This window comes from Rhododendron vialii, chromosome 4a (genome assembly GCF_030253575.1).
Source record: "Rhododendron vialii isolate Sample 1 chromosome 4a, ASM3025357v1".
Classification (NCBI taxonomy): Eukaryota; Viridiplantae; Streptophyta; class Magnoliopsida; order Ericales; family Ericaceae; genus Rhododendron; species Rhododendron vialii.
In genome coordinates this window covers 7,399,135-7,502,422 of record NC_080560.1, presented here as the reverse complement: position 1 = coordinate 7,502,422, position 103,288 = coordinate 7,399,135, and the positions used below count along the sequence as shown (strand labels likewise).

The 103,288-nt window shown below is 41.1% G+C and overlaps 6 protein-coding genes, 2 long non-coding RNA genes, 1 other non-coding gene and 1 pseudogene across 10 annotated transcripts; 3 read left to right on the top strand and 7 right to left on the bottom strand.

Moving 5' to 3' along the window:
- Positions 1-13,223: 13,223 nt before the first annotated feature.
- Positions 13,224-15,286, bottom strand: LOC131323611 (GDSL esterase/lipase At2g04570-like). Its single transcript, XM_058355463.1, has 4 exons — positions 15,219-15,286; positions 14,641-14,732; positions 13,717-14,201; positions 13,224-13,380 (listed from the first exon to the last, which is right to left on the bottom strand). The coding sequence occupies exons 1-4, from the start codon at positions 15,284-15,286 to the stop codon at positions 13,360-13,362; spliced, it is 666 nt and encodes a 221-aa protein (XP_058211446.1). The 3' UTR covers positions 13,224-13,359.
- A 2,594-nt stretch (positions 15,287-17,880) lies between these two features.
- On the bottom strand, positions 17,881-21,473 carry LOC131322975 (receptor kinase-like protein Xa21). Its single transcript, XM_058354586.1, has 3 exons — positions 19,005-21,473; positions 18,384-18,718; positions 17,881-18,270 (listed from the first exon to the last, which is right to left on the bottom strand). Exons 1-3 carry the CDS (start codon positions 21,166-21,168, stop codon positions 18,253-18,255), a joined length of 2,517 nt encoding a protein of 838 aa, XP_058210569.1. The 5' UTR covers positions 21,169-21,473; the 3' UTR covers positions 17,881-18,252.
- Positions 21,474-24,606: 3,133 nt separating this feature from the next.
- On the top strand, positions 24,607-27,449 carry LOC131322985 (uncharacterized). Its single transcript, XR_009199045.1, has 3 exons — positions 24,607-24,794; positions 24,835-25,148; positions 26,859-27,449. It is a non-coding gene; the product is annotated as an uncharacterized LOC131322985 (long non-coding RNA).
- A 2,146-nt stretch (positions 27,450-29,595) lies between these two features.
- Positions 29,596-36,935, bottom strand: LOC131323610 (probable LRR receptor-like serine/threonine-protein kinase At3g47570). Its single transcript, XM_058355462.1, has 7 exons — positions 36,870-36,935; positions 34,801-34,874; positions 34,448-34,697; positions 32,778-34,128; positions 32,268-32,363; positions 30,106-30,359; positions 29,596-29,655 (listed from the first exon to the last, which is right to left on the bottom strand). Exons 1-7 carry the CDS (start codon positions 36,933-36,935, stop codon positions 29,596-29,598), a joined length of 2,151 nt encoding a protein of 716 aa, XP_058211445.1.
- Positions 36,936-47,228: 10,293 nt separating this feature from the next.
- Positions 47,229-49,468, bottom strand: LOC131323609 (uncharacterized). Its single transcript, XM_058355461.1, has 2 exons — positions 48,351-49,468; positions 47,229-48,294 (listed from the first exon to the last, which is right to left on the bottom strand). The coding sequence occupies exons 1-2, from the start codon at positions 49,466-49,468 to the stop codon at positions 47,229-47,231; spliced, it is 2,184 nt and encodes a 727-aa protein (XP_058211444.1).
- LOC131325012 (small nucleolar RNA R71) lies at positions 48,798-48,904 on the top strand. Its single transcript, XR_009199580.1, has one exon. It is a non-coding gene; the product is annotated as a small nucleolar RNA R71 (small nucleolar RNA).
- Positions 49,469-55,815: 6,347 nt separating the features above from the next.
- On the top strand, positions 55,816-57,817 carry LOC131322980 (probable lipid-A-disaccharide synthase, mitochondrial). Of its 2 annotated transcripts, none has more exons than XM_058354592.1 (4): positions 55,816-56,567; positions 57,019-57,120; positions 57,263-57,366; positions 57,470-57,817. In XM_058354592.1, the coding sequence occupies exons 1-3, from the start codon at positions 56,332-56,334 to the stop codon at positions 57,282-57,284; spliced, it is 360 nt and encodes a 119-aa protein (XP_058210575.1). In that variant the 5' UTR covers positions 55,816-56,331; the 3' UTR covers positions 57,285-57,366; positions 57,470-57,817. The 2 variants fall into 2 exon arrangements, with proteins under 2 accessions (XP_058210575.1, XP_058210574.1); XM_058354591.1 differs by having other exon boundaries at positions 57,445-57,817.
- A 24,441-nt stretch (positions 57,818-82,258) lies between these two features.
- Positions 82,259-84,565, bottom strand: LOC131322984 (uncharacterized). The gene is made up of 3 exons (XR_009199044.1): positions 84,076-84,565; positions 83,097-83,155; positions 82,259-82,502 (listed from the first exon to the last, which is right to left on the bottom strand). It is a non-coding gene; the product is annotated as an uncharacterized LOC131322984 (long non-coding RNA).
- A 57-nt stretch (positions 84,566-84,622) lies between these two features.
- Positions 84,623-87,437, bottom strand: LOC131322973 (probable LRR receptor-like serine/threonine-protein kinase At3g47570; annotated as a pseudogene).
- Positions 87,438-97,718: 10,281 nt separating this feature from the next.
- Positions 97,719-102,320, bottom strand: LOC131322972 (probable LRR receptor-like serine/threonine-protein kinase At3g47570). The gene is made up of 3 exons (XM_058354585.1): positions 99,532-102,320; positions 98,774-99,108; positions 97,719-98,659 (listed from the first exon to the last, which is right to left on the bottom strand). The coding sequence occupies exons 1-3, from the start codon at positions 102,254-102,256 to the stop codon at positions 98,642-98,644; spliced, it is 3,078 nt and encodes a 1,025-aa protein (XP_058210568.1). The 5' UTR covers positions 102,257-102,320; the 3' UTR covers positions 97,719-98,641.
- Positions 102,321-103,288: the final 968 nt, after the last annotated feature.

Here is a 103,288-nt window from a genome sequence, read left to right as displayed (position 1 = left end):
AAGGTAAGATTATGTTTGCATCGCCTCTGTCCGTCTCTCTTGCTGATTTGTTTACTGATCAATTGCCTTTTATACAGATCTTGATGAAGATGAAGAGGTGGAACAAAAGCAAGCCTCCAAAAAGGCAAAGAAACCCCCCGTTCCAGCCCCGAAGGCCATCACTGGGAACCAACAACCTTCAAAGGTATCCTTTTTTCCCAGAGCTTTCATCTCTATCGGCTTTCAGGCCTTGTACTTACAGGGTCCACGGTGCTTTGCCTAGGTTATTAAGACCACCATCGCTGATCGAACACGGGCTAGTGCGTCTAAGTTTCAAGAAGAAGAATCTCCATCCACGACGGTAACTTCTTACCCTTTGTTGGCCTATAATTTGCCGCCCAGTTGCATAATCGTGCGTAATCATGCCTTACCCATTTACTTTCATTGGATCAGGCCTTGGGCAAGAGCAGCAGCAGCAAGGGCACGAAACCCTCCACTGCCAAGACAAAAAAGTTGCAGGTAACTCTGGCTCGAAAGACACAAAGCACTGCCTCTCTCGAGGGGACAGATTCTAGCATCCCTTTTATTCGCGTAAGGATTTATTTCACTTAGCCCTTTCACTGTGGTCCAGGCTAATATTGATCCTTCATTGGTCTTGGCAGGAACTCGATGAATTTGGCTCTTCAAGCGAGTTTGGGGGTTCTGAGCCTGATTCCAAAGCCTCTAGGGAGGTTAAGACTACCTCCCTTTCTTTGGGAACCCCAAAAACTCAACCATCTGTCGAAAAGAAACCGATCCTTCTTGACCTTGACGACGAGTCTTTTGACCAGTTTTTCCAAACCGTGGAAGAATTAGTGAATCCTACTGCCTCATGGACCTCTGGTAGCGGAATTGGGTCATCAACCCCAGTATCATTCCCATCTGAGGAGATTCAGCAAGCCAAGGAAAACCTGAAAGTAGCTCTAGGTCTGGGTATTGAGTCCGCCTTCCACCCAGACCATTATCCTGCAATCTGCAAATCGGTGAATACTTTGGTTAAATCCCAAGCCTTAGGGGGGAGCGCTGAACCTGTCTTACAAACCTTCCTCAGGGATCTCCCGAACCTAAAGAAGTCCTTCGAGTCGACCACCGAGAAGCGCACACTTGCTGCCTCCAAGCTCAACAAAATTGATGCCCTGCAGCAGGAACTGAAGCAAGGGCTTGAGGCACGGAACCAACTCAAAACAAAGATTGGAGCAGCCAAAACAAGGCGCAAAGATCTTCTTTCAACCATCCAGGCCTTAGAACAACATTTGGTCGACTCCCGTCAGCAATTAGCAGACCATGGACAGCACGAAGCACTGCTGGCCCAGCGGAGGCAGGAATTCGTCGATGCTGCTCAAGGCCCTCTGGATGCCCTTCAGACTTTGATGGTCGAAAAGCCAACAATCGAGGCCTCGAGGGATCGAGCAGAGGTGGTGATTAATGATGCCGTCATGGCCTGGTCAAGCCTCAAGACCAGCCTGGAAAATGAACTTTAAACATCACAAAACATGTAATAACCGTAGCCCTGCACCTTTTAAACCTTGCTCGCGATAGCTGGGCCTAAAACTCTTTTATCAGGCCTGAGGCTAGTCTGTTTTGTTTTTGGTGTGGCCTATTACTTCCTAGGCCTTTTTGACTGTGTTTTGGCCGGCGACTCCCTTTCTGCTGGGCCTTTTGCTTGTTTAAACGCGGCCGAAGGGCTTCACCTTTGGCCTTTAGCTTTTCTGCTCATGCGCTTATATTTTATGATGGCAGTTTCTCATTAAAATCCCCCATCTCCCATACGGTAGGATAATAATGTTTTAAAAACTTGCCATTAATAGTGTGCTTATGGACTTTACCATCCAAATCCGTAAGGAGATACACGTTACCCCTAAAGACCTGGCAGATTTGGTAGGGCCCTTCCCATGTTGGAGACCATTTCCCATACTTGGAAGTCTTCGTACCTAAAGGTAACACGGTTTGCCAAACCAAATCTCCTTCTGAGAAGCTTTTCCTCCTGACCCTCTTGTCGTAGGCCCTGGCCACCCGTTGCTTTTGGACCACCATATGGTCGAAGGCTGCTAACCTCACTTCGTCTAAGTCTTCCAATTCCATGAGCATGGCCTGGGAATATTCTGCTGGGGTAAGGCCATTCTGGTAAGCCCACCTTGCTGACCTAACGGTGACCTCCATTGGCAATATTGCGTCATGGCCATATACTAACATATAAGGAGTAACGTTAGTGGCCTCCCTCTTAGATGTCCTATAGGCCCACAAGGCCTCAGACAGCAGTTCATGCCAGACTCTTGGTCTCTCTTCAACCATTTTTTCCACTATCCCGATCAAGGTTTTGTTTGTAGATTCCGCTTGTCCGTTTCCTTGAGCATAGTAGGGGGTGGAATGGGATAGATTAATGTTATATTGGCTACAAAAAGCCTGGACCTCCTTTCCGAAGAAAACCGATCCTCTATCGGCCACCAAGTGTTGGGGAATGCCGAATCGATGAATGATCCTCTCCCTTATGGCTTTGATGACATCCTGCTGGTTTACAGTTTTTAATGGGATGGCCTCGGCCCATTTAGTAAAGTAATCCGTGGCCACTAAAATAAAAGTATGGTTTTTAGACGATGGCGGGTGTATCATCCCTATTAGATCCATTGCCCACCCCCTAAAAGGCCATGGCTTAATCACAGCCTGGAAATTGGCTGCTGGCACGTGTTGAACCTGGCCATGGGCCTGGCAGGCCTGGCATCCTTTAGCATATCGGATGCAATCTTCAAGGATCCTTGGCCAATAATATCCATACCTCCTAATCAACCACCTCATTTTGACACCTGATTGGTGAGCACCACAAACACCCTCGTGTACCTCACCCATCACCCTCAAAGTTTCCACCCCGTCAAGGCATTTAAGGAGTAAATCGTCCTCTAGACTCTTTTTGTACAGGTCATCTCCTATCAAAAGATAGCTAATGGCCCTCCTCCTAGTCTTTTTTGTTACCTTGGTACACAGATTTTTGAGGAACGAAATGATGGGATCACGCTAACCACTCTGTTGTGGCTCATCTTCTCGTTGAATATCCTCGATCATTGGCCCGAGAGGCTCTACTATAAACGCTGGCAGACCTAACCCTCTCCTTCGGACAGAGGGCAACAATTTCTTCTGGACCGTCACGGCCCTAGACAAGGTGCCTGGAGAAAGCTTCAGGCCTGTTGAGGCCTGAGCTAAACTATTAGCCTCCTCGTTCATTCTCCTTGGTACGTGCCTTACCGTCACATCGTCAAAATCTTGTACAAGTTGCATTGCGGCCATATAGTATGGCGCCAATTCTTCGCTATAACATTTGAACGTGCCTGCTATATGGTTTATTACAAGGCTTGAATCTCCTATTACTTCAATGGTTCCGGCCCCTAATTCTCTCAAAATTTCAAGGCCTATCACCACTGCTTCATACTCGGCCTGATTATTTGTGCACTGAAAATCGAATTTGAAGGAACATTCAGTTTTCAGGCCTTCAGGAGAAATTATTATAATCCCACAGCCTGACACTTCTTGCGTTTTGGATCCGTCAAAAAGTAACTTCCAAGGTTTTACAGATACCTCCATCGCGTCCAGGCCTGGGCTGATTTCATTATTGACCTCCAAACATGGGTGATCAACCAGGAAATCCGCCAAGGCCTGGCCTTTCACCGCCTTTTGAGGAACGTAACACAAACTAAATTCCATTAAGGCCAAGGACCACTTGCCAATTTGGCCTCTTAAGATAGGCCGAGTTAGTAAGTATTTGATTAAGTCCGTTTTACTCATGATGTACACAGAAATGGGCAACATGTAGTGCCTCAATTTTATTGCTGAAAAGTACAAGGCAAGACATAATTTTTCAATAGGAGAATATCGTTTTTCACAGGGAGTCAACAATCTACTCAAATAATAAACCGCTTGCTCCATGCCTTGCTCATTGTCTTGGGCCAGCAAACTTCCAATCGAATCTTCAGCCGCAGAAACATATAATTTCAATGGCCTATTCTTAATTGGAGGCATCAAAACCGGGGTCCGCACTAGATACCCTTTAATTGCTTCGAAGGCCTCCTGATGACAGGCCTCCCAAACGAAATCCTCTCAGTCTTTTATCTTCAGTAATGGAGAAAAGGCCTTGACTCTCCCTGCTAAGTTCGAAATAAACCTCCTCAAATAGTTTTGGGATCCGAGGAGCTGCTGTAACTCCTTCTTTGTTGACGGAGGTTTTGCTTCCATCAAGGCCTTCGACTTGTTCTTGTCGACCTCGATTCCTCGCTGATGAACCAAAAATCCGAGAAAGTTTCCCGCGGATACCCCAAAGGCACATTTCAAAGGGTTCATCTTTAAATCGAACTCTTTCATTCTTTGAAAAGCCTTCCGGAGATGTTCCAAATGCTCCTCGTAGGATTGAGATTTTACTACCACGTCATCAATGTAGACCTCCATGAAACGGCCGATAAAGTCATGGAAAATGGCGTTCATGGCCCGTTGATACGTGGCTCCCGCATTTTTCAGGCCGAATGCTATCACAACCCACTCAAATGTCCCTAAAGCCCCTGGACATCTAAATGCTGTTTTGGCAGTATCGGCCTCGTTGATGAAGATCTGGTTGTAACCCGAATGCCCATCCATAAAAGACAAAAACTTATGCTTTGCCGCTCCATCCACCATCAAGTCGGCCAACGGCATCGGGTATTCATCTTTTGACGAAGCAAGGTTCAAATTTCTAAAATCTATGCAAACTCGAATCTTGCCATTCTTTTTGACTACTGGGACAATATTAGAAAGCCAAGTCACGTACCTTGCCGTTCGAATGAAGCCAGCCTTAAGAAGCCTCTCGATCTCCTCCTTGACCTTAAGCTCCACTTCACTTGACATCCTTCTTGGAGGTTGCTTGAACGGCATGAATCCCGGTTGTATCTGCAGCTTATGCTCAACCAAATCCCTTGGGAGGCCTGGCATCTCATCATAATCCCATGCAAAGCACACTTTGAACTCCGTCACGAGTCGAACGAGTTTTTCTTTTACCTCATCGGGCCAGAGCTGGTTGATGTATACAGGCCTGGGATTCTCGGAATCTCCCAAGTTGATTTCTTGCAAAGGATCCTGAACGTCGGCCTTCAAATCGTCCATCTTAGCTGGGGCTGCGTCTAAGTCCTTCATTTGTATCACGTCAGGGCCTTTTGCAAGGCCTTCGTCTTCATAGATGAATTCCGCTGCTCCTATTGGCGAGGGTCCTTCTTCTTCACACGACCTATACATTCTTTCCTCCATTAAGTAAGAACTGAATCGTGCAATCATGGCCTGAAGGGCCATGTCCTCTTCTTGTTCAATCGGTCGTACTGACATTGGAAATGGCTTGAGTCGTGGGAGCAATCGGCCTGTGATTATCCGGGCTGACTAGCTCTTGGAACAGCTTTCTTAACTCATCTACGGAGGCTTGTGGGGAGATGGAAACCATTTTGTGGCGGCCATACTTGTCCAGGCTTGCTATCTTCATTGGGCCAACGTCTGGGTCATACAACATTGCTTCCGCATGGTTCGTGGAAGCAAGAAAAGGCCTACGATCTGCCCATACTACCTCGACGTTGCCTTGGTTCCAGAACACTATGCATTGATGTAGGGTCGAAGGGATTGCCATGCAGGCGTGGATCCAGTCCCTCCCCAACAGTACGTTGTACGATGCCCAAGAATCGACCACAAAGAAAGGAGTGGTGAGCGTCTTGGACCCAACCGTCAACTTCATGATCAAGATTCCTTGGCAAGCGGTGACGCCTCCGGTGAAGTCAGTCAAGCTTGCACTGGAAGCGATGAGGTCTTAATCGATCTTTCCTAACTTGTACATCATGGACCTAGGGATTAGGTTAGCAGCCGAACCATTATCTACAAGCAAACGATTAACCGGTATCCCATCCAAACATCCTGAAATGTACAAGGGTTTAATGTGGTTGGCCGCTTTTGAAGTTGGTTTTTCAAAAATGGCACAAACGGCCTGTTCGGCCTGCTCCTTCTCAGCCTTCTCTTTCAATATAATCACCGACGAGACAGCTTCCACAGGTTTGGAAGACTGTCCTAAGATCTGTGCCGTCTCCCTCAACTCCTCTATGTCACCTTCCATGACAGAAATTTGGTGCTCTTTGGCCATCGCCTCTTCTGGCAGAATGAAAACCATGTTGCAAGGCTTCGAAAGGCCTTGAGAGGGCCTAAATTCTTTGGCTAATGGGTTCAAGGCTCACTTGCCCCCCGAGGCCGATCGATCACCCAGTTTTGGAATAGGAGTATTGGCTACCGGTGCAGCCCTTTGAAGGATTCTTACTTGGCGTGGAGGCTCAGTAGGATCCTCCTTTACCATTCTTTCCTTAGGCTTGCGTTCTCTTCTAGGCCTAGACGTCTCGTCCTCCTCGGAACAAAAAAGACTCCTTTGAAACAGGACCTTCTCCTTGCCCTTTTTACTGCTCTCGAGGCCTTCTTCTCCGCTAAAATCCACCTCTATGTTACCTTGCTTCAAAGCTTCCAGGTCTTCTAAAAGATCTCCCTCAGGCCTATCTTCCAAATCCATTCCTTCTTCTGCCCCCCGGGCGGCCTACCTAAACCTTTGGTAACGCCGCTTCTGCGACCTGGACAAAGGTGGCCTTTTTGCGGGAAACTTAGGATGTTCAACCTTGGTCCAATAGTTTAGAGGAGTGTTTTTGGGTTTCACAGTCCTAGGCCTCCTCTCTGCCGGGGAAAAGGCCTTAAATTCATAGTCGCGCCTCGCCTCACTTCCGTGGCCAGATCGCAGACATGAGAAAACGGATGAACGCTTATGCGTTTTTGGTTTGTGATCAGGCATAAACTCTGGAGGCCTCACCACCATGCTCTTCAGCTGCGGTTTGGATGGCTCGACGGTCTGTCCGCACTCGTTACAGACCAGCGAGCACCTTGGCGTGAAGAACTTCTTGATTTCTGACGCCGCCCTGCTCCACCGGGATGGCCGCTGTTCAGTCTGTCTCACTCGACGAGGCCTTTTGGCATCTTCCTCAGAAGACGGATCTTCATAAGTAGGCCTTCGTGCTTGCCTAGATGGTTCTCCTAGGCTGACCTTGGGCCTTGGAGAACTATTCGGCATTCCCCTCATGTTGAAGGACACCATGTTGGTACTCAGGCCCGTCGGGAATGGATTTGCATCCACACCCATGGCCTTCTTATCTTTCGACTCAAACTTGAACTCTCCACGTTCGATCTTATCCTGAATATCATTTCGGAAGACCATACAGTTGCTGGTGGTATGGCTCCACGAATTATGATATTTGCAATATTCTCTGCCCTTCAAATCCTCCATTGGAGGAAGCTTATGGCCTGGATGAAGCTTCACAAGCTTGTCGGCCATGAGCTGATTGAAGATTGCCTCGGCCTTTGTAATGTCGAATGTGTAGACCCGGTTTGACTTGCCTGAAGGTGATGCAAAGTCTGCCTTTTCCAACCTGCCAGCTTTCAAGAAATAAGGCTTCTTGTTAATCAACTCCACGACAGCCACCTCTGCTTCGTACCTAGGCTCCATCGCGGCCACCTCATAATTGGGGTCTCTATAATAGGTTCCCTTTGAGGCGGCCATGCGGTCTTATTCCTGCCTCAAGATCCGCTCATATCTTGTTGCTTTGGCTGATAACTCAAAAAGATCCCTGAACTCCGCCTCGTAGAACTTCTTTTTCAATTCAAAGCTTAGGCCATTTAATGCCAAGCTCACGTACTCTTTCTCGGGCAGGGAGACCTTGCACTTAAATCGAGCCTTCTTGAATCTGGCCAAATAAGTCTCCACTCCTTCGTTTGGGAGCTGGCTCAAGCTTGAAAGGTCAACCATTGTGACCTCTGGCTCCACCCTATAGAACTGTTGGTGGAATGCATCCTCCATTTGTCGCCAGGTCTGGAAGGAGTTGGGAGACAGATTGATGTACCAAGTAAAGGCGGTGGCAGTCAAGGAGTTAGGAAACAACCTCAACTTCCACTCGTCCTTAGTCCCTGCTTCCCCACATTGGACTTGGAATCGGGCTACGTGTTCCACCGTTGATTCCTTTGCGTCTTCCCCAGAAAAAGTATGGAACTCTGGTACTCAAAAGCCTTTCGGGAACAGTAGCTGGTCAACCTCGTCTGAGTGAGGCTTCGTATAAATAGGCCTCCCCATAGGCCTAAATTCTGGCCCTAACTGCTCCTGGAGCAACGCTATGATCTGGTCTCTGCCGGGTACTTGTTCGAGGGGTGGAGGCCTTGCATACTCCTGGGGTGGCGGCCTGACTTGTACAGCGTTAGCTGGCTGTCGCTGGCCGTGCCATGCCCCCCGAGTATCCTACTGTATGAATCCCATATGGGGCGCCACACGGGGAATATGGCCTCCTCCCATCGGATGAGGCCCGCCATTTTGGTTTCCAAAAGTAGGACGTGGAGTGGGGCTTCCCCCCATCATGAAACGCCTATCCAAATTCTCAACAGGCCTTAAAGGGTTTTGGCCTGTCGGGTCTTGAGTCTGATGATGTGCTCCGCCGTGAGCCCATCCTCCACCTGAACTAGAAGCCTGGAATCCATGTGGTTGTGGCGAAGCATAACTCTCGTGGGGTGGACGTTCAGAGAAACCATTAAACACCCCAAAGTGCAGCATCAAGGGTGTTTGAGGGGGAAGGTCAGCAAGGCCTTTTTCCTTCCTATCTTCCTTCATCATAGCCACCAAGTCACCCATGGATGCGGACACTGCATTTACGTTGGTTGTGAGCGACCCCATAGAGGCTGCAAGGTGCAGGTTTCAATCTCGAATCTCCGTCATTGCTGAACCAACATATTGAGAAATTTCTTGTGACATCTCGCGGTTGGTCTCTAGCATATAGTTTCGTACACTGCCCATAGACCTGTTCAGGTCTTGGACGCTGAGGAGAGGCTGCTCAAGGCCGCTGCCTAGCTCGTCATGAGTTGGTTGTTGGAGGATTGGGTCCTCTGGAGGATCAAAAGCTGAAACGCCTTTTTGGTTGTCTTTCTTCACCATGGTCACCCTTTAACGATAAGAGTTCCCACCGGGCGTGCCAAATGTTTCTCCACAAAAAGTGCAAAAACCAAATTGGCTTGGAATGCGAGGGCGTGCCAGGACAAGTCTGTCCGAATTGCTTTTAAGGCCCTCGTGCCTCAAAGTCTGACTTCTATCGAGTGATTGCGCTCGGCCTAAAGGGTAAGGCCTCATGATGATTCGTTGGTTGCCTTGTCGGGCTAAGGACTTGAAGTATTTCCCACTCGTTGTTAGAACAATGGAAAGAAAGACAATGCAGTAAGAAAGGATCAAACGAACTCCATTAATCGATTCAATGAAGCTTGGATACAAGAAATGTGATAAAACTTTGACTACTTTGAAGTGAATACATGTAATATTTGAAAGAAATGGGAATGTAAGTGCTTAAGCTGTGAGCTTTGAGGTCGTGGACCATTTCCAAGGCCTCCAAAACTGAGAATTATAGGGACTACAGGCCTTGAGCTGCTTCAAAATGCTCCAATGCATGGCTGCCAAGTGGCCTTCTAGCAAAGGCTTGGGCTTGAGCAGCTCCAAAATGCTCCAATGAGGGGCTTCTTCCTGAACAAAACGTGCCTTATACTCCAAGAGTATGGCAAAGGCCTGAGAAGTCCTCCTTTTCTGTGCAAATCTCTGGAAAAAGGCATAAAGAATCTCAGGCCCTGCAGCACCCAGACCATTTTGAGCTGCTTCAATACTCAAGCTATTGCTTGCATGGCCATCTTCCGGGCCCACCATAGCTGCAGGCTAAAAATACCCCAGGCCTTCCCATCATTTTATTGGGCCTTCAACTCTTTGTGGGTCCCAAAAACCCTTTGAGCTTAATTCTTTAAGGAAGAAGGATCGAGAAAAAGATCAAGCAGGCCTGGGAGAGCTGCTTGTGAGCAACTTGCTTAGGTCTGTAGAAGTCATTCACTAGAATCTCCATGGGCTGCATGCTCGCCACCTGTTGCTGGCCTCTGCATTATCCTGAAGAATGGGGTCCCGCCACTACAGACCTTGAACTGCTTGTGAGCAGCTTACCCAGCCTTGTACAGCAAGAATATTCTAGGCCTTTGAGTTGCTTGTGAGCAGCTTCGAGGCCTTTCAAGCCGCTTGTTAAGGGCTTTTAAAGATGTTTTCTTAAAGTAATGGGCCTATTTCCTGGTCAAGCCTGAACTTAATTGGTGAGTCATGGGCTTTTTGCCCATTGTAAGCCTTCTGAGCCCAAGTCGAGATCTGGCGAGCATGAACCAGGGTTTCTATCAATTTGGGCTTATTTCGTGGGCTTTGCTACTCTTAGGCACTTGGATTAGGCCTGGATGAAACATTTAAGCAAGTGGATTAATTTAATCCTTGGGCCTTTTAACTGATTTGGGCCATGATGGGAGGCCCATAATTTTTTAAGAGACAATCTTAATTCGTGAGTGGCCGGTCGTAGGGCCTTTCAAGGCTAGAGCCGCGACCTTCAAGGCCACCTTTTAACCAGTAAATCCACTTCTTGATTTTTGGCTAAAAATGGGTGTAAACACTCCCTTCCCAATATTCTTCTGGATTCATCCGTAATTCCTGAAGCTCTCTTTCAAGCATGTACCCCTACAAAACTGGCATCATTTCTCATGTAAGAAATTTTGTTTCTTTGGCCACTGGTAATAATATCGAAGACTTTAGGTAGTATTCTCATCGAACTCAATTTACCGCCGCATTCCACCAACAACTATCAACAACTACTGCTGCATTCCACCAATTCAGTCCATTTGGTGGAGTGTACTAAAACAAAACATATTTATATAAATCCATTCACGTATCCATGCGTATCGATCCCACAACAAAATACATCCCAATGCTGTAAAATATCAAGCCTAAAGTATTCCGTAATATAAGTATTGAGCTACAAAAACGAGTGGACGTTGCATTGTTAATTTAATTAGGTTCTCAAAAACTAATACCAAATCGCATTAATCACGCTCAAACATTTGCAACTAAAGTCGTCAAAACACATACGAGCCGTAATGAAAACACGCATACACAGAGAGAGAGAGAGAGAGAGAGAGTACTAGACTTTTTACAACGAACGTCACATCATGGATCAAATCAAATTGCAACAGTTCATGTATAGCTTATCAACAAGTTATTGCTTTCAAGTGCAATTAAAACCCTCACCTCATCAGCTGTCCAACTCCTCAGGTATCCAATCATATCGTCGCTATTTTTGTTGTTGAGGACTGTTGGCATCAGGAACATGTTCGACATTGCATGATTGTCTAGAACCATTCTGATGGAACATAACCGCATGCAACAAAATCATAAAGAAGGATATTAACAAGATTCTCTCCTCTCTCTCTCTAGGCGATTTTCGTTTGGGTACTGCCGCTAGGGTTTCTGCTGCTTGGGGGGAGGCGCCTCCTCCTCCCCCTCGGCTTTGCTCTCCCTCTCTTCTCTTTCTAACTCTCCCCCTGTCCCCAGATCGCAACATCTCTTCCTCTTCTCTTCTCGCTCTTGCCGTCGTTCCATTCATTTCAATCTTCTTGGTCCTGCCGTTTTCATTGCCTGGGTTCTTCTCTTGGGTTGACCTTCTTCATGCCTAACGGCATGCAGCGCGGTGTTGTTGGCGACAGTGTTTGATCTATTTGTTTGGGGCTTTGGTCTCCTGCTGGCTCCTCCGTTGCGGGGTTCCGGTTTTATGCCTGATGGTGAAGGGATGACCACGCAACTTTTGTTTTGCTTCTCCCTCCTCGGTTGTGGTGGCCGGAGTTTGGGTTGGGTGGAGGTCAGTTGTTTGCGAGGCGGCACTGTCCATGGCAGTTGGGGTGGTGGTATTGTTGTCTGGGCTTTGGCTTTTGTTTTTGCAGGTTTTCTTTGGTGGCTGATGGTGGATTTGTGGCAGCAGTGCTGGTTTTTTGGATGCGGCGGTGGTGGGGGATCCGGATCCGGATCTGTGGTTGTTTTGGGGAGGCAACAACAGTTTCGGAGGCTTGGTATTCGGCGGTAGCAGTAGTTCTTGGTGGCACGGTGTTGGGGGTTGGGATCTGCATCTTTGTTTGCAGGTGGTGGATTTCGGAGGGGTTTGTGGTGGCGGCAGCTTCGGGCAGCGGTGGCATCGGTTATTCTGGAGCAGCAAAAGGGGCTAGTTCCCCGGGTTCAGGCAACGATGATGGCGTGGTCTGCTATGGCTGGCTGCTAGGCAGTGGCAGGTGATGGATCTGATCGTTTTTGGGATTGGTGGCTTACAGCTGGTTCACGGCGATTTGGTGCTTTGCGGTAGCTGCTTTGGCATTGGGTCTACAATTTTCGTCTTAGGGATCCTTTGGGCTTATTTGTTGGGCTTTGCCCCTTGTATTTAGGCTTTTAGGCCTTATTGGAGTTGGGCTGCACCCCTTTTGCGTCTTATTTGTTTATCTGGGCATTATGGCCTCTTAGGTGTTGAGTTTTGTCCTGTGGGGTGTTTCTTTGGCTGGCGCCTTGCCAATCAAAGGCTTGGGTCTCGGATGGACACTTATTGCCCTTCTCCTTGTTCCTTTTGGTATTTGTTTTTACTTTCAAAGATTAATAAAATTCTTTTCGCCGTACATAAAAAAAAAGAAAAAGAAAGGATGTTAACATCGTTGCCGAGCAAAAAAAAAAGAAAACACAGCTCTCAATGGTTAGAGACACAAGGCAAACGACAATGCAACAAGCCATAAGATCCTTCTTTCAATTTTTGTTTCCTGATTATTCTCTTTCCATCTGAACTGTACACAACGACAAGCCATGGTTTCGAAAAGTAGTTTACAAACAGAACACAAATCCTTGTAAGGAATCTAAATTTGACAAAGTAAATTTGGAACATGAAAAGACTCATATTCACTTACTCTGGTATATATAGGAGTATTTATTTTGGACATCAATTCATTAACTGAGAAGCAACAGAGCTACAAACCCTGAGAACTTAAAAGAGAGAAATGTGGAATGTGGGCCCTTTCCTTATCCTGTCTAAGCAAAATAGACAACTCAGGAGAAGAAGAGAGGCCACCGAACTTGGAAAGCTAGCATTAAAAGCCATAGCCACAATGTTGTAACTCTGCATACACTCATTTCCCCCCACCCATTAGTGGAAGCCCGCCAAAGGGTATTTTTCTAGCCCCCAATCCATAGAGATTCTCGATAAATTTCTTGGTGATTCCACTGAGGAAAACTTGGTACAGATCGATGTTATATTGCGACCGCCTGTCAGGGAGTGTGCAGTAGTTTTCCTAGAAGTCATTTGTCCCTAAGCTCATCGCATATAGTGCTTGAGCTAGGGTTTGCTTGGCCTTGCCTTCACCAAGATAAGCTTTCAATTTCTTTTGTTAGTCCTTGTAGTACTCTAGTTCCTACCATAGGGGTATAACAGACTGCAATGAAAGCATATGGATGGTACAAATGGATTAGGTACGTGGTGTTTAAAGATATGTTTGTAATAAGCAATAATGGGCTTGAAAACAAAGGGCACGAGGTTATAAAAGAATCATAATTTAGTACTTCCTCCATCCCAAAAAATTAGCTCACTTTGAAAAGACGTGTTATTTTTTAATAAAAAAATAAACTACTTGTGTGGGTAGCTTGTTTTTGCTATAAGGCAATTATACTAAAGTTTAAAAGTGGAAGTCCAGTACCATGGTTTTTAAACAAGGGAATCTGAACATAATAAGCTACAAATAACAATATGATTCAAATAACTGGCAACTCACTAGCACATCAGAAGTTGCATTGTCATAGCCAGTTCTAGCTGACGCAAACATGACTCCAACCGCGAAATCCTTTATGCTGTATGCCGGATCTAGATAGACTGGCACAATTGTTCTAAGACCAAACGCCTCAGAGATAAAATCGGTTGGAATCCGGCCATTGGAGAAACAGCCCGTCAGCCGGCCACCGTCGAAGTCACGGCCGTAAAGCTCGAAGTTGCTCCTAGCAATGGTTGGAATCTGGTTGTTGTTTCCTGCATGAACTGATGAGTCTCCAAACACTATAATTGCTGGAACCTTATTTTTTCCTTCAACAAAAACTAGCAATAGAAATTGGGTTAAAATAACCCACAATGTTGCAATAGTGTTGGCCATCTCCTCTGTTTTCTCTCCCCCACAACCTTCTGATATGTACATATATACTGTTGAAAGTTTGTACTTTGGGGGAGTGGAGTTCTTCAGTGTGGGGATTGGAGTCAAGAAGTTTGCTGGGATTTTCAATTAATACGCACATGAGTATGTTTCATTGTGTGGGCACTGATTTGTTAAGAAAAGGACATGTAACTTATAAGGGAATTTTTTTCTTGCTTTAGCTTTTTTGGGTCAAAATGGAGAAAGTTTATTAATCTAACGGGCGGAAAATGCCTAAACATCAGAGAGCATTGAGCCCCATGGGGACAGAGCTAGTGGTCGTCCACAAGCCCGCCGAACCACTAGAAAGGGCTTCTCTTCCTTTAGTTTGCGAAAATCATTTTATGGTTTGTTACGGTGTTAAAAAGTAAAAAAGAAGAAGTATTGTAATGTTGCACCAGTTTGGTGCCATTTTGGCTCAGTCTCACATCAAAACCATTGGATTAAAGGCATCTCATTTTTTGATACACAAATTGGCCAGAGTGATGTGGCTGCCAAATTTAGTCTACAACATACCCCAAACAAACCTAGGAAATTTATATTTCCCAACAACCAAGAGCTTTTGATTAGTTAACATGTAAAACTCTGGAGCAAGGTTTGTGGTTACTCTGTAACATGACCGATTTCACAACATGATGTGTTGTGTATCAGATGCTATATAAGCATCCATAACCCTAAGGGTTAGTTCAGATGGTTGGTAAGTGTTTCTCCCCAAACAGTTGTCCAGGGTTCTACTCTTAAGGCAAGGTCGTAAGAAAATAATTTTTTGTGAATTCTCTATACTTGAAATGGATGGCGACAGAGCCGGGAACGGATTCAATCACAATGCGTGTAAGCTAGCCCCGATACACCTGACCTGATAGTCATTTCAACCACAAGGTCCACAACAAGTACTCAAGATTTGGGGATCAATCAATCACTTTCAATCTCCACCTACCCACCAAAAAAAACACCCAAAATAAATTCGGATTTGGGGGGAGAGACATTTTAATGGGGTTGCTCTGACTTATTAGCAAATGGTACTCCGACAGTTTTGGACGATGCATTGAAGGCTCTCCAGCAGGAATGGAGGCGTGGGGTTGCTGCCTATTTACGCCTTCAGAATCAGATATTTCTTCTCTGAATCCAATGTAAGTTTCTTAATTGTTGAGCTATATATCATGCTGTTTGATGCCAAGAAATAGGATCATGTCGTTTGGTCCTCCATTACCCGCTGCCTTCCCCGGCTCTAAATGGCCTGTGCTAGTGAACGCGATATTGGTATTTTAGAGATTAATCGAGATGTATGCGAAAGTTGACCCCAACACTTGTTATCAAAGAAATGTCGTCGCCTACCTGACTCATAATGCACGAATACTTGCAGTGACGCTATATAATCCAAATATGAAAAATGCATGAATTTCTAAGTACTATCTCATGGCTGAAAATGTGTTGAGGTATTTGACAGAATTTTGGAGACGGGAGATATCTAGCTAAGACAGATGAGATGATATCTTTTCTTTTTGCCCAATCAGTTTGAGAATTATTGTAAATATATGTTTAAGTACACCAAAATTGCTCTGGTAGTTTTTTTTGTTTGGCAATCAGTAGTGGGCTTGAGTCATACTTTTCGGAAACCGATATCAAGAGGAGAATAGGAAATAGTTGGTAACTCTGTTGAGTTCGCCACCATAGTACTCGAGTGGTCCGAGAGTGCCAAGTGGAAGGGTCGTTGCTACAAGGCAGGGGAATCTGTTAGGAGTTGAACTCCTTGTTCAACTCACAACGCCTTACGGATCTTGGAAATTAGGATCACAAAAATCGCAAGCAAACAGAAATAGTGCATAACGAACAAGAAAAGAAAGAACACAAGATATATGTGGAAAACCTCAACGTGAGGAAAAACTACGGGAGCCACACCAGTCTACTATGAAATCGAATCAAGAGTACAAGTCTTCTTGCAATCTCTCTGAGACCTACGCTTTCTCTTGCCTCTTTGTTTTTCTCTAAAAATATGTTAATCTAATTACATACAAACTGCATTGTAAATAGGTCGGGTCCTATGTGGAAATTACACCCCAAGTCCTTGAAATATTGTTTTCGCTGCAGTTCGGTGGTCTTGGCCTCACGAGAATAGTGTTGGTAGAAATAATTGATTTAGACAAAATTTGAATGGCAATCTGGATTAAAGGGAAGTTTGATATTAAGGAATACTCCATTGAATACTTCAAATGGATCTGACAGCGATTAGGAAGTTAAAACTCTAAGGTGTTTTCAGCTTTTGGGTTTGGGTTGGGGCTTTTCAGGCAGGGTGGCTCTTTGTGTCTGGTATGGTGGGTGGTCCTGGGTAGGTTTAGTCTGCTTTGGGAGAGTTTTCTCCTTGGGTGTTGGGTTGTTCCTCTGGTTGGGGTGTCTTTTGGTTTGGGGGTGGGTTTTGGGGTCCTATATTTTGCTTTGGGTGTTGGTTAGTGGAGGGTTGTGTGTCTGGTGGCTGTTTTTGTTTTTGTTTTTTTTCGTGTCTGTGTTTTGTCTTGTGTCTGTCTCTTGGTGTCTTGTTTGGTCGGTCTTCTGTGTCTTTCCAGTCTGGTTCGGACCTGCAGTTGCTACTCCATTTCTGGAGGGCTAAGAGTATGTAAAGAAGATGTTAGATACCTCTTCTCAACTCCTAGTTTAGGAGGGCTAAGAGGTTTAACTACTGAGATCTCAACAGCTGTTATAGATTGCTGACTTTGCCTACTTCAATCTCTAGACTTGACCTGCTAACATGCTTTGGGGTCTTTCTCGCTTGAAAGGAATCAATTTCAGTCTATGATGCTAGGATGGTGTGTGATGTAGTCACGGTCAAGATTTTGAGGTGGTGTGTCTGTTACTCTTTCAACTCCAAACTGTGGAGGGCTAAGAGTCAAGGTTAAGGTCAAGGTAATTTCAAAGCACTTTCATCTCCAACTTTGGAGGGCCAAGAGGTGTTCAAAGTTCATCCATATGTATGCTGGGTTTCCTATTTGCGCTATCAAGCTTTCTTGTGCAGTCGTTTTAAGGAGGTAGTATTTTGGTTATTTCAAATCCTGATTGTAACTGATGCTGTATCCCAAGTGTTATGTTTTTTCAACTCCTAAGTTTGGGAGGGCTAAGAGACAAATGGGACCATTTGTTGTTTCCCCTTCCTGCTCTGTTGATGTTGCTAGTGCCGTGGATGGATCCAAGTTAAGACTATGCCCGAATGCCTTTGATCTCTGCAGTTGTGCCTATGATTTCCATGGTGCTGGTTGTATGCCGACTTGCTGCCATTGCTACCGCTGCTTTGTTAAGTGAAGGTCTGCCTAGGTTGCCTATGGAATTGGATGCCTATAGATGTGCCATTGTCTGCTTTATGTGGATTGGTTAAGTGTTTGAATCATAGGTTCTTGGGCTCATTCAAGCTCCATTGAATGTATTTTTTTCACCTTTCTTTTCTTTCTTTGGCTTTTTACGGTACCTCATTCTTTGTGGTCCGTAACTGGTTTTGCCTCGATGTACTCTTTGTCGAGTTTCTAATAAAATTTTGTTGCCTACCAAAAAAAAAGAGAGAATAGTCTATTAGAATTATGCTGCTATGCTGAAAGCCTAAAACACCTTTTTGGGCTATCTGCTTCTTTCTTTCTCTCTTTTTTTGGAGATATTTTATTCTTTCGTTTATCTTTTTGACATTTTTCGCGAATGTCTATACTTTTTCAGTTCATCTCGAGGAGAGGATTCAAAAAAGAAGATAAAGAAAGATAACTGAACAAACCAGATCTAGAATAGCAATGCACGTACAATACTTGCCTTTTTGGTTCAAATTGAAAAGCTGGTACAGTAAATGCGCAGATAGGATTCAAAAAAGTAAGCAAATATGAATGAGGCGTGCCCCACAGGTTAAGAGAAGTGGAAGACATATACTTAGGCACATAAGTAATTCATCAAGTTTACGATGAAAGCATTATTTGGTTACACCATAAATCAAATTGATTCTTGTTTAATATACCCACTCTGTAGGGTCATGGCGGACGTTGCCAAAGTGATTGGATTCTTGCTTGCTTCCAATATTGTCTAATGGAAGTGGGATTGGTCCCCTCATATTATTCAAGGTGTCAATATGCTGGCTCAGACACCTCGAGTTATCAACATTGTTTAAATTTTCATGTTGGCCTGGCAAGGTAAAACCATGGAGGATTAAAGACAATGTCAGAAAAAAAGTGAAGGTTTACAACCATGGAAGGACGAATTTACAGAAGTATTGAGTAAGATTTTCAATTGTTTACCTTCAAAATATTGTTCTTGACCAGATGAAGCTCAGGGAGTACGATATCAATGCTCATTCGGTCTTTTGGGGATTTTGTAGAGCATGCCAGTCCTATTTCTATAACGGAGATAAGATACTCCATCATTTTGCTGCCATTTCTCTCCTCGGTTAAGAGCATAGGGTCTACAATCTCCACTATATGTTGAGGCAAGGCAATCCTTGTAAAGTTATGAAGGTTAAGGTCTCCCTCAAACATTACGTCAGTAGGTCTCTTCCTTGTTATCATCTCCAACAACAAGATCCCGTAACTATAAACATCTCCACTAGTTGACATCTCGCTTCCTAGTCCATACTCTGTAACTCGGAAAGTTCAAACATCAACACAAAAGGATCACTGTTCGGATAACGAAAGTGATGTACGAAAAGAATGAGGAAACTGGCTTTAAGTACACAATGTGTGTTTTCTAGCGTAAAACTAGTACATTTACACAAATATACAATTGAATGTGCTCTGTTTCAAGATAACAATGACAAATTCCACATCTCGAATGGCATGGACAGATCAAAACCCAATGTTAATTAAATCCTTGTGCTGATGAAATTTCGAGTGTAGATATTAGAAGAGGAAGATTTAAAGTACCTGGAGCTGCATATCCAATGGTTCCCCTTATTGCAGTTGAACTACTTGTACTTGGAGTGGTGAACTCTGCACGAAATCTAGCTAGACCAAAATCTCCAACATGAGCAACCATGTCACCGTCAAGAAGGATATTACTTGGCTTTATATCGCAATGAATAATTGGCCTTTCGCATTGGTGATGAAGATAATCGAGAGCACAAGCCACATCAATGGCAATGTCTATTCTTTGCAGAAGATTGAGTCCCACGAACTCATGTCCCCCATGACTATTTGAACTCGGAATTGGATGCAACCAATTATCTAGACTTCCATTCGGCATGAACTCGTAAACCAGAGCTTTAAACTCATTCCCTTGAAAATCCATGCTAGAACAAGAAGTTATGATCGAAACTAGGTTTCGGTGTCGAATATTCCTTAAGGCTTCGCACTCTGCCATGAAACTCTTGATAGCGCCACGAGTTTGAAGGTCAAGTACTTTGACCGCAACAACTAACTCTCCGTTTTGTTCAATAACACCTTTATATACACGACCAAAACTACCAAAACCAAGCAGATTCGTCGAAGAGAAACCTTCAGTTGCTTTGAGAAGTTCTCCATAAGAGGCTTTCAAGAATGGATCTTTCAACAATGAAATTGTAGGTTTGGTCTTTCTTTTCTTTTTGAACAAATATATGATGAAAGATGATACTGCAATTACTCCAACGAGTACCGAAGCTACTGTGATTCCTAACGTCCGTGAAAGAGACATCTTTTTCCTCGATTTCTTTGTGGTGCACCGAGGTAGTCGTAGTCCGGAAATGCCACCACAAAGCCTATAATTTCCGGCAACTAATATTGCACTTGTATTGGTGAAAACACCCTTCATTGGTAACTCTCCTTCAAAATTGTTGAAAGATAAATTGAGATACTTGAGGGCAAATGTCCCCAAGAATGCAGGAATTTTACCAGATAAGTTGTTGTGAGAAAGGTCCAAATATTGAATACCTCTCATGGATTCCATTGCTAGTGGAATAGACCCTTGAAGGAAATTTCGCTGCATATATAGATTTTCAAGGCTAATGCAGCTACCAAGAGCGCTAGGAATTTCACCAGATAAACCGTTCTCAGAGATATCGATTTCTCTCAAATTTGTGAGGTTTCCAATCTCACGTGGCAAGGATCCAGACAAATGGTTGCGACCTAGATGCAATGCAATTGACAGAGAAGAGACTGTAAAAAGTTTTCTCGGTATGCTCCCATTAAGGTCATTTCCAGAAAGTGTTAACAATAACAATTTCTGACAGTTGCCAAGACTCGAGGGTATGGCCCCCTCTAGTCTATTTTCATTCAGAAAAAGTTCATTCAGCAAGGACAAATTTCCAATAGACTCTGGGGTTTCACCTGAGATAGTGTTGTTCGAAACTACCAACCTTCGCAACTTATGAAGATAACCTATGCTATCGGGAATCCGGCCTGTAAATAGGTTATTATGCAGAGTTAAGGTTTCTAGGTTCACAAGGTTTCCTATTGTCGAAGGAATAGATCCATACAATTGATTTTCATGTAGTGTCAGCCAAGAGAGATAGATCGACATATTGCCCACAGAGTCTGGTAATACCCCTCCAAATTGGCAAGACGCCATACTTATAATTCTAAAATTGCTACAGTTGGTTAAAGAACTGAAAAAGGCTAGTCCATCGGTTCCCTTAGTATCAAAATAGTTATTCTCTAGACCAATCCAACGGAGGTTTTGTAGGCTTCCGAAATCATTTGTTACTTTTCCATTGAAATTGTTATCCCCCAATTCGAGCCGTACCAACTGCGAAGAGTTGGATAAAGAAAGCGGAACGGGACCATTAAGTTGATTAAGGTAGAGCTGAAGGAACTGAAGGTGAGGGAACATGAATGTCGATGGAAGACTTCCTTGAAGTCGATTATTAGCCATAGATAATGTATGTAGCAATGATAGGTTGTATAAGGAAGGAGGGATGATACCTGAAATTTGAGTGGTACCCAGCGCTAACCCCCTAAGATTTTTCAATTTACCCAAAGCATTCGGAATACTTCCTCCCAACGGATTGCCAGAGGCACTGAAGTTTACCAGAGAAGTAAGATTCCCAATCCACGGAGGAATCCCTCCGGTCAAATTGTTAATACTAATGTAGAGTGCTACGAGTCTTGGCATTGAATAAGCAAGTTCTTTAGGGAACTCTCCAACTAGCTTGTTTTCTCCTACACTAATGTACCTGAGATTGGAGCAACGAGATAGGCTTGGTGGAATTGTTCCTTCGAACCCGTTAAAGCTCAGATTCAGTTTCTCTAATCTGAAAAGATTACCGACTTTAGTTGAAATTTCACCTGTAAAAGTGTTGTTTGAGAGCGAAAGCTCCCGTAGAAAGCTGAGGTTTCCGACATAAGGAGACAAAGAGCCAGTTAGACTGCTGGACGTGAGGTCTATAACGGTGACTCGTTTATGTCGACGACCACATTTGACACCTTGCCTGATGCAGAATGGAAATGGTTTATTATTTAAGAAATAGATTTTTAGTTTTATTATTTTGGTTATAAATTATCAACTGATGCAACGCAGCCTCCTTTTACGAAACTATTTGCAAGAAGAGATCACGAACTTGCTTATGTTAAAGATTCTCTCTTTGAAACATAAACACAAATAGGTATGAACTAGAGGTACTCTGATGCAGAATGGAACGATTTTGAGAAACTTCTCAAATTTTCATTAATTCAATCATAAAACAACTCCATTTTAATGTCACCCTATAATTTATTTTATACTAAAAACCTAAGACCATAAAGGAATCAGCAAAACAGGAAGCTGAATCCCGGTGAATCACTATTTGACTCAATATTACCAAAATCAAAAGATTTGATCTCAAAATACTAAATATTAAAAGAAAACTTGCCAAAACAAATGGCACTTAAAGCAGAATATTCAAAAATAATTTATAACCAAAATAATAAAACTAAAAATGTATTTCTTAAATAATAAACCATTTCCATTCTGCATCATTGCCAGTGGCAGAAATGGAGAGATTCGTTCCATGAGCTCAAGGCATCTTGTTTTCCAGTGAAAATATTTGACTTGATGGCCAATAATGCATGGAAATCAGTCTCGTTGCTAGCAACATTAATAGTGTTAATGAGACTAAGGGATGTTGTGTCATGGGCAATGGCTATGACTTGAAGCAATTGACTGAGGGAGAGGAATACGGCCAGGAGATCAATAGAGAGAGATTTGGTTGCTGGACTCATCTTCAAATTAAATATTTCGTGTGTGGTTTGAGCTCTGAATTCCCTATATATAGCATGAAGGTCCAAGTTTTTTTTTTTTTTTGAATCGGTCAATTCACTCAAGCTCGGCCGAAGGCACATGAAGGTTCAGAAATAAGAATTTCCACATTTTTGGTCTCTGGTGGGGCGCCCGTCATTTAATGGCCGTAGAATTTTCAACCCCTTTGCAATCTTTCCAGAAATTTTAGAACCACAACCACAAAGTCCTTGTAGCCATGGCCCGAGATTTGGAAAGCTTGAAAATGTATATTTTCTGTACATTATTAAGATAAATGTTTTCTGAAAGTGGTAGTCAATGGTATTCGATCACTGTGATTGTGGGCATGATCGATGATCTTGAAAAGTTTTTAAAAAATGAACGTTCATTATCATCGGAATAGCTTAAGAAAGGCCTAACAAAACTCAAGATCGAGGACCGTTTATTAACTATGGAGAGGATCTTTTTGCGTTTTACATTCCCGTTTTCAATTGGAATTATAATGAGTAAAATACAAATTGCAAATCAATACCAGCTTTGATATTTCTCTAGTTAATTTTTAGAATTTTTGTCATTTTATTTTTAAGGTGCAAATCTACTATCTACCGATGGATCTTTCTAGTAGAAAGACATTATGTCCAGATCAAGTAGAAGGACCATGTGGGATACAAGACATATTAGTCGGAATGATCAAGATCAATTTCATCCAACGATCGTCTTAAGACTTTATTTGGAACCTCAAAATGAAAGAAAAAAGAAAGAAAAATAATTATTTTCATTTCTGTTCTTGTTTGAAACTCAGAGGAAAAAAAAGGGAGAGTTCTTTTATTTTTTTATTTTTTTATGTGTTTTTTTTATTTTGTTTCTCTTTCTTTTTTGATAAGCAAAAGAGAAAGTTCATAAAGCAAAATTTTACCAACACTCTCTGCATTTGCCCACGAACGTAAATTATGTCCTTTCTTTTCTTGTCTGGATACCCAACAAGAATGTAACTTTCTAAACCTTGCTCCCTGTCACAATCCTGTTAACGAGTAGAGAGATTAGAGTAATGATTAAAAAGTTAAAGAGAAAAATGAGAGTAATGATTGAGTTGAAAAATATTTTTTGAGTATAGTAGTGAAGTGAACAAGACAAGAATTTCCAGCATTAAGTCTGTCAAAAACGGTTAGGCAATATGAAGAATTAATTTCCGCAAATCTGGTCATGACTGGTGGGGCCATCATTTAATGGCCTAAGAATTTTCTGCCTCTTTGCAAATCTCTCCAATGATTTTTTGAGTCAAATGATACCTAAAAGCTAAAAGTCCTTCCAGGCTCTTTGAATTTAGGGATGTGATGGAACAGAAACAAAAAGATTGGAATTTCTTGCCAACACTACAAGAAAATGAGGCTTTAACGGAATTTTTATTACCAGCACTTTATAAAATGCCGGTAAAACTGGTTATTTCCGGCATTAATACAATTGCCGGTTAAAATAACCTTAAAAACGGCATTAGGTATAAAATGCCGGCAAAAAGTACCTAAAACCGGCTTTACTTCAAAAAATGCCGTTTTTAGTATAATTATGTGAAGTTCCAGAATCAACCCGCAAAATTTCATCCCTTTTTAAACGACGTCGTCTATTGTATACCCAAAATCTTCTCCTTATTTCCCACCTATTTTTTCCCTTTCTTTTGAAGGGGGAATTGCAGAACAGCGGACAAAAATGCAAATAATGTCCAGGTCATGGACTAGTTTTTAGGAATTCAAAATTCATGGGAAGGAGAAAAATATTTCCCAATACATGGAATTCAAAATAGAGGTGGACAAAAATACCCCTTCTACTACAAGACGTCGTTCCCCTTCTTTCTATTCCCTCCCCAAAACGTGAAACCCTCCCACCCAAATCACTCTAAAAACCTCGCTGAAACAATCCCCCCCCCCCCCCCTCGCTCTGTTGCTCTCTCCCTCCATCCCGTTGCTCCCTCTCTCCTCCTCTCTTTCTTGCCAACCAACAACCAGAGATCAGCCATCTTCCTCGATCAGGTTTCGGAATTCAATGGATTTGAAGTTAGGGGAATTTCCAGTGCTGATTTGTTGAAAGTAAATAGCTAATTCCTCGAGTTCCATCCTCGTCCAGGGTAAGAGTTCTTGGCCTACACAACTTAATTTTATCTCATGCACTTACTATTATTTGTTCCAGTGCTTTATTGCTGTTTTGGCCACATTCTTCAATTTTATCTAGGTTTGAACTTCCAAAATCCCCAGGGTTGGAGATATTTTTTTACTATTTCTTGTCATCTGTAACATGTATTTTGTTTACGATTATTAGTTATTTTGCTTTGTGGGGGCCCATTGATATATAGGACATAGAACTTCGATTTTCAGTTTCCCATCTCTTTTCAGTATGCCATTCGTGGTGCATGTGTTTATAACCTCTTCTTTTTTATACGTTTTCTCTTGCCATTTGTAGGGGCCTATATCAAATGTTATAATGATAGCCCAGAGCTGTTTCGCAACTGCAAATTTTGATGTATTTTCCAATTTGTCCACTATATTAGGGCATTGAATACATGCCATTTGCTAGCCATTGGATATTAGGCCCACTAAATTGGCGGTTCATGTTTATCATGCATCTGAATTGAACAATTGAGTTCCATATACGTTACAAAATTGTTGCTTCTCTCAACTAGGCATCATTCTTGACTAACATGTGACATGTAATTTGTTTCGCTCTTATTACGTTGTGAAGAATGCTTATCTCTAAAACTCCATTTGTCACTTGACATTTTTGTCTGTAGACGGCAAGAGAAGACCATTACGAAGCTTGTTGTTGATACAGAGACAGATAAAGTTCTTGGAGCATCCATGTGTGGGCTGGATGCGGCTGAGATTATGCATGTATTGGTTGTCTTTGTCCAATATTTCAGGAAAAATTTCAAAATACCCCCCAACCTTCACACCAAAATTCAATTAGACTTCCAACCTTTTAAAAACTTCAATTTTACTCCCAACGTTATTTTCCATTAATCAAAACGCCCCCTTCCGTCCGAATAACTAACGGATTCCGTTAAAAGCTCTGTTAAATAGCGTCCTGATCGAACTTCGATGATTTGAGCCGCTCAATGTGTTCAAAACGTGATTTTAAGGGTTTTTGCAAGAAATCAACAAAAAAATCACCGGAAAGGGGTTTCATCTGAACAGTTTTTTATTGAATGGTTCAATAAAAAACTGTTCAGATGAAGCCTTCTCGACCATTTTTTTTGTTGATTTCTCGCGGGTACCCTTAAAATCACGTTTAAATCATATTGAGCGGCTCGGATCATCGAAATTCGATTGGGAAAGGGGAGGTGCGGATCAATCCGGATTTTGTTCAAGTTTGGATGTCCGGATTTTGCTTCGGTCTGCACCTCCCATTTTTCGATCAAATTTCGATGATCTGAGCCGCTAAATATGATTAGAACATGATTTTAAAGGTACCCGCGAGAAATCAACAAAAAAAATGATCGGAAATGGCTTCATCTGAGCAGTTTTTTATTGAACCATTCAATAAAAAACTGTTTAGATAAAACCTTCCCGGTCATTTTTTTTACTGATTTTTTGAGGATACCCTTAAAATCACGTTTTGAACACATTGAGCGGCTCGGATCATCGAAAGTCGATCGGGACGCTATTTAACGAAGCTTTTAACGCAATCCGTTAGTCATTCGGACGGAAGGGGGTGTTTTGATTAACGGAAGATAACGTTGGGAGTAAAATTGAAGTTTTTAAAAGGTTGAGAGTCTAATTGAATTTTGGTGTAAAGATTGGGAGGTATTTTAAGTTCTTGAGCAGTAGCTACATATAGGTTTGAATCCCTCATTTCTTAATTCACATGGAACTTGAGGCTTACTATTTTTGTGTTTTATTAAGATCATCAACAAATAGTGATATTTAGGGAAGGCTTGAGCATCGAAAAACTGAAATTCTCAGAGTTCCATATCGAGTTAATTCTTTAGTCCTATATTGCCATGCAAAAAAGAAGAAGAGCTCCCATGGTGCCCTTCCACTGATGGGCGGAACCAGAGTAATGAACTTGGGCTTTCACCTTTGTGTTTCGATTAGAATGATTGAATCTTCCACACGAATTGTCTTGCATTGCCTATGTCTGGATCTATGCTGCCGGAAAATGCTAATACCCTAGTGATTGCAGATTGAAACACAGTTTTCAAAATAGGGCACATTGATATTTGAAAGTGCTGGATTCAGTGTTCCAAAGTGTTCCCTAACTTTTTCACTGTTTGTTTCTTTATCTTTTATCTCATGCATAAAAAAGTTAAATTGTGATTGCCTAAAACTCGAAGAGAGTAGTTCTTTGGAAGATGTGTAAAAAATGTTTTCATATATAGTGCGCCAAGAAATGTGCTTTAAGTGGACATTTTCAAAATTTTACCATGATTCGTAAGTGTGTATCCCCTATTGTGGCAGATCCCATTGTATCTCAAGTAGGTGGTATTCCTCAAGTACTGCCTATAGCACTTCTTATGAATGTCCTACTTTTCTGGATTACTTTGTGGTTTAGTTGATATCTTCATATGCAACACCTGATACTATTTGGTATATCCTTCTCAGGGCATTGCTATTGTGCTCAAGTGTGGAGCAACTAAGGCACAATTTGATAGCATGGTAAGCTGGACTTCACTCCTCAGAACTAGTTGGGAAAGAAATGACATACTGCTCATTCTGACTAGCTTCTCTTCCTACTTAATTTTCTTTCGAACTGGCATCTGAGCTTCTGTTTGTTGACGTGTGGAGTTACTTGAAGGAATATTCATACGGGTAGCCTATAAGTTGTTTCCCCTAACTATCAGAGCACTGATTTTCTTTAAAGCTTAGTTGGAGTCTTTTGTCTCTCCTCGTACTCCCTCTGTCCCCACTCCACATTGTTTGTCATTTTCTGGCAGTCATGCCTTTATCAGGTCAACATATACTGTTTTTTGGTAGAAAAAGATTTCAAGATCTTTTCTAGCAATTAAAAGATCTCATTTAGGTTTTGTAGACAAAGTTTTCATAATCATCTAATAAAAAAAGTCAGAAAACATAGACGATTTTGTGTGATGTCCATGATATTGGAAATGCACAAATAAATGAGGACAGATGTGTATTTTCTTTCATACACAAATTAACTGAGAACTCATGTTCCTATAACCATTTCCATCCCCCAGTTGTATTGGAATACGATTTGTTATTAGTATCATAATTTTTTTGGTTGGGTGATAGGTGGGCATACACCCGGATGAATTTGTGACTATGCACTCAGTGACGAGGTGCCTCACAAAACCGAAGACTAATCTCTGAATACAAATACAACTTTGAGAATAGTAATTAGGCCGATATAAGAGGCTCTCTTATGTAATTTGTTTCATATTATCTGCTTTGAGAATAGTAATTAGGCTGATATAAGAGGCTCTCTTATGTAATTTGTTTCATATTATCTACACACCCAGGAAAGTAGAGACAAGGATCAAAGAATTGAAGGTTATTTTGTTGAGATTTTGTTGCAGTATATATTGTCTCATAAATGGAAGTATTTGTTTACACTTGAAATGCTTATAATGGATCAGGATCCACTCATATGAAGATCCTTATTGCGATTTTTGACCCGGTGCTTGCCCGGGCACAGTGGTAAGGGTGCTTCCATCCCCCCTCACGTGAGCGGGGCCCGTTCCACCCCACATTTTAAAAATTAACAATCCACACCCCACGATGACAGATCAGCAAAAAGGCTGCACAATGATAGGACCCAAAAAGTGGCCACACGTGACAGACCTCAAATGCGGTTGCACATGAGGGGGGATGTTAAGGAAATAGAGTCCCACATTGCTTGGGAATGGAAGGGGTGATCACTTAATAACATTTGGGACCTCTCCACTCATTGCCAATTGGCTTTGAGATGGATATAAAGTTTCCACATGGTATCAGAGCGGGGCCCGTTCCACCCCACATTTTAAAAATTAATAATCCACACCCCACGATGACAGACCAGCAAAAAGGCTGCACGATGATAGGACCCAAAAGTGGCCACACGTGATAGACCTCAAATGCGGCTGCACGTGAGGGGGATGTTAAGGAAATAGAATCCCACATTGCTTGGGAGTGGAATGAGTGATCACTTAATAACATCTGGGACCTCTTCAATCATTGTCAATTGGCTTTGAGATGGACATAAAGTTTCCACAGGTTTCAATTGCAAAAATAGTCTCTCTCCTAGCGGAGGTGAGGCTATGTACGTCTAACCCTTAATTCACCAAACACTGCAAAAGTCACAATTGCAAGGGAGCCTCGTGCAATTGTAACCTCTAGGATTTGAGAGATTAATATTCTACTGGATGGGTGTGTAGGACTTTCAATGTCATCAAAATTTGTTCTCCTAAAAGGGGATTCGTCGAAACTTTGGTTGGAGAGCTTCCGAAGATAAAAATTATAGTTTGAGCAGTTCTGCATAGCCATGCCGATAAAAAAAAGAAAAAAAAAAACAAAAAAAAGAAGTAGTTCTGCATGCTCACTACCCAATGAATATGATGGAGAAAAATATGCAAATTTTCTTTCGTAGAGTTTGTCACATATAGTTTACCTAGCTAAACTCAAATAAGGCTCCATTTGTTTCGATGTAAAATATTTTACAATATTTTTCATGTTAAACATTTTTTCAAAAAACAAACTTTAAACGTTTATTTTCTGTTGTTTGGTTTGCAAATGAAAAATATTTTCCAAAACAATGGGTTTTTTAATAAACATATGCTCAACAGCTGTTGAAAGAAACCAATTGACAGGTGTTGCCATGGTTTTCTTGGTTGTGTGAAGCCCCTGGTTGTTGCCAAGAGTGCTGCTTGTCCACCGAAGGCCAAGCGAATGAGATGATGATGGATTACGTGACAAGTGTTCATTACTTCGTCAATTTGGAAAACAACTTACAGGCTTTCTCCTCGTGAGTCATTTTACGCCAATTAGTGTAAAATAATTTACGAGCATTTGTGCAGCCAAACAAGTGAAAATGTGAAAAATGTTTTTGCTGAAATTGTTTTACACCCAAACAAACAGAGCCTAAATTGAATACTTATGTTCATAATATCCTCAATGTCATATTGCCCCATTATAATTATTCCTTTAAATTCCATCCGCAATAAAATAGGTCATCTAAATCAAAATTACAGTTACTCTAGCGTAAGTATCATCTTATCTCCTACTCCTTTTGATCTCCTCTGACAAAATCAAAGTTATTTCGACGATGATAATCTCTATGTACCCAATCCCAACAAATCCTCCTTCCAATTTACCCCCTCTCCTATATTTAATTGGTAGTTTAGTGTCAATTAACCAAGAAAACTAGTCTCAAGAACACGTATTCATAATACAAAAATATATTTCCCTACAAATACATACATGCCTATCTATATAGCATTACTCATTTCTATAAGAAAGCTTCAAGTATCCCGGCACCGCAAACTATTTGCTGAGCTTAAACAGGGCTAAGAGAAGTCGCGCGTAGACATACTAAGAAACTTATGAATTGAAATATTGGTGATGTGGTCCCAACATATGATTCTTGCAGTCGAAGATGAAAGCATTAATTATTTGACATTAAAATCACCATTGAGCAAATTGATTCTAGTCCCATACATACATACTGCAGGGGCATGGTGGGCATTGCCAAGGTGATTGAATTCCTGCTTGCTTCCAATTTTTGTCTAGCTATAGATGTCGGCCCAGGAAGACAAAACAATTGAGAGGATTTAAGACACACTCAGATAAAAGGGTTCAATACCATATATAGAAGGGTGAATTAACAAATTATTGACTAAGATCTTCATTTGCTAACCTTCAAAATATTGTTCTTGACCAGATGAAGCTCCTGGAGTGCAATATTTATACTCATTCGGTCTTTAGGGGACTCTGCAGAGCATGCTACTCCTGTCTTTACGATGGGGATCAGATATTCCATTATATGTTTGCCATGTTTCTCCTCGGTTAAAAGCATGGGGTCTACAATCTCCATAACACGTTGGGGAAAGACAATCTTTGCAGAGTTATGAAGATTAAAGTCTGCCCCGAATATTTTGTCCGTGTCACGCCCTTGATTTTGAACATAAAGAAATAACCCATTTCAATAAAAGATCATCGCATAGCATATATAATACCCAAAAGAGTTCCCACCTGTTTAACTTTACAAACAAGTCCCCAAATTTTAAAATATACAACATTGGCACTCCGGCCCAAATGAGTCAAAATACAAGTACAACCAATTACTAAGTTACAAAATGATTTAGTCAAGAAATTTTTGATAATTAGTTACAAACTCATTTTGATCTAAAGGAAGTCATTACAAAGCTGATTATGTAACTCAATGAAATTAGCTTCTAAGAGTCTTCCACATCCAAGCACATGAATACATGCAAACTATTGTCCAGCGTTTGAACCTGAAAAGAAAGATTAGGTTGAGCTACACTAGCCCAGTAGGAAAATCTTTACCAATTCTATGTATAAATATGAAGCCACGTGCAAATGAAATAACAAGGAGATATAGTTCAATCAAGAGATAACAATGAACTCATAGGTGCGTCAACATTCATTACGATCATTCAAGGATATGCCATTATCACTAATGGCCGCACAATTCTCAAGACTCATGCACTCTAATGCCTCAACACGACTCGCTATCCGAAATTTCCACCATCGGTATTTTCACCCCTTGCGTTACCGTATAACACCACGAGGATTACCGTGTTACCACCCCTTGTGTCACAGTGATCTCTAACGACTCAAGTCACCGTATTACCACCCCTTGCGTTACGAGGCCTGTCTAAGTCTCCGTATTACCATCCCTTGCGTTACGAGACTCCCTAAATCAACTTCTAACTCAAACAATCACTTTCTCACATGATATGCAAGTTAATACTTTCCCAAGACCACATTTATTTATGTAGTATGTCACGACATGCCAACAATATCACAAATATGCCACAAACGTTCACAAGTAATCATTCAATCACAAGTTGCATCTCATTGACATTTTAACCAAGTAATTCCCTATTCGTTCCTCACTAACGGAAGGTCAATGGGTCAAGAATATCATCCACTAATTATAGGAAGTCATAATGATAAAACAAAAATCATAGAAGTAGCCAATGGATGTTGGGAGACTGACACACCCCCACTCTAACACTCATAACTTTCTGTGTACTCAGAGTCTTTAGGTAATTTTGATGGCAATGGAAAGTTAACTTCAAGACCTTCGAATCCATATAAAATTTGCATGAAACGGACATCGGACGAAGAAGTTATGGCCGTTTGAAGTTGGGCTGAATCCCAAAAGACGAGCAGAATTTCCAGAGAGGGAAGGGATCGATCCCCCCATCACCAGGGATCGATCCCTGGGCTTGCTGGACCAGAAATGAAAAGGGGGATCGATCCCCCAAGTTGGGGGATCGATCCCCATGCGATTTTGGGCGATTTTCTGCAGATTTCGAAAGCTTTCGAAATGAACGAAGGGGGACGATCTAAACCCGATTCTTACACCAAACCAACATATAAACACATAAAAGAGGTAAAGAAGTCCCTACCTCGCGACGATAAGCAAAATCAAAGCGATTTGAACAAGCCCTATCTCCAAGTTTCTTGAAATCAACCGAGATCTTCTCTCCGAGCTCCACCCAACACGATACGAGCTCGGGCTTGCGTTCTAGAGGTGAAATGAAGATGGATCCTTAAGGTTCTTGATGTTTTTTTATGGAGTTTTGTGTGAGAGAGCAAGAGAGGGAGAGAGAGACGATAGAGAGAGAGAGATACAAGGAGATAATTCTATCTCCTACAACCACAAACACACTTTTATACTACCTCAAAAGCAAATCACACTTTTACTCCCTCTAATTCTCATTCATTCTCTTTAAACCCCAATTCAATTATCTACTACATAAATCCTATTTTTTTTCAAATTAGGCATTAATAAGACATTTCGATAATTATAAATATACGGGTCTCTACAGTCCGTAGGTCTCCTCCTTGTTACCATCTCCAACAATAAGATCCCATAACTATAAATATCTCCACTAGTTGACATCTCACTTCCAAGACCATACTCTGCCATTAGTAAAATGCAAAATTAAAACCGAAGGATTTTTCTTTTCTTTTTTTTTTTTTACGGAAAAGCAAAATTGATACGATATGAAAGAGAAAACTTGCTTACATTACATCATGTGCGTCCTGTCACATGTAAATGGGCCATTTACACTAACTACTTACTTTTAGCATCGTCATTCAATAATTAGAATAGGTGTGCAACCCTTCTTGTTTTAGTAAACGGAAAAGAATTGACTTGGATCTGTTCTAAGATAACCAAAACAAATTACACATCATAAATGTCACCCATTTATAGATCAGCATTAAGCACATCCTATTTGGTGTCTAATCTATTGAATGAGCTGACATTCGGTGATTTTGAAATTAGAAGAGGCAGATATAGTAGAATACGGATAAAGATGATCATGTTCTAACCTGGAGCAGCATATCCAATGGTTCCCCACATTGCAGTTGAACTACTTGCACTAGGAGTTGTGAGTTCCGCATGGAATCTAGCTAGACCGAAATCTCCAACATGGGCAACCATGTCACTGTCAAGAAGGATGTTACTTGGCTTTAAATCGCAATGAATAATCGGCCTTCCGCATTGGTGGTGAAGATAATCGAGTGCGTAAGCCACATCAATGGCAATGTCTATTCTTTGCACATGATCGAGTCCCATGAACTCACGCTGCCCATTACTTGCCTTTGGAATTGGATGCAACCAATCATCTAGACTTCCATTTGGCATGAACTCGTAAACTAGAGCTTTAAACTCATTCCCTTGAAAATCCACACTAGAACAACAAGTTATGATCGAGACCAAGTTTCTGTGTCGAATATTTCTTAAAGCTTCGCACTCTGCCATGAAACTCTTGATAGCGCCACGAGTTTGAAGGTCAAGTACTTTGACCGCAACAACTAACTCCCCATTTTTGTCAATAATACCTTTATACACACGACCAAAACTACCAAAACCAAGAAGGTTTGTTGAAGAGAAACCTTCAGTTGCTTTGACAAGTTCTCCATAAGTGACTTTCAAGAATGAATCTTCCAACAACGAAACTTTAGGTTCGGTCTTTCTTTTCTTCTTGAACAAACATATGATGAAATATGATACTGCGGTTACTCCAATGAATACCGAAGCTATCGTGATTGCCAAGGTCTGCAAAAGTGACATCTTGTTTTTTGATTTTTTCATGCTGCATCGAGCTAGTCGTAGTTCAGGAATGCCACCACAAAGCCTATAATTTCCAGTAACAGATATTGCACTTGCATTTGTGAAGACACCTCTCATTGGTAACTCTCCTTCAAAATTGTAGAAGGACAAATTGAGATTCTTCAAGGAAAAAGTCGCTAAGAATCTCAGAATTTGACTGGATAGGTTGTTGTGAGAAAGGTCCAAATTTTGAATACCTCGCAATGATTCCATTGTTGAAGGAATAGATCCTTGAAAGGAATTCTGCTGCAAATACAAGTTTTCAAGGCTACTACAACTTCCAAGAGTCCCAAGAATTTCACCAGACAAATCAGTCTCGGAGATATCAATTTCTACTAAATGTTGGAGGTTTCCAACCTCAAGTGGCAAGGATCCAGACAAACGGTTGTGAGCAAGATCCAATCTAATTGACAAGGAGACTGTGAAAAGTTTTCCTGGTATGCTAGCATTAAGGTTATTATTAGATAGTGTCAGCAGCAACAAATTTTGACAGTTGCCAAGATTCAAGGGTATGGCCCCCTCAAGTCTATTTTGTTGAAAGTAAATGTAAGGACCAAATTCCGGGGTCTTAATTGTATTGGCAATTCCGTTCGACAAAACACATATTTTATATCGAGCTGTAATTTTATTATTTTTTATAGGCTAGTGAGTTTGTATAAGATTAGAGTGGAAGGAATTTTTTTTATTTGTAATCGAGAGTGAGCAAATTGGATAAAAAGGGATCGACTACAGCGAGATAAATTTTGGCGAAGACGGATCGATGGAGGAATTGATTTGGGTATCAATCGGAATCTACTGCCTTCTAAATGAGAGAAGTAACGTAAAAAATTAAGTCATCACAAGAGGACTAATTATGGACATGGTCTTTTAATTCCTAGGGTTTTACCACTGCCATATAAAAGGAAAGAGGCAAAGCAACGTGGGCAGCCAAATATATAATACTGTGATAGGAGAAAAAGAGAGGGTGCGGCATAACGAAGCAACAGGCATCTTGAAGAGCTATTTTTATTAGGTCTATTGGAGGGCTTGTGGACTCAAGGCCGGTGGCAATTAAGATCACTGGGTGCGGTGTACGTGTGACTCGGCAGGTAGTACTTAGAACGTTGTGAGGATTTACATCGTTTGGATAGGTATATCTGTAACTGCACAATGATTATAGTGATTTGATTCCTTCCCGTGGTTTTTACCTGTTTTGGGGTTTTCCACGTATATCTCTGCGTTGTAGGTTTGATTACTTACGTTGTTTTTGCTGGTAGTATTAATTTGTGATTCGCATTCATATTGTTAGGATTTTTACAGATTGTTAGGGAACCCTGATTTTTCAGTAAAGATCAATCAACAATGACAAATTTCCGATAGAGTCTGGAATTTTACCTGTAATATTGTTGTTTGAAAAGTCCAACACTCGCAACACTCATAATTTTAAATTCGAAAATTTACTTCGTCATAAGTTCCATTCACGCAAAGAAACGATGTCACCCTCCCCGTTTTACGTGGCCCATGCTAGTCACCGGTCGAATTGGTCTTTCATTTGAGGTGAGAGTAAGTTAGCCTGAACACCCTGACTTATAAAAAACGAAATGTCATAGGAATACGTGCGCTTATGTGATATGATCGAAATCTCAAAGCAAACGACATATTTCAAAGTACAATCTCTTGGCTGAAGATGTGTCATTTTACAGAGAGTTTTGGGGACAAAGGACTGGGTGTCTAACTTGTCCAGCCATGACATATATAAAAGATGATCGATAGATGAGGAATTTTTCAGTGCTAGATGGGTACCACGTGGTGCCTGCTCGGCACATCGAGTCGTCCGATGCAATTTTGGACGGCTCGGATTTAGAGAAAAAAAAATGAGAGAGAAAGAGGAGGGGGGAGAGGAGAGAGAAGGTTTTAATTTGAGCCGTCCAAAAGCGCATCGGACTGTTCGGGAGTGCCGAGCGGGCAACACGTGGGATACACCCACCCGACACTAAAAAATTTCTCTCGATAGATCTTTTCTTTTTGCGGAATTAGTTAGAGAATAGTTACACATTTATATGACAACAAGAAGAATATTAATTAACTGCAACTGGACAATTAATTAGTTACTTTTGTTAAAATTAATTACCAAGTGCAAGACACAAAACTTCATGAGCAATCGATCAGTAGAGGGCAGGGCTTGTGTTCTAATCAGTAGTGAGTATATATAGTCATGGAGATTGATCGATACAGTACCTATATATATATATATATATATATTAACGCTATAAAGACCTAACAATATGAATCAAGTCTGGGTCAGAATTCACAGACCCAACAAGCACAACTGGGTTCTGTAGCTAGCCACTAGATACACTAAACGCAAAAAGGAGATGTCCAAGATATATATACAATAGACATGGTTGGGTTGTGACATGATGTGACAAATGAAAATTTAAAATTTTGAAGTGTTAAATACATTAGACCATCGTAGAGAAGTTGAGTATAATATACTGCGGGTGGCATTGTTATTAAATTTTGGTTACTAAAACGGGTGGGAGGAGATGACCAGCAGAGCAACCATCTAGGTGTGCCCATAGGGGCTCCTGACCCGCTGTAAAATGTCCGGTTCGTTGTCCGTGAGGACAGGCTGGGGTGACATTGTTATTAGATTAAAAGTCTGTTGCATTTGGTAGGAAAAAGTACAACTAAGGGAAGTAATTTGAGACAAAGATCAAGTTCTAGGGCTTTCATATGTAATTGTTGCAATCTCATGTTCAAAACAAATTTTGTGAATTCGCAATATGAACAAGGGATATCCTATGCAATCTAGGGTTTTCTCTGTCATTACTAATCAGCAACACTCTTCAGGAAAAATGTAATCGGCAACAGCCCAAATCAGAAATCGAGTAGGTACCCTTCTCTCTCTCTCTCTCTGATGAATCGGCTTAACGCAGATGCAGGAGTAGTTTGCATTGAAAGGAGTTGAGAATGGACAATACAATTGGGTTATAAACGGACGGTGCTGTTAGAAAAAAAGTAATTTGTAATCTTCTAGAACAATGTAGAATAAGTATTTAAATATCTAAGTTTAAAATAATTAGAAGTGTGTAGAAGTAATAATTACATTAGAAGATATTTATATTTATGCACATGAGTATGACTAGATAATTCTAGAAAAAGTATGAGATATGTTTTGTAATTTAGGCACATGGGTTAAAACTAGAAAAATCTAGAAGTTAGGAGATCTTTGTAATTAAAGCACACGTGCTTATCTCTAGCTAGACAATTCAAGAGAATTCTATGTTGGTGGAGGTGCTCTATAAATAGAGCTAAGTTGTACTCACTTTGGAATGTAATGAAAAAGCACTTCTATAAAGCCTTTGACTCCTTTGTAAAATTGCCTCAATCATCCCTTCCTTTCTTTACAATCTACTTCCCTTGTCCAATATAACTAAGCACCCTAACAATTTTGGTATCAGAGCAGGCTTAACCGATCCATCCTTGTCCTTCTTTCATCCACCATGGAGACCAACTCTTCCACTTTCAACTATGCACAAAATCTCATCCCTATATTTGAGGGAGAGAACTATGACTATTGGAGCATCCAAATGCATACTTTATTTGTCTCACAAGAATTGTGGGATCTTGTTGAAAGCAGATACGAGGCACCGGCAAATGCCGAAGAAGAAGCAACTTGGTCGGAAGCAAGGAAGAAGAAGTTCAAGGAGAACAAGAAGAGACATGCTTTGGCTCTCCTCAACATTCAACGTGGGGTAAGCAAATCTATCTTTCCACGAATTATGGGTGCAAAAACTTCAAAATAAGCATGGGAGACATTAAAAATTGAATATCAAGGTTATGATAGGGCTATCTCCATTAAACTTCAAACACTATGGAGAGACTTTGATAATCTAGCAATGAAGGAAAATGAATCCGTTCAAACGTTCTTTTCCCGAGTTGCTGGAATTATCAATCAAATTCGAAGTTATGGAGATACCCTTCTGGATAAAAGAATCATCGAAAAGGTTCTTAGGAGTTTGCCTCCTGCTTGCGACATTTAAGTGTGTTGTAATAAGAATACCCCAAGCGTAGGGCTAGGTCGGTTGAAAGCATAATACCCGGAAGTTCGAGGTCAAATCCACAGGGAGCGCGTCCATAACTTGTTTCAGAGATTAGCTTGTAGAGAGTTTTAGCGTTAGGACCGCTAACCGATCTTTGGCGTTTAGACGGCCAACTTGAAAGATTTGGTTAACTGGCTACTTAACCTAACTACGGCTTTTTGACTGGAGATTAAACTAAAGGCTCGGTTTAGGGATAACTAACACCCATAACGCAAGGATAAGCTCGATTCTTCTCTTTTTAACGAAAGTGTTAAACATGTTTGGGGTCCTTTTTGAACATTTAGAAAAACACGAGGAGGGACATAGCTCTAGGTATCAAATGTGGCAAGAAGATTAACCCTTGCCCACATTTGATCCAAGAGAGTAACACCTCAAAGTTTTGATTCATAAAATCGGTCCTTGCCATGTTTAAGCTGGTAAACAGGAGTTCCCGAGAGGAGAATGAGCCACACCCCTGGTTACGGGATGTTAATCATCCCATAACCTAACCTTGCTACACTACTCACACATAATGGAAGGAGAAGTGAAATGGATTAGGATTCGGATGAGAGAACACGAAATCATGCTAAAAACAGAAATAAAAACTAGATTAATAAGGATCCCGAAGGAACTTACAACATTAATGAAAGCAATCACCCTCCAAATCCCCCAATCAATGCTCAATTAATGAGGGAGAAAAGAGTTGGTGAGAAGAGGCGGTAGAGAGAGAAAGAGCTGATGTCCAAATAACATAACATAACCCTAAAAACGTGCAAATGGGTATTTATAGCACCCCTTTAAAGTTACAAAAGAAAAAGAAAAAGAAAATAAACATCAGCAGAAACTGGGGACTCCTACCGGTAGGCATTGATCTCCTACCGGTAGAACGGCTTCGAGCAAAAGGGAGTTACTGAACAAACTGGTTTCCTACCGGTAGGCATTGATCTCCTACCGGTATAACTTGGATGGTGCAAAGTTGTGACTTCTCTGGACAGGCGCTGAACTGGTACAGAAGGCCCTCCTACCTGTAGGATGGGATTATACCAGTAGGCATTGATCTCTTACCGGTAGAACTTCCTTTTCTGCGGATTTTTATCAGCTTCTTCTGGGCTTCTCCAAACTCTCCGGGGCTTCGACACTGCTCCTCCGGACTCTGCTATTGCTCCATTTAGACCTCACGGGTCCCCGATTCACGATGGGATAAGTTCATGGCGTACAATCCGCCTTATTAACGAAAAGAACCTGTAAACACCAAAAACGCACCTTTCGCGCAATATCATTCAAAAACATAGAGTTATGCGCGCGCGCGTACCAAAAATGGGCGGGATAAGCCCGAATATAATCACAATTGTGGGCTTATCACACCCCCCTACTTGGACTTTGCTAGTCCCTAGCAAAAGATGTACACTACGAAACCAACTACCATATCTCCCCAACACAACAAGGTACGAAACATATGCTTGAACTTCAAAGTAGCAAGAATCAAACTAATTTTTGTTTTTCAAAAGGGTGCAACAATCATCTCACAAACAGGCCATGAACTATATTAAACAAATCTCATTCAAGTGAACCACGTGAGGGGGAAAGTACGACCGAGTTCCGATTCCAGCACTCACAAAGGTAACACTCAAAAACTCATAAGCTTGAACGAAGCAACCGCTATGCAAAACATATCCCATGATCAGATACCAAAGGCTAATGCGATAACGGGAATAAAAGAGTTACGCATGCAAACAAAGAAACGCTCAACAAAGAATTATAGCTAAAAATGCAAAGATTATTAAAATTCAAAACAAGACATAACTAAAGTAATAAAAGATTCCGACAATGCATTGCAAAAAGCACACCGGTGCACCTGAAATCAACTAAGGGCTTCTTTGGCTTATAACGAGTTACGGGAAACGAAAAACAGATTAAACAAAGTGATTCCTGGCCTGTGCTAGCCTGGTAAATTACCCACGACAGGAACCACAGCCTAGACTACCCAAACCACCAAACACCTAACCAAACAAAAATAAAGAAAGGAAAATAAACGACTGACTCAATAAACGAGGACTTGACTTAACCACCGACTCGACAAAAGCTAACTCCAACACCCGCATCCTCCTACACATCCATAAACTACCACCATCACTGAGCTCCCGGGCCAAAGGTGCGCTCAAAAACCATCGGGTCATATTGCTGCTCCAACTCACGTATCTCATCCTCATTAAGCTCATCCTCCGGGTACTCTGGGCTACGATGCTCCCCAATAGCGCGATCCATTGCTAACTCCACTGGGGGCTCGTACCTCCTCCCCGACATTTCAGCCATCTGCTCATAGTAAAAATTTGCCTTATGATCCGCCCTCCTTTGGTCCTCCTGAATTTTAGCCGCACAGCACAATAGCTTAGGCAGGAGCTTCTTTAAAGTTGACCCTTTCTTCTGAGGAATGGAACCTGAGGGGGCTTGGGAAGGGCCGGCTTGAGGAACTGCTTGGCCTTGCACTTGGGCTTGGGCTTGGGCTAGGGCACGGTCTTCACGAGCCCTTGTCACATTCGTCTTGCTTTTATGCTCCGAAGTAGCGTTGATAAGGCCCGGCGAGCTAGGGTTAAGCCTTTGGTTGTCTAGGCGGAGACCGTTGGCTAGGCAAAACTGGGTGATCATTGCAGGAAATGGAAAATTCAACCCCTTCTTGTTTGAATGCTTGAATTGCACCAATTGATCAAAAATCCATTTAGCATAGTCCATGGTCTCGACCGGATTCATAAACACATACAGCAATTCAAGTTCCAAATCTCCCGGTGTCTTCTCCGTCCCACGGGGATAAAGGTTGTAATGCAGGACCTTGTTCATAGTCCTATACTCATCTTTCAAATCACCTCCTGCTTCCCCAACAACACCCCCCTCAAATACTTCGGCGTAAACTACATTCATATCAATATCCTCCTCATCAGGTCGAGGATACGTGATGGTCTCAGCCTCCGGTCGTTCATAACCCAGGTATTCAGCAATGGTATCCGGGGTTATTATCATGTCAACACCGCCAACTGTGGTCTCAATTTCTGAATTCTCAATACCATATTTCATACGTGAAAAGAAATCAACAACCCAATTCGCAAACTTGCCGCTCGCATGTAACTTTCCGCCCCTTAAGGGTGGCCACCCACTCGATGTGTTTCTTCCTCTCTCCCTCCTCTTTTCTTTTCTTCCTGCGCTCCTCCCCTTGCTCTCTCGATGGCCCACTGTCCCTCTTCCGCGTACCCAGATCAACTCTCTTCCCGATTATATCCCGCGAATACATCACATTTGACATGGCAAAAGGCAGAAATTTTTGAATCTAGGGCTAGGGGGTTTGAGATATTGGGGTTTACAGGACAAATGGGGGAACGACTATGAAGGATTAGGGAGGAGAGAAGATGAGAAAATGGAATTTGGGGTGTTAACTTGGTGGGTTTCTTGGGAAAATTTAGAGTGGAGAGCGAGAGAGTTACCTGGGTGTGTGCAGTGGAGAGATGTGGATCCACGAGTTTGAAATTGGGGAAAGGGTTTGGGATTAATGAAGATTGGTGAAGATTTGGAAGGGTTAGGGGTGGATTTCCATGGGTTTTTTGAAGAGGATGAGAGAAGGAGTTTGGTAACCGTCGGTTTGGAAGAGGAGGGAGAGGAGGAGTTTGGGTTTAAAACAAAAATGAACCGATGGGCCCTTTTAAATTTTTTTTCTGGAAATCAGCCGACCTACCAGTAGGCACTGATCCCCTACCGGTAGAAATCCTGTTGAACCGTCAGATGGCCTTTCTGCTTGCTGTTTGTACTGGTAGGCTCGACCTCCCTACCTGTAGAACTTCTGGAAATCTGAAAGTTGCAGATTGACTCCCCAAAGCAATTCTCCACCTCCAATTATCACCAGCCACACCCAAAATCAAAAAGTGCAACCCCGCACGCCCTTCCAACCGGTTTCCTAAGCTTTTCAAAAGAATTGGACTCGGACACAGCTCAAATATGGATCAAAAGTGACAATATGTGGTTTATTCACAAAAACAATGCCTTGAATCATCTTTCAAACACACCTTAGCCTCCTTTGCAATGCACAACCGGAATAAAAAAATACCAAAGTATGTACAAGAGAAGATGAAATCCTACTCTAAGGGTACGATAAACAAAAGAAACATGGGATACGACAAAAATGAATCTCCACTCTACATACTCAACCGACTCAAATGCACTTAAAGATTTGTTCCACACGGTTCATGGCATGTTAACGAGATGAGTTGCACAAATTTCAAGAGATGCATTCACATCGATGTCCTTGCTACATACGAAACCAAAACGAGCATAAGCTAAGTAACTTAGAACAAGGGGAGATTCTGCAAAAAATAAAATTTTACAAAATTTAAAATTCTATGCAAAAGCAATTTAAAAAGAAATGTAAGAAAAATCCCCCCCCCCCCCAACTTGAAATATGCAGTGCCCTCGATGCAAAGAGACGGAAAATAAGGGAAGGGAGAACAAAAATGTACCGACGGGGTGGAATGTCAACCACCCGATACCTCGACCAAGTTGGAGGATTTTTTTGTCAATGCCATCGTTCGTCATCGGAACCGCTTCCAAGGCCCACTCTTTCGGTCCCGCCTTCGGAACCATAGCTAGTCGCATAGAGCCATCGCCGGAGCTTTCTTGGGCTAACAACCGCAACACAGAGTCGCACCCATGCTTAGGGCTCCTGAATGCCTCTCTCACCCCGGTTTTTAGACCCAAACTACCAAGGCTGGTGCGGTAGCGTGTTACCCTGCAAAAGATTTAAGAACCAACTACCTAATAGGAGACAAACGACATTAGTACCGCCGGCTCGTGGTAGCCCGGCCCAGAAATTATTATGAACAAGTATTGAAATCCACCGAATCGTCACGTGATTAAACGGGTACTACTTTTCTGCCCATGGTTCGTGGAAGGTGTCGCAAAGCAAAATAGACAACACCCTAAGCGAAACAGAGGTGGCTATACCGGACCACAAAAGATTTGCCCTTACTAACCGGAGCTGGGAACACGAGCCTTGTTTGAATAGCGGCGTGCGAAGCTATAAACCTAAGTCAATGATGGGTACCTCCGAAAAGGCCTGGCCGTCCAAACAATTAAGTCCAGAAGTACGCAAAAGCTCCCCGTGAAAACATTTTTTTCGAAAAGTCAAACCAATGGATCATCCAAATAAACCGGAGCGATCAAATCCTCCGTTATTTCATTACTTGCAAAATTTTCCAAAAACGGCTTAAGTCGCTGGCTGTTAACCTTGAAAACATTTCCATTCGAAGGGTTCACAACTTCAATTGCCCCATGGGGGAAAATGGTTTGTACTACATAAGGACCAACCCAACGGGACCGCAACTTGCCCGGAAAAAGATGAAGTTTTGAATTGTAAAGAAGAACTTTCTGACCGACGTCAAAAATTTTCCGTTGGATGTTCTTATCATGGAAATCCTTCACCTTAGATTTGTAAATGTCCGTATTATCATATGCATCCCTTCGAATTTCTTCCAGTTCATTAAGTTGGAGTTTGCGTTGTGCGCCAGCGGCGGGCAATCGAAAATTTAAAGCTTTGATGGCCCAATAGGCCTTATACTCCAACTCCACCGGAAGGTGGCATGCTGATAAATGCCGAAATATTGATATTTTGGCTCTTCAAACTACACTTGTTAGCTGTTTATATTTGTTTCTTGATATTGATTTTGCTTTTATTTTGTTTATAGGTTGCTCGAGCTCGTTGTCCAAAATATTGAATAAAAAGAAGAGTTAAATGATGTTCGGGGTTGAAGTGCAGAATGCTTCAAAGTTGAATCATTAGTTTATCATTACATCAAGTCAGAAGGACCTTGGGGTGATTAATGAACTAATGCCCTATATAATGAAACTGAAGACTTCGGCAGTTTGGGGAGTAGACGGGGGTTTCGGATTTGGTTTTCGATGATGCACGGAACGGAAGCAGCAAGCTCTTGAGGATGGAGACTAAACCAACACTTGATTCACTCCTTCCCATGAGCAGCTAAACCCTCTTCTAGGGTATAGATGAAGCTCGAACTCTGAGTAATCCTTTTATGTTTTGATTTAAGTTTTATTATTCGAATCACGGTTGTATAACTTTCAAGGATTTATTTATACTTCTTTCCAGCAAATCTTATGTATAAAATTTTAGGATTTATACACGTTCATACAACAGTTTAAATTGTTTTGTGATAACTGGTTAGATGGACTATACTATGTAAGACGAGTCGTGCTGATGAGACGATCCGTACTTGATTAGAGACGGTTCGTACTGGTAAGACGATTCGTGCTAAGTAGAGATAGTCCATGCCGATTGGTGATTCATAAATTATCTTTAGGAGATATCGCTAGGGCTTGCAATCCTATGGTATCCGAATTGATTCGAATAGTTAACCTGTAATCGGAACATATTTATGTTACGAGGGGGAAGAGTGGATTCGAAACCCTAGAGCTTTTTCCCATCAACTCTTTCTACACTTTAATTACTGTTTAATAATTTTAGAAAACTATCAATCAATCATATTTTTCTTGGATTAAGATAGAAATTAATTGGAAAAACTGTAACTCAGCCTTATAATCCTTATGGAGCGATACTCGGAATATTTACCACTGTTCATTTGAGTAGTAGTAATTGTTTCATTTTATTAATTATTTTTGATACGGAAACGACACAATCACATGCCTTACCGTATACAAGCCGATAAGGCGAAGCGCGTAAAATGGTCTTATATGCGGTACGATATGCCCATAAGGCATCGGTCAGACGGAGTGACCAATCCTTGCGATTTGGATTAACGGTTTTTTCTAGAATGCGTTTTACCTCACGGTTTGCAAGCTCGGCTTGGCCATTGGTCTGAGGGTGGTATGCGGTGGACACCTTGTGCGTGATCCCATATTTCTTCATGAGCGCTTCGAAAGGCCGATTACAGAAATGAGAGCCTTGATCACTTATAATGGCCTTTGGTGTGCCAAACCGGGACAAAATGTTCTCCTTGAGAAATTCCAGCACCACCTTGTGATCGCTGGTCTTGGTCGGGATGGCCTCCACCCATTTAGAGACATAGTCCACCGCGAGGAGAATGTAGAGAAAACCATACGACATGGGGAATGGCCCCATGAAATCAATCCCCCAGCAATCAAACACTTCAACGATAAGGATATTGGTGAGGGGCATTATATTCCTCCGAGTCACCGCGCCCAATTTCTGACAAGCTTCACAAGTTCGACAAAAGGAATACGCACCCTTGTGAAGTGTGGGCCAGTAAAAGCCACATTGTAGAACCTTGGCAATGGTCTTGGTATGGGAAAAATGGCCACTGCACTCCTTGGAATGGCAAAACTGCAAGATCCCTTGTTGATCCTCCTCCGGAACACAACGCTGGATAATGAGGTTCGGGCAAAATTTAAAAAGATAAAGGTCATCAAAGCCGAATCTTTTCACCTCCATGAGAAATTGCTTCCTATCTTGTGCACTCCATTGGCTAGGAAGTTGCCCGGTTACAAGGTAGTTGACAATATCGGCGTACCAAGGGCTAGGAGAAATAGCAAACAGTTGCTCATCGGGAAAGGTGTCGACAATTGGGAGATAGGCCTTACGGTCTTCAAACTCAAGCCGAGACAATTGGTCGGCTACCACATTCTCTACTCCTTTCTTATCTTTGATAGAGAGATTAAATTCCTAGAGCAACAAGATCCAACGAATTAACCGAGCCTTTGCGTCCTGTTTTGCAAAAAGGTACTTGAGGGCTGCATGATCAGTGAAAACTGTGATAGGAGTTCCCACCAAGTATGATCGAAATTTATCCAAAGCGAAGACGACTGCGAGTAACTCCTTTTCAGTAGTTGAGTAGTTCATTCAGCGTCATTCAGCGTTTTGCTCGCATAGGAAATGACATAAGGATGCTTATCCTTCCTCTGGCCAAGAACGGCTCCCACAGCATAATCACTTGCATCGCACATCAATTCAAACGGGAGTTCCCAATCCGGAGTTTGCACGATTGGAGGAGAACTAAGACTCGACTTCAGTTTCTGAAAAGCCTCATTGCAAGCGCTGGTCCATTCAAAAGGAGCATCTTTAGAGAGAAGATGGCACAAGGGATGCGATATGGCGGAGAAATCCTTAATGAACCGCCGGTAGAACCCAGCATGGCCTAGGAAGGAGCGGATGTCCTTTACACACTTGGGCGTTGGAAGATTAGCAATCAAGTCAATTTTCGCTTTGTCCACCTCTATGCCTTTTTGTGATACGATATGCCCCAAGACGATGCCCTGTGTAACCATGAAATGACATTTCTCCCAATTCAGCACAAGATTTTTCTCCTCGCATCTCTCCAACACTTTGTCCAAATTCAATAAACAATCCTCAAAAGAGTCCCCGAAGACCGAGAAATCATCCATGAAGACTTCGACAATGCGCTCCACCATATCACTGAATATACCCAACATACATCGGGCGAAAGTGCCCGGAGCATTGCACAACCCAAATGGCATTCGCCTATACGCAAACGTCCCATAGGGGCAAGTGAAAGTAGTCTTTTCCTGATCATCCAGAGAGACCGCGACTTGCTTGTACCCCGAATAGCCATCGAGAAAGCAATAGAAAGCATGACCGACAACACGCTCGAGGATTTGATCAATAAACGGGAGAGGGAAATGATCCTTGCGAGTGCATGAGTTGAGCTTCCTGTAGTCAATGCAAACTCGCCAACCAGTGGAGACCCGAGTGGGCACTAGTTCATTATCGGCATTGGCTACCACCGTGACTCCAGATTTCTTCGGAACAACTTGTATCGGGCTAACCCATTTGCTATCAGCGATAGGGTATATGATGCCAACGTCTAACAACTTTAAGACCTCTGCTTTGACCACCTCTTTCATAATGCGATTTAAACGGCGTTGGGGTTGACGGGAAGGTTTGACGTCATCCTCGAGATAAATATGGTGAGTGCATAAGGAAGGATCAATTCCTTGAATATCAGCAATAGACCACCCAATAGCTACGCGACGCCGCTTCAATACCTCCAAGAGTCGTGATTTTTTATGCTCATTCAATGAAGAAGAAAGCACCACGAGAAAAGTGGCATCGGGCCCAAGGAAAGAATACTTGAGAGTATCGGGCAAAACCTTTAACTCAAGCTTTGGAAATTGCACACTTGAAGGGAGACTCTTGCTTGCAAAAGGTGGTAGCGCTTCAAATTTTAGGGACCAAACAGCTGTCTCACACACATCTTCCATGTCGAGCAAAGAATACAAGTACTCCACCCCCGGTAAGTCTAGAAATGTCTCCTCTTCAACGGTAAGGCAAACTTCCGACGGATCCTTGTATAAGAAAGTATCGACGTGCTCTTGGACCAAATAATCTATAAGATTGACTTCATGAACACACTCGTCATCCCCCATTTGGCTTCCGATATTAAACACATTCACCTCCATCCGCATGTTGCCGAAAGTGAGGTTTAGCAAACCGCTTCGGCAATGGATAACAGCGTTTGAAGTGGCCAGGAATGGACGCCCAAGAATGACCGGAGTCGACGTTGACACTTGCGAGGAGGGCACAGGGCATGTATCCAACACGATAAAATCCACCGGCTAGATAAAGTTATCCACTTGCACGAGTACATCCTCCACCATCCTGCGTGGGACACGAATGCTTCTATCGGCCAATTGAAGGGTCACTGATGTTGGCCTCATCTCCCCCAATCCAAGTTGCTCATAAACGGCATACGGGAGCAAGTTCACACTAGCCCCCAAATCAAGGAGAGCTTTCTCGATCTTTGTGCCTCCGATTGTGATGGAAATAGTGGGACACCTCAGATCTTTATACTTTGGAACCACGTTGGTTTGAATAATAGAACTCACTTGCTCTGTCAACAACACCCTTTTGTGAACATTTAACTTACGCTTCTGAGTGCATAAGTCCTTGAGAAATTTGGCATAGGTAGGGATTTGCTTGACTGCATCCACCAATAGAATGTTGATCCTCACTTGCTTGAAAAGCTCATAGATCTCAGAGTTGTTGTTGGCATGGGCCGGGGCTTTCAAACGTTGGGGAAACGGGGCCGGAATTTGAGGAACGGGAGCCTTGGGTTCTTCTTCCTGAGATTTTGCCGATTGCTCACCAACGGGAGAGGGCTCCGAGGTTGGTGAGTCAATAAGAACATCCGGCGCTTGCACAACAATTGGCGTAACCCGTGGCTTGCTAGGCTTGGGGACAACGGCCGTATCAATTTCCTTGCCACTCCGCAGTGTTATAATAGACTTGGCTTGCTCGGGACTAGGCACTGAAGAGCTCCCCAGAAAATGAGTTCCGTTGGGATTTGCTTGGGGTTGAGTCGGAAGCTTCCCCTTTTCTTGCTGGAGAATTCCCACCGTATTAGTCAACTTCACCATTTGATTCTTGATTTCCCCGAGTGTTTGAGTGGTTTGCTCGTTGAGGGATGTTTGGCTTTGCATGAAAGATGACATAATCTCCTCCAAGGACCGCTTCTGATGTTGGAATTGATTTGACCCTTGCGGAGGTCCCGGCGGTGCAAACCCCGGTGGTTGTTGATGTTGAGAAAACCTCGGCACTCCTTGAGATTGAGAAGGCCGGAAAGTTTGGTGTTGTTGAGGCGGTGGAACTTGTGGCGGTCCGGGAGGTTGAGAATCGCTCCACCTGAAATTAGGTGCATCTTCCACCCCGGATTGAAAGTTTGAGAATAAGGGTCAAACCGTTGATTAACGGCGTTGACCTCCGATGGGCCGGTTCCCTGAAGAATATCCTTGATGGCTGGGAGCATTTGACAATCCCTCGTAGCATGACCTGCAACTTCACATAAAACACAACTGTCTTCCGCCTTGGCCACAGAGGCCACCCCAGCAACTTTATTAAGTTGTAAAGTTTCAATTTGGCGGGAAAGCTGGGCGACCTTGTGGGCTAGCTCATTTTGTTCATTCAATTGAAATTTACGGGGATTGCTCGGGGCCGGATTAAACACATTCTTTTCAGAGGGGTCTGAGCAATCCCAATTTTGAGTTTTTTCCGCTAATTCCTCAAAATAGTCCCACGCCGCTTCAGGGGTTTTTGCCATAACTCCACCAGCACACGTGCTATCCATAAGGTGTCGAGTACTTTGAAAACATCCCTTTAACAAGTACTCGACCTTTTGAAAAGTCGGAAGGCCATGATGTGGGATGGAGTTTAGCAAATCCTTGTACCTCTCCCAATATTGATAAAATGATTCGCCCTCTTTTTGTTTAAACGTTTGGATTTGATGCATGAGTTCCTTTGTGAGATGAGGGGGAAAAAATTTCATGTAGAAAGCCTTTGATAAATCCGCCCAATTTGCCAAGGATTGGGGTCTCATGTTATTCAACCAAATCTTGGCTTTGTCTTTTACTGAAAATGGGAAGAGTTTTAGCTTTGCGGACTCAAGTTGAGCGGGCGTGGACACTATTGTGGACACCAATTCCTCGAATGCCCTCATATGAGTGTACGGGCATTCTTTGTCTTTGCCATAAAAAGATGGCATCATGTTAATGTGATGCATTTTCACGGTGAAAGTATTCACCTCGGTTGCGGTCGGAAGGACTATAGTGGGCCACGGAGTAGAACGGGCCGGATTCATGTAGTCACTCATGGTCCTTTCGGGCACAAGCGGTGGCATTTCGCCTTCACCGTTTCCGGCCATTCTTTCTCGAGGAGGGGTTAGGTCAGAAAAAGGAGTTCTTTGGGGTGATGGTGTCCTTGCTCGAACCCGACGAGGAGTTTTGGGTCGAGGAGGAGAAAAAGATCTATGAAGCCTTTTAGAAGTTGGGCTCCGAAAGGCTCCACGATGACCACCACGCATACACTTGAAAAACCCTTCTCGAGAAACAATGGCCACAAGAATAAAGTAAACAGACAAGAGGGGCTATGCCGCCGCCTCCTAACAACAGCTTCGAGGGGCTATGCCGCCGCCTCGATAAGAAAAGCAATAAAAGAAAAGGTGATTTGTACTTACTCTAGCTTCGTTACACCTCACGGTTGAGAGGCTCAAGTTAGAGGTATCCACTAGATTAATTACAAATCACACAAAGTAAAAATTAACGAGATACTTACAATGGGTTGGCGAACCTCCAAAGATAAGCTATAATAGAAAGCGCTCCCCGGCAACGGCGCCAAAAATGCTTGCGACCTTTAAGTGTGTTGTAATAAGAATACCCCAAGCGTAGGGCTAGGTCGGTTGAAAGCATAATACCCGGAAGTCCGGGGTCAAATCCACAGGGAGCGCATCCATAACTTGTTTAAGAGATTAGCTTGTAGAGAGTTTTAGCGTTAGGACCGCTAACCGATCTTTGGCGTTTAGACGGCCAACTTGAAAGATTTGGTTAACTGGCTACTTAACCTAACTACGGCTTTTTGACTGGAGATTAAACTAAAGGCTCGGTTTAGGGATAACTAACACCCATAACGCAAGGATAAGCTCGATTCTTCTCTTTTTAACGAAAGTGTTAAACATGTCTGGGGTCCTTTTTGAGCATTTAGACAAACACGAGGACGGACATAGCTCTAGGTATCAAATGTGGCAAGAAGATTAACCCTTGCCTACATTTGATCCAAGAGAGTAACACCTCAAAGTTTTGATTCATAAAATCGGTCCTTGCCATGTTTAAGCTGGAAAACAGGAGTTCCCGAGAGGAGAACAAGCCACACCCCTGGTTACGGGATGTTAATCATCCCATAACCTAACCTTGCTACACTATTCACACATAATGGAAGGAGAAGTGAAATGGATTAGGATTCGAATGAGAGAACACGAAATCATGCTGAAAACAAAAATAAAAACTAGATTAATAAGGATCCCGAAGGAACTTACAACATTAATGAAAGCAATCACCCTCCAAATCCCCCAATCAATGCTCAATTAATGAGGGAGAAAAGAGTTGGTGAGAAGAGGCGGTAGAGAGAGAAAGAGCTGATGTCCAAATAACATAACATAACCCTAAAAACGTGCAAATGGGTATTTATAGCACCCCTTTAAAGTTACAAAAGAAAAAGAAAAAGAAAATAAACATCAGCAGAAACTGGGGACTCCTACCGGTAGGCATTGATCTCCTACCGGTATAACTTGGATGGTGCAAAGTTGTGACCTCTCTGGACAGGCGCTGAACCGGTAGAGAAGGCCCTCCTACCGGTAGGATGGGATTATACCGGTAGGCATTGATCTCCTACCGGTAGAACTTCCTTTTCTGCGGATTTTTATCAGCTTCTTCTGGGCTTCTCCAAACTCTCCGGGGCTTCGACACTGCTCCTCCGGACTCCGCTATTGCTCCATTTAGACCTCACGGGTCCCTGATTCACGATGGGATAAATTCATGGCGTACAATCCGCCTTATTAACGAAAAAACCTGTAAACACCAAAAACGCACCTTTCGCGCAATATCATTCAAAAATATAGAGTTATGCGCGCGCGCATACCAAAAATTGGCGGGATAAGCCCGAATATAACCACAATTGTGGGCTTATCACCTCCAACGTTTGATCATGTTGTAGCCGCTATAGAAGAATCCAAGGATTTTTCTAAACTTACTCGACATGAATTAATGAGTTCTCTCGAGGCCCATGAACAAAGAATGAGCAGGTTCACAAATCAATCCTTGGAGCAAGCTTTTCAAAGCAAAATCAACTTTGGAGGAAAGAGCCAAGAAGATGAAGAGAAGGGTTCATCTCGAGGAGAAGGCATGAACGGAAATAGACGTGGAGGCCAAAATGCATTTCAAGCCCGGAACAAAGGAAAAGGAAAAGGATACGGCAATAAGAGGAATCCTAACGGCGGTAACTCTAACTCTTCTTGCATTATTTGCAAAAAATCTAATCATGCATCCAAAGATTACATATTAAAATGAAAAAGATGCAAGGTTTCTAATCATTCTGATCGAGATTGCTGGTTCAATCAAGAAAAAAACAAAGCTAATTTTTCAGAAGAAAATGAAGTTGAACACCTATTCTCTTGCATGAATGCTCAACAAGAGTCAGATAACATTTGGTATTTGGATAGTGGATGCAGTAATCCTATGACAGGCGATCGTAAAAAGTTTGTGCAGCTGGATGATAAAGTTTCTTTACAAGTGAAGCTCGAAGATGGAAAGCTGCAGAATGTCGAAGGTAAAGGAGTTATCGCCATCTATACAAAGGGAGGTAACAAAAGATTAATTTCAGATGTTTCCTGGGCTTACTCAAAACATATTAAGTGTGGGGCAATTACTTCAAAAAGGATATGCACTTAACTTTGATAATGATGAGTGCACCATTATTGATAAGAAGACAATTTTAAAGTGGCAAAAGTCAAAATGACTTCAAATAAAGTTTTTCCGTTAATAATGCCACTTAATGAAAATTTTACCCTTAAAGGAGAAAAAATTGATGACTCATATTTGTGGCATCTAAGATATGGCTACTTAAATTGCAAGGGCATGAGATTGCTAAAGGAGAAAAATATGGTGAAAGAGCTACCAAATATTGATAAAATTGATAAAGTTTGTGAGGGGTATATATATGGAAAAATGCATAGACTCCCATTTCCAAAGTTCGCTTGGAGAGCTAAAGCGTCTTTGGAATTGGTGCATTCTGATATTTTTGGCTCTACCAGAACACCATCTCTTGGTGGAAAAAGATATTTTCTCCTATTTGTTGATGACTATACAAGGATGATGTGGCTATACATCCTTGAGAAAAAATCAGAAGCTTTCTCTATATTCCTCAAATTTCCAGCCTTGGTGGAGAGACAAAGCGGAAGACAAATAAAGACACTTCAGACAGATCGTGATGGTGAATTCATCTACACTCCATTCATGGACTATTGCAAGGAAAAAAGAATTAAGAGGCAACTTACAATCCGGAAAACACCTTAACAAAATGGAGTGGCAGAACGGAAGAATCAAAAAATTGCAGAGATGGCATGGAGCATGCTTAAAGGCAAAGGGCTTCCTAACACATTCTGGGCCGAAGTTGTCAATACTGCTGATTTCATCCTCAACCCTTCCCCTACTAAGGCAGTTCGAAACAAGACACCATATGAGGTGTGGAACAAAGAGAAGCCACAGGTAAATTTTCTAAAGATTTTCGGATGCATTGCATATGCATTAGTTCCCTCAAAAAAAAGGGAAAAATTTGACGAAAAAGGGGAGAAATATATCTTCATCGGATATAGTGACGAGTCCAAGGGCTATCGTCTCTATAATCCAAACACAAATAAATTTACTATTTCTCGAGATGTGATATTTGACGAAGCTGCTGCGTGGAAGTGGGAGGACAATTCCTTCTAAGAGCCAAAGCTTTATGAGCCTGATGATGCAGGACATGAGCAAGAAGCTTTGACTCCAAACCCAAGTTCAAATCAAAGCCCACGGACCAGTCCAGAGAGCTCATCATCGGATGATCTCAATCCAACAAGAAAGGTACGTCCCTTATGGGATATATATGACTCATGTGATTTTGCCTTCACTTGTGAACCACATAATTTTGAGGAAGCTGCAAAAGAAGAAATTTGGCTAAAAGCAATGAATGAAGAAATTACAACTATTGAGAAAAACCACACGTGGGAGCTCGTTGACTTGCCCAAAGGAAAAGACGTAATTAGTCTTAAATGGGTTTACAAGACCAAGTACAAAGAAGATGGATCCATCCAAAAACACAAGGCCCACTTAGTGGCAAAAGGCTATTCCCAACAACCTGGAATATACTTTAAAGAGATTTTTGCTCCAGTCGCAAGGATGGAGACAATACGGGCAGTGTTGGCCTTAGCTACACAAAATGAGCTTCCCGTATATCAGCTCGATGTTAAATCTGCTTTTCTAAATGGTGAACTAGAAGAAGAGGTTTACGTGGAGCAACCACAAGGCTATACAGTCAAAGGAAAAGAAGGCAAAGTGTATCGACTTCGGAAGGCCCTCTACGGCTTGAAGCAAGCGCCGCGAGCTTGGAATAGCAATATTGACAAGTACTTCTGTCAAAGCGGATTTGAAAGAAGCCAAAGCGAACCATCCTTATATGTCAAAAAAGGAGGTACGTAAGATTTTCTCATTGTTTGCCTTTATGTTGATGATTTAATCTACACAGGCACCAATGTAGCAATGCTCGATGAATTTAAAAATGCTATGATGAAGGAATATGAGATGACAGATCTAGGCCTTATGAGATATTTTCTCGGTATTCAAGTAAGGCAGCCCAAAGGAGATATTTTTACCTCTCAAGAAAAATATCTTGAAGATTTATTAAAGAAATTTTGCATGAACAACTGCAAACCAGTCTGCACTCCACTCTCCTTAAATGAAAAGTTGTAGTTAAATGATGGAGTGGAGAAGGTTGATGCTACGGCCTACCGAAGATTGGTTGGATCGCTACACTATCTCACTCATACAAGGCCTGATATTGTGTATTCTGTAAATCTTATCTCGAGATTTATGCACGAGCCGAGCAAGCTACACTATGCAGCAGCCAAGCAGATCCTCCGTTATCTCAAAGGGACGAAGAAATTCGACATCAAGTACACAAAAGATGAGTGCAAGCTTATTGGCTACACCGATAGTGATTGGGCCGGATCAATTGACGATCGAAAGAGCACGTCTGGTTATGTATTTTGTTTGGGATCTAAAATAATTTCTTGGAGATCTAAAAAGCAAAAGACAATTGCACTGTCATCAGCAGAAGCAGAATATATGGCAACTACAGATGCAACTTGTGAAGCAGTATGGCTAAGAAGGATTCTTTCTGATATGGAGCATAAAGAAGAAGGCCCTACAGTCATCTACTACGATAATATGTCAGCCATAGCAATGAGCAAAAAATCCAGTCTTTCATGGCAGGACAAAGCACATTGAGCTTCGACATCACTTTATCAGAGACTTGGTGCAGAAAGAAGAAATTTAGCTTGAGTTCGTCAATACCAAGGAGCAGCTTGCAGATATCATGACCAAATCAGTAGCATCAGAAAAATTTGCTCAGTTTCAAGAGATCATGAAGATTACAAATTAAGGAGGAGCGTTAGAAAAAAAGTAATTTGTAATCTTCTAGAACAATGTAGAATAAGTATTTAAATATCTAAGTTTAAAATAATTAGAAGTGTGTGGAAGTAATAATTACACTAGAAGATATTTGTATTTATGCACATGAGTGTGACTAGATAATTCTAGAAAAAGCATGAGAGATGTTTTGTAATTTAGGCACATGGGTTAAAACTAGAAAAATCTAGAGGTTATGAGATCTTTATTATTAAAGCACATGTGCTTATCTCTAGCTAGACAATTCTAGAGAATTCTATGTTGGTGGAGGTGCTCTATAAATAGAGCTAAGTTGTACTCACTTTGGAATGTAATGAAAAAGCACTTCTATAAAGCCTTTGACTCCTTTGTAAAATTGCCTCAATCATCCCTTCCTTTCTTTACAATCTACTTCCCTTGTCCAATATAACTAAGCACCCTAATAGGTGCTTCGGGTGTAATTAATGGTTTCGGCACAGCCACGTGTTGCCTCAATGCCTTAATCTACTACACTTTTTTTTTTGGGACCTATATACTTATTACCGGACCCCACAGCAATGAGTGGTGAGTAAAGGTATTGGGCACCACATGGTGGTGCCCCAGGACCACCAAACAAATTTCCAAGAGCTGAGGGTTGTTAAGAAGTTAGTTAGGGCCTTAGGGGAATTAGTTAGGGTTGGTTAGTTTGATATATAGTAGTGTGATGCCCAGCATTCCTCTTCCTTTCTATCTCTTCTCCCTCTTTTGCACTTTTGCACTTCTTCAATAATTGTAACCTGCGTTTCTCTTGTAATTCTGGGCAGTTCTATCAATAAAACATTATCATTTCCCATTTTGATTTTGCAAGTCTACCATACATTTAGGGGCCCTAAGTCTTGATCAGGAAGTATTTTTACCCATTAGCACTCTTTAGTTTTTCTTGGTTTTGATGATTGTTGTAGGCTTAGACCAATCAGTAGTTTTTTTTTAGCTTTTTTATATGCTACCTGAATTTAAAAATCTGATCGTTCCATTTTGTATCTCAAAGAAACAGAGGTAGTTAAAGAGTTAGTTAACACATCAACAACATTTGTTTAAGCACATAATGGGTACATTGAGAGAGAGAGAGCAATGCCACTCATACGAATCAATCCAAAATTCCAACTTTGGGAGTGGGATCTCTTATGGGTTGGATCCATCAGTACACGCAACACAGTACACACATAGACATAATATACAGTGAGAAAAGATCTTCTAAAGATTTAGTTTTGTTTCAAACGCAAAATGCCATTTTGTTCTTCCTTGAGCGGCCATTTTAATGACCTTACAAAACTCGTATCACAATTTCCATTTAAGCTCCACTACTTGAGATATTTAATGAATGAAAAAATAACATGATAAGAAAAAGACTCCTGGTAATGACACTTACGACTCCTTGTAAATCTCGCATGGTTTATGGACAATAATAAATCTGCAAATAGAAGCAAATTCACAAGTCGTAAACAATCTTACGCATTGGGCAATACCTTGTTTCATTATGGTACATATTGGCGGATGCTAAAACATACATGTGTTTATGTGCAAAAAGTGACACATAGCTTGATAGAATGTAGCATTTAGATTACCCTAAGTCTTGTGTATGAAATTCTGGTGGACTTGAAGTTTGTGAACACGACCTTGTCTTTTGTGGTCCTTATGCGCAGGAATCTTAGGAATGTTGCTTAGAACAATCTTCACTCTAAAGAGGAGTGTGAATTTGGGTTTCCTATTGGTAATGAGAAGATCTGTTTCAGTTTCAAGCATAGCTGCAGTGGATGTGGCTGCTAAAGATGGGGAACTCAGGGTCTTTGTAGTTGCAGGAGAGGTTTCTGGGGACACTATTGGTTCCCGTCTCATGGCTTCTATGAGAAAGCTCTCTCCATTTCCTGTCCATTTTGCTGGTGTGGGTGGGTTAGCTCTCTAATTGCCCGAGACAATAATATCATGAATATGCATGTCCAATTGCCAATATTTATTTCTCTGGTTTGTCTGTTTCCATAACTGTTGTTATAAAGTAGTACTGCTTCAACAGTGTCGATATTCTGTTTGTCATTGTTTTTGGAATTAAAACTCCAGTTTTGTCCATACCACTGTCTATGTCTCTATATTGTGGATGGTGGCTTGACCTTTTTTAAGGCCCAAACATTTGGATATAGGAGCTCTGAGATTTTAATTTGTTTTCGTCACCTTTTTCTTAGCTTCATTTATTTTTGTCCATCATGTGCAAGACTCTCTCTGTTTGTTACATGAGCAAAGTCATTTAGATCATATTTCCTTTCTGGGTTCTTTTTGAATTTTCTTTTTTTCTACCTTGAAGGGACTGGAAGTTATTAAGGTTAGTTTGTATTGCCGCATTGTTCAGGTCCATGATGTCCGACCAGGGGTTAAAATCTCTGTTCCCAATGGAAGATATTGCGGTAATGGGGATCTGGGAGGTGTTGCCGCATTTGAACAAGTTCAGAGTGAGTACTGAGCGAGAGTACTATTTTGTGCACTTTCATAATTGGATGTTGATTTTTTGTTTTTTCTTCTCTAAATAGGAGTCTTAATGCAAGCATTGCATTTTTTGAACCTGATTCTTACATTGGGTTTTTGAAATGACAAGTTAAGTTGAAGGAAACAGCATAGGCGGCCCTTTTCTTCTGGCCTCACGTTGTGGTTACTGTGGATTCCAAGGGGTTCTCCTTTCGTCTCCTAAAGCAGCTGCACGGTAATTTTATATGTAATTGTTGGATTTGAAAAGGAGTGACATGGATCACATATGAATAAATACCAAAGCATGGTGTAGGAAATTGGGGAAACACTTTTTGCAGCTAAATACAGTCAGCAGGGATTGGTTAGTCCTCCACACTTTCACTATGTAGCGCCGTCTTTTTGGGCATGGAAAGGGGGTGAAGCAAGGCTCAAAGGGCTATCTGAATTCGTGGATCATGTCTTGTGCATACTACCTTTCGAGGCAGAAGTTTGCAGATTGAATGGACTAGCTGCGACCTTTGTAGGCCACCCCATACTTGAAGATGTTTTGGAGTTGAATTTGGTACTTCTGCAATGTTCTGACATCACAATTATTGATGTTCGTTAATTCGGTTCCTATATTACGAGATCAGGATCGTGCAGTCATTTAACTTGCTTTTTAATGTTAATATCCGTCCTGTTGACATTGTCCTGTGTAGTAGTCCAAATGAGTGCAATTTTGTTCACCATCCTTAAAAGAGGGTGAACATTACTCTCTCTCTTATTGGTTGAAATGATGTGGACTCCACCACAAAATGATGTCATGCTTACCAATGCAATACACTTTTTGGTAAGCATGACATTACTTTGTAGTGAGGTCCACATCATTTCAACCAATAGGAAGGAAGGTAATGTTCACCCTCTTAAGTGGAGGGTGAACAAAACTCAACTCAGTCCAAGTACTTATTTGTGGATGGATTTCATCTTCAAGGGAAGAATAGAGAATAAATTCTTTACACCGCCGGTGTAAACATTTGATTCCTCCAAATCAATTGCATTGCGCCACGTCGTCATGTTTTATTAATTGGGACCACTGTTTTGACACGTGTCACAATGCAATTAATTTGGAAGAAACAAATGTTTACACCAGCGGTGTAAAGAATTTATTCTCGGAAGAATAATGTAGAAAAAGGATGGAAGGTGCAAGGAAGTTCTGACAAATTTCAAAGTAAACATGAAATATCTTCAGGTAAGGAAATTCTAAGCCCTTTTTGGAAGGGAGCCAACTCTCAGAGTTCTCTCTAAAAGATGGGCTACTTCACTGACGTAGTCTTCAGTGTTTCTCGTAATTTATATTTCCCTGTACCAAGGCTTCCACAGGAGCATATTGGTATGAAGCCCGGATTTTTGGTAATCCTCAATATTTCCCTATGGATTTTATGCAAAATAATTTGGCCACCATCACCAGTTTTATTTTCTCTTTTCCTTTTTTCCCCACGCTTTTTGGTGTGTGTTTATGTACTTTTCTCCATTTTCAACTCTTATAAGTGTTTAGGAAATGTCTCCCATTGGAAAAAAATTTACTGTAGTAGCTTATCCAGTAAATACTTGAACCTCATTATGTCTTTCTGATTTTCTTTTTCTATCTTTTGAAGGAACCACAATTATTTCCTTGCTTCTTGGAGCCAAATTACGAGAGGTAAACCGCATGCTTCCAATCTTCTTCAGTGCTATGTAGCTATTAAAAGACTGTTTCTCAGAGTTGATTATGGTGATCCATGTGGCACCTAATAAGCACGTGGAAGACTATATCAACAGAGTTGTTCATAAGCGCCCTATACCTGTGATTCTGATTCCAGGAGGATCACCTCACATGAAGTATGATGCGCTAAGTGTAAGATCTCTGTCTTCTTTTGCCAATGCACTATTGATAGTTCATACTTCATATTAAACAGATTCTGTAACAATGCACGGTAAGATACTCTTGAGAGTATGTATAAAACAGATTCCGTAATAATGCAGAGTAAGAATGAAGGGAAATAACTTGTTGAGGTAACCATGTTTGTTTCGGTTCATTTTTCGAGCATTTGAAACTGCTTCAATCACATCTAGACTAACAGAAGCAGGGGAACAATATGTGAAGCAATGGGATGAGGGAGAGAAATAAGGCTAGGACTAGGAGATCAATCGAGAGGATTTGGTTAGAAGACTGATCATCTTGGTGTGTGGTTTGAGTTCTCAACTATAGAATAGATTGTTTCGCTGCTGCAACTTGCAATTCTCGATCTTTCTGGGTTTTTTTATGTTTGAGAGAAATTAAATACTTTCTAGAGGCAGATTTGTACTTATGAACGTGATTTCTGGGGTTGAAGAAGAGGACATTTCCAAAAACCAGAAGGAATAAATTAAGTAGGTACACTACTATAAAGTAAATTGCCCAATTTCTTTTGAATATTCCCAGCCCGCTTTTCCCACTAACCAAGGCATTATATATTTATAATAAGAAGGGAGCAGGTGATGATTATTATACTGTAATATGTATAGCTCCCACTGCATAATACTGTAAGATAATTGTAATACTAATCATGATTATTATAGCACGGTAGGCCATCTTAACACACTATGATGGCTGGCCTCTTAGTGGACATCTATTTCATGCTTGTTGTGCTGCGCGCTCTTGTTAAGATGGCCTACCGTGCTATTACAATCTTTAGCATTATCGAAGGTAATTTTATATATATTATTAATGAGCTTACGTAATTGCACTCCTTATTATAGCTAGGAATTATCATACATACACAAAACCATCTTGTATCGTCAAATTTTCAACACTATGATGGCCTCTTAGTGCTGCTCATCAAGAGACATAATTATAAGTACGTTGTGCTGCTCTTGTTTGCACATATATGCAGTAATTACATTAACAACATTCAGAATCCTGTAGCTATGAGAAGGAATGCTAAGACGTTTAACAGAAGTTATTAGTTTATTACCTTTGCATATAGGAATTAGGTGGAATGCCATCTCTATATACTTTGCTAGGCGTAGCCTTGAACAAAGGCAAGCCGTAGATTATTAGTTTATTACCTTTGAATAATGTATCTGACTTAGGTGCTGTTATGGAGACGTCCACTTAATGTAGTCATTGTAGAATGGTTCGAACATATTATTTTTAAATGAATCAACTTATTGGTTTTTAATTGAAGCTCTCCAAGCTTCTTCTTGATCCAATAGCGCCAACGAGTTCATCATCACGATCTCTGCTCAACACAGCTCCGAATCCATCCCGTCAAGTAGAATTAAATGCACAAATAAATAATATGATATGTATGACTCTAAAATGCTATTAAAGACGAACAAAGAAACAATTAATTTATCAAAGCTCACAAGATATATAGAGGGTTTCCCTCTCAAAATCGGCATCAGCCAATCATAAAAGTGCTTCGGAAAGGTGTCGGGGCATGATGGGCGTTCTATGCAGTGCCAGCTGTGCACTATGTTGGAAAAATTGCTGCTGCAAATTCTGAACTGTTGGCGAAACCTCCACAAATACTGAAATACGCTTCGAGTCACGACTATGTCGCTTTCCTAAAGACAGTATTTGGCCCCACCAATAACGGTATGCAAAGGGTTACAGCAAACCTGCCTTCAAGATAAATCGAAGCCCGAACTCGAAGTTCTTTCCGTTTGCGTTTGCACTAACGAAACAGACAGAATATCTGCTGAATGGAAATGAGAACCAAGAACCACTGCGTTCTGTTTTCTGCAGCAAAACAGAATGCAGAATGAATGCTAGGAAGTATAGAGAGAGATGTGGAATTTCAGATTTTTTGTATGTATATGAACCCTGGATTCTGCTAAGTAGTGGTCTATTTATAGGCCAGTATGCACCTATTGAGAATGGGTATGCACCCGATCTAGTCTGACCGTTGGATCAGATCTTACGGTCTAGATCGACCAGTCACACCCGGTCACACCGAACTGGTGTGGTGTTTCACTCACACCCAATGCACCACAGCCCACGCCACACAGCCCACGCCGCGCTGCGTGCGCGTGCGTGTGCGTGTGTGAGTGTGTACCGGCTCTGCCGGTATGGTGCGAAGCACCAAAGGGCTGCACCACACTAGATCATTAGTTACTTACATTAGGAATGTTTCCTAATATATACCACTGCAACATCTTTCAGCTAACCAATATGGGACAAAGCTCACAAAGAGGAAAACAAACATTCTAAGGAAACAAAGGAAATTTACAAAACCAAAACCAATGACTCTTTTATTTTGAAAATCTCTAACAATCCCCCACCATTTTCGAAATACAGATGAAATATTCTCGGTTCTTATTACAGGGTTTATGCATACATAAATAGTGTCTTGCGACTTCAACTATTCACTTAGTGAAAACATATCAAAGCTGGTCAGGGCAGCATAGTAGACGTGTCTTTGAACTAGGTGTCCTATGTCGACCAACCGGACGTGTCTCACACATAATCCTCCAAATAATGCAGATATCCCAATCGGTTGACCCGTGAACTGGCCTTGGGTCTTTTATCTTGATTTCATGAACGCTCTAAGGTCTAGCCCCTGTGACCTATAGGAAGCGGCACCACCTCCACATTCACATAGGTAGATCCCTATCCGTGCTCCTATAACATTAGCACAAAACAATCTATTAAGAACTAAGTAGTTCAACCTCCTTTGTATTCACATTATAGGTACAAAACACTTTATCTTGGAATGTGTAAAATAGCTTTAAAGTGTTTTCAATCACGACATATGGTGTAGTTTCTCATTGAACTCAAGAGATTGAGAGTATCAACCGGTTGAGTTGAGTTTCCACCAGGAGTGATTAAGCTAATTGGGCAAAAGTCCCATTCTCCTTGATGTTTTTAACACCAAATCCCTTGCAAGGCCTTTCGTAAAAGGATCCGCCAAGTTTTGACTTGACTTAACAAAATCAATGGTTATCACCCCATCAACAATCAATTGTCTCACATAACTATGCCTTAGTCCAATATGCCTGGACTTTCCATTATACACTTGGTTATAAGCTCGCGACAACGTAACTTGACTATCACAATGCAGCGATACAGGTGGCATAGGCCTAGGCCACACTGGAATTTCCAGCAACAGATTTCTCAGCCATTTTGCCTCCTTGCTACCAGAAGCTAATGCTACAAACTCGGCTGCCATGGTCGAGTCTGTTATCAACGTTTGCTTCTTAGATCCCTAGGAGATTGACCCTCCACCAAGTGTAAATACCCAACCACTCCTTGACGAGTGATCATTCCGCTCAGTAATCCAACTAGCATCAGTGTATCCTTCTAGAACCGAAGGATATCCACTATAGACTATTCCATAATCTATAGTCCCTTTGAGGTACCGCAGTACTCTATATACTGCATGCCAATGCACATGCCCAGGATTATTAGTATACCTACTAAGTCTCCCCACCGCATATGCAATGTCCAGTCTTGTACTTGTCATGGCATACATTAAGCTGCCAATCACTCTAGAGTACTCTAGTTGTGACACCGCTCTCCCCTCATTAAGATCCAATGGTGATTGAGAGTCATACGGAGTAGACACCGATTTGCTTTCAAAGTAATTAAACTTCTTTAAAATCTTCTCAATGTAATGTTCCTGGGATAGAATCAAGTGACCACCACTTCTTTTAATTATTATACCCAATATTACATCAGCAACACCCATATCTTTCATACTAAAGATAGCAGAAAGAAAATCTTTTGTACTCTGAATGCTCTCTTGGTCTGTACCAAAAATGAGCATATCATCTACGTACAAACAGATAATGACTCCTCGTTTGCCATTAAATTTACTATATACGTACTTATCAGACTGGTGTATTGTAAAACCATTTGACACAATCACTTTGTCAAACTTCTCGTGCCATTGCTTAGGTGCTTGCTTAAGTCCATAAAGAGACTTTATAAGCTTGCAAACTTTGTGCTCATAACCTTGCACAACAAACCCCTCTGGTTGCTTCATATAGATTTCCTCATCTAACTCACCATTAAGGAATGCAGTCTTGACATCCATTTGGTGTATCTCAAACTTGTATATAGAAGCAAGAGCAATTAAAACTCTAACTGTTGAGATTCTAGCAACCGGGGCATAGGTATCAAAGTAATCAATACCTTTTTTCTGGGTAAAACCTTTGGCTACAAGTCTGGCCTTGAACTTATCAACAGTTCCATCAATTTTCATTTTCTTCTTGAAAATCCATTTACAAGCAATTGGCTTAGAACCAAGTGGTAAATCCGCCAGAACCCATGTATTATTACCCATGATAGAGTCCATCTCATCTTAGATAGCCTCTTTCCAGAAAGCCACGTCTTGCGATTTCATTGCTTCCTCAAATGTCAAATGATCATTTTCAACGTGAAGTGAAAATACATTATGAGCACATGAAGTCTCTCTATTGACTTCAACTAGATAAACTATGAAATCAGGACCAAACGTTTTTTCTATCCGAACTCATTTGCTCCTTCTCAATTCAACTTGTTCCTCAGGTTCATTTCCTTCAACTGGAACCTCTAAAGGCTCACTGTCCTCTTCGAACATCAAAGGAAACTCTTCTGAATCTTTATTAGATTCCAAATCTTTACTAGATTTTAACCTTGGAATTCTATTAAATCTATTTTCATAGAACACTGCATCTCGAGATTCAATGACGGTGTTGATGGACACAACATCATTAAGCTCAGCCACTAGAAACCTATATGCTTTACTGTGCAAAGCATATCCAAGGAATACACACTCGATTCCTTTTGGACCCAGTTTCTTCCTTTTAGGTCCAGGCAATCTCACAATCGCCCTACATCCCCAAGTCTTAAAATAACTCAAGTTTGGTTTCCTTTTTGACCAGAGTTCATATGGAGTAATGTTAAACTTTTTGAGAGGTACTCTATTCAGGATATAAGCAGCGATAAGTATGGCTTCGCCCCACAAACCGTACTTAATCCTGCATTGCTTAGCATAGCAACCACCATCTCAGATAAAGTTCTATTCTTCCTTTCAGCCACTCCATTCTGTTGTGGTGTATAAGGTGCAGTTACTTCATGAATTTTCCCTACTGATTCACAATAATCAGGGAAGTGATATTCACCTCCCCTGTCAGACCTAAAACGTTTTATCTTCAAACCGCATTGATTTTCAACTTCAACCTTATATGCAACAAATTTATCAAGCACTTCATCTTGGAATGAAGCAAATAGACATAGCAAAACTTCGAATAATCATCTATGAATGTTGCCATATAAAGTTTTCCGCCTCTAGTTGGAGTGCTATGAAAATCACATACATCACTATGAATCAATTCAAGTAACGAAGAAGTCCGCTCGATATTAGGAAATGACAATCTGGTTATTTTTTATTCCAAACAAATCTTGCATTTATCAACCATATCATTATCAGATTTAGGAATTAGTCCTGATTTAATCATAAAATCCATTTTCCTTGTACTGATATGTCCTAAACGAGTATGCCATAAAGAAAAAGAATCAAGCATATAAGCAGAAACAACTGTGTTATTAATATTAAGCATAAACATCCCCTCGGTTACATAGCCTTTGCCAACAAACACACCACCCTTGGACATAACAATTTTGCCCGACTCAAACACTACTTTAAAACCATACTTATTAAGTAGACTTGCAGACACGAGATTTTTCCTAACTTCCGGTACATGATACACATCAGTAAGAGTCAGCGTTTTGCCAGAAGTGAACTCCAAGTCCACTTTGCCTTTTCCCTTAACTGATGCAGTTGACGCATTTCCCATGAACAGAACGGTACCATCTGCAATTGGACTATACTCAGTAAAGAACCTCTTGTCATTGCAGACATGCTTTGTCGCACCAGAATCAACCCACCAACCTCCAGCATCATCGAGGATATTCGCCTCGGAAACAACAGCAATGAATTTAGAATTCTTTGCCCCAGATGCTCCTGGATTTCCACCAGAGTTCTTCCTTTTCAGGATTTTGCAATCTTTCTTAAGATGCCCAGGTTTGCCGCAATGCCAGCAACCAGTGTCGGTAGGATCCTGCTTCTGCTTCTTCCACTTACCAGAAGACTTATCACCGTCACTGTTCTTGCGTTTCTTATTGGAACTTTCTTCCACCACATGTACTTTGGAAGTAGATCTATCCTTACCCTCCTGACGCCTTGTTTCTTCCTCCACTCGAAGGTGTTGGGCCAATTGATCAAGAGTAAGTTCCTCGGTCGTATGTTTGAGTTCCTTTTTGTAATCTTTCCAAGCTGTAGGCAGTTTGTCAATAACAGAGGAGACAACAATAGATTCATCCATATGCATGTTCTTAACCTTAAACTGACTGAGGATATACTGAATCTCATGCGACTGATCAATGACCGACTTTGTATCAACCATGCGATAATTCATAAACTGACTAACAAGAAACTTCTTAATTGTAGCGTCATCAGAAAGATACTTATCGTTGAGTGCATCCCAAAGTTCCTTTGCCGTCATTGAATTCTGATAGACGTCGACAGTGCATTGAGGATGTGTCCTCTACAGATGTAGTCATCATTCTCCCACTTGCCCCTTTCACGGGCCTGCTCCATAGTTTCATCATCTGGATTTTCCGGTATCTCCGGACTCGAAGTAGTCAGAACATACACCACTTTCAGGGTCGTTAGCAAGAAGTGCATCTTCTTCTGCCAACGCCTGAAATTCCCACCTTCAAACCTCTCCAATTTTAGAAAGTCTTGTGTCATCTTCTGTAGAGACATCGCCATCGCAAAATACTGTCTTTAGATTGTTGAAAAAATTGCTGCTGCAAATTCTGAACTGTTGGCAAAACCTCCACAAATACTGAAATACGCTTCGAGTCACGACTATGTCGCTTTCCTAATGACAGTATTTGCCCCCACCAATAACGGTATGCAAAGGGTTACATCAAACCTGCCTTCAAGATAAATCGAAGCCCGAACTCGAAGTTCTTTCCGTTTGCGTTTGCACTAACGAAACGGACAGAATATCTGCTGAACGAAAATGAGAACCGAGAACCACTGCGTTCTGTTTTCTGCAGCAAAACAGAATGCAGAATGAATGCTAGGAAGTATAGAGAGAGATGTGGAATTTCGGATTTTTTGTATGTATATGAACCCTGGATTCTGCTAAGTAGTGGTGTAGAGACCCGTATTTTAGGCCTATATTTTTTTTTTATATATAGTTGTACGGCTTGTCGAGATAAACGGTGTGGATATATGGAATGACGTATTTGCAGAAGGATATAAAGGTAAATGGATCAGAGGTGCATGTGTGAGTGTGTGGTGTGAGGGCATGGGATTATTCCCCCCACCTCTATTATTTCCAGGGAACATTTTTCCCCTTCTCATTTTTGCTCTCGGTTGTCTCTCTCTAATTCTCTCGCCTCTCTCTCTCCGGCTCTCATCTCTCCCTCCCGACCTCTCCACCAAAGCCCACCAAATTGGTGCAAAACCCATACAAACCCACCTCCATTTTGGCTTCTATACGCGACTCCAACCTTAAATCTCGTGGGTCTTGCTCGGAAGAGGAGTATTCAGTTTATTTCGAAGTTTGGAGGGCTAGGGCTTGCTCAGCTTGCGTGGGTTTCGCTTCTCGACTTGAGGTAGGGAATTCTACCTCTCTTTATATGTTTTATGAGTGATTTGGTGCATGAATCGTGCTTGTAATGTCGTGTTTAAGTTTGGATTGAAAATTCGTAGTTGCTGTCAGAATTGTCTGTTTTTCCTGGATTCCTACCGGTAGGCCCGTCCTTTCTACCGGTAGAACGTTGTTACTTTACCAGAAAACCGATTCCCTACCGGTAGTGTAGAGACCCGTAAATTTCCTTATTTTAATTTTAATATTTTATAAAGGGATAAGTGATGGTTTAGTGTGGAATTTGTGGTTGCGGGTTAATGTGCAAGAGTATGAAAAATGTGGGTGTTAGTGTAATATAGTGCATGTGTGTATATGTGTGTGTGCCAGGAGAGAAAATTCATTTCTCTCCTCCCTCTCCATCTCTCGGTTCTCTCTCTCCTCTCCCGGCTCTCTTCATCTCTCTCACTCTCTCACCCAAAAACTCGCCTCTAAACTCAAAACCCAAAACTATCAACCTCAACTCCATTTTCTACTTGTGTAATCGGGCTCGTATCGCATTGGATAGAGCTCGGTTCGGTGTATTTAGCTCGGTTGGGATTCCGGAAGCTAGGGCTTGCATAATCTCTTTGGTTTCGGCTTGGATACTCGAGGTAGGGAATTCTACCTCTCTTTATATGTTTTATGGGTGATTTGGTGCATGAATCGTGCTTGTAATGTCGTGTTTAAGTTTGGATTGAAAATTCGTAGTTGCTGTTAGAATTGTCTGTTTTTCCTAGATTCCTACCGGTAGGCCTGTCCTTTCTACCGGTAGAACGTTGTTACTTTACCAGAAAATCGATTCCCTACCGGTAGGAGCCTTTTCCCTACCGGTAGAACAATTGAGGAATTTCTTCGTAACCAGCTCAAACGTACAGCAGCAGCTCAAAAGCTGCTCAACGTATCGAACTTCTACCGGTAGGAATTCCATACCTACCGGTAGGTCAAGCACAAATTCGAATGTTGACCTTTCTGTTTCCAAGTTCTACCGGTAGGACTTTCTTGCCTACCGGTAGGTTGCGTGAATTGGAGTTTCTACCGGTAGGACTTGTTCACCTACCGGTAGGTCTAGGTTCTACCGAAATGTTGGCCTTTCTGTCTTCAAGTTCTACCGGTAGGACTTGCCTGCCTACCGGTAGGAGACTAGGAGTTTGAGCTGCTTTCAGCTGCTTCCTTGAGCTGCTGCAGTATCTTTCAGCTGCTTTCCTATATCCTTCAACTCGCGTGTCGAAGCTTTTCATTGACTCTATTGGGTTCGTTTTCGCATCATTTCTAGTGTTTGGAGAATAATACATATTTCATACCTAAAAACATGCCCGATGGACTTGAATGAACTTATTGAGTTAATTATCACGGAAACTAGGATCAACGGATTGACTTTAATGGATTACGAATATAATGTGATATGCTACCGCCTAATTTGAACTGAAAACCGCAGTGAGTAGTTGATGCGTGGGTCATGGGTTTAACTTGAAGTAAAAGGTTAGTAGATCGCTTAAAGGGGAATTAATGACGGTTTCAGAACATGTGAATGATAAGATGGCAGAAACGGTAGCTAATCAATGAAACGAGAAACATGTAATGTAAGGATTGATTTCTGTTGAACCTGAAGCTGGGAACAAAACATGTGATCGGATATACGGGGTCCCGAGAACCCGGAATGAGAATCGGATATACGGGGTCCTGAAAACCCGGAATGAGAATTGGATGTACGGGGTCATTATCACCCGGAATGTAAATTGGGTATACGGGGTCCTAATGCCCGGAATGTCTTTTGATTGATATCGTGATGCGACGATGTGAAGGATTTCTTGTGTGCCCATCAAGGATCCATAGGGAACTTATGAGATACTAAGCGGTTGTAACGTAACCATATGAGGTGGATGCGTGAAGATCGAAAGATGAGTAAAAATGAATTCGAAGGACAAAGATAGGTTAACTGTCAAGAGTGAAGTGTTCGTTTACGTTCTAAATTTCTAATATAGTACTTGTGTCTCATCCATGCTCCCTTTGTTATTCGAAAGTCTATGTTTCATCGACATCTTTCATCTCATTTGCATATAGAGTTTGCGTAGACTTTTCTACTGGGCTAGTGTAGCTCAAGCCTTATATTATTTTCAGGTGTTAACCCGGAACCATAGCTTGCATTGCTTGGCGTGCTTGGAGTGTGGACATTATTTTTGAAAGTTAACCGAAGGAGTTGCCTATTCATCTTTGTAAATTTATTTTGAAAGATGTATTTGTAACTAAAATTGTAATTCTTTTGACTCGAAATATTGTAACCACTAATTCTTTTTCGAACTTCGCTACTTATGATAATCTGGGGCCGTCGAGCCAATGTAGTAATATGTTGGAACATTATGGACTTGGAAGCTTAATTGAGGGAATGGGAACACAGTGATCTTTTGGGTACAGTACGGATATTTGTGAGTATTTTTATTATGAAAATCATTTATAATTATGTTAAAATTCGAGGACGTGACAACTTGGTATCAGAGCGTCTAGGTTTGAATACTTTGAGACCGTGGGGAGACTTTAGTCTCATGGGTTCAAAATCATAGCAAAATTTTTACATGATATGTGTGCTTGCATTAAGGAGTCAGTACATTGGCATCACATTGCATTTACGATAATGTAGATTGTCAAAGCATGGTTGGCTTGTGTTGGGAAAGTCGGACGTTTAGTCACACGGTGGAGTCGTGGTTGTTATTGTTGATAGTTGTTGTCGTTGATTGTGTTATGTTTTCAATCCTTGTAGCGCGATGCCTCCGAGACGTGAGAATAACCTTGCTAGGGAGATTATAGCGGCACTCGCAGAGTCGAATCTTCTGAACCCAGCACTTAGGGCTAACACAAATGACCGTGCCATGGAAGCAATGAGGGCATTCCATCGTATGAAACCACCTCAATTCGATGGGGAGAGTAGCGATCCTCTTGTGGCCGACCATTGGCTTGCACAAGTTCGTAAAATCTTTAACGCTCTTAGGATTACTGAAGATGACCTACGAGTGAGCATTGTGGCCATTCAACTTACTGGCGAGGCGAATGAGTGGTGGGAATCAGTTTTAGGAGCAAGAAGAGACATTAGGAGAATGTCAAGGACGGTTACTCGAATAAATGAACCTGATGCAGAGAACTTGACTTGGGCTGAGTTTGAAGAACTCTTCGAGAATCAATATTTTCCAGAAACGTATCGCGAGCAACTTAGAGAACAATTTGAGAAACTAGAACAAGGTAATATGACCGTCTCCGAATATGCTACGAAATTTCAGTCTCTGTCCCGTTTTGCTCCGGAATTAGTGGCATCAGAAGAAAGAAAGTGTAGGCGTTTTGAGAAGGGATTACACCCATCCATTAAGTTGTTGGTTGTGAGCCAGCGCATTGGAAGGTTTTCCGAGATTGTTGAATGTGCAAGGAGTGTTGAGAATCCAGTGGGTGCGCAGGGAGAACCAAAAGTGTGGGAAACTAAGCAACCGACCTCTAGTGCAAGTTTGCCTTCGGGAAGTTCTGAGAGCCAAGGGAGAAAGCGACAGCGAGAACCACATCAATCATTGCATGTTCAACAGAGTTTGGGGCCGCCTACTTCTTCGGGAAGTCATGGAGCTTTTGTCAGACCACAAATTGTGTGCCATCGGTGTGGTCAGTCAGGTCACTTTCGTGCTCAGTGTTCGCAACAGCGGAAGACATGTTTCATTTGCGGTGCACCTAATCATCTTGCGAGAAGATGCCCTCAAAAAGTAGGAGAGCGTAGTGGGCCTAGTTCAGTGAGACCAGGGCAGAGTCTTGTTCGACATCATTCCCAATTCCAGTCTGCTTCAGGTCAAGGGTCACGAGTTGAGCGAGGAGCGAGTCTTACCATTTCTCAAACTCCAGAGACACCAGATGTGTGGGGTAATTTCTCCTCTCTCGTTTAATCCTTTGCTAGGATTCTTTTAATTTGGGAACATATCATCTTTCCGTGGTTTGCATCTTTTCTTTTACTTGAATTTGAACACCAAGGATTCCTAGACCATTCTTATTTGTTGAGTAACACCTCCAGATAGTATTAGCCGAGACTATGAGTTGGTTGTTTCAGGTTGTCGTTTTGTCTGTGATCTCAGTGTCTTACGTGAGGTGAGGTTTGGTCTTGTCTTGAGAAAAGATTGGCTATGCCAGTGATTGCTTGCTATATGTCGAGCGTGTCTTCATCCGAGTTTTTCTTTTCCCGCTCTTCTCTCTATGGTTTAGTTGAACCTTGATTGAAAATTGTATCTGGGCTTGCTATCCATGAAGTCGTTTGTTCATTAGCTTGAATAGATTTTGACATCTGCATCTATTACCACACGATCCTTTCAAGTGCTACTCTGTGCTACACGAATCCTTGTCATGAAGTACCATGTGGTGTACCTACTATTGATTTTGAAGTAACTATTGTTGAAATCTATGAGTACTTCTCGTCTATTATTCTCATTCTACCCCTTATGTTACGATTCATGGTATAAAATCTCGTTAGTCGAATTGAAATTCTATTGCTATGGTTACAAGTTTCTTAGTTTGCAGTAGCTATTCACTTGATCTCTGTTGTTACAGCCCCTATCTATTAAAGCTAAGTTAGTAGTGATGTCTTCAACGACATCGCATCCTTTTGTGTTGTCAAATTCAAATCTTGTTGTGATTGTGGCCTCTCTCGGGCGTTTAAAAAAAAAAATCTGATATAGTCCTCAGCCTTGGAGGTACATAGTTTGTTCTATACTATTTCGTTCTAGATTATCAAGAGTTATGCACCTTTCGGTATTAGTCTAAGTATGGTTGCGCATCATTCGTTAGTTTTGGCGCTATCTTTTATATTGTGCTCATCATTGGTATCAGGATACTCGTTTGCCAAGGCGTATGTACTAGTTTCCTAGACTCGTGGACTAGTGGGGCAGATGAAGTTTCTTTTCCTAGATTCTTGGGTTTATTATGAGTTGGTGCATTGAGTTTGTGGCCGCTTTAAAGATTTTCCATATTCCATATTATACAAATTCATTGGTGCCATTAGATGCGGACTTGCCATTTTTGCCTACTTTAGCATTACAGTTTGTTGTGACTCCTCAACGTTGAAGTTACGAGATTTGAACTTACTTTTGCTTCATATCGGCTTGCTCAATTAGACTTTATTGATTGGTCTAAATTCCATCATTGCTGCTACTGGTCCATTTATTGAAAGCTGCTACTCTACTCAAGTTCTTGTGTCTTAACACTCACTTATTGGAGACAAATTTTTGGTGACCTATTGGTTGATATTGATTTATAGTTATTGTTCGATTCAAATTCACTTGTTGTAGTTGGTCTCTGTGATGTTCAGATTTGTAGCCTTCGTGGTAGTCCCTTGACTCTGAAAGCATAAAACTCATTCTATATTGCTCAATTTCACTCTGTTAGAAGTTTTGCTTGTCCTTGGTATTAAACACATTGTCAATCTTGCCTCAGTTTGTTTACTTAATGAGCTGTCCTGTTGCTATGTGCTTGTCCCCAGTATTGAAATCTATCATTTGCAAGAGATTGTTCATAAACTCATTTGGCTTGTAGAGCAATAAAAAGGTTATGATCGGTTATTTCTATGTTCCTCGGTACGTTGAGTTGGGTGTTTAGCGAATTTAAAGATTTCATGTGTTCCTTGGATTCCGGATGCCTCGTCTCCATTCTTTGAGTCCTTGATCAGTGTTGTCTGAGTCTTGAAGCTCATTGTTTCGTTTGAGATAACCGAAGGATGATGTTGACCGTTGTTGATACCCCTTTGTCATTCGAAGTGGGAGGACGTATTTCGTAAATTATTGCCGCGTTGAGGTTAGTTTCGTTGAGGCAGAAAAAGGAGGAGCTTTTATAGTTTGAAGAATACGTTATGTATCGGATACGATGCGTGTCTTTCGGATACCCAGGCGACAACTGACGAAATCCAGTTGGAAGAGGCGATTGATCACCGCCCATTCCAGATGGAAGTCTCGGGAAGTCAATTGGACTATCAGGTATTCTTGATGCATTTTAATACATAGGTATTGAGGAAGTATGAAACGAATCTGTATGAAACGAGTCTATTGCATGTGTTAGAGAGGTCCAAAATTGAGTTAAAAGCCGACGTGTCCTAAGGTGAGAATCCGACACGTATCCTAGATTTGTGTAGCCAAGTTTTGAGAGGCAATACGATACGATTAATATGAGTTTACATGGGGAAAGGGGGACGAAGTTCGAAGGAGATATCCACCTTCGTTTTAGTTGATTGATGTGAGTATGACATAGCACTTTCATGATTATTGAACCGTTGTATATGTAAGTTGTTGTGATTTTGCGTATCAATATGATACTTGGTAGCGTTGGACCTGGTTTGGCAAATTTCGGGACGAAATTTCTTTAAGGAGGGTAGAATGTAGAGACCCGTAAATTTCCTTATTTTAATTTTAATATTTTATAAAGGGATAAGTGATGGTTTAGTGTGGAATTTGTGGTTGCGGGTTAATGTGCAAGAGTATGAAAAATGTGGGTGTTAGTGTAATATAGTGCATGTGTGTATATGTGTGTGTGCCAGGAGAGAAAATTCATTTCTCTCCTCCCTCTCCATCTCTCGGTTCTCTCTCTCCTCTCCCGGCTCTCTTCATCTCTCTCACTCTCTCACCCAAAAACTCGCCTCTAAACTCAAAACCCAAAACTATCAACCTCAACTCCATTTTCTACTTGTGTAATCGGGCTCGTATCGCATTGGATAGAGCTCGGTTCGGTGTATTTAGCTCGGTTGGGATTCCGGAAGCTAGGGCTTGCATAATCTCTTTGGTTTCGGCTTGGATACTCGAGGTAGGGAATTCTACCTCTCTTTATATGTTTTATGGGTGATTTGGTGCATGAATCGTGCTTGTAATGTCGTGTTTAAGTTTGGATTGAAAATTCGTAGTTGCTGTTAGAATTGTCTGTTTTTCCTAGATTCCTACCGGTAGGCCTGTCCTTTCTACCGGTAGAACGTTGTTACTTTACCAGAAAATCGATTCCCTACCGGTAGGAGCCTTTTCCCTACCGGTAGAACAATTGAGGAATTTCTTCGTAACCAGCTCAAACGTACAGCAGCAGCTCAAAAGCTGCTCAACGTATCGAACTTCTACCGGTAGGAATTCCATACCTACCGGTAGGTCAAGCACAAATTCGAATGTTGACCTTTCTGTTTCCAAGTTCTACCGGTAGGACTTTCTTGCCTACCGGTAGGTTGCGTGAATTGGAGTTTCTACCGGTAGGACTTGTTCACCTACCGGTAGGTCTAGGTTCTACCGAAATGTTGGCCTTTCTGTCTTCAAGTTCTACCGGTAGGACTTGCCTGCCTACCGGTAGGAGACTAGGAGTTTGAGCTGCTTTCAGCTGCTTCCTTGAGCTGCTGCAGTATCTTTCAGCTGCTTTCCTATATCCTTCAACTCGCGTGTCGAAGCTTTTCATTGACTCTATTGGGTTCGTTTTCGCATCATTTCTAGTGTTTGGAGAATAATACATATTTCATACCTAAAAACATGCCCGATGGACTTGAATGAACTTATTGAGTTAATTATCACGGAAACTAGGATCAACGGATTGACTTTAATGGATTACGAATATAATGTGATATGCTACCGCCTAATTTGAACTGAAAACCGCAGTGAGTAGTTGATGCGTGGGTCATGGGTTTAACTTGAAGTAAAAGGTTAGTAGATCGCTTAAAGGGGAATTAATGACGGTTTCAGAACATGTGAATGATAAGATGGCAGAAACGGTAGCTAATCAATGAAACGAGAAACATGTAATGTAAGGATTGATTTCTGTTGAACCTGAAGCTGGGAACAAAACATGTGATCGGATATACGGGGTCCCGAGAACCCGGAATGAGAATCGGATATACGGGGTCCTGAAAACCCGGAATGAGAATTGGATGTACGGGGTCATTATCACCCGGAATGTAAATTGGGTATACGGGGTCCTAATGCCCGGAATGTCTTTTGATTGATATCGTGATGCGACGATGTGAAGGATTTCTTGTGTGCCCATCAAGGATCCATAGGGAACTTATGAGATACTAAGCGGTTGTAACGTAACCATATGAGGTGGATGCGTGAAGATCGAAAGATGAGTAAAAATGAATTCGAAGGACAAAGATAGGTTAACTGTCAAGAGTGAAGTGTTCGTTTACGTTCTAAATTTCTAATATAGTACTTGTGTCTCATCCATGCTCCCTTTGTTATTCGAAAGTCTATGTTTCATCGACATCTTTCATCTCATTTGCATATAGAGTTTGCGTAGACTTTTCTACTGGGCTAGTGTAGCTCAAGCCTTATATTATTTTCAGGTGTTAACCCGGAACCATAGCTTGCATTGCTTGGCGTGCTTGGAGTGTGGACATTATTTTTGAAAGTTAACCGAAGGAGTTGCCTATTCATCTTTGTAAATTTATTTTGAAAGATGTATTTGTAACTAAAATTGTAATTCTTTTGACTCGAAATATTGTAACCACTAATTCTTTTTCGAACTTCGCTACTTATGATAATCTGGGGCCGTCGAGCCAATGTAGTAATATGTTGGAACATTATGGACTTGGAAGCTTAATTGAGGGAATGGGAACACAGTGATCTTTTGGGTACAGTACGGATATTTGTGAGTATTTTTATTATGAAAATCATTTATAATTATGTTAAAATTCGAGGACGTGACAGGTAGGAACTCTTCACCTACCGGTAGAACGATTGAGAAATTCCTTCGTAACCAGCTCAAACGTATAGCAGCAGCTCAAAAGCTGCTCAACGTATCAACTTTCTACCGGTAGGAATTCCTTACCTACCGGTAGGTCAAGCTGCTCAAGCTGCTCAGCGAATTCAATTTCTACCGGTAGGAATTCCTTACCTACCGGTAGGTCAAGTACAAAAATTGTTTTGTTCAACTGTTGACCTTTCTGTTCCCAATTTCTACCGGTAGGAACTTCTCACCTACCGGTAGGTCAAGTGCTTCTACCGGTAGGAACTTTTTACCTACCGGTAGGTCAAGCGGTTTTGTTCAGATGTTGGCCCTATTGTTTTCAAGTTCTACCGGTAGGACTTGCCTGCCTACCAGTTACCTACCGGTAGGTCAAGCGGTTTTGTTCAGATGTTGGCCCTATTGTTCAAGCGGTTTTGTTCAGATGTTGGCCCTATTGTTTTCAAGTTCTACCGGTAGGACTTGCCTGCCTACCGGTAGGAGATCAGGAGTTTCAGCTGCTTCTTTGAGCTGCTGCAGTATCTTTCAGCTGCTTCCCTATATCTTTCAAGTCACATGTCGAAGCTTTTCATCGACTCTAATGAGTTTGTTGTGTATTCTTCCAAGCGTTTTGGTGAGTATTGCTCGTTTCTCACTTAGAGTGGCATCCAATGGACTAGAGTGAACATGTTTAGGGATTCGATGAGTGGTATTGCAATCCGTTCTCTCTCTCGACTCGTAAAATTCTTAGATTCCTTTAGTACATGCTTTTACGGACTCCGAGTATAGAAACTAGATAATCGGGCATCGCAGAGTCTAGTCGTGGGTTAATTTGTGGTTTGTAAAGGTACGGGGGTGTACTTAGGGGTACGGTGAGGACGTGTGTATTTGGGTATATGCGACATGGTAGATTGTTGGTCTTATATTACCATGCGATTGATTAAATGGTCTTTGGATTCAATTGAATGAATGGATGTTTGTGAGATGGGAAGCGGAAGGAAAGTGAATAACTAATGGACAGAGTATTGTAGGATTTTATGTATGGCCCTAGTACGTCATGTTAGATGCGAATGGGTAAACCAGTGAAAAGGCATGAACATGTACATTCGTGGAGTCACGTAATGATTAATTAAGATTCAGTGGTATAACCGTCAAAGGGATGATGAAATTGATTATGAAATGATGTCGATTGTGAAAAGTGTGAAAGGTGACCCGAGTGGTCGTTATTGAGGGAAAAGACTCAGGGTGACCCTACGCTCGAGGGAACTAGACCCGAGGTGACCCAACTGATTCATATTATTGGAGGAAAAGACTCGGGGTGACCCTGCGCTCGAGGGAACTAGACCCGAGGTGACCCCACCTGATTATTATTATTATTGAGGGAAAAGACTCGGGGTGACCCTGCGCTCGAGGGAACTAGACCCGAGGTGACCCTAGTGATGATTGATGGGAAATACTGGATTAAAAGAAAAGAAAGGTTTTGAAATAAAGGGATTTAATGAAGGTCAATGTGGACACGAAAAAGATTGTACCACCGTGCGAAAAATGATAAGATGTTTTGATTTGATTATAGACAAATGTGGAATGACGTGAGTTCAATAATATGATTAGTTAATGAAGTAAACGGCTAATGATATTGATGTGAAGTCTAGGACTCTTAAGCGTTAATTTGCAGCTTGTTGGTAGCCACTTGAACTATAGGTGTATTTGTCCATGCTCATTCCTTCTCGGTGTATGATTCATTCAAACTACATATAGCTTGAGCTTAGAATTCTCTACTGGGCTAGTGTAGCTCAACCAAATCTTTCTTTTCAGGTTCTGATGCCGGGCAATAGATTGCATGCATTGTGTGCTTGACAGTAGAAGATTTTTGGAAGCTGACATCACTGGTTATTTCGTCATCTTTGTGAAGATCTAAATTCGTTAAAGATGGTTTTGTAAATAATTGCTATTGAATTTTCTTTTGACTAAAGTCGTAATTATCTAAACTTAAGGACTTGTTTGTAAATTAAACAGGTGGGAAACTCCTTTGGGCAACGTATATGATATGCGAGGTTTCTCTTTTATTGAAATGTATTACTTAATTATGTTGAAAATCGAGGGCGTGACAAGTGGTCTATTTATAGGCCACTACGCACCCATTGAGAATGGGTATGCACCCGATCTAGTTTGACCGTTGGATCAGATCCAAATAGGCCACTACGCACCCATTGAGAATGGGTATGCACCCGATCTAGTCTGACCGTTGGATCAGATTCTACGGTCTAGATCGACCAGTCACACCGAACTGGTGTGGTGTTTCACTCACACCCAATCGGATTTGATCCAATCTGTTGGATCGTGCCCATTCGCGGCCGACGGCTAATCGTGCTAAGTGCAAAGTGCGCCGCTAAAGCGCCACAATGCACCACAGCCCATGCCGCGCGCGTGCGCCTGCGAGTGTGAGTGTGTATCGGCTCTGCCGGTATGGTGCGAAGCACCAAAGGGCTGCACCACACTAGATCATTAGTTACTTACATTAGGAATGTTTCCTAATATATACCACTCCAACATCTCTCAGCTAACCAATGTAGGACAAAGCTCGCAAAGAGGAAAACAAGCATTCTAAGGAAACAAAGGAAATTTACAAAACCAAAACTGATGACTCTTTTATTTTGAAAATCTCTAACAATCAGGTGCTTTGGGGCGCCAATATGCAGGAGAGAACTATGAACTAGAACACGCTCCAGGAGCGCCATCGCGCCCCCGACGTGCTTTGGGGCGCACGCTCCATGCCTTCGAGGCACCACGGGAGCAGAGCTGTCTGGAAGCTTAATGCCTTTGAAAATTTTCCGCACCAAGAAACTGATATGTTCAAATGGTGGAAGTGCTCAGCAGATTGAGTGCCTTAGAAATCATTCCGGAATTGTGATTTTACTGGTTCAAGCCACATATTACAAACCACTTGAGCAGTAACATATACTTCGAAAGTCCAAAAAAAACTTAACGAATCGGAGCGGCGTAGACAATAGAATCCTGAAATGTACTCGAATAAACGGGGGCAAACTTGGTGATGATATCAAAATACCAACGAGCAAAAGAAGCCACAGTCTGGCTTTTAATCCTAGTAAGTTATCTTTCCAGCTTAAAGATGGCGAGAGTGAATTGAACCTATGTTCATGAAGATAATACGAGCATAACAACATGCGAACCAAATTGACCATTGGAAAGCGACATTTTTTTTTTTTGATCCGCCATTGGACAGCGACATTACATCAGCTTTATCGCATTCAATGAGGGAAAATAACTGCAGCAAGCATAAGCAAGTTCTCAACAAGTCAAGGACATTCATGGCCTGGGTTCGGGTTGTGGTCTAAACAACGTGAAAGACACCTTGCATTCAACCTCTAAATTCTCCATCCTCTAATTTGTCCAAACGAGTTACCAAGAGATAGATTCTTCTAAAGCTATGAAGCACGGGTACTTCGAAAATGTCGCCGTACTCGTATCCGTACCCGTACCGGGTACTGGTACGGCGTGGGTACGGCACGGGTACGGCAAGGGTACGTTTTAGCCCCAAAATGAAATTTTTTCAAAATTTTTGGGATTTTTTTGTAAATAATTATAAAATGTGGGCTTATCGTGTAATTTATTTGTCATTTATAAACACCCCTCTCTCTTTGTCCATCTCTCTCTTCGTCTCTCTCTGTATATTTTTTTTATCGATCGGAATAGTCTCTCTCTTTGTATATATGTACAAATGTATGCATCTGTAATGTATATGTATATATGTATCTGAAATTCTGAATACTAATAGATATACAGTAGATATGCATATTTGTACTGATTTTGCTTTTTGTTGGTAAAATGGGTTTATATTTCATTTTATGCAATAAAAAATAGAAAAACATTATATATATATATGCCGTACCCCCGCCGTACCCGTATCCTACTTTTTTGGGGTTTTGCCGTTTCATGTACCCGTACCCGTACCGTACACGTACCGCGTACCGGTACCCGTGCTCCATAGTTCTAAAGAAACAAAATGGAACCAAAGATTTTGCCACTTAGAACTCAGTTTTAGCAGTTGGGTGGGAAACCAGCTCCAGCAGTTTCAAAAGCAGTTTTGGCAATTTTAAAGCCGATTTCAGAAGGAGAATAGCAGTTTCTGAAGTTAGAATACTGGTTTCAGCAACCTATAACCCTGTTTCAGCAGTGGAAACCCGTTTCTGCATGCATCATAAGAAAACGATAGGACATACACCAAGCATAAAACATACACCAAACACATTAAGAGACAGTAAAGAATTGTGATAAGGAGATGAGCACAATTGAGTTCAGTGTATGGCATTTTTGAATTATAGTTCTTTATTCCACAAATGAAACTATTTTGTAAACCAAAGCTCTTTGTCATCTCAAATTGGGGAATTCCTTAAAGGAAAAACCAATTAATCGAGATCTTCTTTCTTTTCTTTCTGTTCGTTTCTTTTATTTTTTATTTTTAGCTTTTTGAAGAAACTATCTTTTTTTTTTTCTTGCCAATTCACTCAATAAGATTAAGTATTTGATGAGAAATAAAGAGAAAAGTACGAAAATTATATTTTGTTATGGGCACCAATTTATTATATATGGACATCAAAGTTTTATCCTTAATCTATAATGATGAATGTTCATGGCCTTTCCTCTCTCTCGCTGGTGCTACCTTTCTACCTAATAATCCCAATGAAACGGACTCGGTAATATGGAATTGATCCTCTTGTTACCTGGCATAACATGGTTTGATTCTCTGGATATATATCCCTAGACAAGGTTTTATCCTTTTGGATGGCTGTCAGAAGGAGCCTTGATCGAGCTAGAGATTTAACTTCATAGCTGGGGTGTCATAGAACTCCAATTTACTCTCTCTGTAACCTGAATGAGGAATATTTGGATCATCTTCTTTTTGAGTGCTAAGCTGAGTTGTATCCCCGCTGGTCCTACTCTTTAGTTCCAGAAAGTTGCTTGGTTCTGTTCCAATTTCAAAAAGAGAGGTTTTCATAAATGTGTGTGTCCGAGCCAGCCTAAGCTAGCCTTCACCAAACCCCGGGAGACTAATTCCACCGTCCACTAGCCCGCGGGGGTGCTTAATTTCTCTGCCTTAACGTTCGTCTAATCTGGAGAGACGGAGATAGAACAATAGCTGGATACCTAGTTATGAAAAAGAAAAGATAGAGGAGGATGTGAGGGCTTGTTCGGCATCATGGAGACAGATTGATCCTTCTGCACGAAACAAGAACCTAGGTGATATACGGGATATATATATGTCTAATAGATGTTTTAGGCAGCTTAATTTGTCTCTATTGATTCTATGGTTGCCCGGTAGCCTAGCTTGTCCTGTTATATATGTTCTTGTTTCTAGCAAGGGTATGGCAGCAGCTGATGTTTGCTCTTTCTTTCTTTTCTGGTTTCTATTTTGTTTTTGCTTGTTTGGACTTGCAAGGATATTCCCATGGTCTTAATTTGTTCCCCTCCATTTTGTCATTTGTGGTTCTAGTAAGAATTGACTTACCAAAAAAAGTTTGCTCTTTTCAGCCCGATAAAGACATTCATCTTGCCTTTTCTCGTGTCTTATAAGACACATTAAGCACGGAAAGGAGAGAGGTCGGAGGCACACATAAACCTTACTCAAGATGGGTTCAGGGTCGACATAATGCAGTTTAAGGTACAAAAGCATAAATGATCATTCACGAAAACCAACACTACAGGGTCATGGTGGGCATTCAAGGTGATTGAATTGCTATCTAAGCTTCGATCCCTAGTAAGGTAAAACCAAGGAGAAATAAACCGAATGTCAAAATGACACTTTTTGAATTCAGTTGAAGATAGGACTTCTAAACATTGAACAAGACATTCAATTATGTACCACCAAGAATCTTGTTCATTCAGCTCATTCAGCTCTAGTTTGTTCCAGATTTTCAGGAAGATCCAGATTAGACTTAGCCTTGTCCGAAAATGACAAGGGGGAGATTTTTAGAGCAGATTACAATTTTCGTCTGAAGACTCTGAACACAACGACCGTATTCGTGTGCATTTCTTTCATTTGATTTAAGTTGCACCATAATCATAGGCATGAGCCTCTACGATACGAGAAGTTCATAATGAAAGAAAAATTATAGTACTGGCGGGATGTGTATGACTTTCTATTTCGTCAAAACTTCTTTGCCAAAAAGTGAACTTTGTTTCAAACTTTGCTGAAGAGCCGGCAATTGTACAAGGTAAATTCAATCGTACTTTGAATATATAGTCCTAAATTGCCGCTACCCAATGGATTTAATGGATACTATCGATATGCAAAGTAATATCTTCTACAATTTGTCATACATAGTGTACCCAGTCTAAAGACTCTGAACACAAAGTCACAAACGATTCCATGGTTGCTGTAAACGAGTACTCAAACCCAAGAGTATAAGAGAAGTCGAAGACATGGCTTAGAAAACTGTGAAAGATCGGTTATGTGCTCCTAACATATAATTCATCCAGTTTACAATGAAAGCGTTATTCATCACACCATTAATCAAATTGATTCTTATTTAACATACCCATATTGCAAGTTCATGGTATGAGGTGGCCATTGCCAAGGTGATTCGATTCTTGCTTTCTTCCAACATTGCCGAATGGAAGATGGGTTTGGTCTCTCGGCTTAATCAAAGTGTGCTTGTCACGACCCAACCCCAAAACATATGGGTCATGACCGGCCAATGAGGTTAACTCATTAAGGCCTGCTAATTAAATAGTTTAGGAATTTTCCGCTCATTATTAATCTATGAATAAATAAAATTACTCGAGTATAACAGAAAATGCGGAAGCTTGATAAATTAACCAGAGCTAAGTGTAAGATAGGTTAAAGTTATTACAAACATCCTGAATTAAACATAAGCATAACCACGGTCTTGGCCACAAGTCCAGTACAACCATCAACAAAAGATACAAGTGTCTTAATTACAAGTACACACGATGCTACTACATAATTAAAACAAAACAAAATTCAGGCTTCTTCGGCCATCAAGCGTGTTCAACAAAATCAAAAATTACCTGTAATGTTACACACAACAACATTTTAAGCCCTAGGCAAGTGTGACACAAGATATGACAAACTTTACTAGTTTCCCATTTATTGTAAGTCAATGAATTCATTTCTCAAAACGCAAATCTTTATATCCAAAATTTTAAGCCCATGTTGTAGACATTTTATTCAGCAAATAACGGCTCAACAAGGCCCTTTCATGGCAATCACCTATCAAGTGTTCCTTCTCATTAACGACTTATAAACAAAATGTTCAACCGCCACCAGTAGTTAGAGAGAGACCGTAAATATAAATATTTGGCGTGACATCATCCACAATCATTTGGCTGTGATCCCCCTTATTATTTCACCTTGCTATTCACTTCCCTAGCGGCAGGGCACCGACCGAACCACGTGTCATTAAAGTTGTGAATATCAAATTATCCATTTTTATATAAATCAAGGCAATTTTTTCCTTCACGTGGTTCGAAATCCTTGTAAACATTTACCATATTTGCAACATAAAAGCACATGTGGAACAATAAGTTCTACCACTAAGCCGAAACAAAGCATGCATGCTCTCAATTCTCATCCGAAAATTCAAAGGCATATACAAGACTCACCGTGAGCGTGCCGAGCAAATTTGTCAAACGTGCGAGCTACGGGTCCCCGATGTTTGGACCTAAACACATCAAACCACACCTATTATGAGGTTCACGATACGTCACACAAACAAGTACGTTAAGCGCCAAGTAGTTTATCTATAATGTGCAAGGCTCGAGCAGTATAGTTTCTAGAGCAGAGCAATCCAGGGAAACCGATGAAAACCCATATCTATTCAACCCAGAAATTTACGTAATCTTACAAGGACAAAGAGAAAGATGTTAGGAAGACAAGTCGGGAAGAACTTGAAGGGTAGAAATGCCCAGAAGGGAAATGGGGGGGACGGATTGAATAATTCTAAGTACACAAAATCTATCCCGAAATTATCCAAAAAGTGAATCTATACTGTTGATTTATCTTCTAAAGTGAATTTGTACTGTTGATTTATCTTTTGGGGGCAATTTTGGGGTACATTTTTTGTGTACCTAACATTGCTGGAAGGGATTCGAGAGAAAAGGGAGGACTATACAACTAGTTTAGGATATGATTTCGTTCCTCCTAGCCACGAACACACACAGTCACGAAATTCTCTCTTATATTTTAGAACTTAGAAATACTAAGAATTTCTATGCCAATAAAATATAGGGTGTTACGATCTATCCCCTAACATAATTTCGTCATCAGAATTTAAACTAATTTTGTCAAAATAGATTTAAGTTACACAAACTATTTAAAAATAATAATAATGCGTAACCTCTGTAACTAATTAAAACAACTCGATTAATTACTAATTTAATCAATCCAAACGCAGGTCGGGTCCTCATAATCCGTCGTATGTCGGCTTCGACACCCTGGATTATCAACAATGTCTAGCTATCAATGTTGCCCTTGAAAATTAAAACCATGGAGGATTGAAGCCAACATGAGAGAAAAGGAGAAGGTTCAAAACCATAAAAGAATGAATTTACAAAATATTGAGTAAGATCGTCAATTGCTTACCTGCAAAATATTGTTCTTGACTAGATGAAGCTCATGGAGCGCAGTACTTATGTTCATTCTGTCTTTTGGGGACTCTATAGAGCATGCCAATCCTATCTTGATGAGGGAGATCAGATTTTCCATCATTTTGCTGCTATTTGTCTCCTCGGTTAAGAGCATAGGGTCTACGATCTCTATCACACGTTCAGGCAAGGCAATCCTTGCAAACTTATGAAGATTATGGTCTGCCTCAAACATTTTGTCAGTAGGTCTCTTCCTTGTTATCATCTCCAACAACAAGATTCCATAACTGTAAACATCCCCATTAGTTGACATCTCATTTCCGAGACCATACTCTGCAATTCGAAAAATTCAAACTTTTACACCATGTGAGGTTGAAATATTAGCTAGTACATTTACTCTATTGTGTAAAGGGTACTCCCCCAATTTCTTTATGTGTATATGACTATTTTCTATGCCAAAGTTATTCGTAAACTACTCATTTTACCATCACCATTCAGTTATGGTGACTGTGCATTCCCTTCTTCTATAATTTGGTGAGTTGATATTATGAGAGGCAGAATCAAAGAAGAAAAGGGAAAAAAAGTTGGTGCTTTCCTGGAGCTGCATATCCAATGGTTCCCCTTATTGCAGATGAACTACTAGTACTTGGAGTGGTGAGCTTTAGATCTGCACGAAATCTAGCTAGACCGAAATCTCCAACATGAGCAACCATGTCACCGTCAAGAAGGATATTACTCAGCTTTAGATCGCAGTGAATAATTGGCCTTTCGCATAGGTGATGAAGATAATCAAGAGCACAAGCCACATCAATGGCAATGTCTATTCTTGGCAAAAGATTGAGTCCCACGAACTCACGTCCCCCATGACTATTTGAACTTGGAATTGGATGCAACCAATTATCTAGACTTCCATTCGGCATGAACTCGTAAACTAGAGCTTTAAAATCGTCGCCTTAAAAATCAGTGCTAGAACACGAAGTTATGATCGAAACAAGGTTTCGGTGTCGAATATTCCTTAAGGCTTCGCACTCTGCCATGAAACTCTTGGTAGCGCCACGAGTTTGAAGGTCAAGTACTTTGACCGCAACAACCAACTCCCTGTTTTGTTCAATAACACCTTTATACACACGACCGAAACTACCAAAACCAAGTAGATTCGTCGAACAAAAATCTTCAGTTGCTTTGAGAAGTTCTCCATAAGAGACTTTCAAAAATGGATCTTTCAACAATGAAACTGTAGGTTTAGTCTTTCTTTTCTTTTTGAACAAACATATGATGAAAGACGACGCTACAGTTACACCAACTAGTATCGAAGCTATCGTGATTCCTAATGTCCGTGAAAGAAACTTCACATTCCTTGATCTTTTCTTGGTGCACCGAGGTAGTCGTAGTTCAGAAATGCCACCACAAAGCCTATAGTTTCCGATAACTGATATTGCACTTGCATTTGTAAAAACACCCTTCATTGGTAAATCTCCTTCAAAATTATTGAAAGACAAATTGAGATTTTTCAGATCAAATGTACCTAAAAATCTCGGAATTTGACCGGATAAGTTGTTGTTAGAGAGGTCCAAATTCTGAATACCTCTCAAGGATTCCATTGAGGAAGGAATGGATCCCTGAAACAAATTTTGATGCAAATATAGGTTTTCGAGGCTGCTACAGCTACCAATAGTCCCAAGAATTTCACCAGACAAACCGTTCTCAGAGATATCGATTTCTACTAAGTGTTTGAGGTTTTCAACCTCAAGTGGCAAGGACCCAGACAAACTGTTGCGAGATAGGTCCAATCTAATTGACAGAGAAGACACCGTCAAAAGGTTTTTTGGTATGCTACCATTTAGGTTATTTTCAAAAAGTAATAGCTCTATCAGATTTCGACAGTTGCCGAGATTCAAGGGAATGGCCCCCTCTAGTCTATTTTGCTCCAAGTAAAGTGTAATCAGCAATGACAAATTTCCAATAGAGTCCGGAATTTTACCTGAGATATTGTTGTTTGACAAGGCCAAATATTGCAACTTATGAAGATAACCTATGCTACTGGGAATGGGGCCTGTGAATAGGTTATCATTTCGACCTAAGATGTCCAGATTCGCAAGGTTTCCTATTGTTGAAGGAATAGATCCATACAATTGATTTATAGCTAGTGACAACCAATGGATAGAGGTTGATAGATTGCCCACAGAGTCCGGTAATACCCCTCCAAATTGGCCATTCTCCAAACTTACAATCTCCAAGTGGCTACAATTGGTCAAAGAACTAAGAAAGGCAAGTCCATCTGATCCCTTAGTTTCAAAATTATTATCACCAAGATTTATAGCTTTGAGATTTTGTAAGTTTCCAAAGTCGTTTCTTACTTTTCCAGTGAAATTGTTTCTTTTCAATTGTAGCCATACCAAGTGCGAAGAGTTGGATAATGAGAGCGGAATCGGGCCATTAAATTTGTTGCGGTGTAGCTCAAGGAGCTTTAGGTGAGGGAACATGACACCAAATGTTGGCCGAAGACTACCCCGAAGTTGATTATCACCAAATGATAACCAAATTAGTGACGATATGTTGTATAAGGAAGGAGGGATGGTACCTGAAATTTGAGTTGCACCCAGTGCAAGAATGTTTAGGTTTCTCAATTGACCCAAAGCATCTGGAATACTTCCTCCCAACGGATTGAAAGAGGCTATCAAGTCTACGAGAGAAGTAAGGTTCCCAATCGACGGAGGAATCCCTCCGGTCAAATTGTTCTTGCTAACTTGGAGTGTAACAAGTTTTGGCATTGAATAAGCAAATAATTTTCGGAACTCTCCGACTAGCTTGTTGTCGCTTATCCTAAGGTACCTCAGATCGGAGCAATGAGATATGCTTGTTGGAATTTTCCCTTCAAAACTATTACTCAAGAGATCTAGTTTCTGTAACCTAAAAAGATTACCTAATTCAGTTGGAATTTCACCTGTAAAAGTGTTGTTTCCGAGGCTAAGCTTCCGGAGGAAACTGAGGTTTCCGATGTAAGGAGACAAAGAACCCGCTAGACCTCTGGACATGAGGTCTATAACAGTGACTCGTTTGTGTCGGCGACCGCATTTGATACCTTGCCAGTGGCAGAAATGCAGAGATTCATTCCATGAGCTCAAAGCCCGTCGGTATTCAGGGAAAATGTTTGACTTGAAGGCCAACAATGCATGGATATCAGTTCTGTTGCTAGCAACATTATTAGTATTAACTTGACTAAGGGATGTCGTTGTGTAAAGGGCAAGGGCTTTGAAATGAAGCAATGGGATGAGAGAGAGAAATAAGGGTAGGAGAGAAATAGAAAGAGATTTGGTTAGGAGACTCATGTTGGTGTGTGGTTGAGTTCTCAATTGGAGTATGTTCGAATTTATATAAGCAGGAACATGAACCTCCAAGTCCAACCATATTGTTTGGACGTGTAGAATTTGAGGGAAATATCTAGTGGCACACTCTTGTATACATGCGGTCTTGGGTACAAGTTAGTGTGCACAATTGTCCAAAGAAGATAAATTAAATTCAGCGGGTTTGAAGAAGAGGGCATTGATTTTTGCTTTTACTTCTTTACCCTTTCTCTCAAAATCCCTCGACCATCAATTTTGTATGTCCTAACAGAGTTCTAAAGCATTGGCCCGAGTAGTTCAATTTGTAGAAATCGTATGCAAAAAAATATTTTAAGAATTAGCTTGCTTGGACTTGGATACACATGTAAATATATGAATTTTGTTCTATTTTGTCAAATGTATTGTTCAAGTGTAAAATCGTATTTGCTGTGCAAAAATATATGAGAAATTCATTTTTCTATTGATATGTTTGACCAAATTGATTTCACACTGAATATTCTTTTTATAGGTGTCTCCGGAATGAGCGGTTGGAATTAAGGATTGGGAGATGCTATGGTTTAGCCTCCGGCCGTCCATTTGGAGTCTTATGAAAGGGTGGGACGAAGGTGGTGATGTGATTTCCAGAAATGTGCCAAAAGAGGCTGTCATAATTAAGAATTTTCAGAAATAAAAATTTCCACAAGTGAGTCAACAACGCTTTGGGATTATCTAGAATTTCCATTAATCGTGTCACTCGTGAGCCATTCTATTGGTCGCCGTATGTCGAATTGTCAGCCCCTATGCATTCCTTCTATTTTTTGAAATCACACAGACCCACCTTGATTAACGCCATGGCATGCTGAAGTTACCAACGTCCCCTCCTCTCAATATATCCATTTTGTAAGATAAATGCATTTTGAAATGATAGTGAATGATATTCTATTAATATTATTGAGGGCATGATTGATGTTCCACAGTAGCTTTAAATGACGATTTCACTCATTGAATTGAACTAAAAATAAAGGGAAAATGACGGCCAACGACATGTTTTGATAATTAATACACGCCAATGACAAACTAAGAACATTTGTTAATACTGAAAATGTCTTTAAAGGGTATTAATTATCAAAACACGTCATGGGCCGTCATTTTCTCAAAAATAAATGCTACAAAAAACCTCAATAGGACTGTTTGAGAGATTCAAGAGGATCCTATCCCGTTTGCATTCCAAATTTCAATTGAAGACTGTCTGTTTGTCACTCTCTAAGCTCTGAAGTTAGGTTAGAGAATTTATTTGGATGATATTTCCTATTTGGAATCTTATTGGATTTTCCTTTCCTACCTTGAATTAAGGGACTGTAAGCTCTCAAGTTAGTTCCATGCCCCCTGTGTTTAGGTCGATGCTGTCCAAGCAAGGGTTAAAGTCCTTGTTCCAAGTGGAGGATATTGCGGTAATGGGGATCTAGGAGTTGTTGCCACACCCGAACAAGTTCAGAGTGAGTTCTGAGTGTGATTACTATGTTGCCGACTTCCGTATTTGGATGTTCTTTTTTTCTAAATTGGAGTCTTAATGCACCATTGCATTGTTTGAACCCTGATTCTTAAAGTGGGTTTCCCCATGGCAGGTTACTTAATTTGAAGAAAACAGCACAGGCTGCACTTCTGTTCCAGCCTCACGTTGTGGTTACTGTGGATTGCAAGCGGTTCTTATTCCGTCTCCTAAAGCAGCTCAGCGGTGATTTTATATAATTTTTGGATTTCAGACGGAGTGATAAGGATTTCACTTATGCAAACCAAAGCGTAAGAGAAATGTTCCAAAGAGGCTGGTATTATTTTGAGACCGTCGAACCGAACCCACAAAATTTAGTTTGAAAAGGCGGTATAGAAGTGATCTTGTAATCAGAAATGTTCCAAAGAGGCTGGCATTATTAATAATAATAGAGCTTCCAGAAATAAGAATTTCCACATTTTTGGTCGCTGGTGGGGCCGTACGTCATTTAATGGCCTTAGAATTTTCAACCCCTTTGAAAATCTTTCCAGCAATTTTTCTGAGAGAAGACCCACAAAGTCCTTGTAGCCATGGCCCCAGATTTGGAAAGCTTGAAAATACATCTTTTCTCTACATTATTAGGGTGGGTTAAATATCAGACAACCCTCGAAGTTTATCTCTTCGACTCGCTCACCCCGTCTTAGAATTTCGCCTACGGAAATAAAAATAATTATTTTTGTTCTTGTTCTTGTTTGAAACTCAGAGAAAAAGAAAGGAGAGTTTTTTTTTTATGTTTGTATTTAAATTTTTTTTTTTATAAGCAAAAGAGATACTAGTTAGTAATAAAGTAAAATTTCACCTGCACTCTCTGGATACCCAACAAGAGTGTTAACTTTCAGTTATTTCCCTTCCCCCTGCGCCAACTCTCTCCCTCCCTTCCTCCATCGATCGTTGTTGTTCTTCTTACCTCTGACGTCCCACTACGATTTGCATCAATTTCTTGCTTCCGGCCCTCCACCGTCGATATCGGAGATTATACACCACCAGTAAATCCTCAAAGTCAAGTCAAGTCAAGTCAAGTGACTTTAGAAATAACTGAACTTAGACGCCATGCCAGAGTTTCTAGCCTCCAGGCCAGGGACATCGTTATTGATGCTCTATTTGTTTGCCAAAGTACTATGGGGTTCTAGAATCCATTGAAGACTGGAGTAATTAACAAAACCAAGATCAAAGCACCAGAGATACAGCGGAAAACCAAACAAACCAAAAAGACAATGTAAAGGTGTTTGGCAAGGTTCACTGTAACTTTGTAACGTAGATTGCAGGAGCTTTATCTAATAAGTAGTAATTAACATGATATGCACATCTGCGTCGACGAGAAAATGCGGAAAGAAGTAGGATTAGAGATACAGTAATTGGGTTTTTGGCATTATTAAGAGTTTCCACAAGTCTCTGTCAAAAAAGCTTAATTATGCAATATCAAGAATTTCCGCAAATCTGGTCACTAGTGGGGCCGTCATTTATTAGCCCAAGAATTTTCAACCTCTTTGCAAATCTCTCTCCAATGATTTTTCGGGGCAAATGATACCTAAAGGCTCAAAGTCCTTCCACGCTCTTGGAAATTAGGGGGTTGATGGAACAGAAACAAAAAGATTATAATATTTTATTGCCAATTCACTCATTAAGATTAAGTAATTTGATGAGAAATAAATAGAAAAGTAAACAAATTATATTGTTTTGATTGGCTCATTCTCCTCTCTCACCAAAAGTGAGAAAAATGATTCATTTCTTATCGCAATGTTTCTTACGGTACAAAGTAGGCTGTTACAGCCATGGCTCCACATTTGTTTTGTAAAGCTTAAATTTCATGTTTTCTCTCCTTAATCTATAATGGACATGGACTTTCCTCTGTCTCGCTGGTGCTTCCGAATTTCTGCCTAATCCCAATGCAATGGACTCAGAATATGGAACGGATCCCCTTCCTTTAAATATCAAACTCTTCATACTTTCTTTTTGTTTTGCCAAAAGGATAACAATTTCCATTGATGAATGTAGAGAAACATACAAAGAGCATATCCAACCCTAATCAAAGGCATGGACAGCAATTACAGAAGGTAGGCTTTCCAACCAAAGACACCTAACCTCCAAACCCTTACAAACCAAGCGGTGAAGCACACAGATACCAACATGCCTGACAGAAGAACACTCACACACAGAACACTCACCATCCTCTTGTTACTTGGCATAACATGGTTTGATTCTCAGGATATATCCCTAGGCACGTACGGTTTTATCCCTTTTGGATGGCTGTCAGAGGGAGCCTTGATCGACCTAGAGATTTAACTTCATAGCCAGGGTGTCATAGAAATCCAATTTGCTCTCTCTGTAACCTGCATGAGGAATCTTTGGAACATCTTCTTTTTTAGTGCTAACTAAGCTGAGTTGTAGCCCTTCTGGTCCAACTCTTTAGTACTTCTAGAAAGTTGCTTGGTTCTGTTCCAATTTAAAAAAGAGAGGTTTACCTAATGCTCTTAGAAGGCGTGCTCTAGCTGCAATGGTCTATTTAATCTAGCAAGAAAAGAACAACAGAATTTTCAAGGGCATTCTAAGATGGAACTCTGTCATGGGCCAGATCGAATCTGAAGTGAGAATTAAAGCTACCCAAAGCACAAATGTCAAGTTGATTGATCTGTCTTCCTTACTTTGTAAGAACTTGCATATATGAAACTGCATTTTACTCAATAGGTTGACTTTTTTGTAGTTATATATAGGGATCTTGCCATTATTTTTTAGCCATGCATAGTTTTTTTGCTTGGTTTTGATTGAGGTTTTTCCTCTTGACAATGTTTTTTAATAAAGTTCTTAGTTACCAAAAAAAATAAAAATGTGGCATAACTAGACCACTATCTGACTTTGCTTTTGACTTTTGAGATAGAGTGTGCTTCTTTGAATGTTATAGGGAAACCCTTTAAAGCCTCAGTGTTTTAGCTTGCTTAATTTCTCTGCCTCAGTGTATTTTTTTTCATATCTCTGTGTTTTTTAATCAGCTTACGCTCGCCTTGACAAATCCCTGGGAAACTAATTCCACGGTTCACTAGCCCACAGGGGTGCTTAATTTCTATGCCTTAGTGTATGATCTCTGGAGAGACAAATCTCAGAATTTTCAGCACAAGCATCTAGATAATAGTTATGAAAAGATAGAGGAGACTGTGACAGCTTGTTTGGCATCGTGGAGACAGATTGATCCTTCTGCAAGAAACAAGAAGCTAGGTGATATACGGGATATGTCTAATATAGATGTTTTAGGCGGCCTTAATTTTGTCACTATTGATTCTATGAATGCCCAGTAGCCTTGTCCTGTTATGTTCTAGTTGCTGGCAAGGATATGGCTGCAGCTGATGTTTGCTCTTTCTTTCTTTTCTGGTTTCTATTTTTGTTTTTTGCTTGTTTGGACTGCAAGGATATTCCCATGCGCGGTCATTGATTCTCCTCCGTTTTGTCATTTGTACTTCTAGTAAGAATTAACTTACAAGAAAAAAAAAATTCGCTCTATTCATCTCAATAAAAACATTCATCTTGTGTTTGCTTGTGTCTTATAAGACACATTAAGCACGAAAAGGAGAAGTCGAAGGTACACATAAAGCTTACTTGAGATGGGTTCTGGGTCGACATGAGTAATGCAGTTTACGGTGCAAAAGCATAAATGATCATGCACGAAAACCAACACTACAGGGTCATGGTGGGCACTTAATGTAGTCATGTATCTGACTTAATTAGGTGCTGTTATGGAGACGTCCACTTAATGTAGTCATGGTAGAATGGTGTGAACATATTATTTTTAAATGAATCAACTTATTGGTTTTTAATTGAAGCTCCCCAAGCTTCTTCTTGATCCCATAGAGCCCACGAGTTCACATCACGATCTCTGCTCAACACAGCTCCGAATCCATCCCGCCAAGTAGAATTGAAGGCACGAATGAATAATATGATATGTATGACTCCAAAATGCTACTAACACTACAAGAAAAATTGCTTTCAGTGACGAATGAAAATTGTCACAAATTGTATGTTTTTCGTCACAAATAATATAGGTGACGAAAAAAAATTTGTTGACTAAAGGTTGTCGAGGATTCCTACCTGGTGACGAAATCTATTTTTCGTCACCTATAGTGCCTTTCGGCGACGAAAAATTTCATCACGAAAAAATGACGTCGATGACGAAATTTTTCGTCACAAAAAACATTCTTATATGTGAAAAAAATCTCACTTTCTTGCTCCTGCTGGGATTCGTACCCGAGTCTCCTAAGTTTTGCACGCAAGCTTTAACCAACTACGCCACACAAACTTTTCAACATATGTTTGAAATATCTAATATATAACACATACATTTAACATTAAAATTTATTTTGAACAGCATTTTGAACCATTAAACATTAAAATTAGCAATTTTGATAAACATTAAAGTCGTAGCTCTTTATGATATTGTTCAAACCCAATTGAAATTATCTCAATCAGAGTTCTGAGCAAAGAGTTATGTCCGAAATATATTTTGTGACAAAGCATAATTCATAAATTTCGTCATCAAAGGATAAATTTTTCGTCACTGAAAACGTAAAAAGAAAACAAAAATATTTTTCATCGCCAAATTGGTTCATTTGGCGACAAAATATTTTTTTCGTCACTGAATAATTATCTTTGGCAACAAAAAATAATTCCGTCTCCTTTTTTACTCTTTTAGAGACGAAAATTTTATTTCGTCGCCAAATAGGTGCCTTTGGTGACAAAAATATCTTTTTCGTCGCTAAATAGTTATAATTGGTGACGAAATAATTTCATCGCGGAAGTTGTCAAAATAGTGACGAATTTATTTTTTCGTCGCCAAATATACTCATTTAGTAACGAAATTAAATTTTGTCGTCACTTTTTCGTCACTAAACATACTTTTTCTTGTAGTGTAAAGATGAACAAAGAAACAATTAATTTATCAAAGCTCACAAGATATATAGAGGGAAAGGGTTTCCCTCTCAAAGTCTGCAGAGGTCACAACCTTACCCTGAGATGGTGAAAAGAACGCTTATGTACTCCCAAAATACGCACCCTAGCATCAGCCAATCATAAAAGTGCTTCAGAAAGGTGTCGGGGCACGATGGGCGTTCTTTGCAGTGCCAGCTGCGTACTATCAAGCGCCATTCTATCAATATGCAAGAGAGAACTATGAACTAGAAACGCACTCCAGGAGCGCCATCGGGCCCCCATCGTGCTTTGGGGCGCCCCATGCCTTTGAGGCACCACGGGAGCAGAGCTGTCTGGAAGCTTAATGCCTTTGAAAAAGTTCCACACCAAGAAATCATTCCGGAATTGTGATTTTACTGGTTCAAGCCACATATTACAAACCACTTGAGCAGTAACATATACTTCAAAAGTCCAAAAAAAAATTAACGAATGGGAGCGCCGCAGACAATAGAATCATGAAATGTACTCGGCTAAATGGGGGTAAACTCGTTGATGATGTCAAAATACCAACGAGCAAAAGATGCCACAGTCTAGCTTTTAATCCTAGTAAGTTATCTTTCGAGCTTAAAGACGGCGAGAATGAATTGAACCTATGTTCATGAAGGTAATACGAGCATAACAATATGCAAAACAAATTGACCATTGGACAGCGACATTACATCAGCTTTATCTCATTCGACGAGGGATGTTGCGGAAACTAAGGATCAAATCAGAACACAAACACACACACAAACACAGAGACAAAGATTTACGTGGTTCCCCAAAATCGGGTACGTCCACGGGGTAAGCCGGAGCAATTATTCAAACAAAGGAAGCTTTACAAGTGAGGTCTCTCACCTCACCACACTCTCTCATCTCTGACCTACATTTCTACTGCAAACAGACCTCACAATTTCCTTCAATGGTCTCTCACTCAAGAGAGATACAAACCCCAAGCAGAGGACTCCAATTTATAGCCAAAACCTGGAGCCCTATTCATGAGCCACGAGAGGCTCATTTACTGCAATCCCATGCCTGGGATTTTCAAGATTTAGGCAAATCTTTTGAAGTCTACAAAGGCTGCCAAGGCTGCCATCTTTGACCAATGAGAGAATTGGAGCCACACTTCAGCAGCCCATGTGCTGATTTCAACAATCTCCACCTTGACGACAATTCTCCAAAAAGTCCGATGCTGCCCCCAAATACAATCCAAAAACAGAACAAACAGACTCTCTACAAACTCGAACAAACAAAGAGAGACAAGAGAGCAAACTATAGAAGCAAACAACAGTGCTCTCAAAACAGAACAAACAAACAGACTGACTGCAGATAACAGATGCTCTTAACAAATTCAAAATACCGGAACAAACCAACAGAAGAGCCAGATTTCCGAAGTCTTCGAGTAAACTTCAGAACAGATTCGGACAAGTCGCGCGACAACTCAAAAGTCCCGGCAACAGATTCATATACAAATTCAGATGCTTGACCCACATCAAGCCAAATGCTCAACCTCGATTGAGCCAGGCGCCCCAGAGGCGCATGCACCCCGAAGGTGCTTAACATTGAATCAGGTGGACTGAGCTTGAACCACCATCAAACTCACTCCCAATAACTTCAGCGGACAGATCTGCAGTAGATTCAAAATCAAATTCCCCAATAACGGTGGCAGCTCCACCTTCAGCTTTACTCACACACACACAGTGCACACACTGCACTTTTCATACAACAAGGGGAAGTGATCCCCTGTGGTCACACCCACCCACTAAGGGTGTACCCCAACAATAATCACCCCCTACACCCGAGTGGGGTAATCGTTGAATTCGCAGCGTTGTCCGACTGCAATCCGCCACTCTAGCACCACAGCTATCCCCTGCTCACACCAGAGGCTCCACTCGCCAGATAATCTCACACATCACCTACGAGGAGGCTAAAACAACCCAGCTAGATATCCGTGACTCATATCGGCAACACCGCCGATACATTGCACCCCCTCAACCGAGTGCTCCGCATCCAAACCCGAATGCTCCACATCCCAATCCCGAGATGTCCGCAGCAAAGTCCATTTCTATCCGCGCTCCTCTGCTGCTTGAGCGCCCGCATCACCCCCTGGATGCTGTAATCCGCGTTCGTCAATCCCGTTCTGCCCCTCTAGTCAAGCGCCTGTGTCACTGCTAGCCATCAGAAGTTTCACCACCCCCACACCGGAAGTGTATCTACCAACTGACCGAGTGTCTCCTTGCAAGACCAGATCTTCCGCGACTGAACCCCGAACGCACCGTGCCCAATCACAGAGCACAAAATCCGATTGAACCAGACTGCTTCCGATCACTGTCAATCATCTCCGCAAACCAATGCACTAGTGAGCGCCTGTGTCACTACCAACCCGAGTGTATCCTTGCTCACTAGCTCCGCGCATGTTTGCCTCGATCAACCTCTGATCTCTGCAAGTCTGCTCCGCTAAGCGCTCGCACCGGCCTAGGAGCCCCCAATCCGAAAACGGAGCCCGCGGTTGCGTCCGGAACGTCGAGATAGTCAAAATCGACTAATCATACGCGAAAAACGGAGTCCGAATGGCCCCGAAATCGCAAAAAACCAAAACTGGCAGTTTGACCATTGACCAGCCACTGTACCGCTGACTGGACTGCCATGTCAGCGTTGACCTGCTGACGTGGACAGTTGACCTCTGACGTGTCACCAAAATGGGACATTCCTGCTGACGTGGCACCGCCACGTGGTCGCTGACGTGGCTGCTGACTGGGCCGCTGACTCATCGCCTAGTCAGCGTTGACCGCCCATGTGGCGTTGACCGGCACACACTCTCCACACGCCAGCGTGTGCTCTCCGCGTGCCAGCTTGCGCTATCCATGCGCGCGCGCAGATCTGACGCGCTCCGCACGCCCCACCTTTGACCGGCGCGTGCTCGCTCCTCCGGCCACCTCCGACGACGTTCCGACCACCGTTGTGATCGTCTCAACAATCCGAATTTGGGTCTTTGATCAAAAAAAATTTCCGATCACTTTTCGGAACTGGGTTCTATCTGGACAGAACTCGCGGTGAACGCCGCCGTCGAACGGAGCGTTCTGCTTCTGTGGTGCTCGGTTCGCGACGGGCCTTGGTGCGTTGGAATCGTCTCGGAGAGACGCACGAGACTCAGTGATCAAACTGAGTTTTTGATCAGAATTCCGTGACTGTAATTTTCTGGACAGAAACGGAAAACAGAGCCGAAACAGAGTTTGTGTTCTTGGTAACCAAATGCTCTGATACCAATTGTTGCGGAAACTAAGGATCAAATCAGAACACAAACACACACACAAACACAGAGACAAAGATTTACGTGGTTCCCCAAAATCGGGTACGTCCACGGGGTAAGCCGGAGCAATTATTCAAACAAAGGAAGCTTTACAAGTGAGGTCTCTCACCTCACCACACTCTCTCATCTCTGACCTACATTTCTACTGCAAACAGACCTCACAATTTCCTTCAATGGTCTCTCACTCAAGAGAGATACAAACCCCAAGCAGAGGACTCCAATTTATAGCCAAAACCTGGAGCCCTATTCATGAGCCACGAGAGGCTCATTTACTGCAATCCCATGCCTGGGATTTTCAAGATTTAGGCAAATCTTTTGAAGTCTACAAAGGCTGCCAAGGCTGCCATCTTTGACCAATGAGAGAATTGGAGCCACACTTCAGCAGCCCATGTGCTGATTTCAACAAGGGAAACATACCTGCAGAAAGCATAAGCAAGTTCTCAACAAGTCAAGGACATTCATGGCCTGGGTTCGGGTTCGGGTTTGGGTTGTGGTCTAAAACAACGCAAGCTCTGAAAAATATACACCATTGGTACAATGTGAAAGACACCTTGCATTCAACCTCTAAATTATCCGTCCTCTAATTTGTCCAAAGAGTTACCAAGAGATAGATTGTTCTAAAGAAACAAAATGGAACCAAAGATTTTGCCACTTAGAACTCAGTTTTAGCAGTTGGGAAACCAGCTCCAGCAGTTTCAAAAGCAGTTTTGGCAATTTTAAAGCCGATTTCAGAAGTAGAATAGCAGTTTCTGAAGTTAGAATACCGGTTTCAGCAACTTATAACCCTGTTTCTGCATACATCATAAGAAGACGATAGAACATACACCAAGCATAAAACATACACCGAACACATTAAGAGACAGTAAAGAATTGTGATAAGGAGATGAGCACAATTGAGTTCAGTGTATGGCATTTTTGAATTATTGTTCTTTATGCCACAAATGAAACTATTTTGTAAACCAAAGCTCTTTGTCATCTCAAATTGGGGAATTCCTTAAAGGAAAAACCAATTAATCGAGATCGATCTTCTTTATTTTCTTTCTGTTCGTTTCTTTTATTTTTTATTTTTTGCTTTTTGAAGAAACCATCTTTTTGTTTTCTTGCCAATTCACTCAATAAGATTAACACAATTTCATTTGTTTTTATCACAGACTGTACGCATACAGTTTAGACAGTTCACGAGTAGAGAGTAAGGAATTCTATTGTATGCATACAGTCTGTTTATATGACAACTGAACCTGCATTCCCCTAAGTTCGGTGGCTTATTGTTCTCCTCAAAATATATGAAGTCTAATTCACCACCCCCTGCTTTTGCCTTCTCCAACATTGTCAAAGTGATTGGAATTTCGCTTGCTCCAACATTGCATAATGGAAAGTGGATTGTTCTTCCAGCACTAATCGAGATATGCTTGTGTTGGCTCGGATGCCCTGAGTTATCAACATTGCATGTCTAGCTATCCATGTTGCCCTAGGAAGATAAAACGATGGAGGATTAACACCAAAGTGAAAAAAGCGAGAGGATTTTTCGATACCATTGAAGGACAAACTTTCAAAACTTTGAGTAAGATCATTAATTGCTTACCTTCAACATATTGTTCTTGACTAGATGAAGCTCTTGGAGTACAGAATTTATGCTCATTCGATCTTGTGGGGACTCTGTAGAACATGTTAGTCCTATTTTTACAATGTGGATTAAACATTCAACCATTTTGCTGCCATGTCTCTCCTCGGTTAAGAGCATGGGGTCTACAATCTCCATCACACGTTGTGGGAAAGCAATCTTTGCGAAGTTATGAAGATTAAAGTCTGCCTCAAATATTTCGTCAGTAGGTCTCTTTCCTGTTACCATCTCCAACAACAAGATTCCATAACTATAAACATCTCCACTAGTTGACATCTCACTTCCAAGACCATACTCTGCCATTTGTAAAATTCAAACGTTAAACAAAAATGATCTTCCTTTAACTTCTTCAAAAAAACAAAAATGATGCGAAATGAAAGAGAAAACTTGCTTGCATTACAAATAGGCCATTTACATTAACATGTAAAGGGTGTTATATATATATATATATATATTAGCTTTGTGAACCTATTTTTTTAATTATCGTGTGTGGATACCTTTCTTGTTTAAGTAACAGAAAAGAATCGACTTTGGTTTGTTCTAAGATAACCAAGCCAAATTCCTCACAACGAATATCATTTCATTGATATAGAGATAACAACTGATTTAATTGGCAATCCTTCATGGTGTCTAATCGGCCGAATGTATTGAAATTCAGTGATTTTGAAATTAGAAAAGGCATATTCAAAGTAGAAAGTAGATAAAGAGCTTTTTCTTACCTGGAGCTGCATATCCAATGGTTCCCCTTATTGCAATTGAACTACTTGTCCTCAGAGTGGTGAGGTCCGCATGAAATCTAGCTAGTCCGAAATCTCCGACATGGGCAACCATGTCACCGTCAAGAAGGATATTACTCGGCTTTAAATCGCAGTGAATAATTGGCCTTTCGCATTGTTGGTGAAGATAATCGAGTGCACAAGCCACATCAACGGCAATGTCTATTCTTTGTTGAAGATCGAGTCCCACGAACTCACGTTGGCCATTATTTGCATTTGGAATTGAATGCAACCAATTATCTAGACTTCCATTCGGCATGAACTCGTAAACTAGAGCTTTAAACTCATTCCCTTGAAAATCCACACTAGAACAAGAAGTTCTGATTGAAACCAGGTTTCGGTGTCGAATATTCCTTAAGGCTTCACACTCTGTCATGAAACTCTTGGTAGCGCCACAAGTTTGAAGGTCAAGTACTTTGACTGCAACAACTAACTCTCCATTTTGGTCAATAATGCCTTTATAGACATGACCAAAACTACCAAAACCAAGTAGATTCGTTGAAGAGAAACCTCCAGTTGCTTTGAGAAGTTCTCCATAAGTGACTTTCAAGAATGGGTCTTTCGACAATGAAACAATACGTTTGGTGTTTCTTTTCTTCTTGAACAAACATATGATGAAAGAGGATACTGCGGTTACTCCAACGAACACCGAAGCTATCGTGATTGCTAAGGTCTGCGAAAGTGACATCTTGTTTCTCAATTTTTTCGTGGTGCATTGAGCTAGTTGTAGTTCGGGAATGCCACCACAAAGCCTATAATTTCCAGCAACAGATATTGCACTTGCATTTGTGAAGACACCTCTCATTGGTAACTCTCCTTCAAAATTGTTGAAGGACAAATTGAGATTCTTCAAGGAAAAAGTCCCTAAGAATCTCGGAATTTGACCGGATAAGTTGTTGTGGGAAAGGTCCAAAATTTGAATACCTCTCAAGGATTCCATTGATGAAGGAATAGATCCTTGAAACGAATTTTGCTGCAAATACAAGTTTTCAAGGCTACTACAACTTCCAAGAGTCCCAGGAATTTCACCAGACATAACATTCTCGGAGATATCGATTTCTGCTACATTTTTTAGGTATCCAACCTCTGGGGGCAAGGATCCAGACAAATGGTTGCGAGAAAGATCCAAAGCAATTGATAGAGAAGAGACCATCAAAAGTTGTCTTGGAATGCTCCCATTAAGGTTATTTTCATCGAGTGTTAACTCTAACAAATTTCGACAGTCTCCCAGACTCGAGGGTATGGCTCCCTCTAGTCTGTTTTTCTCCAAGTAAAGGTTATTCATCATTGACAAGTTTCCAATCGACTTTGGAATTTCACCTAATAATTTATTGTTTGAAAATGCTAAATATTGCAACTTATGAAGATAACCTACGCTATCGGGAATCGGGCCTGTGAATAGGTTATCCTTCAGAGCTAAAAGTTCCATATTCACAAGGTTTCCTATTGTTGAAGGAATTGATCCATACAATTGATTTTGATGTAGTGTCAACCAAGAGAGAGAGATTGATAGATTACCCACAAAATTTGGTAATACACCTCCAAATTGGTTATCTTCCAAACCCAATAGTTCCAAATTGCTACAATTGGTCAAAGAACTAAGAAAGGCTAGTCCATCAGATCCCCTAGCTTCAAAATTGTTACTAGATAGAATTATAACACGGAGATTTTGTAAATTTCCGAAATCATTCCTTACTATTCCACTGAAATGGTTTCTTTGCAATTCGAGGTGTACCAATTGCGAAGAGTTTGATATTGAAAGCGGAATAGGACCACCAAAATCATTAGCATGTAGCTGAAGGAACTGAAGGTGAGGGAACATGAAACCGAATGTCGGTGGAAGACTACCCAGGAGTCGATTAAAGGGCAATGACAATTTAACTAGCAGCGATAGGTTGTATATGGAAGGAGGGATGGTACCTGAAATTTGAGTGGCACCTAACCAGAAGTACCTTAAATTTTTCAATCGACCCAAAGCATTTGGAATACTTCCTCCAAACGGATTGTCCACAGCACTAAAGTTTACCAGAGAAGTAAGATTCCCAATCGACGGAGGAATCCCTCCGATCAAGTTGTTACTAACAACGTAGAGTGATTTCAGTCTCGGCATTGAATAACCAAGTTCTTTCAGGAACTCTCCAACTAGCTTGTTGCTGGTTACACTAAGGAACCTGAGATTGGAGCAACGAGATAGGCTTGTTGGAATTTTCCCTTCAAAACCATTATATGCGAGTTTGAGTATTTGTAACTTGAGAAGATTACCGAGTTCAGTTGGAATTTCACCAATAAAAGTGTTGTTTCTGAGGCTAAGCTCCTGTAGAAAGCTAAGGTTTCCAATATAAGGAGACAAAGAACCTGCTAGACCTCTGGAGGTGAGGTCTATAACGGTGACTCGTTCATGTCGGCGGCCGCATTTGACACCTTCCCAATGACAGAAATGGAGAGATTCATTCCATGAGCTCAAGGCTTGGTGATATTGTGGGAAAATATTGGACTTGAAGGCCAATAATGCATGGAAATCAGTCTCGTTGCTAGCAACATTAATGGTGTTAATAAGACTAAGGGATGATGTTGTGTCAAGGGCAAGGGCTTTGTTTTGAAGGAATGGGATGAGAGAGAGAAATAAGGCTAGGAGATCAATTGAGAGAGATTTGGTTACTGGACTCATCTTCGAGTCTGATTTGAGCTCTCATTAATTATGTTTGAACTATAATATATATGTAACATGAAGGTCCAAGTTCAACCGCATGATTTGGTGCAAGTTGCAAGTCTTTATTTGGATGTGTTGAATTTGATTGAAATATCTAGTGGCAGACTTGTGTAATATGTTGAATTGTCAACGTAAAATTAAATTATGTGGGGTTGAAGAAGATGACATTAATTGATTGGCATTATCTAGAAGGAAGCATGCAGCTGATCACCTCTGAATCCCATCTTTCTCAAGCCCCTTCTAAGCTTAATCTCGGAGTTTGCGAGGGATTTGGCTAAGTGAACATGAAAAAGTTAATAAGTGTTTACCCTTCATAAAGTCGCATGTCGAAATTCCACGGATGTCAAACATTCTAAACCTTTGAAACCACTAGAGGTTTTGCTTGGTTGTTGACTTCAAAGTTTCGGAATTAGTCGATGTGCGAGCAAGCTGGCTCGGACATCTGATTATTTTTTTATTTAAATTTTGTAGGTCCCAATTAACAGAGTTTCAATGTAGACGACGCAAAAAAAAAAAAATGTCAATGCAAATTAAAGATTAACTTGAGTGGACCTGGATAGATATGCGAACGAATCATGGTTTAGTCCGTCATAAATACAGGTTTGAGGGATGCCTGCGAGGTGTTTGGTAATATGTATATGTAAATGTAATTTTTCTTTAAGCTCCACTACCGAAAGTGAGAAAATGATTCGTTTCTTATCCACAATGTTTCTTACAGTACAAAAGAGGCTGTTACAGCCATGGCTCCACATTTGTAAAGCTTAAATTGCATTTTGGCGTGACATGGGTCATGACCAGCTAATGAGGTTAACTCACTAAGGCCTGGTAATTAAATAGTTTAGAGATTTTCTACTGATTAATCTATAAATAACTAAAAGTATTCAAGTATCTATACTACTTCTTTTAAATGTACGAAAATGTTTCCTCCTTTTTACTTTCCACAAATACCCCTTGCACTTGCAACTAATATCAGTTATGTCCTACACCTCT

Bases quoted from the DNA above. Each gene is read 5' to 3' on its own strand.
- LOC131323610 (XM_058355462.1), bottom strand. From the start codon at position 36,935: ATGATTGAGGCAATTTTACAAAGGAGTCAAAGGCTTTATAGAAGTGCT. The intron at 32,364-32,777 runs GTTAGAACATGA...TACTAATGGCAG, and splicing joins CATTGGATATGCTGCTCCAG to AGTATGGTCTTGGAAGTGAG. The intron at 29,656-30,105 runs GTTAGCAAATGA...ATGTATTTGTAG, and splicing joins TCAAGAACAATATTTTGAAG to GGAAATATATTTTTGTATTA.
- LOC131322980 (XM_058354592.1), top strand. From the start codon at position 56,332: ATGTTGCTTAGAACAATCTTCACTCTAAAGAGGAGTGTGAATTTGGGT. The intron at 56,568-57,018 runs GTTAGCTCTCTA...CGCATTGTTCAG, and splicing joins CATTTTGCTGGTGTGGGTGG to GTCCATGATGTCCGACCAGG. The intron at 57,121-57,262 runs GAGTACTGAGCG...GAAATGACAAGT, and splicing joins CATTTGAACAAGTTCAGAGT to TAAGTTGAAGGAAACAGCAT.
- LOC131322972 (XM_058354585.1), bottom strand. From the start codon at position 102,256: ATGAGTCCAGTAACCAAATCTCTCTCAATTGATCTCCTAGCCTTATTT. The intron at 99,109-99,531 runs GTAAGAAAAAGC...TACAAATGGCAG, and splicing joins CATTGGATATGCAGCTCCAG to AGTATGGTCTTGGAAGTGAG.
- LOC131323611 (XM_058355463.1), bottom strand. From the start codon at position 15,286: ATGATATATAGCTCAACAATTAAGAAACTTACATTGGATTCAGAGAAG. The intron at 14,733-15,218 runs GTAAATAGGCAG...GTCATGTTACAG, and splicing joins AAATATCTGATTCTGAAGGC to AGTAACCACAAACCTTGCTC. The intron at 14,202-14,640 runs GTATGTTGTAGA...TGAAAATCCCAG, and splicing joins ATTTCCTAGGTTTGTTTGGG to CAAACTTCTTGACTCCAATC.
- LOC131323609 (XM_058355461.1), bottom strand. From the start codon at position 49,468: ATGCGTGGTGGTCATCGTGGAGCCTTTCGGAGCCCAACTTCTAAAAGG. The intron at 48,295-48,350 runs GTTTGACCCTTA...ACCTAATTTCAG, and splicing joins GTCAACGCCGTTAATCAACG to GTGGAGCGATTCTCAACCTC.
- LOC131322975 (XM_058354586.1), bottom strand. From the start codon at position 21,168: ATGCCAAGACTCGTAGCACTCTACATTAGTATTAACAATTTGACCGGA. The intron at 18,719-19,004 runs GTACTTTAAATC...TCCGAGTTACAG, and splicing joins CATTGGATATGCAGCTCCAG to AGTATGGACTAGGAAGCGAG.